At 49.8% G+C, this 140956-nt stretch overlaps 3 protein-coding genes across 7 annotated transcripts in view; 1 reads left to right on the forward strand and 2 right to left on the reverse strand.

Annotated features, from left to right (window-relative positions):
* The first annotated feature begins 369 nt into the window (after positions 1-369).
* Positions 370-85597, forward strand: KCNT1 (potassium sodium-activated channel subfamily T member 1). Its single transcript, XM_067309350.1, has 33 exons — positions 370-521; positions 3429-3533; positions 17312-17491; positions 60108-60187; positions 61146-61245; positions 62825-62881; positions 63644-63692; positions 64612-64671; positions 65206-65280; positions 65536-65619; positions 66096-66190; positions 68096-68276; positions 69264-69428; positions 70076-70212; positions 70809-70872; positions 71408-71516; positions 72493-72601; positions 73583-73732; positions 74025-74263; positions 75122-75338; positions 75653-75758; positions 75903-76075; positions 76321-76392; positions 76797-76931; positions 77212-77323; positions 77748-77849; positions 78164-78247; positions 78661-78789; positions 79143-79163; positions 80029-80332; positions 82596-82658; positions 85234-85318; positions 85404-85597. Exons 1-33 carry the CDS (start codon positions 370-372, stop codon positions 85525-85527), a joined length of 3918 nt encoding a protein of 1305 aa, XP_067165451.1. The 3' UTR covers positions 85528-85597.
* Positions 85598-96747: 11150 nt separating this feature from the next.
* Positions 96748-128012, reverse strand: CAMSAP1 (calmodulin regulated spectrin associated protein 1). Of its 2 annotated transcripts, none has more exons than XM_067308958.1 (18): positions 127983-128012; positions 127231-127393; positions 115699-115961; positions 115335-115496; positions 114653-114733; positions 109859-110000; positions 108346-108485; positions 108147-108243; positions 107549-107726; positions 106765-106856; positions 105525-105609; positions 102709-105145; positions 101096-101232; positions 100800-101008; positions 100615-100717; positions 100186-100301; positions 99322-99440; positions 96748-98898 (listed from the first exon to the last, which is right to left on the reverse strand). In XM_067308958.1, exons 2-18 carry the CDS (start codon positions 127391-127393, stop codon positions 98596-98598), a joined length of 4827 nt encoding a protein of 1608 aa, XP_067165059.1. In that variant the 5' UTR covers positions 127983-128012; the 3' UTR covers positions 96748-98595. The 2 variants fall into 2 exon arrangements, with proteins under 2 accessions (XP_067165059.1, XP_067165058.1); XM_067308957.1 differs by having other exon boundaries at positions 106765-106859.
* A 9625-nt stretch (positions 128013-137637) lies between these two features.
* UBAC1 (UBA domain containing 1) overlaps positions 137638-140956 on the reverse strand; it is a 25187-nt gene continuing 21868 nt past the window's right edge. For all 4 annotated transcript variants that reach the window (XR_010886159.1, XR_010886158.1, XM_067309410.1 and 1 more), the window contains one exon: positions 137638-140956. This exon is cut by the window's right edge and continues 293 nt beyond it. The gene's annotated coding sequence lies outside the window, so the exon portion shown is untranslated.

A 140956-nucleotide genomic window follows, 5' to 3' on the forward strand; every position in this document is an offset into this window, starting at 1 on the left:
GCGGGGCCGGGGCCCGGCGAGGCGCGCGGCTCCGCGGCGGCTCCGCGGCGGCTCCGCGCCGCAGCAGCGGGGCGCGGGGGCAGCCGAGCCGCCGCCGCCGCCGCCGCTCCTGCGCGGCGTTTAGGGCGGGCAGCCCCCCCCCCTCGCTTCAACCCGCACCCGCCGCCCCGGTTTTCCGTCTCTTTCCCCCGCGCCGCAACTTTCCGCCACCTGTTGCGGAGCGGCGGCGGCATGCGGCGGCGGCCGGACGCGCGGTGATGGGCCGCCGGGCAGCGGCACGGCCACAGCCCCGCCACGGAGCCTCCAGCGGCGCGGGGCGCCCATGCTCTGCTCCGCGCCGCCTCTCCTGGCGCCCGCGCCGCCGCGCCGATGCCTTTCTCGGGCGAGGAGCGGAGCCTGCAGGGGATCTATAAGCCGGCAGCGCAGCAGCCGCCGGGGAGGGCGGCCGGCGGCGGCGGGGCCGTGCGCGCCGAGTGCTACACCAACCACACCTTCGTCTACGACGATGGCAGCTCCCGCAGGTAACCGCGGGGCCCCGGGCGGAGCGGCCCCCCGGGCGGAGCGGGTCCCCCGGGCGGAGCGGCCGCCGTCCCCCGTGGGCTCCCCCGAGCCCGCCCGGGCCGCATCCTGGGGGCTGCGGGGCGCCCCGGGGCTGGGGGAGGGCGGAGAGGCTGTGCCCCCCCCCCCACCGGGGCTGCGGGCCCCCGGGAGGAGCCGCGGGGCTGCGGCGCCCCCGCTCACCCCGTGTTGGCGGCTCCCCACGGGGCCGTGCCGAGGGTGGCTGTGGGGCGCCAGGGTCGGCTGCTCCCCTCCGCCCTGGGCTGCCGCAGCCCTTCCCAGGCCCCGTCTGTGGGGGAAAGTCTCTGCGGCGCTTGGGGGGCCCCTCTGCCAAGGGGGTTTTGCAAAGGCTGTCGCCTGCCGGCAATGCCCAGGTGCCCCCGAGCCTTCCCCGTTCGCGCCACGGGCCGTCGCCGCACCGCTGCGGTGGCTGACGTGGCTTGTCACAGGCCACGCTCCTGCTCTGAGCAGTTTTTATGCCGAGGTTAAAATGCCCAATGCAGCGGAGTAGGAGCGAGGTGCTGTGGGGATCCCCAGGAGCCGACGCCGCTCGCCTCCCGAGCCCGGGCAGCAGCAGCCGCCTGTCTTGCCAGGTCTCGGTCCCCTGGGAGGGGACGTGCGCTTGCTGCTGATGTGTCCCAGCTTCTGCTGATAGCTCCGTTGTGTTATCATTGATCCCATTATATTTACTGGTGCAGCTCTTCTGACTGTCACACTCATCAAATGTCAGCTTAACTGGGCAAATGAAGTGTGTGCATCAATTCAGACTTGGCAGATGGAGACCTTGGCTGGGTCTGTGCCCTGGGCCTCTCAGCGGTCGCATTCCTGTTGGCTGTCTTTTGTTTTTGTTTGTTTTGTTGTTGTTGTTTTTCATCTGCTCACTATGATTTAGGGAGACCATCTTTTATTCCTAAAAGACTGATAGAAAAAGAAGGAAGAATCTATTCAATAAAATCTCTAACTTTCAGAACATTGCCACTGACTGGGAAGTTGGTAAAATTCTTGAATATTGGTTCTTGTGCTTGAATCCCTCATTGTTTCCTCCCCTGCATCTTCTCTGCTGGAGGCACGATGTCTGATGAGACCAACAAGCCTTGTCGTGCCTCAGGAATTGGGACCGTCTGACTCCTGGAACCGCCACTCGGTTGCCTGTGTAGGGTTTGACACGTCAGGATGGCTGCATGCACCAAAATCCATTCACCAAACCCAGTTTCCTCAATTTGCACCTGTACTTTGTGTGTTTGCAGAAATTATGTCCTTGACTAGGTTTTCGGACGTGTCTCGGTGCATGCGAGAGAGAGAGAGAGAGAGATAAGACTGTTAGGCTGGGGACAGCAGCTTACGGAAGATTCGGACTCTAACGTTACAGGAAAATTGTGAGTGGCTCAGCTCAAACCACAGAGTTATTGCTCCTTGTTATTTATACTGCAGTGCTGCTCAGTCTCATTTATCCTCACCTAACACAGAACAACGACAAAATCCTTGTCTAAAGGTCTTCCCCCCTGCCTTTTTCAATCAGAAAAAGGAACTCTGATTTTTGTTGTACAGCTCACCACGTTTCTAAGCCCCTCTGGCTCTGAAGAGGTTGACGTGCCGTCGCTTTCCATGGCTCGTCTCACTCGCCTCCACTCACAGCCCTTTTGCTGCTCTTTCAGAGAAATTGAACCGGCTGGTTTAAGCTGTCAGGACTTGGCAGGGTTTCCCATAGCTGCCAGCTTTCCCAAGCTCCAGCTCTGTGTGGCCTTGATCTCTAATTCACTTTTGCAGTGATGCTATAGCTGAAGGATGATACGATCAGTGGGAACGGTCTAAAGAGCAAGAGGCAGAAGCAGACGGAGCAGTGTGTGCCACCTCCTGCCCGCTCTCACCAGGGGCCCGCGGGGTCCGCGAGCCCTCCCGGGGGGTTTTACCTCTGGTCACTTGCAAAGACCACGGAGGCAGCAACCTCCTGGTATTGAATCCGAGTTTGCAGGCTGATGGATGCAGAGTGCCCAGGGGAGAGCAGAGCTGTCTCCGCTGCGCGCTCGGGCACACACTCGGCGTTGTAGACAAGCGCGTCTGCTGCCAGCGTGTGCAGAAGGATGTGGGAGCCTGAATATGTTTGAGCTGCAAAGCTCTACAACATGTTAAATGTACCTGCAGCTAAACATCCGTGTTCAAGGAGCCTTTGGCTGTGCTGGCCCCGTTAAAACAACCCGAAGCCTGTATTGTTCCCCGTCCTTTGCAAATGTAGGCATGACCTGATAGCTGGTGAAGAGGAATTCCGTCTTCTCTCTTGCCTGAGTGTGGATGCGTGTGTGTAAATATCTATATGCTTTCTCACGGTCCTCTTTATAAGGGGACAATTGTCCGGAAAGCCTCTTCCAGGCAGAAGGCAAGGAATTAACTGTAAAAGCACTTAAAAATATGTTTGGAGAAAAAAATACACATTTCTGGCACCCAGAGGGTACAAATAACCTAAATTTTACTTTCCTCCCTCGTGGGAAATCTGGGTAAATGTTTCTACAAGGAGCTAGTCGGTTATTTAGAGGAATACAGGATTTCCTCCACGCTAGAAACTCTGCTTCCTCTGCCTTGCCCATGTAAGGGCACTCTGGTAAGGAGCAGTGATGAATGAGCGGCCATATGGAAGGGCTCATGCAAAAATAGCTGCGCAAGTAAGGGGGCCTGCGAGAAAAGCGGAGATGTGCAAGAGGAGACGTGGCTTTTCCCTCCGCTGCCTCCTGTAACTATGGCTTATTTAAGAAGGAAAAAGGTGAAACGAGAAGACATGCACGTATGACAGCCGGAGAAGGTATTTCGGGAGCCTGAGTCTTTGCGTTAGACGTATATGCCTTTTCTCAGGTCTGTGTTTTTAATGTCTCTTGCAGGAGATCTGTCTGCCTGGTAGATAGTGCCACACTGCTTAGGTTCAATGCTAATATTTATACTCGGAGTAAACAAGAGGGGTCCCGTGTCGAACTGGGCTGGCTCAGGTACCTCGCTGCGGGTTTGGGAGCGGGATGCGGAGAGAAGGTGGCTCCCGGCTCCGGCCGGCGTGGCGGTTCCCGCACAACCGCTCGGGCTGCCGAGGCTGGGGGCTGAAGAGCTGCAACCGGAGAAGTCCGTTAGCACCGCTAACGCGGCACCTCTGCGGCAAGTGTCACTGCTGGCGGTGGCCTGGCTCCCTCCACCTTGTCTGCAGGCAAAGATGTGGCGCCAGTGCGCGGTGCTTTGTAGCACTGTTGTTTTCACTTGTTTGTCGTGGATTTGGCTCAAAGGCTGTGACGGCTGCCCCGGCTATGGGCAGAGATGCGGTGCGGATGCTAGTCGTTCCCACTTCGGCTGCACCACCCCGCTTCCGCCCTCGCTCTGAGCTCTGCCCTTACGGATCCGAAGCGGCCGGCTCTGTCTTTCTCTGCCCTCTGTAGCGCCTTGGTTTTGACAGGGCCTGCGCCACGGTGGGGTCTGCCCTCAACGCGCTTAGACCCGGCAGCCAGGAGGGATCGCACTGGGATCGCTCCGGGAGCCGGAGGGATCGCACTTCCTGTCCTCTGGAATCACAGCGAGATTCGGAGCAGTGGTGGCTAGGTAAAAAATGCCTTTAGGCATTCCCTGCCTCCCTGGTCCTTCCTCCCTTGGTGTCCAAGGCAAGCTGTTTGCCTGCTCTCCTTGCTGGAGCCGAGGCCATCTGTGGGTTTCCAGGGCTCTGGCTGTATGAGGGTGCTTGGGAAGGCTGATCTGAATCCACTAAGGATGCGAATGCAAAAAAAGCATCGATTAAACTGGATTCATGCTCAGTGTGAACACTCTCCCAACCAGAACTGAAGTGGTTCTCCAAGGCTTCTGCTACACTTCAGATGTAACAAGTGAACCTTCTCGGTTTAGCACGAGAACAGTCCCTGTAGTTAAGAACCAGTAATTACCACTAAGTTTTTGATTTTCTGGAAATGAATGGGAAGATGCTTCTTTGGCAGAGTTTGCACTGAACCAGACTCTGTAGCTAATTAGTAACCAATTCTCCTAGGCAAGATTACTGGCTTAGACATTTATCAGCTTCCAAAAAGTCAATCTTGTGGATTGCAACAACTGTTGCTTTGGTTGGCAATGGGATCTTGGCCTCTCTGTGTTCCAGGCCTAATTGCAATAGAGAGCCATAAAACTACAGGGACGAACACCCTGTATTTTTGGAGCATTTATGTAGCGGAGATAAGAAGAAATTCTGCTCTTGTTTTCCTCAGCTGATTAGGAAAGGGAAGCATGCAGCCCTGGCAGGAGACGGAAATTCAGGGTTCAGCAAGCCTGTCAGTAGGCGGTGTTGCTGAAACTGCCGCAGGAGAGCACCCTCCGGTGCACATATGTCACTGGGAAAAGATTTCTGGAATTCCCCTGGTATTTCATTTAATGAAGGACATCCAGGCAAGCTAAATGTCCTCATTAGAAAAAGCTGTTGGGTTCTAGCATGGCTGTGTATCACCCTTAGCTGGAGAACAGCAAAGTAGGTCATTACCGATGTTCATGGCTCTTTCTGCTATGCAATAATATTTACTGCATCTGTTTGAATCCTTCCCATTCTCCATCGTGACCTCTTCCCGGCCTCCACGCCTGGTTCCCAAGTGCTGCACGAGATTTGTTTTGGAGACCCTTAGTGTTGCTCTTGCAGCGGTGCCAAACTGTGCTGGAGTGTGGAATGTCTCATTCATCCTTCTTGTGAATAAAACAGGCAACGGCCACACTGGTGTGGCCACAGGTGCCTCTGGCTGGGGGTCCTCTGGCGGTGGCCAGCGGCAGACACGGAGTACCGAGCCGTCCTTCCCGGGGTTGTGCTGCTGCAGCTTGTGGCGGTTGTCAGACTGGGATCCCGAGCTGGAGGTTGTACCCGCAGTTGTGCTTCAAGGACATGGATGGATGCCTCCTCCTAGAATTTGTCTAGTGCCTCTTGAACCCATTTGTATTTTCTGCCTCCACGACAGGCTTTGACTTCCCCGGTGCAATTGTGTGAAAACGTGTCATCTGCTGCCCTGCAGTTTCCCCGCAGCTCTTGCACTGCGTTCCCTGGTCATTTGGTCTGATTTCACCTGCCTCATCAAGTCTCTTTCCAGGCTAAAGACTCCTGATCTACTTAGTCTCTCCTTGTACAGAAAGCTTTACACCCCATTGCCATGTCTGTTGGCCTTCCCTGTGCCATATCGTCTTTGAGGAGGGGAACCAGAACTGTATGTGGCTCCCCTGTGGCTTTGGCCTGTAGTGTAACAGCCTGCCCAGTTGGATTCTGTATTCTTTTCCTAATTGTTGTTTTTTTTATTATTATTTTTTTTTAATTGACCACTGCTGATGCTCTGCTGTTGACTTCATGGTACTATCTACAATGACTTTGGCTCTTTTCTGAGTGCTAGTAGCTAATTTGCAGGCCTTGTGGTGTCTGAGGAGGAAGATGATTTTTCTCTGTGTGGATGATGATAATAATTTATGATGATTTTTGTCTGATGCTTTATCATCAGGTTACTCAGTATTGTAGGATCCTCCTGCAGCCCTTTAGAGTCAGCTTTAGGTTTGACTGTACTGGATAATTTGGAATCATCACCCTAATTTCTAAATCCACTGACTAGCAGAGAGCCTTGTGGAACCGCACAAATAATGTTTACTCCGGTGTTCCCCTTCTGTTTGTTTCCTGTCTTTTAACCCAGGAGATATCCTGCCTTTTGTCCCGCTGCATCCCTGGTCGGGCAGGTAGGTTGAAAAGCCTGCCTCTCGGGATTTATTTCTGTAAGTCTTTGTATCCCTGAACAGTATGAAAAGACTCTTTCTCCTCCCACGTCTCTCTATTATTTTCTGCTTTCAATAGAAAGGAATGTTCTACAGGGGTCTGAAGCTCAGAGAAGTTTCTCGTCCTCGCTTTGCCCCTAGCTGCTTACAGCCATTTGGGGTTGTGCAGAAGGGAGAATTTTCCAAGCAGATCATTAGCAAGAATTAGCATCTCCCTGATCTTGCTGCCTTTTTCTGATGTGAGCCTGAAAAACATTGTGCATTGGCAGATTTGGCAGAGCAAATCACAGCTCCCCGCTTGGGGCGGGGGGGAGTGGGACACCGCCAGGATCCTGTGCGGCGGGATAGCAGATGCCCTCTCGGTTCATGTGAGTAATGATTCTGCCACAAGCTCTGCTTTGAGTGACTCTGTTTGTTGATCCTGATGAGAGCTGGGAACAGTTAGCATTTTCCTGCTTGCATCCCGTAATTGACCAAGATGAGGGTTTTGGCTTGTTCCCAGGGTAGGATGGGTGGGATTGGCCCCAGGTGTGCCTCGTTTGGGAGGGAAGCCCTGGGAAAGACCTGATTGGGCAACAGGAAGAGGCAAAGGACCTTTAAGCCTCAGTTTAGCTAGAGCTAAACTTTTTTTTGTCTCCCAAGATGGAGGAAGGAGGTCTGCCTTTGCCTGCAAGAGAGTGTGCTGACCAGAAGGAGGTTGTGTTGGATAGATAGTATTTGTAGGGACCAAGAAGGTTTTTCATGGGCCAAGACCCACCTGGCTTTCTGGCCTTGCTTCCAGTGTCAGCAGCTGGAGAAGGAACCCCAGGGATAGCTGTTGGGTAAGTCTAGAGCAGTAAAAGGGTGATGTGTGTTCCCAATGTGGAGCAGGGTCTGAAAGGGCGCAAAGCCATGGGAAAGAGGGCACAGACCCCTGGGTCTGGTGGGGGAGGTTCCTTACTTGGGGGTCTCCAACTTGTGGACGACAGGCCACCCTGTAGCTGGGCTGTGAGCACGGCCACAGTGAGATAAGTGGTAACTAATGGCAGTAAGTAAGCGAGGTGCAGAGACTTGCTGTGTTGTTGATAAGAGTAATATTCCCCTTCTTGGGCAGGTAGTAGTAAAAGGGTTGGCCATTGATTCCAGGAACCGAGCAGGAGGTTGTGACAAGTGAATTTCTGTCTTTTTAGTTTAATAATCTGTTTAGGTTTAAGTTTGTTAGCAGTTGGTTGGCATGAATCGCAAGGCTGTTGTTATCCCTGTGTGCAGTAGCACCCCTATCATTAAAGGCCTGGTGATTTCCCGGCGGATTCTGGTGTGCAGCAGCCTGAGAAATCCCCAGCGGGGTTCACGGGGGCCTCGCAGTGAGGGAGCGTTAGTGAGGGATCGTTTTGTACTTTCAGCAGCGTTTGGTTTCGCAACCTCGGGAACGATTCTGCTTTGAAATGAACTCACATGCGTTCCCAGGCCGCCTCGCAGACCCAACACTGCGATAAGGACAGAGGGTCATGTCCTTGCAGGGGAAGGGCTGGGTACCCAGGGGAACCTGCACTTCAGCATCTAGCTCATATAAGGAAGATTTAGTTTAATGTTGTAATCCATAAATAGCCCCGGAGATCGCTGGGTCAGGAATTTCCCCGCTGGGTTAGCGACCTTGGCTCAGCAGACGTTTTTCAGGTTCTCACCTCCTTCAGCGGTTGGCCGCAGTTGAGATACGGAGACGTGCTTGTGGGCGTGCGGTTGCGTGAGCGGCTGTTCCCGAGGGTGTCTTCTGCAGGAAGGGCCCGCTGTGAGGGTGGCTCACTCTGCTGGAGCATGGTGCCACGCTGCCCCACGTGTGGGTCTGGGCTCCAAGCGGTGAGGGCTCAGCGTGGACTTCGGTCTCCACCTAATCTGCGCTCTATTTGCATATTTACACAATAGACTAAAACGGCTGCAAATGGACCATTAGGTTCTATTGTCTGGCTGTCATTCTATTCAAGAGTATTAAGCACTTGCTCCGTGCTGTCATTAGCTTCACTGTGGAGGCTGGAGCTTCGGCTAATGATTCAGCAGTGCATTGGGAAGGTGGCCTGCTCCCGCGGCGCGGCTCTCCCTGGGCGTCTGGGAGAGGGTTCTGTTGCCGACACCGTGCTGCTCAGGGTCTCCTCGAAATCCCCCTGGTCTGGTCTTGGGTTGTGGCTTTCCAAGGCAGAGGCTGTGTCCGTGTGCTTGGCGCGCAAGGGCGTCCTTTGGGTGATGGACACAACGATGCTTGCTCCAGCCAAGCACCCAAAGATGAGCCGCTCAGGGCCAGAGATCCTGAAATTTAATTCTTTGGCTAATATCTTGTAAAGCGAGACACAAGCGAGAGCTTTCCTCTCTAGCCTGGCTTGCAAAAGCAAAAATCCTGAGAATTCAGTGATGCCTGAAAACTGCTGGGCTTGGAAACCGGACCCTGGTCTAGTTCCCTGCACCAGCCATGTGAAACACTTCCCTTCAGCTTTATCTTTTGGTGCTAACAAACATGGCCAAGCACAGATCAGGAGACAAGTGCCTTTTCCCTCCAGGAGGCTCTTTGAGAGAGGCCCAAGCCTGTTTACCGCCTGCCAGAAGTCAGGGGATGTTTATTTGAATCGCAGCGTGTTGGCATGACGGACTGTCCCGGCCTCCCCTGCCTCCCTGCCCCGGGGTTGTTGAGGCTTTGCAGTCTCCCGGGGCGCTGGGCTGGGCTGTGAGCCTTCACCTCGCTCCCACGTCCTCCTTCCTCCGTGCCCTGGCTATTGCGTGTGTCCGCCTGGAAACTCGCCTCCCGCGGGGCCTGGGGCTGGGCACCCGAGCAGGGCGGTGGGGCCGCGTGTCGCCTCTCTGCCCGGTCCTCTCCCATCCGCGCCAAGGCCCTGGGCTGATGGAGAGCTTCACGTGGCCTTTCAGCCACCGGCACGGGACGAGCTGCCGGCACTGCCAATTCCCCTGTCACTCACGTGCTTGATGTGCTGTGTTTTTCTGTTGGGCTAAAACCGTGAAACGACTCCTCAATGGGGCTGGTTTTGGCTTCGGTGAGTTTTACCCTGTTGTATAAACTGTAAATGTGCATCAGGCCGGAAGGGAGCGAGGATATGTAGCGCTGAATTGTTAATACAGGGTTGTCTAATAAGAAAAATGACTCTGAACCTGGAAGGTACAATTTATACTTTTATCTTCTAGAAAATAGCATTGCCAGCAGGGGGAACATTTGTGGAGGTTTGCACTGACTCATACTTCCTGTTAATTTTCAACACGAAATACACAAAATGCTAGTTTTTCTCTGAGGCCTGTGGTGCTAAATTGCCTCTGGATGTATAAAGCTAAGCAACAGATGGATTTTTTTTTTTTCCAGAGGTCTGAGCAGTTCTGTAGAAGTTTCGAGCAACTGCAGCCCCTGACATAAACATTTCCGCTGCCCACAGATGCAAATTTGGATTCAGGAGTCCAATCCGGGAGACTAAGCAATGCTTTGGATATGACCATGGGGCTGTTCAGAGCCCTTTAAACTCTTTGAAATGAAGCATTAAATCCCTGACCATCTTACAATAACAAGAAGCTGATAAAACAATTAAATGGAAAGGAAAGCAGTTGGTTATGGACACAGAGAAATGCTCATGAAATAGAGAAAATGATCTTTTTAAATTTTATAAAACACCTATCTTTCCCTGTTTCCTTCTTTCTGTGTCAAGGTCAGTGCCTGGGTCTGTAGTGTCTGCCTTCTCAGACAGGTTCTCTTTTCCGTACGAGACGGCACAGTAACTTTGCAAGTTCATTAGTAATCTCGTCAGCCTGGTTTAGTCTGAGCCGTTTCCCTCCGTAAGTGCTCATTTCAACACTGCTCCGCACGAGTGTGGCAGGGGGAGGCTCTTCCCATGCATATTCCAGCATTTTTATTTCCCACTGATTATTTTTAAGACTGGGAGCTGTTTTGGATGCCATGAATTATCACTTGGTTATGCTGAGACTTGTGCTTAGAAAACGGAAAAAAATGTTCTTTATGTTGTACTTTGGGGGAGAAAAACCCAAACCGAAGGCTGCCGCTGGCCCCGTGCGTGCGCTTTTCCCCCCACGGAGCTCCCCAGAAGGGCTCTCGGGCCACACGTTGGTGCAGATCTTGTGTCGGTGGCTCCGGACATGTCGATCTGGGGTCCAGGAGAGATTTCTGTGAAGGACACTGAGTCACCATTATCTCTGGGAAGGGGGGATAAGGAGCTTGTCCTCCTCTTCTGACATCTGGAGACATGAGTAACAGTTACCGCAGGCGTTCGGGTGCTGTGGCACGGCGGCGTGGAAGCTGTGCGAGTGTTCACATAAATCCTTGCGAGAAAAGCCCTGTATAAGAGCAAAGCTCCATCGGCCAGAGGGGGTCACCTGAGGCTCAGGGCAGGACCCATCCGGAGCTGGGCTGAGCCCAGGGGTTGGTGTCTGGGTGAGTCTCCCGTGGGCGCCTCAGCGCGTGGTCTGTAAGCCCCCGTGGCCAGGGCCTGCTGCGGGTGCAACCCCAGGCTGCCGGGCAGCGCGCGGACACAGTAGGGAAGAGGGGATCTCGCCGGGGATCCAGCAGAACCGAGCGTCTCGTAGCCGAGGTGATAGGTGTGGATGAAGAATGATCAGATTGAGCTGAGTAATATGTGAGGTTCACTTCTTATGTGCAGTCATAACTGCAATTCTTTAAACATTTCAAGCTCTCCTCTAACAAAGAGCCGGTGGGATCGCTAACGCTGGGATACGCGTCGGCTGCGGTAACTTCAGGGCATGTTCTGTTATCATCTTTGGGCTTCTTTTCTTTCCTCCTCTTTAATGAAAGCAGGTTCTGCTAACTGAAGAGAAGGAGAGAAAGCCACAAGCATTTCAATTGCTCACTAGATGATAAAATAATGCCTGAACAAGCGCTGAACAATTTCTCCCCCTTCTCCAGTATTTCATACGCTAGTGTGGTTTTAAGATCTCCTGCTGTTCTACCCACTAAATAGGCTTGGGATGCAGGGGAGCAGGGAGAGGTATTTCCTTGCCTCTTATTTCAAGATTTTGGCTTTTGCTTTCCCCCACAGTGAGTGATGGGTCGCAGGTGGGCTCCGGCCAGCAGTGCCGGTGTGTTGGGACCAGCAGCTGCCCCAGGAGGCGAGGAGTTTCCAGGCTCTTCACCGCGCCGTGAAGTGCACATGACTAATGACAGCCTGGAGCGTTTGAGCCCAGCGGCAGGCGAGAGCCGGGCTGGACTCGCCTCTGTGGGTGCTGCGGGAGCGGGCTGAGCCCAGGTGCCTCGGCGCTGGCGAAGGCAGAAGAGCATCGCGCTGAGCCGGCGCGCGGGGCCTGCCTCTGCCGGGCTCCCTGGACTTCCTCTGGCGAGGCGCTCCCCTTGTGCGCCTGTTCGCACGCGTGCGCACCCCTCTGCCCGCTGCTTTCCTGCCCTGCATGGTCTCTGTCCTCTCCGGCCGTTCGGCCTGGTGCGTCCTGCTGCCGTGCCAGCTCGCTGCGCCTTCCTTGCCGGGAAACCCGTGCCAGCACAGGTGGCAGTCGCGTGTCACTGACACGGGAGGGGGTGCCGTCTTCCAGGCCAGCTCGCAAGAAAGAGCATGTGTTTCCCCTAAGCACTTGGGCCATTAGGAGACCCCACAGGGATGTCACTCAAAAAAAAGGGGGGGGGAATAGCTGTAACCCAGTAGCTATAAGAGCTGTGGGAGGAGAAGCAAATAAATGATGATTATATATATTTTAATAAATACAGAAAATGAAAGGGCAGAGTTTCCTGAATGGCTTTGTTTCCCAGGGAGGCTGGGGACAATGAAGACTTTGAGAGCCTGGCAGCTGCTGAGCTCGTCTTTACTGACGGGACCAGAGCTGGGGATGGGCCAGCAGCTCTACCTACGCATGAGTCGTGGGACCTGGTCCTTCTTGAAGGGGTGGCTGGAAACAAAGGTGAGGAGAAGGAAAGGGGATGGGACTTCCTTTCTGCTGGGCTCTGTTTGAAGGGAAAGTCAGAGGCCGGAGCGATTTCTCATTTGAAATGGCTGTTGGCTGGCGGGGGGACGTGGGGAGGGCAGGGAGCCTGGGGAAGCTCTGCAGCGGAGCCAAGAGCACGCTGCTTGCCATCAAGAGCTGGCTTCAGAGCGCCTGTTCGCGAGGGTGGAAGGAGGGCACATGTCCCAGCAGATGAGGGCTGGCTGCCAAACATCAATCAGCCTTGGAAAGGACCTTGCCCTAAGGACCTGGCTGGTGTCCTTCTTGGAGCCGGGAGAGTGGCAGGCTCCATTCCCTCATTATCTGGCGTCTCCGCAGCTCAGGATTGAAGGAGGACGGGCGTTTCTGTGGCTCAGAGCGATAGCAGTGCAGGGCTGGGCTCTGCGGCCATGGCTGGTGGGGGCAGGACGTGGCAGAGTGCTTGCTGTCCTCGGGGCCCTCTGAGCATAATCTAGACACAGTTGCCCTATGAGGGGTTTGCAGAAGGCCAGGAAAGAACAGTTCAACAGCTGGAGGCTCCTGTCCCACCAGTGCCCTCTTTCTACCTGGTAGGCTGCTTTTTGCAAAGCCACAGTGACAGTCGGACCGCCTGTTCATCTGAAGCAACAGGCTGTGCTGCAGACCCAGATGTCTGCCATCAGCAAGGGAAGTATCAGGCCCTACAGCTCTCTTGCTCCATCGTCGCTCCCGGCAAGGGGCTGCTCTTTCTGTACTGTTAGAGGGTGCCAGGAGCCAGCAGCAGTTGGCTAGTGCATTACAGTATGCACTGTACACTGAAGTGTGAGGAAAAATGGCTTTGCTTGGGCTGGAGATGTTGCGACTGGACACTAGGATCTCATTTTCCTGGCTACGCATCCAGAGTCCCTGGTTACTGGGGCAAGGATGGAGATGGGAGAGAGCTCCCAGCAGGACCTCATTCCTCTGGCTCCTTTTATAGCACCAAGCAGGGAGAGAGGAGGGCCTTAGACTGTATGTTATGTGAGGATTTGCCCCAGATGTAGGGTCAACTGTTTCTTCTCTTCATCCCCTAGAAGGAGGAGAGAAAGGGAATTCTGGGAGGTTCTTTAAAAACCTTTTGGTTCCTGCAGTCCCAGGGGCATCACTGAGAGCTTTGGAGCTCCCGATGGTGCCTGGCAGGTCAGAGCAATTGCATCATGGCATTTGCAGGTACCAGAATGGGGGGTTATGGGACCTGTTAATAGCCCTGGGCAGTGTGGGCTCGCTTTGCGATCCAAAGCAGTGTCTGTGGCACGTAGCAGGCAAGGAAGCACAAGAGGAACTTAGATTTCCTTCCTCATCACTGTTATATATAGTTCCCCCTCCCAAAGATAACAACAGAAATCCTGAAATGCGTGGTAACACGCTACCAGCCCTTGGCGTTTCCCCTGGGGCGAAGCTGTCTCTCGGGCGGTGAGAACCTGAACAGGCTCTGGAGCGCTCTGCAGAGCGCGAGGAGTGTCGCAGAGCACCCCGCGGCCAGGCGCTGGCACCGGCAGATGCATGGGCTATCACTGGTCTGCTGCGTGTGTTTTCAGTCTCTGGAGACCGTGTCGTCAGCAGCATGGCTTTTGTGTGTGCCCTGTGTTGAAATGCAGCTAGGGAAGAGCAGGACTGCGACCAGCCCACGCCTGAGAAATCTTACTGAGGAAAACCAAGGTTGGTGCAGCTCTGAGGCTCCTGGCAAAGCACCTTCTAAGGGGCACCTGTGTTTGCTAAAATAGGAGAGTGACTGTGTCTGGCTCCAGTTTAGCAGTAGGAGAGATCCAAGGGAGATCTTGTCTGGCTCGTGCTCAGCTTGATCCCTGTTTCTCTGTTCCCAAGACGCTGAGCAGTAGGGTAAGCCCCTCGAGGCGTGCTGATGGCTGCTGGGGAGCTGGCCAAGCTGTCGGGAGGCAGTGTCGTAGTGAGGAAGTGGAAGAGAGTTGCGATTTCCATATGCCGATTACAACGTGCATTTTTAGTTGTACATGGTTCTGGAGAAAGGAAGGGAAGGCAAGATAAAAATAAAGCTGCAGTCCTGTATTTAGCTATAAATCACTCTGGGATTTTTTTTCAGTAGTATTTGAAGACTGTGCAATAAAAATTCTTGTTCATGAATTTTTTATTTTATACCACCAGTGCTTGGAAGAACCAGCTGGATTTTTGTGGCGTCTCTGTAGCTCAGAATTCCCTGTGTTTGGGGAGAGAGGAGGGTTGCAAAATCTTTATGCTGATGTAAAGAAATTTGTGTGTGGTGCAGTAGCATTTCTTTCTAAGACAGTGGTTGTATCTTAAAGTCACTGTCTAATAAAGACGTTTTCAGCAAATAGGTGTGTACAATATTTGTCTTACTTATTTGCTGAACCTTCATCTAAAGCTGGAATAAACAAATGTGCCAAATTTTAAAATTTCTGAATGATCTTATATGCAAGAATAAAAGAATATATTCAAAGCTTAGCTCGTACTGTGGATATATGAGAACAGACTTGGATGCAAATACATAGCAGCAGTTGTGTTTCCAGAGATACTGATATCATTAGATTTTTTTATTATAATTTCTTAACACTAATGAAGGATAGCTGTAAATATTTGCTTTGTTTCACAAATTTGACACATGATCTGAGGCCAAGAGAGATTGATTAATTGAGGTAAAAAGAATCACATGGAATTTAAAAAACCAAAGGTTTTACACTTAGAATAATTGTGTACAGGTATGAGCAGCCTCAGCTCTCAGCGGGTACAGAATAATTTTCCAGAGCTCAGTCCGTGACGAAGCTGCCTGTCTGAACGCTGGGCAGTGAGAGCCGTGGGCAATGCGAGATGCGGTGGTAGCTCTATGGAAAGGTGCCCTTTCCATGTGGCAGTCTGTGTCTGTAGCCCTGCAGCCTTAGCGGTCTTTCCTCTAGGAGAGACAGCAGCATGCTCTTTTAAACAGGCACTTAACCATCAATGGAGTTTACTGTGCGAGACAATCTCCTTCAAATGGATTTATAATTGGAGGAAGGAACCTGATCCCCCATTTTAAAATATGAGTTATCGTAAGAGATTGGTATGATTTCCTCCCCCTTCTCCCCCCAAAAGTCCAGTTTTAGGATGTTATCTTGGCCTCACAGCAGTAATAAATCACATTTGGGCCAGCAACTTTGCTGGAGGTAGCCTGGTGAAATTATCTTTTTGATGTATCGTAGTTAAGCTTTAAGAGGAAAGGCTTGCTTGTGGCTTTGTTGTTAGATCAGTATTAGATCCCCCTTTGCAATGTGGGCTAGAGATGGTCAGCTAACTTTATACTTGTATCAATCTATATCTAGAAGGAGTCCTTGATTTGGCAGGAATTTGGCCTAATTTCTCTTAAAGACCAAGTTTTGGATCAATTTATATCCTAGAATAACCTCCCTGAAGCCCAAGGCTCTGCACAGATGTGTGACTCAGTGCAGAGCCTTGACTGCAGTGTGTGGATGGCAGCTAAAAGGAATTGAAAAGCTCTGGGGGTATAGAATTAAGTGGCAAACAGCAGTGAAAATCGCCCAAAGTGCTGAGACTGAGCTCAGTTATCTTCTGGGGCTGTGTTCAGCAGAAATGCTATGTGCTGGTTGCTCTTCCAGAAACTCAGGAGCAGCAGCTGATGAGGATTTTAGAGCCTAGTCAGCTGGGAAGTTATTTACATGGGTTTGAGTTGTTAAAGGTGTAAAACAGTCGGAAGACCCTGAGATCACATCTCTGCAGCATGCAGCAAAAAAATAGGTGTTGTCTTATTGCCAATTTTGTGTTAAGCTGTTGAAGCTCTTTTGCCTTTAGATAGCTTAAATGCTATGTACTGGAGGCAAAGCCATGGGAAGATGGTAGGATTTGGTCTTGTAGGCGCTTTGGGTGAGACCCTAGGAAGTGCATCTGACAGGAGCGGAGCCTTTCAGCCTTTTGTCTGCCTTGCACTCTGGAGTTACTTGTGAGGGACAAAGAAGCAGCTTACTGCCAAGGCACCGGTCTCCTCCTCTTCTAAGCCCTTCCTGCCTGCCCCGCTTTTCACAAAGGGCTCATGGAATTGAAGTTACTCTGGTGGCACAAATTAATTTCACTGATGAAGCCAGGTCCTAAAGGGTCAGGACCAGTGATCTTGCCTTGTGCATCTGTATGCAGGCTTCACAGCACTGAAGGGCTTTATTGTCTTGTGAAGGGAAGTTTCAGTTATGGTTTGAAAAAGGAGAGAAAAGACAAGCTCTTAACCATCTTGAATAATGTTTTGAGAGCTGTTCGGGTTTCATCTGTCTTTTCTGTGTGGCAGGGCAGTGTCCTCAGAAAGCTGCATGTAGGTGACCATAGACAGCCCTCTCTGCGCCTTGGGTCTCACCCAGGCATTTTTGAGACCCTCTGTGCTCACAGAGACATCAGCATGCTGAGGAATGGGTGATATATCCTCCTGGCCATGCCACTTGGCAGCTGGACAGATAACTGACTCATCAGTGTTCATGGTTTCTCATTTAATACTGGGGCTGTCCGGATGATTTAAGCGCCAGCCATCCGGAGAGGAGGTTGTGCTTATGCTTCCAGCAGTGTTACAGTGCCATCTCCTTGTCTCCCTCCCATCCATACTTTTCCTTGTGGCAGGAGGGTGGGGGGTGGATCTCGGTTTTGTTGTCAGCTGTAGATCTTTCTTGCAAAGGGTTTTATTTCCTCCCGGCGACTGGGATTTTTCATTGGCTCCTCTTATGCTCCTTTGTTTGCCTGCTGAGAAACAAATGTCCTGTGCACAGCGCTGCCGGGCGCAGCGGGCTGCGGGGCGTGCCGGGGGAGCGCGCTCCGCGCCGTGCCCACCCCGGCGGCCCCACGCGTGAGGCCGGCGGAGCCCTGCGGCCGCCCCGTCCCACTCATGCCCCCGAGGGGAGCGCTCTGCCGGGGGGGCACGGCCGCCTGCCCCGCAATGTAATTGCAGCCGGGGGGCTGCGAGCCTCCCCTGGCGCAGGGGCAGCGGCGGGCGCTGCGGGCTGTGCGGGGCCGGCCCCGGGGGTGGTGCCGAGGCGGGGGCGGGCGGCGGGGGCGGGCAGGGCAGGGCGCCCCCCCATTGCCGCTGCCCCCTTCTCTCCCGCAGGCTCTCGTCGCCCGGCGGCTGCGGCGGCGGGGACGGCGGCGGGAGCCGCAAGAGCGGGGTCATTCTGGACATCGCCGCCCTGAAGATGACGGAACTGGAGTCCGAGGTGCTGCCACTGCCACCCCGATACCGCTTCCGCGACTTGCTGCTGGGGGACCAGTCCTTCCAGAGCGACGACAGGTGCGGGGGGTGCCGGGGGGGTGGGGGGGGGCAGGGACACACACCGGGGAGATGCACACTCCGGGATGCGTACCTGGGGAGGCACTCACACCGGGGATGGGGACACGTACCTGGGACGCACACCGGGGATGGACACACACACGCACACGCACCCCGGGACGGGGACACATAGCTGGGGACTCGCACCCGCACCGGGGGGCGGGGGGGGGACATGGCGCTCTCCGTGGTGCTGATGCCCGCCCGGCTCGGAGCTCGCCGTGGTGCTGAGGCCCGCCGCGCGCGGAGCTCTCCGCGGTGCTGACGGCCGCTTCCTTGCGTGGCTGCCTTGGCTGGTGGCGGGGCACGGGCTGGCGGCACGGGGGTATGGGCGTGCGGGGGCTGGCGGGCATTGGCATGTGGGGTGTGTCGGAGTTGACGAGCATTGGGATGTGGGGCTTGAAGGAGCTGGTGGGCGTGGGGAGGTGTATGGGTGTCCTGGGGCTGTGGACTTGAGTTGTTTGTGGGTACGCCTGGGCCAGTGGGCTTTGGGATGTTTGTGGGCCTTCTAGGGATGGAAGACACTGGGAAGTGTATGGATATGTCCGAGAGTGTGTGGGCATGCCAGAGCTGGTGGGCAATGGGAATGTGTGGGCATGCTGAGGCTCATGTGCTCTGGGAGCCTCAGACACTGAGATGTGTGGATATGCTGGGCAGTCTGCCATGTCTGGGAGTCCCATGAGGGGTGAGAAGGAGGAAGAGGGACAGGTCTCTGGAAGATGCCTGGGGCACAGATGGTGAGATGAGTGGCTGGTGTAACTCCCTGTCACACCATGTGCAGAGTTTGGGCTGAGTGCATGCATTTATTTAGCAGAACAGGCTGGCTGAGTCTTACCTCCAAGGCTGCCTTTGCAGCAGGGAATGCTGATGGGAGCAGAGTGACTCCAAACAGTCACTGTGGATGCGGCACAATTCTTTCTTGGGCTGTCTAGGGAAATGGCCTATGTGGGTTGAGTGCCAAGTGCCATTCCTCTCTGGTTGGCAGGGATTTGTTACTAGGTTGACTGAGCTAAAGCCAAAAGAGGAATGTCATGCGTGGCAAGTGAATCCCTTGAGGGGAGCAGTTAAATGAAAAGTATCAAGAACAGCCATCCCTTCAACTCCTTTCGTATCTTAAAAATCAAGGAGCTACAGTGTGGGGGGTGTCAACAAGATTGTCATCTTTTCCCACCAATTAACTGCATGTTATAATCAATGAGAGCTGTAACTCTTGTTGAAATAAATCTTCAGCTGCTGCTGAGTTAGTTTTTGGGTAGCTGCTGTGTATCTGGTACACCTGTATAAAGGCTTTCATGCATCTGTGTTAAAAGGTAGTTCTGTTTTTTTATGTACTTAAGTGTCAGACATATAAAAATATGTGAATGCGTGTTTGAGAATGTGGGATTTACCAGCGTCCTAAATAAGCAAACCTATTTGTCATTGCTGCATAGGAATTAATCCTTCTCAAAAATGAGTCTGTGATCTCAAGATTTTGATGTCTGTATTTCCTTAATAGGCATTTAAAAATTAATATAGATTTATGGCATCAGGTGGGAGTCCGATTGGAAATTCCTGCTATAAAAACCCTCTGGATTTCAGAATGGTTGTGATCTGGATCATTTGGATAAGTATGAAGGTCACAGTTATGATAGTTTTCATTTTTAAGTATTTGGGAAGGATCTGCAATACTGAAGACAGCGATTGCAGATTGTGTGTTTATTCAGGATTCTACTGGTATTAACCATTAGTCTCCATTTTCATCTGGACTTGAGCATTCCTTATTCAGAATCTCTCTTTATTTTTAGTGTGGAGACACTCTGGATTATGCTGGCAAATCCATTAGCTTTGTTTCTCAAGATGTCTTTGTTTCACTGTTTCTTTGGTGTTGCTATTTCTAGTTTTTTTGACTTCTCTCTTCATTTAGAAAATACTGAAAATTTCACATTGTGTTTCAAATCTATGAACACGCATCTCTTATTCATATGTAGTCTGGTTGACTTAACTGGGAGTTGAGGTGAACCACTGCTGTAGGCCTTTGGAGATGTTACTTTTAGGCATCAGTTGCAGTACAAGTCATTAATGACACTGGGACCTTATAGCTGAAGCAGACTCTCCAGAGCAATCATAACTAGTAGATTATTAGTCTGCTCTGAACCAACTGAATAAGTAGCTGATTTAATCTAGCAGAAGAAAAGGGGAAAGCCTTTCTGGCTTTGCTGTGTTTATAAATACTAAGCAGCTCAGAGATCTGCTTTGAAGTGCTTTATTACAGCACTGACAGGAATGTGGCATCTTAATGCTGATGAAAATTTCCCTGCCTGAACAATATGGGGAACTGTGAATGATTAAATAGAACTCCTTGGACTTAGGGATGTAACACTGAAAGAAAACAACAATAGAACCAAGTATTCCATTTCTTTCTAGAAGCAATTCTAAAAACATTAGTATCTTTAATATCAGCCTTTGAAAAACTCCCCTAGTGTGTTAGTGTGTTGCTGAAAGTGATGAGGTTTCTGGGGTCAGCAGAAGACTGAAAGGATTAGAGGCCTTGTGGGAATCCACAATTCGCTTCTGGGGCGTTAGAACCACTTCTGCTGGAAATCTATTAACCCATCCTCATCACAGCAGATGCTGAGGAGGCGCCACCACTGGACTGAGGCAAGAGAATGAGATAATGCTGGAGCTTGAGGAGTCAAGAGCTTGCTGGAACAAGTGAATAATTAGAGAGCTGTGGTATGGCAGGAGGAGGAATTGTGTCCGGATAAGCCACAGAACTGAAAGGACTGATCAGTGAATAGGCAGGTGGAAAGCACTACAGCTAATTTACTTCTGGTTCTAGAATGTGAAAGGTAAGGATAGGTAATCTAACCAAGTAAGGCTTGCTCTTTGGCAGGCAGCCTGGCTGACATGAGAATTAAAATAATACTTTAAATACTGTATGGAAAATAGTAATAAATCAGACAGGAAGCAGATGGGAAAAGATCTGCTAGAAGAGAAAGGGGAGGGTAAATAGAGTGGTGCAGCAGAGAAAGAAGAGCCTAATGACAAGCAAATCTAGTGTCATCAAAGGGAAGTGATCGTTCCAGTATCTTCTAATTCATCTTTGGAGGCCATGAGACATCTGGAAGACTGGGTTTAGCTGTATTTAAATGCAGTGCTTGAAGTTTTTGCAAGGCAGGTTATTTAGGTTATAGAAACAGGACTAACTGTCATTCAGTTCTAAATTTCCAGAGGATACAAACGACTGTCTCAGGACTTAAATCTGAGTAACAGAGACTGGGAGGTGATCTCTCCTTTGGGCAGATTTCTCTGTGGGCTCCTTTGGGAAGCCTGAAGTCGCTTCAGTTGTCTGTTAAAAGTCCTGTCTGGTTTAGAAGTTTCTTTCCCCCTTTTTGGAAGGTTCTGTTGGTGTTAGGATACTGGAATAAAGAGCGATCTGGCTTTCTCTGTTATAGCGGTATTGCATTTCTTATCTTGCTGACATTTTGTTGTCATGAAAGTGTTCAGAGCCATTGGAATATAACAGTACAGCAAGAGTTTATAATTTTGAGCTAGTAACGAAAAGAAGGTGAAGACTTGGGGGAATGAATATTGTTGTTGTGTGGCCACCCTTTGACGTACTTAGCACATGACTCTCCTGGTTATGGGAATCCCCTACTCAACGGCTTTGTGGGGATGTGTGTGCAGGAGCAAGGCCACAGGGTGCGGTGGAAAGGGAAAGGAGCCGAATGCAGTGGCCCATTGGTGGCACGAGTTTGGGATTTGCGAGGAAGGCTTCTGTTCTAAAGTGATATTGGTATTTGCTGATTAAAGGCAGCTGAGAAAGCACATCTGCTGAACTGATAAATATTGTTTTATACCACAAGCTGTGTCATCCCTTTGATCTTTGCTGTCCTGACTACAGCAGTTTTTGATCTCCTGCATTCTCTTTTCTTGGGCAGCTCTGTCAACTGGGTTGGAGCATGTATTTAAAAAAAAAAAAGCCCATAAATAAAATTAAACTGTATCTCAGAGCTACTCCATTAACGAGCTTATTTGTTGCCTAATTTAAATAGTCTGAATACTTTCCAGAAAATCATCATAAAAAGCCACAGTCCTATTTACAGTAGCAAGAAGTAATGGATGTCACTTTGATTAAGTGCATTTTTCTGAGACTAATTATCAGCAAAGAATCATTTTGATGGGTGAGGATGTTTGGAATAGCTGCATGTGCAGAAGAATTCAACAACATCTCTAGAAAATTTTTAACATCTCCTGTTTCAGATCAGAGATTCTTCAGATGTTGCATAACCAAGAAAATAGAGAATTTAATAAACGGGGCTAGTTCTTTTAAGTTTATCCTTCCAGGGTGGATAGATTTTGGAAGTTTTTTTGTCAGTTTCCTGACATCTGGGCTATGTCTTTTAAACTTGTCGCTAGGTGGTGGCTCTAAATCACACGTTGGGTTATACTTAGCACAAGAAAACTGCATTGCTGAAATAACAGGCTTCTGGGATCTTATTCTTGCAGTTTTCAGTCCTACCCTAACATGCCCCAAGTAACTTCCTCATTGGATGCATCATTGCATTAATGGACCTGAGCACAGTTCTGTGTCCTCTCAGGTTCCTTGAATACATCCTCAGTTGTGCACCTGCTCCACTGCCATTTGATTTACTGGGTCATTGCTCTCATTTTATTTGGAAAATGCAGATGCTAATTTAAAAAATCTGGTTTGTATACAGAAATTAAAGGCATTTATTTCTGTGGTGGTGATGTAATGGGCAATGTTTTAGTTTCTGGACTGTAATGTGAGTTCAGGCTGTACCATCTGCACTTCTGGTGCAGGTTTTGTACCGGGATTCAGGAGCTCCAGCTCTGGTGCCCCTCGCTGCCACAGACTTCTTCTGGCAAGGTCTCTTCATCTCCCAGTGGCTTGATTCCCTGACTGCGAAAGGAGGACAGTGGTATTTACTGTCTAATACCCAGTCCCTTCTGTAGGTCTATGTTAAGACCCAGTCTCGGCTACCCTGTGTGCAGAATCTCACAAGGGGTGGCTCAGTCTCATTTGTGATGCCTGAGCCTTGCTCCAAATCAAGTACTAAAAGCACTGGTGAGGATGACAGGATCTGAAAGGAAAACTTAGAAGTGCCTGTGTGACCACTTGAATTGAATTGCTGCTTCTCTGTGTTTGCCACCTGGCAAAGCAAAATTAAAACATTTATTAATTGAGTTAGGTTGTTTTCCTGAGTCATCCCTTCATCAGAAAGTTCCAGCATGATGGTACGCCAGCAAGTACCCGCTCCTGACAGCGAAGCGCGGCTGAGCAGCAGTAACACCCCCTGCCCGCTGCCGCGGGAGTGAGCGCTGCGCGCCTGGGGCTCCGCTCGCTCCTGAGCGAGCCTCTCGCTCTTCCTGCGGAGACGACCGGGCAGGCAGCAGGGGGAGTCGGGCAAGTGATATACACTGCTTTAGCTGTTTTAAATACACGCCTACAGCTCTGCTGTGTCAGTCAAGGCTGTGGACGAAACTGGGTTCAGGCCCCTGTGAGCCTGGTGTGGCGCTTCTGAAGGCCAGCGCCTCAGGCCTAGACTAGCAGAACTGATAGCAGTGTAGACAAAAAGCGTGCCGGCAGGCGCTGCTGTGCCCAGGCTTGCTGTCAGGCCCGTCCGTCACCTTGCGGTGCAAGCACAGCCAAGAGGTCTGTGCTTGGAGTCATGGACTGCAGCATGGTCCTTTCCACGGACACAAGCCACCGGCTTCCTCAGCCCGGCTCCGGGTGGAATACAAGGGCAGAAGAGCCTGTTGGAAGCCTGGGACAACTTCATAGGCAGGATATAGTTTTTCTTCTTTTTGTAGATTGTATTTTTGTTTTTAATGAGTAAGTGGCATTTTTAATTGCTGTTTACTTTTTGAGATGTTCTGAAATGCTCTAGTGATGATTACTTAACTTGGTGTCTTAACTGAAATGCTGTTTGGTTTTTTTTGTTTGTTTTTTTTAATTAATATTTTCCCAGTACCTGTTGATGTCCCTTTGAATATTCCTCTTAAGGCAGGATCCCCTGGACATCAGCAGGAATATTAGTAAAGTTGTGAAAGTAATAGAGTAAGAGAAGTGCACTTCTCTTGTAATTATGTCTACTATTTTATAAATAAAATATCATTATTTTCAGGAATATTGCTTTTACTGTCAGTATCTGGCCCTTGCTAGCAATAAAAGTGCGCACAGTCTGGTGGAATGAGTGGACCCATCCCTTGAGTGATATAGTATATACAGCTGTGCCATGATGAAAAGAACAACATTGATTTTCAGTTATTTAACACAGCCTAACACTATGGTCTCAAATTTCCATCCCTTTCTCATGTATTTTCTAGGTTTGTTGACTTTTATTTTGGTTTCTATTCAATTTATTGGGAGCATAGGCTTAAAAGGGAAAGTCTAGTGTTTCTAATTACCTGAGAGCGTCTGTCCATGTGAAGGAGAAGGCATGAGAAAGGACAGCAGAAGGCTGCCGGGGAGAGGCACGCTGTCGGGTGAGTACCTGCATGGCTGACTTGGCCTTACTGACGTAAAAGGAAACACACTGACAAAACCCAGTTTTTTCCTGCCCCTTGACAAGCTGTACAAGACACAGAATATCATAGCTGAGAAGTTCCCTGCAGAGAAACTGTCATGCATGAAGAACCTGAGTGCAGGCTGCCTTGAAAAAATGCTGGAGCCTCGGGGTCATGCAGTGCCCAGTGCTTAAATAGGGCAACTCTCCTTCCGCATGTCCTTGGCACGTGCTTACAGCCAGAGGGGATGTTCCAGTCGTGCCAGCTGTGCGCAGGCTGCTGTGCCTTTCTAGCCAGGGCTTCCCAGAGCTCCTGTGGGCAGACTGACGACTGTTTAAACTTGCCGGTAAAGAGTAGAGGATTGGGGATCCCACATGAGCCAGTAAAGGAGAAGCTTGGTTGCATATAAAGTCTCTGCATAGATCCACAGGGGACCTGGGTCCCTTTTGCGCCAGGCAAGTATCATGAATATGAGGCTGTGTCCACAGATCTGGTGAAGAGATGATGAGCTCTTGTCATCACTGCAAAGTCCTGTGTCTGCAGAAGTTAATGGCAGTGTTGACATTGGCCTCAGCGGGGTTAGAAGGCTGGGCTGAGGCTGTAGCTGTCACAGCGGCAGCAGCGACAGCCTGCGAAACACCTCGGCAGCTGCAGCTGTAATCGCAGGGAACGCGTTAGATTTTTCTGCTCTGATTCCACCACTTCATATAGTCACAGTTGCATCCGCCTTCCCGCGGGAGGTAATTTACTGCAGTCCTGACGGTGGTGCTGATTCCTTCCCCCCCATGCAACCGGCTCCGTTACCGCCTGTGTGTGCAGGGAGCGGGACCCGCGGCCGCCCCACTCGCCGGTGCGGGGGCGCAGGTGTTGGGTGCGCGGCCGTCCGCCGTGCTCCTGCAGCCGTGCAGCGAGGCCAGCCCGAACGCGGGCTCCTGCTGCGCCTGCACACACCGGAGCTCTTCTCCCACAGGTTTCTGTGGTTGCCACCACGTAGATCCCGAACAGATCCGCAGTAAGTTGGCTAATAAATGCCCCACCTAGAGCCTCTTGTGAGGTGTCATGTTTCAGAGGCTTCATTTTGTGGTAGAGACTGTGCAGCGTATGGATTTGGAGAGAAAGAAGACTGAAATTTGAATCAAAACATCTCTGTTTCTGGGACGTTCAGCTAATAAGGAGAATAATTCTTTATCATCTCCCATTTTCAGCTCTGGTTATCAAGAGAGAAGTGGACACGCTGTCTGCTGAAACCCTGCAGCTAGCACAGATTTCCTTGCCATCCTGCATTTGCCTCTGCTCTGTTGGCACCAGCTTGGGTCTGTAGCAAAGATGTGGATATTAATTCGCAAGAAAAATACCTCATATTCCTCTTGACCGACAGCTCAGTTAATGGGTCTTAAAGGCACTGTACAAATATCTTAACAGTTGCCTACAAATCCATGCTGGATACAATTTGCATGGGAAGGATTGGAAATGCAGGCTGCTGGGCAGGACGAGGCTGAGCAGCGCCAGCTCGGGAGCTGCTGCAACTGGAGGCTTCTTCTGCTATTGTTCTATTAATTTGCTGAATTACTGCAGTAGGAGACTTTTAAAATCTTATTTTCTTTCTTATCTTTCAGAGGGTTCAGAGTAAACATTACATTGCTACGTTACACTTCATATAAAATGTTAATGTTGAATTTCATGTGCCATCATTACCTTAGTTCCTTTGTTCCTGGGAGCATTTAGCTACCTTTTGAGGAAATTCCCAGCTGGCTGGTTAGACCATAGTGTTCCGCATCTTTTAATGTCTGAAAACTTGTCCCTTCACACAGAAAGCCCGTAATATTGGGTGAAGCAATGCTCTGCAAGAGTTATGTTAGTTTGCAAGTGTTTTAAAGAGTTATCTTCTGTGCTAAAGATTACGTCAGACCATTTGCTGTAGAGGACAGCAGTGCAAGGGCTCCCAAGGGCCATCCATAACTTTCTGGAGGAATCCCAGGGGCTTCGGGTCAGCTTTGCCTCCTTGGGCTTGCGGTGGGGCCACAGCTTCGCAGTCGATGATTATGTCTCCATCATCAAAGGTAGGGACATCTGTTTTTTTAATTATTATTTTTTATTGCCTTTCTTTAAGTGATGTCTGTGGCCATGCTGTTTACTGACAGTCAAACAGCACATAATAGTGTTTTATAAAGAGAGGCTATAAAGTGAAGTCTACAGACAAGATGGACGCTTGAGGATAATGAGATTTGCCAAAGCGATCACTCTGTGCTTAGCTCCAAAGTGCTGGATACAAGTGCTCTATTTTGGGAACTGAAGTTTCTGCAATCCGATGATACTCGCTGCGTGCAAGGGGATTGGTATGCATGTGTATTCTCCCCTGTGTTTTTCTATGGTTTTTTCTTTCCATTGAATGGGATTCCTCTTGAAATTGGGGGAGTGAAACTTGCTCCCTCGCATTCTCAGTGGTCAGGTGTCTTTATTGTTGTTTCCTGCGGGTTTTAAGCAGCTGTGTGGGTGTGCGTGTGTGTAGCACAGCGCACAGGTGGCCGTGGGCCCAGCCCCAGCCTTGGAGCTTTGAGAGCCAGGCCGGACTGTCGGCGCAGCCGGCGGGAAGCGGGGAGAAGTTGTGCTGCAGGATGAGGATGTTGGCAAAAGCTAGCTCGTTAGCTGGGGTGTATGTGTCTTGGGGGTCAGCTGGATAACGGCAGTAGTGAAACGGCAAGGAATTAAATGGGTGAGATAAGTTTTGCTTAGAGATTTGCTTGAAGGGCGAAAGACTAAGCGTGGTGAGAGAGGGGCGGGGGGCAGTGAGCCGTCGAGCCAGTGGAGCGGAGAGCTGGAGAAAGCTGTTTCAGGTGACGGGGTCTGCAGAAAGCAGAGCTCGCACAGAGCAGTGACGAGGCACTAGGGGAGAAGAAGCATCTCTCGGGGGCAGGCTGAGAGGAGCCGAACCTGACCACTCTGCAGTCCTCATGGCGGAGGCGGGCAGCCCTCAGCCGCACTGATTTCCAGCAGCCGACTTGCTCGTCAGTGCCTAAATGCCAAATGCTTTGCTTCCGTGCGCTGTCGCAGGGGTTATAAAGGGGCACCCACAGAGAGGTTCCTTCGCCTCTTCTCTTTGTAGGGAGGTTGTCGGCTTGATATATTAGTCTCGTCTGATGTGAGCTCAAAAACAGCACGAGGGCTGGCACTCGGCTGCTGCGTGGTGGGACGTGGGGGAGCCTCTGCCCCGGCAGGTCGGACGAGGTGTCTGCTGTTCTGCGACTTTCAAGGGATCTGTGGAAAGGGTGCAGTTGTTTGCTGTGGCCAAATGCAAGCCCCTGTTATTTTTTTAGGGATGCCGTTCCTTGCAGCTGACTTGCTCCCTCCCTGCCTGGAGGCTGCTCAGCACCTTCCTGCCTTCTTTCCAAACCTGCCGGCGTCCTGCTGGCTGCCCCCAGCAGCTGAGCTGTCACCTGCCCCAGTGCAGCTCTGATGCGAGCTGCTCCTCGCCTGTGTCGTGTCGCTTCTCGGCCCGCACGGCGCCTGTCCGGTGCACAGGTGCTCCTTCTCTGTGTCTCCTCCTGGTCCGTTTGCTTAGCCACCTTTCAGGTCTGCTGTTGTCAACAGTTTCCTGGTCACCAACGATTTTTGCTGCTGTTCTTTCATAATGCTGTGGTGGAGCCCTCTTGAGGACAGCCCAGGCGTGACTCCCAAGTGATTAAACTCCCAAGCCCATAGTGAAATCGGGATCTTGTTATTCACTCCGTGACTCTTCGTTATTGTAACCTGTGTTCTAGCTTTTAGCCGTAGCTTTACCTAATGCTGGCTGGATGTAGAGCGTTCCCATGCGAGACCCCGAATAGCACTGCCCACGTGTGCAGGAGGGGAGCGGAGGGGACATATCGGTATCTCCTCTGCCAGGCCCTGAGCTTTCGCTGTGCACCCCCAGATCAGCGTCTTGGCTGAGACTGGGGGTGAGACTTGCTTTCACCCGGCGCGATCCAGGCCCTGGCTGTGCAAGGGGCCCCCGTGGTTCGGCATGGAGCCGGAGGGTAAGGTATTGTCAGAAGTTACTGAAACTCCTGGAGTTAAATGTGGAATTTTAGCTTGTGGTCCCCCTTCCTCGTGTGCCCATTGCTTTTCCTTACATGGTGGATATTTTCCTAGCTCTAGTTTGGAGAAGGCTGTGGTGGCCTCCTTCATCTGGACCGGGGCCTGTTGCCTATCCTGTAATACGGATAACCGATACTGTGTGTGCGTGAGTATGTGTTATCTATGATGATAGCAGGGTTGTCGTTTGTGTTTTTTTTAAAGTCTTCATTTTAAGGATGGGCTAAATCCAACCATTTTCTGTTACTGATCTTGTGTTTAGAGGTTTTGTTAAGCAAATGCCATTGACATTGCACGCTTTGCTAGCCCCAATGTGGGCTACGGGTTTCACAGCTTGTGCCGATTCCTCGGTGTTCAGAGGTGGGATGTCTCCAGCCGATGGGCAGATGTAATTACCATCCACAAATGTTGCAAATTTGAAACAGGCATCAAGTTTACAGAGAAAACGGTGTTTTGGGGAAGAAATCAGTGAGGCAGTGCAATGTAGAGCCTGCCCAGTGACCGCTGCGCTGCTGTTCCGGTGTTCAGGTTAATAACCCGACTCTTCCTGCAACCCACACGAGCCCTGGCGGGAACAGGACTATTGCTCTGTGAATTTAGCAACTGCCCTTCGGCAGGGAGCACTTACCTTTCAGGCTGTGGGCAGGTCAGTCACTGAGCCTTTCTGTGTAACGCGTTGTGTCTGTTCCCAGTGCTCTGGTGGTGGCTGTTAGCAAAAGCTTTTGTTGATCTTTGCTGCAATCAGTCCCTGATTCGAGATTGATACGGGCAGTTAAGGTGAGAATCGGACTTTCCAAATGCCTTGCAGTGCCCCAGTAAATCGGACATCCAGGCACCAGTCAGAACTACGGCTCGGGTGGCAGAGTGTGCGGTAACCCCCTACCGGCTAGGAGCTGTCAAGAGAAGACCTCTTCCGTCTAGGAAACGGGAGCATCTCTGGGAGCAGGTGGCGAAGATGTTTTGCAAATGTCAGCTTGAGACCTGCCATCCTGTGGGCAGGAGTGACATAGCTGAGAAACGCGTTATCCTGTCACAAAGCAGCAAAATCAACCAGCTAAATGTTTACGAGAAAGGCAGGCCTTTGCCGAAGGGGGTGTTTTTCCACCCATGAAACTCCTGAAGCGAGAACTCTGCTGCGGAGCGGGAATCCTGCTCCCGCGGGAGTTTCAGCTTAGGGCAAGCGGGCGTCAGCACGGGGCGTCCTGGCCGTTGGCCCGGGGGATTGCGCTCCCTGCTACGTAGACGGTGGCAAAGGGCCGGATTTGGCTCCAAGAGTGGGGCCGTGCCGGGGAGCTCGCCTGGGATAGCCCCGAGCCGCCGCTGCAGCCCCGCGACGCCAGGCCAGTGCCGTCCCTGCTGTAATTCTCGCAGCCCGATTTCTGACAGAGCTTGGGCAGAGCGGTTCAGCCAGGGCTGGGATTTACTGCCGAGTCCGATGTGGTGTCTGTATTTTTACCCGAGAGATCAGGCAGCTTGTGCCCTGCTGCAGGCGGAGAGCAAGTGAAAGGTCTCAGTCTAGAGACTGTCCCGAGTCTTCTGGTGGTTTGGCTGAGCTGCTGTTGTAACTATTATCGTTAGGACATGAGCGTCTGGCCGAGCCAGGCCACGTTATCTCTGAAAGTCTTAGTAACTCACCCAGGGCTATTTAATTCGAAAGTAGCCTTCTTACTGCATGCGGTCTGCTATTTTGTGTGTGTGCAAAATACCTTAAGCAGAAAGCTCTCCTGCAGACAGACGATATCTAGAGTTTTTCAAAGCTAAAATGCTTTATACGCTATCTAAAACTTTTCCCTTCAGACCAGCGATGGCTGTGATTGATTGGTGCGTGATTGCGAATGCGGAGAGCTTCTGCAGAAATGTAAAAAAAAACCCCTCATGTGCCCCATGTCCACATGTCAAAATGTGAAGCGCACAGTTTTATCTTGGGTAATAGCTCCGTATGGGAGTATTGTTTGAAAAACTTCTAATTTAATAAAATGGGTAGTAATTGGTTATTATAAGAGATGTTAATTGAAATAATTGCAACTCACACTAATGTACTAACTTAATTTGGTGTTTATAATGCGCAGTCAAATTGTTTGCTCAAGGAAAGAGAAATGGGTATTAGGTGGTGTTCATATTTCTCAGCAAGAAGTTACAGCTGGTCTCTGGAAAGATGTTTATTCAGTGCAGCTATTTAGTCATTATTCTTTAGCTTGGATTTTGAAGAAGATGCGTTTGCTTCGTTACAGCTTGATGCAATTACACCCACGCCGTTGCGAGTGAAGGCCTTCTCTGACACTTCAGTTCCCACTTCAGCTGACTTTAGATTGGTCTTTCTAGTCATCCAGAGCAGAGCCGCCTCTTTGATGGCCCCGTGACATCGGCTTCGCGAGGCGCTCGCACACGGACCGCGTGAGCGCGCCCGCCCCCGCGCCAGCCTGCGAGCGGCAGCGGGGACCTTCATCTTTTCTGTGCACCGTTTCACCCCCTCCCATCTGAAGTTCATCGATACCTATATATGCTGCTCCGGCGCCAGTTTGCTGTCAGCATTTGGTGTCAGCATGGCGTTTTCCCACGGATGGGAAGAATTCAGTCTCGTTCCAGACTTGGCTGATCCGTCGCGTTGCCACCTCGGGATTGGGGGCCAGGCGTTGCCGTGAGCTGAGGAGCTCTGCTGAAGGACTTCGCCGGTCGGGTCCCGGAAAGTGCGACACGACGGAGATGTGGTGCGATGAGGAGTCATTCGATCTCACAAGCCTCTTTCAGGGTTGACATTCAACAATTGCTCCTTTTCATCCTTCTCCAAAGTGCTTTTAAAGCTCAATGTTGTCACTTTAGTTGGGTCCTTCCCACTCAGTATCTGCACTTAGAAGTGCCCAGTGCTGACAGAGAGGTTTATTGCCAGCAGCTATTGTGCTAGAATTAAGAGGAAAAACAATTTCTAGTCTGCTCTTGTTAAGGTCTCTAATGGGAGATGTTTCATTCTTACTAAGAACTTTGCTTGTTAAAGCGTTTTAATGACGGATGTGGTGCTCTGTGGCTAAGACGCGCTCAGTGCTGCCGTCCAGGGTTCGGCTGTACAAAACTCTCTGCTGACAGGCGTGTGCAGAGCGCGCTGTGCATGCACGAAGGACAGATTCCTTCCCGATGACGTGAGTTTAAAAAAAAAAGCCATATTATGGAAAAAAAACAAAAAACCAAAAAACCCAAAAAACAATAAAACCCCAAAGCCCAGCTCTCACCTCCATGTGAAAAACAACAACACTCCAAAATTTCCTGAAACACCCAGGGACATCGCTCGCGGAGCGTTTGCGGAGGAGTCCCAGGTGGCCGCGCTGGGCTGCCGGTGGATCTGCCGTTCGGCGCGCTGGGGTCTGGGTGCCGGTGGAGCGGAGCGGCAGGGCAATCTTCCCCACGGACACGTGCCGTGACCCGTCTGAGCTGCACGCTATTGCCCGCCTCCGTGTTGGCACAGACGGTCAGCGCGGATGAGAAGGAAGGAGTCTGCTCATCTCCGTGTTCCTGAGGTCCAGCGCTCAAGTCTTTCCTCTTGCCCAGCTCTTGGAAGACTTCTGTGGCCGGGCACCGGTGCGTTGGAGCCCGTCCCCGCTGCGGCTGGTGGCACGGGCAGCAGGCGTGACGGCGCTGGCGGCGGGGTCACCTGCAGCAAAGGGGACGGCGCCGCACGCTGCGCAAGCTGCCGTGCCTGCGGCCAGGCAGGGAGTCCCAGCGACAGATGGGCTGGGCATATGGGCTGCCGAGCGCCCGTGCTGGGCTCCGGCGAGCCTGCGAGCACCGCCGCGACCTTCCCGAGCCGCGGCTCAGCCCGGGGGTGTCTGAACAGAAAAGTAAGCGTTTTGTGGCTGTGGGAAGCAGTGTTTTCTTTGGGAAGCAGAGGAAGTGTGCTGGTGGGGCTCGGCGGCCCGAGGAGCCGTCCCCGCGGGGTTTCGGGGCTGAACTGCGTAGATTTGGCCGGGTGAGAGAGGCTGCGGGTCCAAAAAGGTTGAGCAAGTCCGAAGCCATCCTCCCCACCGGCCCGCAGACCGCTCTGCCGAAGGAACCCCGTGCTGGTGCGCACCCGGGAAACGAGCTTTCTGCTCCTGGTTGTGACGGGCGGCTTTTTCCAAGAGAAATCGGTCATACGCTCTGCTAGAAGGCAGCATTCCAGCTCCGGATGTAAGGGGCAAACTTGATTCATCGTGTAACTGTGCCGAAGCAAATGGAGCTATGCCGTGCATGAATTTGCCCTGCTGAATCCAATTGGCATTTTCATCCCCTGGGCTGCTTTGCCGTCTGGTTTTGTGTCTTGCTGAAATCCTGAGGGACTGCATGTCTTCCGAGCGAGCAAAACAACGGACCGCGGGCTGGGGCTTTAGCACGGGGGAGACGGCAAAGAGAGGAAGTTCATCTCCACTGCAGGGCGACCTTATAAATTATGGAAGAGTGAGATAAAAAGCATGTTCGGATGAGTCCCGTTCCCTTTTCCAGCGCTGTGGGAGCAGAGTCTTTGCTGCGTGCCCACGGGATCCTCCGTTTCCTTTCCTAGGGCGGCGATTCAGGAGGGGCCTGGTGGGTGCTGCTGCTGTGAGTGCCGAATCGGCCTCGGCGCCCGGTGGCTGCTTTGCTTGAACGGCGTTCAGGAGTCGGAGCGGTTATGGCACCCTCAAGGCCTGTCTTCCCTCTGCGTTGCCCTGCTTCCCGCTGCCACATCTTGGGGAGAGAAGGGAATGCAACTGAGCACGCTGCTCCAGATACTGGCACAATCATGATATAATTTAATCTTGATCCCATTAAACAACCTTAATGATCAGAGAGTTTCTCACTGGTTATGACGGACTCTTTCCCAGACAGTGAGGCTGCGAGATCAGGGACTTAATTTGTAATTGTCTGTTTTTTAAGCAATCTTTCTTCCCGAAAGCTTCCCTGGGGCTAGAACAAATATAAAGGCAGAGGATGGTATGAAAGAACTGTTTACAGTTGAATCTTTAAGGAGACACAATTTAAAAAATTTGGGCCTATTCCTTTTTATTTTTGTGTGTATCGGTATGAGAGCAGGCCAAGGCTTTTTCTTTTACATGTGCTTTTTACTTTAAAGGTATCGAGGCAGCCAAGACGGGCTCCCGTGAAACAGCATCTGCCCTCAGACGGGCTCTTGGACATGGATACCCCATGTCCAATGTACTTCTTGGCCACGGGAGTTTAAACAGAGTTGATGAGCATGTAAAAGCGTAAATGAGCGTGCTAGCGGTCCGTGAGCGAGGTCTTCTCGTTGCAGCCGCAGGACCGGCGGTGGGGTGCAGCGCCCCGCTCTAGGCCTTCCCGCGCACGGCGCGGAGGCGGGTGCACGCGCCGCAGGGTTCGTGCCTCGGCTCCGCAGAGCGGCGCGAACTCCTCTTCGCAGGGACCTGACAGTCCCTGTGTCTTATATAATGTATTATAAAATGAACAGTGACAGAAGTGCAAAATGTATTGCAACGGGCACTGGGAGCGAGCCAGCAGCTCCAGGCAGGGAAGGAGGTTTTATTACTGTGCGACGCAGCAGAGCTGATGGAAACTCCCCAGGCCTAGTCCTCCGCTTTGAAAATTAATCCTAAAAGGAATCTTAAAGGAAAAGGTTTTTACATGCAAAAATTATTCATGTTTTAAACAGAAATTTTTAGAGCCATTAAATAATTATGAAATACTGTTCTGCAGTTAAAAAGACCATTTCAGTAGAACTTAACACTGTCTGGAGCAGAGTCTTTGCCAAATAGCTTCCTTGGGCTGTTGCGGGAGCTCTCCTGGGGCGTGACAGCACTGGCTGCCCTCCTCCAACACGACCGACTCAGTGATCCCCGCCGATGCCATTTGCCTTCCCCGACTTCCCTATGTTTCCCCCCTGGAGGTGGTTTTCTTGCATCCCGGGGTAAATTGTGCTTTTGCAGCTCCGGGCTTTCCCAAGAACAGGGGCCGGCTGCCCCGGAGGAAGCCCTCTCCGCCCGCGGCAGCCCGGGCGCGCGTTGCCGCCGGCTCGAGCCCGGCGCTCGCCTCGCTGCGCCCCGGGGCTCTGGCGGTGACCCTGGTACCTGCTCGCCCGCGAAAGCCGGCTGGCGGCGCCGGATTGCTCCGCGCTGCCTGGAGGCTGCTCGTGCTTCCCCTGCAGAGGTATATTTAGATTTTACCCAAGGGCTTTTAATTTCCTCGTTGACTCGAGCAGCCGTGACAGCTGTACAGATGTGTTCCCTTTTCCCCTCCAGCCATTTTAACCCGACCTCAGCTTTGTTCGGAAAAAATGGGAGGAGATCACGAGTCGCTGTAAAGCTTCGGCATCTCAGTGCTTTATCTGCAAGCGTGCTAAACGCGCCGTAGAAACAGGAGACTCCTGTCTGAGGTGCCGTGGCTCGGTGGGGCTATTTACCCAGCATCTGTTTGGCATCTGCTCTGTTTCTTTTTCCGAAAGCCGCCGCGAAGCAGTCCCGCGTTAACAGAGTGGTTTTGCAGCTTTCCTGCGGGTCGCTGACGAGCCACGCTTCGAGAGGTGGAACGGGCTCGCAAAGGCGGCGATGACGCTTCTGGGATTCGGTGCCTCTCGCCGCTCGGTTATATAATAACTTCTCGCGAGCGCTTTGGCAGTTCTGGAGTTACTTTATGAAGAGGACCCGGCGTCCCTGCCCGGGCTCCCCGAGGGGCGCGTCTGCAGCCCGCAGGGCCCGCGGTAGCGGCTGCGCCGGGAGCCGGCTGGGCGCTTCGCTCGGTAGCCGCGTGCAGAAACGTCGCTCCCGGACTGGCTCGCGGGGCTCGGCGCAGGCCGTGCGGGTGAGAGGCGTCCCAGAGACGCTACTAAAAATCCTGCCGTTGTTTGACCCAGTGTAGGTGGCCTTGCGAGAGCTCCCCGGTGAACTGTCCTCCGCGCATGTGCCGCTGGGCGATTCCAGCGTTGGCACCGTTGAGTTGTTCAACCCCGCGGGAGCTTTGGGTTCCCGTTGGGGCTGCAGCCTTGCCGTGCACCTGCCGCCCCCGGCCGCTTCGTTAACGGCCACATCCTCGTTAGCGCCCACATCCACGCCGGGCTTTGGAGCCAGGCGAGAGGGGAGCGCTCGTGCCGCTAGCCGTGTTGGTGGGGAGACCCGCCGTGCCTCCCTCGTCGCCCCGCTCGGCTCTGCGGAGCGGGCGGCAGCGAAGCCCTGGGTTTTGTACGTGAGACGCTCTCCCGTGTCCCAAACGTTTGCGTTTGAAACGGTTCACGTTTGGAGTATTAAATGCAGGGAGCTCGGGGAACAGGAGTGAAATCAAAGGTGCTTCCGCTACCAGACGTGCCGTTCCCCCTCCGGGCTCGCAGCTTGCTTGCGAGCGCTGTGTGTGTCTTGCTGCTTTACGTAATTCCTCCCTCCCGCTCCACCAGCCGAGCTCTTCGCAGGCTTCCTCCTGCCCCAGCCCCTCGCTGCTGCCGCGGGTGCTCTCCTCCAGGCCTTCTAAAACGCTGCGTCTTTCCGGAAGCTGCCGGTGCTCCAGTTTATTGGAGCGCGCTCCCAAGCTGTGCCGAGCAGACGCTGGCGGGGAGGCAGCTCTCCTGCCCGTAAGCTGCCCGGAACGTGTTCAAATCGCGTGTGCTGTCGATCCCGCCGAGCGGCGGCAGAGACCCCGGGGGTCTCGGTGTCGAGCAGGGAGGCGTCCGCACGGGCAGGGCCAGGCGCGCAGCCGGGAGGCGCTGGAGCCGGAGCGCCGGCCCAGGCGCCTTGCGCGCCCCTCGGCAGCGCGGGAAAGGCACGTCTCGCCCTCCGCCCCCGGGGACGCGATGAGTAAAAGGATGCGGGAAAAGCAGTGGGGCAGGTGAGAGACCTGGTGGCCGCGATGAGTCTTCCAGGCTCCTTGGGATGGCGCGTTGTGGGGGCGCGAGCTCCGTCGTGCGCCCGGGGACGTGGGGGCCCGGAGCCGCCCTCCTTGCAGCGGGGACACCCGCCGAGGTGATGGTCTGCCGGAGCGGATGCAGCCGCCGGCGTTGCCTGCGGCAAGCGTGCTCCCGCGCAGACTCCTGGCGGCCCCGGGGTCCTTCGCGTGGCTCGTGGTTTTGGCAGTCGCCCCTCGGCTGAGCTGCGTCCTCGCCAGCTGCTGTGGCATCGGAAACGCCCGCGGCTTGTGAACTTCTCCTGAAATGCTTTTAATGACAGTTTAATAATAACGCTTAGCGCTCGGTACGGAGGTTCTCACCCCGGGAAGGTAACTGCTTTCCTGCGCAGGGCAAGAACCACGATCCCCCGTGTTCACGGGAGGGGAGCAGCTGCTTGGTATTCGTGGGAATAATTACAAGTGGAATTAATCAACTTTCCATATGAATGGTGTTGCTTTTTAAAGACAGATGCCAGGAAAGAGTCTCACGCACAAAGGAGAAGTCGCAGTGGGTACGGATCCATCCGGCTGCCTTACCGGGAGCTTTCTAGTGTCCCATGGCGCGAAGAAATGAACCCCGGCGAGGCAGCCCGCCGGGAGAGCGGAAGCCAGCAAGCACGGATGCGAGAGGGAGCACGGTGTTCGCTCGCTCGTCCCCTGCGTATCGATCAGCGGGCGCCGCGGGGAGCTGCTTTTGCCTTAATGCTGGTGCATATTCCTCCCTCTGCGCTTTTGCTCTCGAGCCGCTCGTGAAGTGCAGACGTCTGGGTAGATTTTCCCAGCTCCGGGTGCATCTGCAGCTCCTGGGTGCATTTTCTGTCCTCCTCTATATCCTGGTGTGCTCTGCATAGCGTACGAAGAAATTGAATTGAAATAATTGCTATTTCTAGCTGCTTCGCTCCAGGGCTCAAAGGCCATAAACGCTTAACAAACTCCCGCGAAGTCATTAAGGCTTTTTTTTTCCCTTTCCTTCTCTGTCCTCCTCTCTGCCTCCCTCTCACATCATGGCCCTGTTTAGGCTACAGGCTTGTAGGGGAAAAGGGTTGAGTTCTTATTTTATGCGTGCACAGAGCCTCCGTTTTGGCGGGGACCCCTCGGGGTGACGGTAATGCAAATGGTGAATAATAATAATCCTCCGTGCGCAGCGGCTGCAGCTGGGGGAGTCGCTGAAATGCCTTCTCACGTCGCTGCCCTGCTGCTTGCGGCCCGTTGCTGGTTACCGTCATGGCCATGCCAAGACGGGGATTCACCTCGAAGGACGCTGAAGTCCTGCAAAGTCTTCCCAATATCTCTGGAAATCTGTGATGAGTCAGGTACAAAGCTCTACGTGTGCTTAAATGCAAACTGTGTTTTCAGCTATTTTGGATTGCAAAGTGACGTGTTTTCGGTTTGCCCGGGGCCGTGCTCCTGGGCCTGGGGACTGCGTGCGGGGCAGCAGGTTGGGCTCCCCGGGAGCGCCTGCTGCCTGCAACCCGGCACCCCCCCCCGGAGACCTGCGGGCATCACGGCCCATGGCCCGGCCTCTGCAGGAGGGGTTCGATCGCCTCTCCTTGCACGCCCGCTCCGAGCGGGACTGTCGTGTGGCGCTCGGCCGCAGCTGAGGTCCCGTAGGCATGCAGGTGACCCCGGGCCAGGGAGGACTTCCTCTCCAAGCCAGCAGAAGGAAAATGGAGATATGTTTTTCCTTTTTTTTTTATGTTTTAATTGATTCTGGATCGATACAGACAGTATCCTCTAAGCACTTTTATGAATAAACTTGCCCATCTTTGCTCTCCAGAGAAGCTTCCCAAGCATCTCCCTTGTGTATCGGAGTTGCACGAGTTCTCTGCAGCTCTGAAGCAATCAAGGTACCGGTATTTTCTACAGCAAAAGGAACTAAAACTCTTTGCGTTCAAGCCTGCCATTAAGCACAAGTCTACCTGGTGTTGGATAGTTAAAAATACGGGCAGGAAGATCTGTCTTACTAGGAAGAGGACACAGTGTGTGGGAATTCCTGGGACAGTCCTGTGCCCCGTGCGTTGTCGGGAGCCCCGGCCGGGAGCTCGGGGTGGCCTGGGAAATCCGTGCGTGCCGCGAGCTCTCGCCACCGCGCCGGGAGGGCGAGGAGCGTCAGCATCCCACAGGGACGATGGGCCGAGGCCTATGCAGAGGAAGAGGAGGGAGCATCAGCATATTATTTTTGCCTTTTTTCTGGCAAATTTGCCATTTAAACGAAACAGACGTCAGAGGCAAAAATACTCTAGTGAAGAAACAGAAGCTCGGTCTTGCGTGATTTTTAACTTCCTAGGAAAAGAGAACAATTTGTCGGGGTAAATGGGAAAAGAAGAAGCTATAGATTTCCCCCCCAAATACTGATGTTTCCAGCCGGCCCTGTTTCAGAGAGATGCTTCTCCCGGTGTTTCAGCCCCGCTGCGGCCCGGGGCCCCGTCGTGGCTCGCGCGGCCGCAGGAGCCCCGCAGCAGGCGGTGGGACCCTTCTGCAGGGCCGCGCGCCGACCTGGGCAGCCTCCGAACGGCGGCGCCTTGGGAAAAGCTGCTCGCAAAACGCAGCACGAAGATGTAGGGCATTCCCCAGCGGCTAAAGGGCGAGCGCAGTACGCATTCGCTCCTGAAAAACGCTCGAGGGACCGGGTAGCCCAGAGAAATCTGGAACGCTCGTCGGAGTAGACTTCTTCAGAGCGCTAATGGGACTAAAACGCTGATGTCACGGTATTAAATTTGTAGGGTTCTCGGTATATAGCAAGCGGCGCGTCTGAGGGTGCCGGGCGCACTGCGGGGTATCCGCACGGTCACGGAGCGCAGCCTGTGCTTCCGCAGGGACGCGACTGCGGGACGGGTGATGAAGGTGCCCAGCGAGGCGCGGATGCGGCGCTCAGCACCGACGTTTTCCAGCAAAATATACACTCCTACGCAAAGCGAGTTAGCTTTTGTGTCTGTTTAAAGTATCTTTATGTGGAGTGTATGCTTTTCAGGGTGATTTTCGAAGATTTTTAAAGATATTACGCCTACTTTTCTTGCAGAAAGCTTTGCATGCTAACACTTGTGGGTCGTATCTCAAGGTAACAGGTTTATCTGTCAGCAAAATTAAAAAAAAAAAAAAACCCTTCCTGTTTCATCAGCTGGTTATAACAGGCAAATCACACTTTATTAATTATGAATAAGTGCATAAAAGGAGTTTTGGCAGTTGGGATTGAAAGGTACCTAGATAAAAGGAAAATATTTAATGATCCAGTTGCCGTGGATTCAATTAAGAATAATGAAAAAACCTTCTTCTTTTTAAATCACATTTTCAGAAATATTATTACCACTGCAACTGCGGCCGAGCCGTTCCAGCTCCTGCCTCTAGCCCTCAGCACAGCAGCGGCCTCAGCGTAACGCAGACGCTGCAATGAGAAAGCAGCAGTTTGCAGTGGGCTCACAGACTAAAATTAAACGGTGATTTCCTGGCTTGCAGTCAAATGTCTGGGACTTGCTTAGCGATGCGAGTGCTCGCGGACCGGAGGGATTCGTGCCGGGACTTTGATGCGGCGGCGCTGGTGTTTTGTCGATTCTCCGCTCTTTGCCGTCCCTTGGGAGCGCCGCACCAGGCGGGTGCTCGGCGCAGTCCCTGGCCCCCTCGCGTGCCACGGGAGGGAACGCCGACAGCTCGCGATGGCGCTGGGCTGCGTTTTGGGCATTGCTTTTTCCAGGAACAGGCAGTTTCCTGGAAAGGACGAGCCCTCTGGAGATGCCGCGCTCTGCCCGCCGCGCTGCGTGATTTCTGGGTATTCGCGCAGCAGCCGTGAGCCCTCAGACTGTCTGATTTCTTTTTTCTCGTCCGTGACTCGGCTCCGTGTCCAAAGGCCAGCGCGCTTCTCCCGCGCTGCTCATGGCTCGGCGACCTGATGGCTCAGGCTGCCTGTGCTCCGCGTTCCCGCTTTGCTCCTCCTCCGGCTGCTATTCCTGGCACGGCAGCTCGCCGTGTTCCCGGGGGGCTTCGGAGGAGAGGCACTGCCGGGCTCTAGGTCTCTGGGTGAAATCTGGAACACCTTGTGTTGCCTAAGGAATATTTTTCTGACAAAACCGCAGCAGGGAGGTTGGTTCCCCAGTCCAATCTTAGCGGCATTTTAGCGTTACTTTGCCTCAAAGAGATTTTCCTCAGCATCAGTCGACCCCTTTTCTCCCTTGCTCCGGAGATGGCTGCTCCATGCGGCAGCCCCGCTGGCCGGCTCTCGGCACCCCGGCCGGTTCGCTCCCCTCCCTTCTGGTTTGTGTCTTGGCTTGTGTTTAAGTGCTTAACAGAAGAGGCGTCCTCCTGTAGAGGCTCCCACGGGCGGGAGCTGAGTTTCTCAAGGGGTTCCTTGATGTGCTTTTGTCACCTTCTACAATACGAGTTTAAAAGTATGACAGGAGAGTTACCATTTTTTGTTAAAATTCACCAAGTCGTTCCGTAATACCTCTTTTGCTCGCTGCTGCTGCTTGAAGGCACTAGTGCTGAGGTTATAATTTAAGCATAAGCCACTTTTCAAATCAGCGCTCTATCCTGCAATTAATGTTCTTTTTGAATTAGGAATACAATGCAAAGCACAAGTCCCTGGCAGTTCCCTAAAAGTGAGACCTGAGTGCCCTAGAGCCGATAACTCGTGGTGTCCAGGTGGATTCGGCTGGACCTGAGCTGTGCACAGTCCAATCCGCAGGGCTGACAGCAGTAATTATAGTTGGGAGCTTGCCAACAGCACCCTGGAGTAAACAGGTAGAGAGCAATGAGTGGAGGACGAGGCTGAAGCAAACCACGAAGCAGGCAGGAAAGGCTGTTAGGAACGAATGCATTGAGTTGACTTGATGAATCATATTGAGGCAAAAGAAGAAATTAAATGTGTGCTAAATACTGGCACATTAGTAAATGGGCTGTGGGTTTTTTAATCCATTTTATGTTTCAAAAAGTTGAAATAAAGTATGCCCTACAGTGAAATCCCAGGAAGAGGTAAAACTCTGAGGAGAGAAATATGGTCTTGGTTAACAGGAAACAGAGGCTTGGCTTCTCTCCCCAGATCAGCCATGGGCTGCCTTGTGTCGTGGGATAAATCACCTTTGGGTACTGAGTTTAGCAGGAATAACAGCAAGCAGAGCTTGTGCTTGACATGTCACTGATAAAGCAGAGGAAGAGAAGGATCTGCCTTTTTCTTCCCAGGTTAGCAGAGTTTGGTGCGGGACAGTGGTACCGGGTGCTCTCAGAGCCTTTCCGGGGGAGTCTGGATGCGTGCAGTGCGAGCAGCTCTGTGGTCAGGTCGCATAGCTGGCGCCAGAGGAAATGTCAGCTTTTCATACCAAAAGTGAAGTGTTTTGTATCCAGTATTTCCTGGTTTGGGACAGCTTCCTGCCCTTACCTCAAGGACAGCCCTTGCACAGTTGTCCTTCTGCAGGCTCCTGAAAGACCCTTCCAGGTATTGAGGGATTGAGTCTTTGTGCATAATGATCATTTTAAGGAAATTCTGTATTTGCGCTGGATTTTCATCTTCTCAGAAACAAAAGAAAACAAAGATCCTTTGAACACCTCCTCCAAGCTCCCCCTGCAAAACCAAAGCCCTCGTTGCCTGCAGCTGCACTGCGTCCTTCAGCATCGTGAGAATGGTCTGGGAGTGTTGCACCCTGACACAGGACTGACGTTGTTGATGGAGAAATATGGGAGCTGCTGACCTGCAAGACTTTCTAAGGAGCTTTCCCAGCAAGTGCTTGGGTCAGCTCGCATTGATACCCCTTCTGCAGTGGCTGGGCTGATGTCTCACTGGTTGCCATTGAGTGAAATAAGTCTTTAAAGCACATGGCAGGGCACTGATGGCACGTGTGGTGGTGGCATGTGGTGATGGCGTGTGGTGATGGCGTGCAGTGATGGCCCATTGCATTGGCACGCGGTGATGGTGTACAGCAGTGGCATGTGGCGATGGCGCACGGTGATGGTGTACGGCAGTGGCATGTGGCGATGGCGCGCGGTGGTGGCACGTGGCGATGGTGTGTCGCATTGGCACATGGCGATGGCGCGCGGTGGTGGTATGTGGAGGGTCACTGCTGTCCTTGGTGCTGAGGCTCTGTGGCCCCATCGGCCACCTGGGATGGCTTGGTGGCCTGGTGGGGGCTGCCTGGGCTGTTCGCGGGCTCCTGAAGGGTAGACATGCTCTGGTATGGTTGTGGTCAGCTAGCAGATGCTCTTTGAGAGCTGCCATCAAATGTGAGCAGGAGCAGCTGCGGCCTGGTGGCATCCTCAGAAAGAGGGTGGCCTGCAGGACCCCCCTCTTTCTGTCCCATGTGCGCACTGGGTGGCTCGCGATGCTCCGTGTATCTCCCGCCTGCGACTCCCCTGGCCGTTATGAATTCCCTTCTCTGTTTGACATCCTGAGAAATCAACACCAAGCGTGTTCAAGGAGCTGCAGCTTTCGCTCGCACCTGAAGAGCGAAGGCTGAGTTGCTGGGGGACGGGCAGCGTGCGCCTTTGCAGGGGCCGTTTCCGTGTGGCCTGGCGAGCAGTGACTGACAGCTGTCAGGGACAGGTGACGGCTCAGAGGGAAGCAGCAGGGAGTTCCCCTCCGCTGGGCTCGCAGGGGGTGCGACGAGGAGGGGACCTTGATCCGCTGCTTCACCTCTGCAAGCCAAGCGCTCGGAGTCTGTTCCCTGGCATGCAGTCCGCACACTGCTCTCTACACACAGGAATAAGATAAAATAGCTTCCTCCCCCTCACGTCGCTACCGAAAAACAGGAATGGGGAAAAAATAATCCCTCAGCCCCTGCCCAGCTTGTGGTAAGAGCAATGCAATCGTTTTTTTAAAGGAGGCAGCCAAGGCAATTACATTGTTTATAAAACAAAGCCATTTTGGAGATTTCTGCGTTGTGAATGTTTTCTCATTCATTTTGCACCAAATTCATTGCAGCAGCAAGGCCAGAGAGTTTGCCTTGACTCCCCTCACTACCAAAATAAATGTACAGGGCAGGATTGTTCCACTGAGGCGCTGCGCGTGGGGAGAGCAGGCGGCAGGGAGATGGTACGTGCCGGCAGCTCTCCGCTGAACGCAGCGAGGATTGCGATGTATGAGAGAGTTCAGGGGGGAAAGGGGAGGAAGTAGCGGAGGCAGCCGAAGCTCGCAGGATGGCAAGAGCCAAGCTGAAGAATTCCCCCTCGGAGAGCAATTCGCATGTGAAGACTGTCCCACCGGCCACGACGGACGATGTCCATGGGGTGAGCCCCTTGCTGCCGGCTCGGAGGATGGGATCCTTGGGGAGCGATGTTGGACAAAGGTATTGCAGGACTGCAGCGGTGCCTGGGGCTCTGAGGGTGGGGGCAAGCAGCACGTTTTCTGTTTTCTGTTAAATGAAGAGAGAAGGATGAGTGCCACCCTGGGCTGGAGGGGTGGTGGATGAAATCCTTTCGATAGCTCTGTTGAAGAGCCACCCCAGCCCCAAAGTTGCATTATGAAATAGGTAGCTGGAGCAGAAAGCCAGTTCCTTTAAATTTTTTTATAAGTACTCCTTGTTTCTTATATGCCAAAAGCATATCTGAATGGCAGCCCTAAGACGGTAGGGCTGCTCCACGGCTCTGTTAACTTGCATTGTGCCTTATCTGTGCAGTAAGAGGCTGAAGCTTTTTTGCACTGCTAACACCACAGGATGCACTGTGCATAAGCACCATGTTTGTAATTGGAAGAAGAGATGCTTGATCCCCCATTTGAGGGATAATTTATTTACAACTGAAAAAAAAAAGAAGCTAGCATGCAAAATGCTGCAGCCTCTTTCTGCAAGCACACAGCTGCTATGTACAGAAAGAAATGAGCTGTTTTTCAGAAGGATGAAAATGCTTTGCACTGCACTTGAATTGCACTGTTTCAGAAGAAGACAGGTCCCCTCGTTATGACAGAGATGCATATGTCAGTAATCTAGTTTTTGTTCTGTTTATTTTATTTTCTGTTTCTTTTTTCACCTCTTCAGCCTTTCAGCCCATCCATGCTCTCTTCTTTCTCAGCAAAAATTGCCTCACCTGTGGTTATGTACCATATGTCTTCCACAATGTAATTTGGTGCTGTTTCTAGTTCAGCTTTCTGGTGCAAGTTAGCACAGCAGGAAAGCTTCTGCTTGCGGTGACTTTTACTTGCTTGGCTTTAGACTGGAAGGAATTAACCATGCCAGATTCAGTATCTTCATGTATATCACTGGTGGGCTGGGGGGAAGATAGCAATGTGTGCAGGATTAGCAGACGTGGTCCCCATTGGGATAGTCAAGGAGGAAGGTGTGCGCTGGAGGAGCCAGGCTGCCGTGGCCACCTTGCAGGCGCCGAGCCGTGCTGGGCATGCTGCGTTCTCCGGGGCTGGTGGCAGCGTCCTGGCTTCCTTGCAGAACGCGGAGCGCTGGTCTCTGTGCACTGTGTCATGTGTCGGCTCTCCAGATGGCACCCATGTGGGTTTTCTGGTGAGCAGGCACTCTGATCTCGCAGGTCCTTGCCTTTTGCCTTCCTGAGGAAAGGGCTTTCGTATATGGAAAGCTGCAGATAGGCATCAGGCAAAGCCATGAAGCCTGTGTGGTCTCATCGTGTTTTGACGAGCAATCTGAACCTCCCTCTGCTCCCTGGGTTGATCAGACTCTTCCCTCTCTCTCTTGTCCTGACTTGTTTCCATTGCTTCAAAGGGACATTAAAGACTGACCTATTCTGGGGGTTCATATATCTCTGAGGGCAGGTCCAGAACCATTCTGTTGGCAAAGCCCCGGAGTGAGCTTGCTTCATTCTCCGTGACCTTCCAGACACTGTTGATTTACTCCTCATAACAGTGCTAGGACATTCAAACCCAGATGTGCTGGGGCCAGAAAACGGCTCAGCTGAGGGACTTCTGGAAGCTCATTGTAACCACTGCTGATGAGCTGGGAGTAAACAGGCAAGAGGGGGTTTTGCTCTGCTGAGCCCAGGGGCTGGGTGGGTTCCTGCCCGGGCTGGGAACGGAGAGCAGGTAGCCAAGCCTCTGCCTGCAGAGAGCTGATGCTCCTCATCTCCTGTGGAGAATGTGCTGCCAAGGAGGGATGCGGGAAGATGGTGTTGGATTTGGGGCAGGATCAATTTCAAAAACCACAAAGCTACAGTGTTTCAGTGGACCCTTGCCAGAAGGCCAAGTGTGTGGAGCACACCAGAGTACCTTAGGGCTTTCTAAAAGGCACAGCGAGTGTTGAACCCAATTCCCTAGGTTTCACTGGAATTTCAAGGCGTTTGCTGCACTCCTGTTGAAAGGAAGGGGTGGTGACTTGCACACTGCTGGCTAGGGGGAGGGAAGTTCGTGGTGGCGTTTTTTCTATATTTTCTCTGGCACTGGGCGAAGCCCTGTGAGCCCCCGCTCACACAGTGTCCCAATTCCTCTGCTCTGCTTTCTGACTTCTCAGTGCACTGCATCTTGGTAACTGAGTTGGCAATTAAGATGATTGAAGTTTGTGCTCTTCTCTTTCACTGCACAGGCAAGCAACAAAGGAAGGATGATTGCTTCTGCAATAGTGAATAGCATGTTTAGGATGCTCTGGCTCCTCCAAAGCCACTTGCGAGCAGCATGACCGAGTCAAGCAATAACAATTGTTACTGGGAGTTTGGAGCGAAATTATGGGTGATAGTGGAAGGAAAAGATGCTGGGTTACAAGATGTTCCCAGGGATGTCTTCTTGATGAAGACCAGTGAAGTTTATTCTCACCTGCTTTATTTACCTCTTGCTCTCTCTCTTAGTCATTGCAGCATCTCAAAGCTTTTAGGGGTTCTAAGTCAAAACAGGAGAAAAGGGCATGGATTCACCCTGAAAAGGATCCACAGCCACGTGCTTTTCAATGCCTGACCACAAAACAAGGGGAGCTCGGAGCTGTCCCTGGCATCCAGAGCGGTGGATCCAGCACGTCTCAGCACAGTGCTGCAGGGTGGCAGGTTGAGGGCTGCTGTGTTTAAGAGGAAGCTGCTGGCAGGCTTAAAGACATGTAAATATCTGTGCTTGGATCTCGTTCAGTGGACTGCTGATCTCTCTCTAATACCGGACATGTGGATTTAAAGAAAACATTTTTACAAGATAATAGTGTCCTGTTTATGCAGCTCTGCTGGGAAGTAGGGGAAATTCTGGCCACTAGCCATTACCGGGGCAAACCGATACTCTTAAGGGATTGTAAGCACACCCTTAAAGTATCTGGTTTTGAAGATCTGTCCTAAAACATGGGAGGGTCAGAGGTTGGCGGTACTGTGTATCCCTTCTCTGACCCTGTGCTTCTACTCCTGCCTGTTTGAACCATGCTCGCTGAGCTGCCAACAGCTGCTAGTGTGGTTTCTCTACCTGCTCCCTGTTGGAGTTAAAGATTGCTCCCCTAAAAACTGGAGGGACATGCCATAAACTTTACCTGTGCTGAACTGAAGACTGCTGGAAGGTAGGAGGGCTTCATGGAGAAATGTCATGTTTTGGTGCCCTGCTTTTGGCTCTTTCTGTAAGCCCATGCCCTGGTCTCTGGTGGATACGGAGCAATGTAGACCTTTGGTCTCACCCAGGACAGTCTGATTTCTAACTCATGTTAGGTACTTGGAGAACTGAGGGAGTGGGAGTCATTGTGAATGCAGGCTGCAGAACTAGGAAATGCTGTTATTTGAAACCTTACGAAACTGTGTTTTAAAAAAACCAACAACCTGAAATGCTAAGGTTTGGAGAAGAAAATGAGAATTGTTTAGGTTGGCAGGGACCTCTGAAGATCTGTAGTCCAACCCCCTTCTCAAAGCAGAACTAACTTTAAAGTTGGATTGGGTTGTTGAGGACTGGTCCAGCTGAGTTTTGACAGTCTCCAAGGATGGAGATTTCTCAGCCTCTCTGGGTGCCCGTTTCAGGGTTTAATCACTCTTGGGGTGAATAATTTTTCTCCTCATATCCCTTCAAAATTCCATGTGCTGCAGCTTGTGCCTGCTGCTTCTTGTTCTTTGCGTGTGTGCATCTGAGAAGAGGCTGGCTCCATCTCGCCCCATAACCTCCCATTAGGTAGCTGAAGACAGCAATTAGATCCTTCCTACACTTTCTCTTCTTCAGGCTGCACAGACCCACCTCCCTCAACCTCTCCTCGTCTGTCGATTCGATGTATTTTTGGCAGGAAAAATGGGACTTTGCTTCAGTCGTGTTACCGTGAGCAACGTGGCTGGAGTCTACTCAGTAATCCAGTGAGAGAAATAGCAGCAGATTGGAAGGGAGAATTTAATCCAGCATCTCTTGGATGTAAAGCACTTCAGAGAGGGAGAAAACCACCCGAACATGCTTGAAAGTGCAATTCCTAACCAACCAATGTTTGTTCCCCCAAGGAGCAGCCAGGCATTAACAAACAGCTCTTGCTAATTGTGTTTTCATCTTCTGACTCCTGGACACTATCAGAGCAGCGGAAAGGTCCAGTGACTGTTGAGACCGTTAAAACCATTTTGTCTTAACAGGCAAGTTGCTCGGTGATTGTCTCCATAGCAGGCTGCGGGAGCAAAGGGTTGTGCGCAATTTCCCCCTGCTGTTGAACACAGTGCCATGCCGCGCCGCTCGGTTCCCTCTCCTGGGGGCAATAAGTCAACACTTATTTTTCAGCATTTCTTTAACAAAACGTTTTTTCCAACAAGCAGCTTTTGGAGATGTCTTTGTCTTCACTGAATAATACACGCTGTTTTGCTCCTTTAACTTTAGCCGGAGGTGTTTTGCGTAGGAGATGGAGAGGCTATTTGCAGGCGTGGACAGGTAGTTCCCTTGGAGGCGTTTGCTCTCCTCCCCAGCCGTCCTGCCCGGCCTCGGTGCATCCGGCATTTCCTACTGCCTGACCGCCGGGCTCCAGAGGAACCCATGGGTCTGTGGCCAGCTGTCGCTGGAGCGTTGCGTTTGCAACGGATGAGAGCTGCTCCCGGGAGCCCGGGTCAGCGCGGGTCTCCACTAAAAGGACCGAAACTCTTATAATGGGGCAAGGTTTAAACGAGAAGTTGAGACGTGCTGGGGGGCCGATGGGGACGTTCCCCTCCGGGGCGCTCGCCAACCTCCCCATCTCCGGCTCCCCTGCCGGGCCCTCTGCCAGGCGTCACCTCTTCTCGAAGCCGCCGGAGGGAGCGCGTTGAGGCTTGGGAGAGCTCGGTACTTCTAGCGGTGGGTGTCCGTGCGCGCCGAGCGGCTGAGCAGCGCGGTAGGGTTCACTGCGCCGGGCGACTGTTTGCCGACAAGGCGTCGACTGTCTGTAACAGCCGCCCAGGCCGGAGGGGGACGGCTGCGGCGCCCTGCAGCTCCAAGCAAGCAACGCGGGGGCTGGTCTCCAAGCTGGTCCCACCGAGCCTGCCGCTGGCGGCCGCGGTCAGGGTCACCGTGCCGGCCGAGCTGGAGACACCGTCTCTGTTGGCGAGGTCGGTGGTGATTCGGCGCTGAGGAGCGCCACTCCCGAGCGATGGGGTGTCCTCGTGCCCTGCGCTTGGGCTGAGACGTTCGCTCCTTCTCATCGCCCCCTTTCAGGGCTGTGGGAAGAACGAGGCGGCTGCTGCTGCTGCTGCTGCTGAGCGTCGCCGTCTAGCACCGGGGCCCCGGACCCTGTTTCTGCCTCCCCTGCACGCAGTTTGCTGTGGGTCCTCGGGCTGATGGAGAGACGGGGTTGGTTTTGTTACGGGGGACGCGTGCACAGCCCTGACGGCGTGAGCAGCGCGAGCTGGGGATGAGCTGGGGCTGCGGGAGCGGGCAGTCCAGGGGGGTGGTTTAGCTCGGGCTTTTCTCTCTGCTGTAGAGCCACAACCCAGGCTGCGTGCGGCGCCTGCGGAAGCCCGTTGCAAAAGCAGGCAAGCTGCTCGATTTCTCAAATCCTGCATAACATCGACCTATGCGTGCGCGATCTGATCCCGATGAGCAGGACGGGGCCAGTTTTCGGGCTGGGGGCGTGGGGAGCTGCCATCTGCCCGAACACGCACTGAACACACAACGGGTCGTGAACACCAGCAGCGATTTTGTCACTGGCCGGTGTAAAGGGTTTGGCCTCGGTCTGCCTTTTTCTTGCGTTTGCCTGACAGCTGTATCATAGCGGACCCTTGGACTCTGTTCGCCCTCCCCCTTTTGCACCTCGGCCCCCGCGAAGCGCCGTCTCCCTGGCTAGCACCTGGCTCCCAGGTCCATCCTGCACCTGCGAGCTGGTCCGGAGGCGGCTCCGGTTCCTGCCGTCCCGTGGCTTGAATCCTGCCCTGGCGCTCGTCCCCGGGGCGCACCCCGGCAGAAAGCTTCGTCATGCAGATCGGTGCTGGGAGATGCCAGAAGTCGGACCGCGGGCTCGCAGCCAGGTGCCGCGTGGAGCCGCCGGGCTTGGGGCGTGCTGAGCGAGCGCGCGTCCTCCTCCGGCTTGTGGCCGGGTGCTGGCGCTTCTGCAAATCCTGGTGTCCTGCAGGGGTGCCGAAGGTGGCCTCGGCGCCCAGCCTAGGGATGCCTGCACGGGGGTGCTTGCGGTCAGGCCCGGTGGTTGCAGGCAGCGATGGGAAGCGTGGGAGTCGGAAGGTGCAGGATGGCGCGGGGCTGCCCCGCGGGAACGCGGCTCGGCAAGGGCTGGCGGCCGGGCCAAGCTGGGGATCACCTTCCCTCTCCAGCTGGCGGGACCGTAGCGACTCATTTAGCTCATGAGAAACGGCAGGGAGGTGTGCTGCGGGGTTAATTTCCGTAGCGCCTCTTTGCATGGCAGGCAGCGCCCGGGAGCGAAGCCCGGCATGGGGAAGCGCCCAAAGCTCCCGCGCGGTGACTCCCGACACCTGCCCCGCGGCGGCGGGCGCCGGCGAACGACTCGTTTGGCTGCAGCGTGCAGCGCGGCTTCTTCCTCCCTGCGCGCTGCTTGTTTCTAGGCTTTACGCGTTTTCATTGCAACGTACGGTTTGCAGCGGAGCGCCAAGAAAAGCGGCGTGGCCGGCGCTTGAGAGCACGCTGCGCGCCGTTCGGGGGCGAGGAGGCAGCTCTGCTCCCGCGCGACCGGCCCGCGCCGATGTGCTCGCTGGCTGCGTTTGATGCCACGTCGCGCGGGAGCAGGCGGTTGCCGCTCGGTGCCCGGGCGGTCGGGGCACCTGGGCGGCACCTGGGCGGCACCGGTTCCTCCAGGCCATGGACCATGGTGGAGCGTGTGCTCGCGTCCCCCTTCGCTTGGGTCCCCCCTTTCCCGCGCGCAGCTGTGGCCCCGGGGCTCCGTCTCCCCCTTCTCCTAGCGCGACCAGGACGCGTGCTCGTTCCTCTTACTTTCTCCTTCCTCCTCCTGCTTCGTTCTCCCCCTCTCTGCTTTCCTTTTTCGTCTCGCCCCATCTGTCCCTCTCACGTCGCGCTATTTTGGTGGCCTGCTTTCCCGCTGGCAGCGCGGTGAGGAGCGCGCCGCGGCTCGTGCCTCGGGGCCGAGCGCCGCCCGGGGAAGCCGGCGCGCCGTGGACCCTGTGTCCGTGTCCTCGGGCTCCCCGCGGCGGCAGGCAGCCTCCAGCCGCCGGCGCCTTGGTTGCTGCCCCGAGCCGCCGGGACAGTCCCCAGGGCTGGGTCCCCACAGAGGCAGTGCATGTTGCTCTCATGGGTGGCTGCCTGGGATGCTCTGGAGAATTAGAGGGATTTTCTCCCTGGCAGAAAATTTGGCCTTTCCATAATAAACAAAACTTTCCAAGTTGAAACTTTCAGGAAATCTTTTGGTGTCTGTAAAGCAAACCATTTACAGATGAGAACTGGAGTGGGTTTTTTTTAGTTTTCTTTAAAAATATATTTTTTCCATATTTCCTGGGCCATTAGACTATTTGTGTGAATTCAGGTGTCTGTTGGGAAGGAGGAGGAAAGGCTTCGATCCAACATTTCAGTAGTTCTTCTCTGGGGGATCTGAACAAAGAGCTCATTTATTTCTGGGAGCTGAGAGCCCCTTTTGGTTACTACGTTATTGCATACGCTTTAACCATGGCACAGGGTGGCTAAAACCTGTGCGGAGGAGCTTTATGGTCTGTCCGTTTTTGGGGGAGTCCCTTGTACCGGAGGCGCCTTTCGGTGAGCAGCGCTATTCGCCTTGCGAGCGCTCAGCTGGCTGCGGCGAGGCAGGTGGAGGTGGCTGGTGGCCAAGTCCTCCAGCGGCACCGCGAGCTGGCGAGAGGAACGAACGGCGATTTGTCATCGCTGCTGCTGCTGCCGCCCCGCACGTTTCGGAGGCGCACGAGGGGACTCGCGTTACTCAGCTTCAGCTTTTCCCTTGCGTTCGCTGTAATGACTTCGCTTCTCTTGGACTTTCTCCGCTTTTCACGTTTTCAGCCGGCCCTCGTGGGAGCGGGGCCGTGCCGGTCGGCGGCTGAAGGATGCTTTAATAATGCCGGGAGGAGCGGAGCCGTCAAACCGAAGATGTGTGTTAGGAATAAGGCTGCGGGGCGAGCAGGCGAATGTCCGCGCGCGTCGACAGTTATTGAGACGCCGCGGCACTTGCTGCCTCCCGGTGCTCCAGGGTGGAGGCGGACCCCGGGTCTGCCAGAGCCCGGGCAGACGGCCGTGATTAAATGCACCGTTGCCATTCGCCTGGTTTTCGGGAACCTCATTCCTGTGCCCTGGGGAGCTGTGCCTGGAATAACTCCCTGCTCGTACCGTCTTCTGCTTGCGCCCTTCGCCAGCTGGCTCTCTAATAGGAGAAAACCAGAGCAGTTGCTGTTTCTTTCCCATAAATGTCTCCAGGAGATGTAAAAGGATCTGGGCAAAGCCGACCTCGGGCGGAAGGGCCGAGCAGCCCCTGCCCGTGCCGGCGGTAATCCGCTTTGCCCCGGGGGCGGCTGCGCTTGCTGCCTCCTCCTCCCCGGCCGGGCGCTTGCCTCTGCTTTGCAGCTGGAGAAATTCGGGATGTTTATCGTGAACACGTTGCAGGGCTCCTCTGGGTGAGCCAGGGGCCGATGGAAACCCAGCCCCGGGCTTTATCGTCGCTGTGAGCGATGGGCCCTCGATTACCGATTTAGGATCACTGTGCAAACGAGTCGGAAGCGCCCGGCAGCAGGGTGGGAGGGCGGCGAGCTCGACCGCTCCCTCTCCGCGAGCGTGTGGTTTGCGAGAGGCGCCGGCTTTGCGGTGCCGGGCCGGCGGTCCAGCCCTGCCGTGCCCTTCCGAGCGGCGCAGCCCAGCGAGGAGGTCGGGCTGCTGCGCGGCCGCGGGCGTCTGCAGAGCCTGCGCTGGGGCCGGCGACTGGGCAGCGTTCCCTGCCTTCGCCACCAACCCGCCGCGGCAGGTAGCTCTCCGCAAAGGAAGAAGCCTGTCCTCGCCCAGGACCTGGCAGCGAGGTGCTTTTGCTGCTGGTTCTGTTCTTTGGGTGCACAGGCGGCTCGCGGGGGGGGGGTGGTGCTGGGCAGGCAGTTCCTCCCCGAAACCGTCCCGCAGCGGCGCGTGCAGCTGCCCGGGAAATAACTTTGAGGGGTTTTGCATGGTGTTTTGGCCCGGCTGCAAGCACCCGCTGCGGCGTCCCCGTCGTTCTGCCCCTTCCTCCTCCTCCTCCCCCAAGACGTGCAAGCGATTGCGATAAATAGGAAGCAGCTTTGGAGGACTCGTGTCCCTGCTCCGCCGGGGCTGCGGAGCCGCGGGCGAGGAGCGCCGGGAAGCCTCCTCCCCGCCAGCAGCCTCGCAGCGGCCGCCGGCTGCACGAGTCGCAGCCGAACCCGGCTGGCGGCGGCGAGCTGGTGGGCAGGCGGATCGCGTGGGAACGTCTCGTCGAGACGGAGCACCTATGGAGCCGCCACGCTGCCTCGGCGCCGGCTCCCCCAGCCGCTCCCGGCGGCAGGGACATCCCCGCGTGCGGCGCCCAGCCGGAGCCGGAGCCTGCGCCCGCTGCGGCAGCCTGCTCTGGGGCAGGTCGGCGGGAGGCAGCAGCCACCCTCGCGCACGCCTGGGATTTAGGAGCGGAAGAAGCAGCGCGGAAAGCCGAGCCGTATCGCAGCAGGCAGCTCTGTTCTCCCGCTAGCTGGGGAATGGATTATTAGCCTTCCTCCGCGCTCGCAGTTTAATTGAAATCAGGGCTTATTGCTTGTCTTTAGGTTGAACCGCAGTGCTGGGGGTCTCGTAAAGCACGAAGCTAAATAAAATAACCCCCCCCCCCCTGCAAACCGCCCCCTTTTCTTTGCTTGTATTTCTTGATTACCCTGACTCGTATTAAATAAGGCTGCTTTGCCCGGAGGAAAAGGGGCGCCGGCTGCACCCGAGCATCAGCAAAGGGGTTGGCCCAGGCAGGCCGCCTCTAAAAAAAAGCGTCAAAGCCACCCTCGGGGATGGGGATCTGCATCCTCCTTCAGGGAAGCCGGTGGCTTTCCTTGGCTCTTTCTTTGTCTTGCGAGGAGCGTAATTTCTGCGCAGGCAGCGATTTCCCTCCCGGCTGGAGCTGCCGCCGTTGGCAGCGTTGTGCCGCTGCCTCCGTCTTTCCGCAGCCGCCCGGGGAGCGCGGTGCCGGCGCCGCTTCGGGGAAGCGAGGCCGGTTCCCAGACGTGCTGCGGCTGTCGGGGATTTTTCCGACGTGGCCGCGGGCCAGGGGCAGGGCGCTGGTGCGCGGAGCCGGTGCCTTGGGGCTCTGCGGTGCCATTCCCGCAGCAATGCTCCGGCACTGCTCCGGCACTGCTTCGGCACTGCTCCCAGGACGCGCCAGCCTGCATTTAAGCGCACGCGAGTGGACTTGCCACGGCTGTCGGACTCATTTTTATGCCGCCCTGGCGCTGCCCGGGCTGGGGCGTTCGGGGAGAGCAGCGGGGTGGCAGGGGGTTATTGCAGGTTTTCTGGGCGATGCTTCGCACCCGTCGGTGCCGCTTCGCTCCCGCTCGTCCCGGGGCTGCAGCCGGGGACCCCGCAGGAGCCGAGCAGCGGCTCACGCGGTCGGGATGCTCCGGTGTGGCGCTTCCCAGCATGCTGCACCCCAAAGCCTTGCCTGAGGTCCCCCGCGGCGCCCGCTCTCCCCCGCCGTCTCCGTGTGCTCGCTTCTCCCCCCTCTCATCGCCCCCATCGCCCTGTGTTTGCTCCTTTCTGTTCTCCCGCTTCTCTGGTTTCCTCTCACGCCATCTCCTGTGCAGGGGAAAGCATTTCTTTCACGGTGCGTTCAGGATAAACGCGATGTCCAGCTCCTCCCAAACACCCCAGGCTGCACCTTGCAAAATCCCATTTCTCTGCAGAAGGTGTGAAATCTATTTAAAAAGGCACAGAAATACAATTTGCAAGATTCAAAAAAAAAAAAAAAAGGGAAAGAAAAGAAAAGGCATAGGCAAAGGTTTTTATCTGTAGAGCTGAGTTCTTAAAACAGCAAAGCCGGGATGCCTGATGTCGCAGGCGCTGGCTGCTGACGTTCCCTCTAACGCGTTTCCAGCTTTTGCTCCTGTTTCTGCCCAGCAGCGTTCACGGTGTATTCGCTGTGTGTCTCATTTGTTGTGATGCTTTTGCTCTGTAGGCCTCATGCCGAAGATTTCAGTGCGGACTCCTCCTTTTCGCAGTAAGTGCCATGCATGAACTTCTGGGCCGCGCAGGGCTTCGGCTCCCTGGGATCGGCGGAGAGCGCCGGGAAGGGGGGAGCGCTGCCACCCAACCCGCCCGCCCCCAGAAAAGGCGTCTCGGTCCTGGAGAGCGTCTCTCTTACGCCGTGCAGGAGCCGAGCCGAAACTAAGCGTGCCTGGGCCGTGCATGCCTGCATGTCGTCTCGTCGGCCGGGCGTTTGTGGCAGCCCTCGCTGCCAAGAGCAGCGGTCACATCCCGACTCTGAAAGCGACAGTGGATTAATTGGCTTTGAAGGGAGCTGAGCAGCTCCATGTTGCTCCTTCGCTGCTCTTGGCATCAAGGATTTACGCACCAGACCGGCAAAGCCTTCTGCAACAAAAATGGTTCCCCGGAAGGGGAAAACAGTGAAGGGTGTCTGGGCTCAGAGACAGACGAGCTCCTTCTTGGGCAGAAGTGATACCCTTGGCAGCAAATTGATGACTACCCATTAGCAATGAGCTCCATGCGCAGACTCTAATTAAACAATCCAGATTCATCAGCAGAAGCAATTACAGGAGCAGACTCGTGAGCGTCAAATCTCCAGTGTTGCAAAACAGATCAGCCAAAGAAAGCACGGCATGTTATTCGGTTGCTTCTTCTCTTCCTGCTTTTTATTATTATTATTATTATTATTATTATTATTATTAAGAGCAAGTGGTCCGGCTGGCGGCAGCTACTCTGTGCGGTAGCTTATGACCTGCCTGTTTTCATCCCAAACGCACGGAAATGTTTGTGCGTATGTTTTCAGGGCATCGTTCACCTGTTGGTACAACCGTGAGCGAGCGAAGTCCGGCCTTTGCGGGCTCTCCAGTTACTGCCAGTCTGGGTCTCGGACAGGGCGTTTCCAGAAGCGGCTGCTTGGAGCCTGCTTCCCACCAAAAAATACAATAAGAGAGACCCAAACCAAGCAGTGTTAATGTTGGAGCCAGCGGGGCGTTATCAGAGCGGCGCTGGGCGCGCAGACCCCGCCGCTGGCACCGGCTCTCCCCGCGGCGGCCAAGGAACGAGCGGGAGGTGGAAGCGGAGCAGGGATGGGGAATCAGAGAGGGGCCGGGGGCACCGGCCCGCGGGCAGCGGTTGCTGTTGGCACCACCTTTGCGGCTGAGCAAAGGCCGCCGGGCGCCGGGGCCGTCGCTGGGGTGCCGCGCTGCCCTTTTCGAGGTGTTTTTCTGCTTTTTTCCCTCCTCGTGCCGTCGGTTGCTCGGAGCAGGAACGCTGCAGCCCTGCGCTTGCAGCGCGGCTGCTCGCCCTCCTCGGCCCGCGGCTAAATCCGGTGCCGCGAATCTGTCGCCTGGGAACTCCAAAGGCGCCGAGCAAGTTTGATTGCAGCCGCTGGGTGTCACAGCCCGATTCCGCCCGCGTTCGGCCCCTCCTGTTGCGCGGGGCTGACCCGGAGCCTCCCTCGGGGCTGAGCTGCAGCGGGCGGACGCACCGGGCCTCCTCCGAGACGACGCTGCCTTTGCCGAGGCAGGTGTCGGCAGCCTCCAGATTGCAGAGATTGCTGTTCTTTTTTTTTTTTCCCCAAAAAGTCTCTGCAGAGTCTCGTTTGCGTCCCACTCCGTGATAAGGAACATTTCCGGAGAGATCTCCCGGGCCGAGCATGCCATTTCCTGCCCAGCTGTAGTGTGATAACACGCGTTTCAGATGCACAACGATGCTAATATTTTTTTTTTTTCTCGTCTTCCAAGAGCCGTACGTATTTCAAGACACGTTTCTCGCGGTGAGATATTTCAATCCTGACGAAACGGAGGAAAACGGTCACGGACGTGACAGACCTTTAGAGAGCAGCTGGGCAGCAGCGAGGGTTTTGGGCAGCGTCCCGGTATTGACGCTCGCTGCCCGGATTGGGCAGGAGGCTCTCGAGCCCTCTAGGTTTCCGGGCCGTCCGCGGGCTCTGCCGAAAGCTGCGGCTCGGCCGCAGAGCCGGGCTCGGGCTCGGGCTCGGGGCGAGCCGGCAGGGGGTTTTCGCCGTCGGGAGCGCTCATGTAAGTCTCGGGCAAATAAATGATTTTGGCTGGTGCTTTGCGGGAGCAGCGTTGTCGCTGCCCTCCGTCGCCTGTCCCAGCCCCTCGCTACGGGGCGAGCTCCGTCGCGTAGCTGCGTGTGCTGTCGGCTCCTATTCCTCGTATTTTATGTGCTTTTTAGGGTGATGTATTTATTCCCGGCTATCCGGAGGAGATGCAGTTATCAAGCTGCTCAGCTGGCTGTGTTTCTTGCTGTCTTATTTTAACGCCTGAGAACAGAGCCGTGCTCATTTTGCTCTTGTGTTTGGCACTTTGTAGAACCAGTTATTGCGTCTTTTTTGGGGAAGCTCGTCGTCTTTGAGCAAATGGCCTCTAATCTTAGATTAATAAAGTACAACAAATAACCGAGCGACGAAGATGGAGTTGCTCAGGCTTTATAAAGTGCCTAATAGCCCTGATAGCACCCGTGAGCGGAGGACTTAGCGCTGGGCTTGTGCTCCTGGGCGCAGGGAGCCCCCGGCCCTGCCCGTGTCCCCAGCGCGGTGGCAGATTTGATTTGCAAAGCGCCGTCAGCTGCTGGCGAGGACGGGAGCGAGCGGAGCTGCGGCTTGGCGCCAGCCCGTGTCCGATTTCAGCGGCGGCTCTGGGGAAAGCGGCCCGAGTGAGCTGGGCTTGCTGGGGCGCCTGCGAAACGGAGCCCGTTGGTGTTTTTGATTCAAAGTGATAATTCGTTGGACGTTTTCCTTGGGTACGCTGATTTTTTTTTTGCCCCCGGAGGGCTCACCCCATGCCAGGGCCACGGCCTTGCGCAGATGCAGACCTGTGCCACGGGGGCTTTGCACCATGGGGGCTTGGCACTGGGTCCCTCCTAACGTCATCCCCATCTCCCCCTGGGACGGGATGCAGCAGCTTCCCCCGCGATGCTCCACGTTGCCTTTTTCACTTTTCCCATTCGGCTGTGATTTTTCCCAGAGCCGTTGCTGTCTCCCTCCCTCCCCGGAGCTGGGTTTGCTCTTCCCTCCGTCCGCAGAGCAGCTGGGGCAGGTTGTCCACACCGCGAAAAGTTCTCGTTACCTTGCTTTATTCCTTCCTCTGCGTCTCTACGCAGCGATGAACACCGCCTTTCCCCACGGGAACAGTTTTAGCTGATTTCCCAGCACCGCTTCTCCTTTCGTTGCCATTATAGCTGATGAATATGTGTCATGTAAAGCTATATCTCTTATGATCGTTCAGTTCTTTTATCAGCCGGGGTTTATATTCGGGGTTTGGAAGTGGGTTGCAGTGCTATAGATCAGCTAACCATCTGTCTGACGACGGAGATTTATGTTGCTGTTTGTTCCTTCGTTGGGAAGGCAAATGCTCGGGAGACGAATCGTGCCTGCAGAAAGCCTCCCCGGCGCAGAGGCACTTAATCCTCCGAGGCGCTGGGAGCTGGACGGCCACGGCTCGTGACTTAGCCGCCGGGCAGTTCCTGCCTTTGCTGGACGTTCTTGATAAAGAGAAGGAGCAATTGGCTTGTGCGTGCAGTATCGTGAGCAGTCACGGCTGGCTGATTTATGCCCCGGCACAGATAAATTATTCGAGAAGTCCAGCTTTGGAAGCGATTAATTTAAACACGTGAAAGCTTTGCTTGCCAAGTTCTTCACTTCTGGCTGCGTAGCGCTCGAACACGGCGCTGCCTGCGCTGATGCAACGGCTCGTGGATCCCCCTGCTCCTTCCCCCGCGTCCCTGGGTGCCGCCGTTCCTGGCGCCTGAGTCACCGGCCTGCTGCCTTCCCCCCTCGAGGTGCCGGCGGCAGGGACGCGGCCACCTCGCAGTGACATTGCTGCCCCCTCCCTCGTCCCTGGGCCACGCGGGTGAAGCGATGGCACTGTTTCGGCGCAAACCCACCCGCTAGTTTTCGCCCGCTGGTTTTGGGGCAAAACGTGCAGGCTCAGCTCGCGGCCCTTCCACTGCGCGTTTCTTCCCGCAGTTTGCAGGACTTTGGGGTTAGGTGCGTTCTTGGTGCAACTCCTGCTGCTGCCACAGGTGCGTTCGTGTTTTATGACTTTCTTTGCTTGGTTCTGTAAAATTTCCGGCTGCAGGTGCTGGTGAGGTGCAGCACGTCGAAATCCCCTCGAACCAGCTTGCTCAAAGCTGAGCGCTACCAACCGTTTTGGAGAGCCCTTCCTTTTGGCACGACGATCAGCGCAAATGCCAAATGTCTTAGCCGACTTCTCGTGCGAAGTCAAAGAGCTAGAAGAGTCCTTACTTGACTTATGGCAAAAACGTGTAATGTTTTATAGTCCCTATAAAATTTTATCGCGGCTAATGTGCCGGAGGCGGTGCTTTTCTAGCCAGGCGTTTGCTTTTTGTATGCAAGAGTCTTGTAAATGAAAGATCCGTCATCTCGCCCTCGTGAGGGAGTTTCCAAGAAGCAGGGCTCCGCGGAGCCGGGCTCGTGCAGCTCAAAGCTTTGCTGCGCTTCGCGTATGCCGGCAGGCGAGCGGCCGTTAAATGTCCGTGTGCGCTGGTGGGAACCGAGCTTGCGTCTGAGGGCTCGGGATTCCCAAGCACTGAGAGCGCCTCTTACAAAACCCTTTCCCCGTCCCCTGCCGCAACAGCTCAGCATTAATGCTTAGCAAGTATTTGTTTGTCCCCCTTTTGTTAGAGCCAGTAGCAGCCACTTGTAATCGGTCACGACTCGGTATGGTGCGCGCCAAGCGTCATATTTGGCTGGAGCAGGTACCAGATGTGCCTGGAAGTTGCATCGGTGAAAAACATGGGGTTGTAGATTTAATGAGTGTCACTCTGAATTTGCTTGCCTTGGTCAGTCCATGCCTGATTAATGAGAGCTCAATGTTCTCTTGTAGGCAGTTAAAAAATAGTAGCATCTTCCTTAAGAGACTCTGGTATTGAATGCAGTGAAACAGGGGAAATTGCAGCCTCATTGCACTTGACTCCATGCTTAGTGATGACCAGACTCGGTCCTGCCTAGAATACAAAACAGAGGCATCAGAAACCAGTCTCTCTCTCTCTTAGCTTGCATTTAGCAGACCCGCGTGCAACTTATAACCCCTGGCTGGAAGGAGAAAGCGAGTTTGCAAAGGGCTGGGGACGTTTATAAAGTATCTCGCCTTTCCCTCCCTGGCAGGGCAGCGAGTCTCGGCTCCCGCTTGCACCTTGGGAAGACCCTCGTGCCGCTGAGCCCGGCTGCGAGGGCTCACGTCTGCAGGGGATGAGCCGGGCCCAGGGCCAAGAGGAGGAACCCGGGGGCGGGGAGGGGGGGGTTGGTGCAAGGAGACTGAAGGAGCAGAAGGCAACAAGCGCCTGGGGAGAAACCGCGAAATTGCCCCCGGACGGCGTCCCTCTGTCCTGGCTTTATTGCCTGGGTGCTGCAAAGCCTCAGTGGCTCTGAATGTTAAAATTCAGAGTTGGTCGGCAGCTCCCGGGTTTTTCTGGAACGGCCAAATTACAGTATCTTAGCAACGGAGGGAATTTTTCTCCTCGGAGATCAGATTTGTTTTTGAAGAGCTTTGATGCCGAAGGTGGCTCCGGCGTGGGCGAAGCCGGGGCGCCCGGCGGCCTCCTCGCTCCGTCCCGCCACCCTTTGGAGCAGGCTTCCCGTGGGGCCGGGATGGGATGGAGGCCGGGGCGGGGGGGCTGCGCTGGGTGGCCCCATGCATGGATGGGGGGCGGCGGGGGCTGACGGCATCTCGGCTCTGCCGGCAGGGTGCAGGTGGAGTTCTACGTGAACGAGAACACCTTCAAGGAGCGCCTCAAGCTGTTCTTCATCAAAAACCAGCGCTCAAGTAAGTAGGTGCCCCGCGCCGAGGATCACCCCCCCCCCGCCCCGACGGCACCTCCGCGGGGCCGCTGCCGCCGCCGGCTCCTCTGATGGGAGGAATCAAACTTCTGCCGAGCCGTAAAATGCGGCGGGGAGACGTTTCCCGGTGGCGTCCGGAGCGGGGAGCCGGTGCCATCTGCCGGCGACAGCTCCGCCGCGGTGCGACGGCTCCGGTGCGACGGCTCCGGGGCCGGGGGTGCGCACGGGCCCTTCCCCCCCCCTCCCCCGGCGCCGCATCCCGCCCGGGCGCGCGGATTAGCCCCCGCTGGATGATGCTGGGGGGGTGTTTTCCTTCTCGGGGATGTCATTAACTGTCTGGAGCGAATCCGCTGCTGCTTCATTTACAAATTCGCCTTTTCTTTTCCTACGATGCGCGTCGGCTTGTTAAAAAGCTCGAGCGTAGCATGACGGGATGCCCACGGGGGAAGTTTTTAATGGAAACGTGATGAATTTCTCGCTTGTAACTTGAGTAATGACCCAGTGAACTGGCTAGGGAGGGAGAGCCGAGAAAGCAGCCGCTTTTATTTGCTATCCGTCCTTCCGCGAGCTGCTCAGCACGCGCAGCAAGCAGCCAGGGCCGGGCCTGGCTTCTCCCAAGCTTTTTAATGGATGCTGGCTAATGAGGGGGATAAAGTCGAGCAGCTCCCTCGTTTGTCTCTCACGTCTATTGGGGCCAGCAAGGAGCTGATTCATCATCATTTATTTCTGTGTCAGTCTCCGATGTATCCGACGCTGGGTAGGACGCGCAGTGCCCTGGGCAGCGTTTGCGCGGCGCTGCTGCAAGCCAAACTCTTTGCAGCAGGGGAGGCTTCTGGGGTACAAAGTTAACAGCGTGCGGTGCAGGCTGAGGGGCACCGGGCATCGGCCCCCCCCCGTTGACGGGGACGGCCGCGCGCCCTGCTAGCCCCGTGCTCTCCCCGCAGGCCTGAGGATCCGGCTGTTCAACTTCTCCCTGAAGCTGCTCACCTGCCTGCTCTACATCGTCCGCGTGCTGCTCGACAACCCCGAGGAGGGGGTGGGCTGGTAGGTTCCCGTGCGGCGCCGCCGGCCCCGGCGCTTGTGCCACCTGTTTCCTTTTTACCTGGTTACTTCTCGTTCTTCCCATTTTTTTCCTGCGTTTCCCATGTTTTCCTGTGGGCCCGTAAACAGGAGGTGCTGCCGGGAGCTGCGTGTGCTCAGCAGCCGAGCGACTGCTCGGGGGAACCGAGCGTTTTTGCTCGCTCCAGTTTCTCCCTGCTTGTTTTTACTGGTGGTTTAGCAAAGGTCTTTGCTCACCTGCAAAGTGGGATTTCGTGCGGTCACTAACCCCATGCAACACGCGCAAGTAAAGGTGGTGGAAGAATTCAGGCTCATGGTTCATCCTCAAGTGTTGCCCAAATCCGTCACGTTTGCAGTGGGGATAGGCTGTCCTTCAACCTGGAAAAGCCATCCGAGAAATCTGATCAGTTAGCTCCAAACTGAGCTATTCCCGAGGGACCTGGGTGGCGGTGGCCTTCCGAGCTCCCGGCGCCTCCTCGGAGGAGCCCTGCGGCCGGCCGGGTGCTGCCGGGACATGCCGTCCCGCCGGACTGGGCGCAGCGCAGGGCTCTGCAGCGGGGCAGCGTGCAGCCTCTCCAGCAGCCCCCCCGAACACCCAGCGATCCGTGAGGAGCAGCGCTCCCCTTCTCAGACCGGTTCCCCCACCGAGTGCTCGGCGCGAGCTGCCTCGTGCGCTTCGTCTCCTCCGCCGCTCCCCGTCCCCTCCGCTTTGTGGCCGCGGCTCGCACCCCCTGCAGTAACACTGGCTGCAATAACGTTTCGCCTGAGGCCACCTTTCAGCCTTAAAATTGCCGTCCTGGGGCCGCTGCGCACTTGCCGTCGCCTTCAGACCCAGGCACGAGCTCCCGCTTTCGGTGCATCACCAAACAAGTATTTTCTGAACGCTGATGCCCTTGAAGACACTTACGCTAAATCCCATTCGGGAAGGAAATACGTTTTGCCGTTTAGATCACCGAGGTGACGGATGATTACATACATCAGCTTTGCTCCGGGTTTGAGTATAAGCCTATTTTTAACATGTCCTTGCTTTGCTTATCTCACATATGCGTGTTGTGTTTTTTCCCTGCACGAGCTGGGGCACTCGAAGGGAATTAGCATTTTGATTTTCTCTGCGGGAAGGCTGCAGGCTGCCGAGTGCATCATCTGCAGCGTCCGAAAGTTGTTTCAGACCTGTAAGAATTAGGCGGGACGCAGCCGCACCCCCTCGAAAGGCTGAGCGCAGCCAAAGTCCCTTATCCGGAAGGAGGCAGCAGCTTTAGGAGGTGTGTGCCGGGGGGTGCAATAAGTGCTGGGCAGCAGGAACGCAGCCCCTCGCCTGAGAGCGGCGCCTGAAAAAGTAGCGGTGCACGCTGAAATATGCCGATGAGGCTTATTTTTCGGCGGTCGGATGCTCAAAGGCGTCTCAGGGAGCCGGGCTCCCGCGGCCTCGGGGCGCTGCGGGGACCGGGGCGAGCCTGAGCCCGGGCGAGGTGGCCGGGAAGGCAAAGCCAGCGCCCTGGGTCCCCCCCCGGCTCCTCCGCCTGCCTCACTGCCTCTGCCCCGCTTTGTGTCTCCCCCGCCGCAGCTGGGAATGCGAGAAGCAGAATTACACGCTCTTCAACCAGTCCACCAAGATCAACTGGTGAGTCGCTCCCGACGGGCGGCGCGGCGGGGCGCGGGGGGGGCCGGGGCGCGGGGCAGCCCCCGGCGCCTCGCTCCGAAAGCTCCCGGGGCTGCGCTTTCGGGAAAGGCTGATTCCCGGCGCAGAGGGTGTCGGCAGCCCCCCGCTCACCCCGACTCTGCAGCGACGGCGGCCTTGCCGGCGGGAGAGCTGGACATTTTGGGCTATGATGATCCCTGTCCCCCCCCCCCGGAGGAGGTGTGGCGGGGGGGGGGGCGCGGGTGAACCCCGCCACGGGTGGTGGAGGTCTTCCATGAATCCAGCGGGCGCTCTCGGAATCGCGCCGGCCCTCCCCGCTTGCACTTCCTCCGCAAGCTCGTGGCGTTTCCCGTTCGTTGCCTGCACATTCCCCCCCCCCCGAGACCTGAGATGGGCCGCAGCCAGCCGGACCTTTCAAACCCCGCGCTTTGCTCCGGGCCGTTCCCAGCGCCGCCGTGAGGTGGGTCCGACCTGCTCGGGGGCTCTGCTCGCGCTCCTGCGACTGGCCCGGATTTGGGGTTTGTAACCCTGGGTTTTAAGCTGTGGTGCCTCTTCTCGCCAAGCAAACGTGCACAGAGGGTGCTGAGAGGCTGCAGCGCTGCCGTACCCGCTGCCTCGGGGAGGACCACGCTTGGCCGCCGGCGGTGCCACGCTGGGGACGTCGGCGAGGACCCGAGTTCCCCGCGCGGTGAGGGCTCTGCTAACGGGGCTGCAGCTTAGACCCACTGCGAATTTTCCTTACAGGTCCCACATCTTCTGGGTGGATAGAAAAACGCCCCTGTGGGCTGTCCAGGTGAGTGTCCAGACCTCATGCAGAAGCATGGCAGAAGCTGTGCCGTATTCGTGTCGTATGGGGTTTATGCTCTGCTGTCAGCGTTTCCCTGTGCTTATTTCTGCCTGGAACAGGCAGGGAAAACAGGTTTTTTTGGTGAGTAGAAAATGAGCTGGGTCTTCCGTTCAGAGTGGCAGAACGTCCCTGGCTGAAGCTCCCAGCGGCTGGTAGGAAAGGCACATCTGCAGGAAGATAAAATCCCGTGGATGCCGTTGAGCTCTCCCCCCCCCATCCTGGGAGAGTCTGGCCAGGAGCCGGTGGGGCCAGGATGGAGCCAGGGAGCTCCAGAGATGGCACTGCCCGGGGCACCGTGTCCCAACAGCTCCCACCTCCGCCCCGGCAGTATCTCCGCTCCGGGGATTAAGGATGGTGGAGGGATGCTGCAGTCTGCACGCCCGGGCCACATGCAGTTTGTGTAATATGGGGCAATATTCCACGTGATGCATCTATATAGTCATGCCAGGATCCTGGATCTTGTTGGTCAGACTCCCCTTGTGCTCCCTGGAGCCGGGGTTTAGCTCAGAGTCGCTCTATAGCCACTAAAATTGCCCCTTTCGCACACGTTGCTGCGGTGGCAGCTTCCCCCAGCCCAGCCCGGCGCGATGCAGCGGTGCCAGCAACGGGCTGTTTTCAAGCAGGGCAGCTCCCTCCAGAGAGATGGAAATCCTGGTTCCCGGTCTCTTCAGGGTGGCCTAGACATCTGTCGCTTGCGCATAGCAGAAGTTCATGCTTCTAACTGAAACGTTTGCAGAAAAACTGCACGAACAGGCCTAAGTCTGCGGCACTCGCAGGCTCCTCGGCGCAAAGCAGGAGGGAAGCGCTGGCGGGGTGACGAGGCGTCGAACGGGCCCTGAGCAGCGTTCGCCTGTCTCTCCTGCAGGTCAGCATAGCTTTAATCAGCTTCCTGGAGACCATGCTGCTCATCTATCTCAGCTACAAGGTGAGCGCCCCGTCGGGAGCGGTCTGGCTCGCGCCGGCCGGGCGGATTCGTGCCACTGCATCCCAGCTGCTGGAAGCATCCTGCCATTCGTGTGCGCTCCGGAGCCACCGGAGAGGGATGGGTACCCCCAAGGGATGTCAACCTCAGAGGTGTCTTGCAGATAGCCGTGACCCTGCTCTGCTTTCTTATCCCCCCCCGAGCTATCATGTGACTCTTAGGCAGAGCCGAGCTAGCAGTTCTCTTCTTTTTCTGCTTCGCTTGAACTTCAGAGCAGGACTACATTTTGCAAAGGCTCGCTGGGTTTTATAGTGGGCCAAAAAAAAGGGCCCCTAGGTTGAAGCACTCTGAATTTCTAAAGGTTCAAGGCCTGGATCTGGAGGCTGGCCCGTTCCCGCGGTCTGTCACCAGCGTCACCTCTGCCTTCCCCCAGGCGAACGGCAGCATCTTCCTGGCTGCTCTGAATGGGAGCCTTTCAGTTGTCCTCTAGCATATTTTTAAGCTTATTCAATTAACACTTTTTGTTTAATTCTCCAGGGGAACATCTGGGAACAGATTTTTCGCATTTCGTTCGTTCTTGAAATGATCAACACAGTGCCCTTTATTATCACGGTGAGTATTCGTGTTGACATTTTAAAGCCGCTTTAAATTTAATAAGTACTGCAGTTTTAATGGTGAAGTAAAGAAAAAAGGATGGCTGGCCAAGTATTTTAAGCTGGCAAGGAATTTTTGCTTCAGTGTTTTTCAACATAATGACTTTCTCTGGAGCGTAAGCCCAAAACCATCCTCCGTTTTCAGCTGCTTCACTGCAGTCAACTAAAACTTTAGTTTTTCAAGTCAACCTGTGAGTAACTCTTGCTTTTGTAGATATTCTGGCCTCCTTTACGGAATTTATTCATTCCCGTTTTTCTGAACTGCTGGCTTGCCAAGTATGCCCTGGAAAACATGATAGTAAGTAACCAAACGTAGCCCATCCATTTCGTCCCGGCCTCTTTTGCAATAGTACTGAAAACTCCAGAAATGCCTAACAGCGCCTGCCTTTGCAGTTACGCTGGTGCCGCAGCTCTGCCGCCTTCAGGACTCTGCGGGCTCTGTGTAGGGACCAGTCCGGTGGTCGCTGGGCTGTGATAACACAACAGGACCAGGGATACTTCCCCCGTGCCCACGTTCGCGTCTTGAGCTGTGTCTCGCAGCTCATGCGCAGGCCTGCTCCCCGCAGCGTCCCGGACGTGGGCTGGCGTCAACCGGTGCTACTCCTTACACAAACGCACCGTCTTTTTAGAGGGCCAAATTCTGGCCTGACCTCCCCCTGTGCTGCGCTGCTGGAGCCGGCAAGACTGCGGGAGGGGGAGTGCTTTACAGAGCGCTTGACCCATAGCTGGTCTTGGCTGGCGGAACTTGGTGAGACGTCTCTTCTTTCTTCCCAGAACGACCTGCACCGAGCCATACAAAGGACCCAATCTGCGATGTTTAACCAAGTGCTCATTCTCATCTGCACCCTGCTGTGTCTTGTTTTCACAGGGTAAGTGTTGCTCTTTATGTCACTAAACTGCCCTCTTCCCAACGCATTCATTCAGGGATATCAGTGTTTTGAAACAGGGAGCAGTGATTAGAAGGACATGGAGGCCCCCAGACTGGTGGGAACTCCATGGGGCAGCTCGTGCAGCCAAGCTCTGGGGAGATGACCCCAGCCGTGGAGGGATGGTGGGACGGGGTGATTTGGGAAGCCAGAGGAGGTTCTTCCTATGGCTCTGAGCACTATCTTCTAGCCTGATCCTTTAGCCTGGCGGTTTGTATGTGTTAAGAAAAGCATAACTTTAGGGCTGTTGATCAGAGCGAACTTGCAGGTCTTTGATGTCTCCCCTTCACTAATGGGACCAATCCCAGTTCCAATGAGCTGAGTGACAGTTTTGAAATCAGCAGGACTCCTGAGTCTGCTGTAACCAGGCCCCAGGCTTTCACCTCCTGTAAATTGGCTTCGGCTTGGACAGAGCTGCATTGCCGGGAGCAGCCTCCACCTCCGCAGAAGCTCTGACTCCTGCACACCGCTGCCACCGCCACACAGCAGAGACTGTCTCAGAGCTTCTCCTTACCTTGCTTTGTTTCCCAGAACATTTAACACTAGGAAGATCAGTTCCTATTTTAGAAGCTAATTACCATCTCTAATTACATGATTTTAACAGAAACTTTTTAATTGAGCATGTCAGGATGAGGAAGTTGTCTGAGGGAGATATAGCTTATGTAAATGTAGGACTCGGAGCAGGGCAGTAATTGCCATAGAGTCAAGGGCAAAGCCAGTAATTTCCTAATGGGACACGGGTTTGGACACTGGTTCAGCTGCGATGGCTCATTCATCAAGGCCCGTTGCACTCCTGCCTCTGAACGCGCTGTTCTTCGTAAGAAGTTACCATGGTTGCTGAATTCATTTGTGTAACAGGCCACTGGGGCTCCGGCTAATTAACTGGGCCCTTTACCCTGCGCATTGCAAACAGCAAGGGCATCGTTTTGAAAAGGCGTCCTTCTCATCGTTGGGTACTCGGCTCTGAAGTAGGGCTCTTGAATTTTCCTCCGGCTCCCTTGATCTGGATTTGAAGCATGGCGTACCAATTAAACTGCTGAAAGGGCAGGAAATGGAGCTTTTAGGCTCTTGAGTCTCTGACAATAAGGACCATCTTCTCATATTAAAGACTAGTGTAATTTCTAAGCTCATCAGTACTCTTTGCCCGTAGCACCTCCTGCCCGCTGTGGCTGTAGACGTGTTTTCTTGGCCTTTGTGACAGGCCTAGACTCAGTTCCAAGGCTGCTTATGTTCAGCAAGATGCTGTTCAGCAAGACGCTTTTGAAACTGCCAGTCTGTCAGGTTACCCCGGCTGCCTAATTGAGGAGGCTCTGCAACCTTGGTTTGAAAAGGGAGCAGCACGCAGTCAGGAATGAAAGACATCACCTGCCTCCTGCTTGCTGAAGAGCCTCAGGCCTAGAAGTGAGAGCCCTTCATGTGGGCTGAGTCCCTCCAGAAGCTGACTGGGATGGTTGGTTGCATCCTTGTTTTATTTTTTTTGCAATACTCAGTTAATCAGCGAAGCCAGACATCAGGTGATGTTCGACATGCTGTTCATGACATGGCTTTCTTGTGAAGGAGCCGGGACCTAGACTCTCTGGTAGTATTTTGGTGAGCAGCTAAGTCTAACTCTTTAATCTGTAAGTGCCATAATTTGGATCGTTTTTTGCTGGTGATGTAAATCCACTGCTGATGCTGACCACGTTACAGACAAATTTCTTCCAAGGAAATAGATGTAAGTCACCTTCTAAGGTTCCCCATTGACTTCAGCGGGAGTTAAGGGCGCACTGCGTGTCCCAGGGGCTGGGAAGCTCATGCTTCCAGGAGGGCTGTACAGAGGTTGAAGTGACATGTGCTTCCCTCCTCCAGGACCTGTGGCATCCAGCATTTAGAAAGAGCAGGAGAGAAGCTCTCCCTTTTCAAGTCCTTCTATTTCTGCATCGTCACCTTTTCCACCGTGGGCTACGGAGATGTGACACCGAAGATCTGGCCTTCCCAGCTCCTGGTCGTTATAATGATTTGCGTCGCCCTTGTTGTGCTGCCCCTCCAGGTGAGACCTACCGGCTGTGGGAGCAGAGGGGTGTAGAGCTCGCATTAGACACAGTGACATAGGCGGTGGTGTGGCTCGTATGCGGCTTCGGCTGGAGAGATCTTTCCAGCTGCCTGATGCTGTGATTAGCAGCCAGCACTGGTAAAATGCAGAGGAGACAGAGGCAAGCTCAGCCATGCCACCGAGGGGATTTAATTTTCACTGTGTTGAAAATCTGTCACAACGCAGTTGAGCCCTGCTGGTTGATGTATGGCGTTTGGGAGAAAACAAAGCCTCGCTGCCAGTCCTGGCCATGGCAATGGCAGAGCAGCAGCCCTGAGCGGTCCCTTTCCACCTGGACATTGGTTGAGGGACCGAGGAGGCCTCCTTGGGAAAGGCTTCTGATGGGACTTGATAGCAAAAGCCTATTTCTTGCTCTCCTTCAAAAGAACAAGCCAAAAGCTGGTGTATTTTATCAGGCTATATCTTGTTCACAATCCCCTGGAAAAGCAACCAGATGCCAGGTTGAGCTGGAGCTGTGGTGGTGGGTGGCCGGGCTGGGATGACCATGTCGGAAAGATGGCTGGCTGAAAGACAGACCGCTGTGGGGAGTCACCAGTAACGCGTGAAGCACGCTGTCCATGCAGGCCTGAGCACTTACACCTCTGTGTCCGTTTGTCCTTCGGTGTTTCCTGGAAGGAAACCTTTTCCAGTCAGTGTTTGCACGTGCCCCTTGGTGAATGTGTGCGCGCTGCCCACCCGTGTACCTGTTGGTCTGTGCACACCCACACTCCACTTCTGTATGTCAGGTACCTGCCCGTGTCTTGGCAGTTGGTGTTCTTGTATATAATTACCTGCTCTTCCTTTCCTTGCAGCTGCTGTTGCCGTCCCCGAATCCATAAAGTGTTATAACTCCAGGAACGAGGAGCAGCCGCTGCCGTTGCGAGGAACGGGCGCCGCAGGTGCTCCCTGCCTCCAGGGAAATAAGCTGTCTGCCTTTGTTTGCAGTTCGAGGAGCTCGTGTACCTGTGGATGGAGCGGCAGAAATCGGGGGGGAATTACAGCCGCCACCGCGCCCAGACGGAGAAGCACGTTGTGCTGTGCGTCAGCTCGCTCAAGATTGACCTCCTCATGGACTTCCTCAATGAGTTCTACGCCCATCCGCGCCTGCAGGTAGGGCCTGGCCGCCGCTTTGCCATGCACCTCTTCTACACTACTGCGTAAGCACACTGAGAGAGCCTAGACAGACTGTTTAAATGTAAGGATTTTACTTAATGTGGTATCTTGCATAGAAACAGAATGCGTAACTGTTGAGTCTCACTGGGATTTACCCAGCTCTAAGTGGAATATCCTCATGTAATGAGTGATCTCCTAGCAAATGCCTGTACCTTTCAGGCTCTCCAGGACAAGAGCATCACAGATGCATTTTAGATTTGCGTTTCATTCCAGAATCAATACACACTTCATTACTGTCACTCAGCCTTGATTCCATACATTCAATCTATACAATCCTGTTCATTTCTCTAATTGCAAGTGGTTCCACTTAGCTGTGGCTGTGCGGCTCTTTCGTACCTCAGTAGTCAGATGTGCATGCACTGGATTTGTCATGCAGAATGGGGAGGAGAAGATGGTGTTATGTTTTTCATGACCCTTGCAAGACCCTAGAGCAGGCGCAGGTGGTATTAGGGCACTAGGAGCAAGTACCAAAAGCCCCGGCGGACTTGCTTGCTCAGGCAGCAAAACGCTGTGTCTCAGCTCCTTCAGGCGGGTGTGCAAGGCACTGCCCACCGGGCAAACCAACGCGAGCCTCTCTCTTTCAGGATTACTACGTGGTGATACTTTGTCCAACAGAGATGGATATCCAGGTGCGGCGGGTCCTCCAGATTCCTCTGTGGTCGCAGCGAGTGATTTACCTCCAGGGCTCGGCGCTGAAGGACCAGGATCTCATGAGAGCCAAGTGAGCCGAGCGGCGTGCCGGGAGCCTGCCCGGGATGGGGTCTGGGACCTGAGCGAGGCCAGCAAAGTCAGGAAACCCTGGAGCCGCAGCCCCGTCTCCCCGCCATGTCCTGCCCCACCGTGCCCCCTTCCTGCGGCACGGCAGAGCCTTTTCCTGGTGTTTCCACCAAGTTCCCACGCGTGGGAGGGCTCCTCCAGCCCCGGCACAAGAGCTTTGGCTGAGCCCTGGCCACTGGGACTCGCCACTTAGCCCTGCCCCAGCTCTGTCTGGGCCTGAAATTTGGGTAGCTGAAACATGTATTCCTCCTTTCTTAAGACTGCACGTTCCCCTGTGTCCTCCTCTCTCCCGCATGCTGGCACGTGCAGCTTTTCTTGGCTTTCGGGGTCTTTCTCCACTGTCTCGGAAACCTCTCTTGGATTTCTGTGCTTTGCCTGGGCTCTGCCTGCTCAGGCCTGGTTGGAAAAATGACATTTTAATTCCGCATGGAGCAGCAGAAGGGAGGAAGGGGAGTCTCAGTGGAGCGCCTCTGGCTGGGGGTGTAGACAGCGCCGCGCCGGCTCCGCGCGCTTCCCGCGGTCACTGCTCTGTGTTTGCAGGATGGACAACGGAGAAGCCTGTTTCATCCTCAGCAGCCGAAACGAGGTGGACCGCACGGCGGCGGTAAGGCGACGCCGGGGTATCGGACAGTCGGAGATTTTCTTTTTTAAGGCCAGAGGCAGTGGGGCGGCGGCTGCATGTCAGTTCTGTGCAGTGGGGCAGCAGCAAGACCCCGAGCTCTCCCTCCGCTGATGCTTTGCTCTGCCGTGCTTAACGCAGCCGGAGCAGCATCCCTGTGGGCAGCGAGCAATCGCTGCGGAACGCTGCCTGCTCCGGCCGGGGTTTCGCAGCTCCCGTCGCCGCAGAGCAGCTCCCCGGCAGCCTCCGGGTTTAGCGCGGGTGCTTTGCCGCGGCGCACACTTAGCGCCCAGGGTCAGCCCCAGGCAGGCTGCGCTCCCTTCGCGTTCACGGTTTCGTTCCGGTGCTGGGCTCGGGGAGTGGGCGAGGGCAGTTATTCCCACTGCTGCCGGCGGGAAGTGGGCGTTTCGAGAGACCTTCTGGCATCTCTCTCCGTGGCGGCAGGGTCGCTTTAGAGTCAGTCTCAGTCTTGGTAGAAATAAGCTGTCGGGTTGCAGTTCTTGCTTTTCTCTTTCCTTAGGACCATCAGACCATCTTGAGAGCTTGGGCTGTGAAAGATTTTGCTCCAAACTGTCCTCTCTACGTTCAGATCCTGAAGCCTGAGAACAAGTTTCACGTCAAGTTTGCTGGTGAGTGTCAGGGCTGTGGGTCCGGGTGGGGGCAGCCGGGACACACTGCTGGGGCCGGGTCTGTTTGAGTGTCCTGGGATCTCCTTCCTGCTTGTCCTCCCAGTGTCTTTGGGCCTCAGGGGAGATATTTCAGGACTTTCAGCCCCTTTCTTTTCCCAAGGCGCCCGCTGAAGGTTAGATCCATTAGTGGCGTTAATGAGCCACTGGCAGGGGCCAGCGGGAGGGTCGAGCCCTGGGCTGGCCCAAGGCAGGTCAGATAGGCATAGACCAGGTCGATGTAAACCCAAATTTCTGTGCCTGGAAAGCTCTGGGTCGCGCAGAGCCTGTCATCGGTGCAGGCCCTGCTTTTGGGGACTGCGGCGCCTTGGGTGTCTGCGATGGAGGGGAGTCCGCAGGTGTCCACCCTGCCACGGGGTCACCGCGTCCCTGCGCTCCTCCGCGGGTGCAGGTTGGTCTCTCAATCCCGCTCCCCATCCACCAGCTCCCCGGGCAACAAGGGCAGCATCCGGCCTCCCGTCAAATCCGTTATCACGTCCTTTTGGGGCTCTAATCATTCTTTAAGGAGAATAATTGTCTGTTGAACAGAGCTAATGAGGCAGCCAGGACGGAGCCTGGTGCTCCGCAGGGTGGCCCCGGGCATTGCACCAGCTGCGGCGGGGGCCTGGATGGGGCCGCGTTCGCTCGGCAGGTTTCCATCCCGCGCGCCTCCTTTTTCCTCTCTGCGTTAACCCGGTTCGCGTTGTTCCCCGCACGTTGTTCGCGGCGGGGCTTTTGATCAGCCGAAAGCCTCCGCGGCGCTGCTGGGAGACGAGAGCCGTGCTCAGCTGCAGCTCCCCTGCCGGGCTGCCGCGGACGGCTGCTCCCGCGGCTGCTCCCGCTGCTGCTCCCGTGGACCCGGGAACCGCCGCTCCCTCCGCGCGGGGCAGGGAAACGCGGCGCTGCCGGCTCCAACCATCCCCCCGCTGCTCCGTTCCAGATCACGTCGTCTGCGAGGAGGAGTGCAAATACGCCATGCTGGCCCTGAACTGCGTCTGCCCCGCCACCTCCACCCTCATCACGCTGCTGGTGCACACCTCCCGCGGACAGTGAGTGCCCCGCCAGCTCGTTAGCCTGCCCCGGCCCCCAGGGAGACGGGCCCCAGCCGCCAGGTTTCGGTCCGGTCTATGCCAACCTCTGCTCGGCGCGTGGGAAAGCTGAGCCCAGGGGCGCAGGGCCAGGGTGCAGCACCCGCAGGAGCGCCGCAGCCCATCGAGGGCAAAAGCAGCTGTTGCAGGGGAGCATCTCAATGCAGATGTGCCCGAAATCTTGGTGTCGGCCAGCTCAGGGGCTCCTGCGAGAAAGCACCACCGCCCCGTCATCCTGTTTCATCTCCTCCCGGCCCTGGGGTAGTTGCAGCCCGGAGAGGAGAGTCTGGCCGTTTTTGTGGAATTGACCTTTCCCGAGGCTGTGAATAAAATGCCTTGTTTATGCTGGCATGACCCGGCTGATGGGAAGCTTCATGGACCGCCCCTGCCAAGCCAGGCCCTGCAGATGACGTGCAGCAGGAGGTGGCTCGGCCCCGCAGCACGTGCTGTGGCGGGGTGGATCCCTTCGGTCCCTGGCACAACTTGCTGCATTTTGAGTTGCGTGAAATCAGAGAGTTATGAAACACCCTTCCTAGAAGAGCGTGCGCCCCACGCTCGGAGCTGTTTGCCAACATTTGCTCTCAGCTCCACTTCTGCGGCTCCCCCCGGGAGCTTTCATTAAATAAAAAGGCACTTAAAAATCAGAAATTAAAATGAGATCATCCTTAGCCTGGAAACACTGACAGCTTATTGAAACACATTGCTATAATCTTATTGCTGTTGGTCTAAAATGCAGCTTCATCGCTTATTAGTGCTGCTGTCGGCCAGTTCTCCGTCCAGGAGCGAGCCCAGAGCGGTGCAGCCTTGGCATGGCCAGAGGGAGGTCTGGGGTTGGGGAAACCTGGGGCCCTGGCCCCAGCTCCTCCTTCTGCCCGGTGTCTCAGGCACTGGGGACAGTGCAGGGACACGGCGTGATGTCCCCGGTCACCGTGTCACCTGCAGGGAGGGCCAGGAGTCCCCGGAGCAGTGGCAGAGGATGTACGGGCGCTGCTCGGGCAACGAGGTCTACCACATCCGCATGGGCGACAGCAAGTTCTTCATGGAGTACGAGGGCAAGAGCTTCACCTATGCCGCCTTCCACGCACACAAGAAGTGAGCGCATGTGGGTCTGCAGCTGCGGGGCACGACGGGGTGATGGCAGGGGCTGACCGCCCTCGCTGGAGGGGTGGAAAGCTTTGGGAAGGACCTCAGGCTCCAGGGGCTTTGCAGGGGGTCAGAGCATGTTTGCTCCTCTCTGGCCTTGCCTTGGAGAGCAGGGCTGGGTGGGGACCCACTTTCTGCCATCCTGGGGTCAGTGCTGGGAGCTGGAAAGTGCTCTGAGGTCCTTTCTGCAAGCCTCCTGATGAGGCTTTCCTTGAATGCCCGCGTCCTGCTCCTGCCCCAGGTACGGTGTCTGCTTGATCGGCATCCGGCGGGAGGATAACAAGAGCATCCTGCTGAACCCGGGGCCGCGGCACATCATGGCAGCGTCTGACACCTGCTTCTACATCAACATCACCAAGGAGGAGAACTCTGCCTTCATCTTCAAGCAGGAGGAGAAGCAGAAGAAGAAGGGCTTTGCGGGCAGGGGTGTCTACGACGGCCCTTCGCGCCTGCCCGTGCACAGCATCATCGCGAGCATGGGTGAGTGCCGCCGGCCACCCGCACCACAAATGGAAAATAAATGAGCCAGCAGCACCCGGCTCTGGCTGGTGGTGAGGAAAGCTGCTGTGTACGTCCCCCCCTTGTCCAGCCCGGCTGTGGCCTCCCCATCCGCACAAGGCAGACAGGGCTCTGCACCTTGCAGCTTGGATGCTCTCAGCAAGCCCAAATACTGTTATTAAAGCTCGTGACGACCATTATCATTAATGGTGTTTGTCTGCATAAATCCCCCAAGCCCTGGCTAGAGAATAAGTGCTGTTGGCCCCATCTTAAATCATGCTTATGATTCATAACGTGATGAATAGCATAGTTTGCTCTGCAGCGAGCGGTGCATTTTGTCGAATGAAAAATATAATGAGTCATTACTTCCAATTTGTATCTGGGGAGACCAAATTTGGGGGTTGTCTGGAGAGGCTGAGCTACAATAGCAGATTATATTTCAGGCAAATAATTTATGCATTTATACTCAGGAGCATCAATTTGCATAGATTATCCCACAGCGAGCTGCAGAGCGCTTTGCTGAACAGTGTTAGTCAACGTTCTCGTTATGTGGCTCGTTCTCAGAGGGACCTTTCTCAAAAGTATAACGAGAGAGAGAAACTGTGCAAGTACAAGTAGGTCAGTTGTATTCAGCTGGTTGGCTGGTAATAGGGGTGAGCGGGCCGAACGCCTGCCCTTTGTTTGCTGTGAAATTCACAGCTTTTGTAACCACCTAAAAACAACTGTTTGATGAAGACTGAGATGAGGCTCTTGGCTGTGGTTTCCAACTGTGACTATCGGTTTGATGGTCCCATTCGATGCCTCATAGAGCCCCTCGCTATGCTCCCTTCCCCGTCCCAGGTACAGTAGCCATGGACCTGCAAAACACTGAGTGTCGCCCCATCAACAGCAGCAAGCTGGCGCTGCCAGCCGAGAACGGCGCGGGCACCCGGCGGCCCAGCATCGCCCCTGTCCTCGAGCTGGCGGATACCTCCTCCCTGCTGCCCTGCGACCTGCTCAGCGACCAGTCGGAGGACGAGATGACGCAGTCGGACGAGGAGGGCTCGGCGGTTGTGGAGTGAGTTGCCTTTATTCGACGTGGCTGTGCCTCGTTTCGGAGAGCCGCGTTGCCGATGTTTGGCTTTGGTGAAGCTGAGCCCAGCACCACTGATGCAGAAACATAAGTGATGCTATTGCAGGGCATCCCCTGCAATCCCCTGTATATGTATTCTGGAAGTTTTCCAACTGCTGTGGGAGAGCTGTGCAAAGCATTCGTCTGTGGTGGGCTTGAATCCTGCCTCTGCTGCTTCGGAACCTGTTTCCAAGTCTCTGATTCTGGTATGCAGAATGGTCTCCGTGACCTTATACCACTGGATTTTCTTTCTGTTGCAGGTATGTAAAAGGCTACCCGCCAAACTCCCCGTACATTGGGAGCTCACCAACGTTGTGCCACCTTCTACCCGAGAAAGCGCCTTTCTGCTGCCTGCGGTTGGACAAGGTGCGAAGCAGAAGGGCTGGATGAGGGCAGCTCCCTCCCTCCGGGAGCGGGGCGGCTCCTTGTCCCAAATTGCCAAGGTTTAGGGTCAGAATGGGCAGCTGTAAGCTGAGCACCGAATCCTTGCGCTTTCTCGTCTCTGCACAGGGCTGCAAACACAACAGCTTCGAAGATGCCAAGGCCTACGGGTTTAAGAACAAACTGATTATAGTTTCGGCAGAGACTGCTGGCAATGGACTGTACAACTTCATCGTCCCCCTTCGTGCATACTATCGGTCCCGCAAAGAGCTAAACCCGATTGTATTGCTTCTGGACAACAAGCAAGTACTTCTCTGTGGACGTTTCCCATGGCACCAAGCCCTTCCCTGTATTCCCCTGGGTGTTTCACACTGCGTGGGAACGGGAGAGTGGGGTGTCAAGGGGCAGTACCGCTGCTACTGTGTCGTGCCTCTAGTACGGCACATTCATCCAATGGGCCTGGGAACTCTCGTGTGAGTTTGTGTGCGGTAACTTTGCCGCTCGCAGATTTGCTGAACCGCCCTGCTTTTTGTCGCTCTTCTTCCAGGCCAGAGCATCACTTTCTGGAAGCCATCTGTTGTTTCCCAATGGTTTACTACATGGAAGGCACAATTGATAAGTAGGTGTTTCTGTTGTTACTTATGGTGCTGTCTAAATGTGCAGTGTTTGCCCCAAGCTCAACGTCTGCATTCCCATGGTAGTGAGGGAAGAGAGGCGCCTGCAGCCCTTCAGCCATCCCATGCCTTGAGGAGCCCCAGGGTTAGCTGCCTCGTAGAGCTTACCGCACCGCGAGCTCTTGGGTTGGCCAACTGACCCTGGGAGAGGAGAGCAGGGAAAGAGCTTGTGGGTGAGAGTAGTCTGGGCTTGGTCTAGCCTTCCTCCCCGGAGGATTCCTGAGCGAGGGGCTGTGATTTCCTAGGCTTTCTTCCCAGGCCCCATCTCCGTGGCACGCTCGCAGAGGGCTGCTCCCGCGGGTCCTTTCTGAGGGGGTGACTCTGCGCTCTTCTCTTTGGGACCCGCCAGCCTGGACAGCTTGCTGCAGTGCGGGATCATCTACGCGGACAACCTGGTGGTCGTGGACAAAGAGAGCACCATGAGCGCTGAAGAGGACTACATGGCGGATGCAAAGACGATTGTCAACGTCCAGACGATGTTCAGGTGAGACGTGACCGCGGCGCTGGCTCTGTCACAGGCACTTGCCTCTCCTGGGAGCAAGACAAGGAAGGGCAAAGGGAGGTGGTGATGATGGGGAGCGTGTCCTGTCTGCATTTGGGCTCACACTAGGGAACAGCAGTCTAATCCCCAGCCTATTTCTGAACTCAGACAGGCACAAGGATGGTTTTATCTTCCTCAGGCTACTCTCAAAGCTTTAAATGCTTAAAGCCCTCCATTTCTGAGCAAGCTGCAGGACAGACAACAGGGCTCTTTCCCATTGCAGGCTCTTCCCCAGCCTCAGCATTATCACAGAGCTGACCCACCCCTCCAACATGAGATTCATGCAGTTCAGAGCAAAGGACAGTTACTCCTTGGCCCTTTCCAAGCTAGAAAAGGTAAGAGAAAGTCTTTCTCTCTGCATGCTTGAGTTCGGAAAGTTAAGAGTAATTAATTTAGAGCTCTTCATGGTCTTGTGCTCTCCTGCACACTGCAGCTACCATAGTAAAGGTGCATCTGTCCCAGATAAGCTGTAGCAAACAAATGTGTGGGCAATTGATCCTTGGGCTGTCTGCATCCTTCCGTTTACTTATCTATTTATTTGGTGGCTGGAATTTGTGCTGTTTGGCCTACTGTTGAGTTGGGAACATTGCAGTGAGCGCCCAAAAATCAGAGCAAGAGCAGGGAAGCTCTGAAGTCTGTGAGCTGGGGAGGCTGCATGGTTTTGCTCAGTTAAATGCACTGGAGGGATGTGACCAAACTGCTGCTGGCAGCCCTGGTCCAGGGACGCTTACTCCTCCTCTGCGCCCCTTCTGCTTCCAGAAAGAGCGCGAAAATGGCTCTAACCTGGCGTTCATGTTCCGTCTCCCCTTCGCCGCCGGCAGGGTCTTCAGCATCAGCATGTTGGACACGTTGCTCTACCAGGTGAGACTGTGGCTGGCTGGGCTGTGGCGTGGCAGGTGCCGGGGAGCAGGGAGCAAGGGGCAAGGGAGACACAGGAAAGGGCCCCAGGTGCCAGGGCACATTCTGTTGTTGTTATTATTATTATTATTATTATTAGCAATTTCCATTGCTTAGAGCACATTCAGGCAGGTCAGTCTGCCTCCATGACGGGCACGAGGTTAGGGCACGCTGCAGATGAGACCGCGCTACCTCCCATGCCGTCAGGGCTCGGGATGAGCCAGGGAATAACTGGACAAATCTTTTCTGTGGCTTCTTGTCCAAATGTCTCCCGCCAGTCGTTCGTGAAGGACTACATGATCACCATCACCAGGTTGCTGCTGGGCCTCGACACCACGCCGGGCTCGGGCTATCTCTGTGCGGTAGGTGCCGAGTTTCCATGTGTTGAAACCTGCATACTCGGGTGCCCTGTGTGTGGGCATGGGATGTGTCCAAGGGGCCGGAGCTGTGACCTGAAACGGGGTAGAGACCGTGCCCTCTTCCCACCTGGACACCAGCCGGCTGTTGTAGCCTCTGGGCAGGAGGCAAAATTGTGCAGAAGAGGCTGGTCCATCGCTCCCCCATGTTGCATGTGGGGGATCCCAGGGCCCCGATGGCCTCCTCTCCGACGGCTGAGGCAAGAAATTGCCCCTGGTCTTCTCGTGGAATCCAGCTTATTTTGGCGTCTGAAACTGATGGGTTTGGGGGAAGCTCGGAAGCAGCTTTCAGCACCGTGCTGTTGCTCAAAGAGCTGTGCACAGCTAAAAATGGGTGATTTTTGTCCTTTTTTGCTCAGATGAAAATCACTGAGGACGACCTGTGGATCCGGACGTACGGCCGCCTCTTCCAGAAGCTCTGCTCATCCAGTGCCGAGATTCCCATCGGGATTTACAGAACGGAGTCGCACATGTTCGCAACCTCTGAGGTGAGTGGCTCGGGCAGCAGAGCAGGACGGCGCCCGGCCGGGACGTCGCTGCCCAAACGCGGTCGGCGAGGCCGGCCAGCCCCGTCCGCTCTGACCCGGTGACGCTGCCGAAATGGCGGTGGGGGACCAGGGAAGGTGAAGTCCCACCGTTGCTTCGTTAGCGGTCCGCGTCTGCATTATTGCTGGAGCGGGGCTGGTTCCCCGACGGGGACGAGCTGGGCTGGGGCGGGCGCTCCGCTCTCGGCGCGCTTCGCCGGCGTGCTGCAGGCGAGCGGGGCTGGTTTCGTGAACCTGTGGTGACACCGTTCTTTCTTTCTTTTTTTCTTTTTTTTTTTTTTTCCACCCAAATGCAGCCTCACGACATCAGAGCGCAGGTGAGGAGCGTTTGCATCCAGCCTTTGAGCGCTTGGTTGGTGGCTGGGAATTTGCTTTGGGTTTTAACGCTGCTTAATGCTGAGTCAGCTGAGGAGAAGCTGTTAATCCAAGCTGGTGACGCTTGTGGGAGAGCAGGGGGGAAGCGCCAAGCCGGGCGGCCGCGAGCCAAGTCCCCCGCGCTGCCCTGGCGTGCCTGGGTCCGCGGCTCTCCAGCTCCGCGCGCGGCGGGAGTCCCCTGCAGCTCCGGGCTGTAACGCGCTGGGATAAGGAGCTGGGAAGTGAACCGGCCTCAGCTTTAGCTGCGTTCGGTTTTAAATGCTGGGCAGAAGCTTCGTAGAAAGCAGCTTCAAGGAGCCGAGAGTTGACATTTAATTAAATGCAATCCACTTCGTCGTTAGAGGTAAAACCGCTCGATTAAGAAATCGGTGCCTACCGGCAGGGCTTGCTCCGTCACAGAGGTGGCGGCGCGTCTGCTGTGAGACGGCGCGGAGGAAGGCCACGGCAGCTCTGTTCCTCGGGCAACCGAGGGATAACCTTGTTACAGCAGACGTCAGCTGCCCATTACCCTCCAAGTTATATTACGTTTGTTATTTTTATCCCAAATTTGCTGTCCAGATAGTTCTAGTAGTACAGAGACGATGCGCTAGGAGAGTACGCATGGATCAGAGATAGGAAATACGCTCTTTTTGGCCAGGACGTTGAAGTATGGCCATTCCCAAGGAAGGGAGGGCGAGGTCCATCGCAAGGGAAGGTGCTCGCAGCACGGCGAGGTCTGGGGGATGGCGGTGTCCGGCCGCGGGCTCCTGGGCGAGCGTGCCCCAAGCGCGGTCCCCGTGCCCCCCCCATGACCTGCTGGTCTTCCAGTCACAGATCTCCATCAACGTGGAGGACTGCGAGGACACCAAGGACGTGAAGGAGCACTGGGGCATCAAGACGGGCCACCACAGGAACTCGTGCTCGAGCGACCAGTCGGAGCACCCGCTGCTGCGGCGCAAGAGCATGCAGTGGGCCCGCCGCCTGAGCCGGAAGGGCAACAAGCACGCCGGCAAGACCGCCGAGTGGATCAGCCAGCAGCGCCTGAGCCTCTACCGGCGCTCCGAGCGGCAGGAGCTCTCCGAGCTCGTCAAAAACCGCATGAAACACCTGGGCTTGCCCACGACGGGGTACGGTAAGTACCGTCCGGTCGTGCCTCTCGTTAGCGGCCGCTGCGGTGCTGCGTCCCCGTCGCGGGCGGATCAGGTAACCTCGCGTCCAGCCCGGCCCGAGCAGACGCTTTCCGGACCGGTGTCTCCAAAGCGGAGCCTCGTCCCCCGGCTTGCTCATGCTCCTGCAGCGGTAGCGCCTTCCAACCTAGGCGTCCCCGTAGCTGACAGCTGGTCGCCTGTAAATGCCCACGGCCTTCAGGCAGCAACGTTCATTTCAGGGCGCGGGGACAACTCCGCGCCGGCGTTTGCACCTGCAGTACATCTCTCGCTGCTGCCTGCAGAGGGATCGAGAGCATTGAACAGCCTTGGATTGCAATGCACGGTCTCACGCGCTCGCTTTCTGGCCTTGCAGAAACTGGTGCCCAAGGGCAGAGCGACCCGCGAGCCGGGTCAGCCCTTCGCAAAGCGCCGCTGCCCCCGAGCCCCATCCCACCACGTTGCAGGGAGAGAGGAAACCTTGGGAGCTGGTGCAAACCGCCCCCCCCCCTTCTCTTAGAGATCTTAATCCGTCATCAAATTCTTTTATGGAAAACGTTTCCGTAGCTCCAGGGCTGAGTGGTTTGCTTCATTCTGTGCAAAACCAGTCTCTCGCACTGTGAAGTGGGTGCTGTATGGTGTCGTGGCGTCAGCAGAGCGCAGGATCCCTCTGTGCAGCCGCATTTCTTTCGTTTCTTTTTAACCGGACTGTCGATGCCAGAGTCTGTCTCTCCCCTCGGACCATCCTTTGGTTACGGTGAAGTCTTTAGCCCACAGCTTTCTTGGTTTGTTTGTTTTTTTTTTTTTTCCTTTCTTTCTTTCTTTCTTTTAAGCCATCCTGTGCTGCTGCCTGTTTGCCTCCATGCTAGAAGAGCTCCCCCCGCCCGCCGTGCCCCGGCGGCCCCCTGCCCGCACGTGTGCATGCACACACACGCACGCGTGCACGCTCGGTGGCCCCGGCGCCGCGCGAGGGAGGGGACCCAGCCGGGGGACGGGGCCGCGGGACCCTCGCTTTGCATTTCTGCAGGAATTGGGGGTTTTTTGAACTCACACGTCGGCTTGTCCTTTGCAGCCGTTCAGAGAGGTGAAAGGGGGGGGGGGACAGGTGAACACCTGCAGCGCGGGGAGGGGTTTGGAGCTGCAGGGCGACCAGGGGCTCGCTTCCTCCCCGGAAAGAGGGCTGCTCCGTGGCGGATAAAGCAGGAAAATCCCGGCCCGTTCTGCGAGGCCCCCTCCAAATTCGGGAGCTCTGCAGGGTGGCTGGGCTTGCCGTGTCCCCTCCACGGGACGACGTTCCGGTGGCCGCGTTTAATTCGCACAGCCGAAACTCCAGCGGGAGCCCAGGGACGCGCTCCCAGAGCTCGCTGGTGGCCCTGCAGCCTGCCGGGGGGGCGCTTGCAGTGGGGCAGCTGCTGCTTTCCGCCCGCTTCGCTGGCCCCCAGAGTTCCTGCTCCTTATCCTGGGGGCCTCCCGGCTGCCGTTACTCCGCTTCCGAGGCCGGAGCCCTGGGCACGGCGTTGACCTTGGCGAAACGCCAGCGCAGGCAGCCCGACCGTTTGCTGTGCCCGGTTGAGAAGCGTGGGAAACTCCAGCCCGGCCGAGCGCTCCCGCTGCGCAGTCCCGGGATGCAGCACCGGCCGCATCGCCTGCTGGGTGGGAGCCCAGCTCGAGGGCTCCCACCCCGAAATCGCCACCTCTGGGGAGCCCCAGGAGCTGCTGTCGGAAGCAGCTCCGCGCCGGCGCCCTTGCTGGCTGTGCCCGTGCCGTCCCGCCAGGGAAGGGCTCGGATTCGCACGCTCCCGTCTCCAAAATTCGTTGGGAGAACGCCAAAGTTCGAGCCGTTCCTCTGGGCCAACCCAGCAAGTTCTGGCTGAAGCCGAGGGAGGGAGCTCCTGCAAGGCAGCCGGAGCGGGCAGGATCCGTCCCCTCCGATCCGGAGGGGAGCGTGTGTGTCGGGAGCCGCAGGAAGCCGGGCGGCGGGGGGGGGACGGACGTGCAGCCGTGCGTCCGGGGACGCTCCGCGGAGCCGCTGCGCTCGGTGCTCGGGGCGCTTTCACGGCGCGCGAGCCGCGGGCGTCCGGAGGTGCGCGGCGCCGGGGATGGACGCGCCCCTCTCCCCCTTCCCCTGAGCTTTTGCCCCTTTTATCGCTGAAGCGCAGGAGCTCGTCTCCGGTACTTGCCAGACCGCGGCTTGCTGACCTCTCTCTCTCTCTCTGTTTATGTCTGTGCCTCTCCCTGTATGTTCTGTAGAGGATGTAGCAAATTTAACAGCCAGTGATGTGATGAATCGGGTAAACCTGGGATATTTGCAAGGTAATTCCCTTTCCCTGGGAGTCACGCGTGACTCACGGCGTGCAGCGGACAACAAGATCATGCCAGCTCAGCCTAATCCACACCCTTGCCCGTTTTCACCTTAGATATTTGAGCCTTTCCAGCACTAATTTGTTGGGTGCAGTTGGCAAAAAAAAAAAGAAAAAAAAAAAGAGAGGCCGTCCTGCAACTGTAGGGCAAACGAAAGGCTCCACGGAGTCGCGGAGGCGGAAAGCTCACGGATCCTTTGCTAGCTGGAAATCCCATCTCTCGGTTGTCCTTGAAAAAAACCCCTCCTTCCATCGCTCCGCGGGCTGATTTTGATCTGTAAAGCCGCCGGCAGCTTGAGGAGAGGGTTTTATTTCGTGCTGGTGAGCAGAAAGCCCTGAAGCAGGCTGGGCAGGGAGCTCGGTCCTTCGCGGGCCGGGCCGCTGCGGGTGCCCGGAGCGGAAAGGCAGAGCCCGGCGGTGGCGGCGGCGGTGCCGGGCTGCGGGCGCCGCAGGGCCACGTGTGCACCTCGCTTGGCCCCTAAGCGCTCGGCTTTCCGTGGCGGAGCAGCGCTTTGGAAGCGCTGCTCAACGGCGGGTTTGCATCGCTGCAAAGCCTGCTGTGCTCGCCGGGGTCAGCAGCGCGGCCCCCTTTGCTCGCGGGCAGCCCCCGGTCGGAGAGATGCTCGGTTGGAGGCGAAGAGGCACCAAAACGCAGTGAAAGCCCGGGTCGCGGGCGGCCTTGGTCGCCTCGCGGACGTCCAAGAGCGGCAGGTTGGCTGCGCGCTCCGCAGAGCTGGGGCCGCACCGGCGTTTCCCCCCCTCCCTTGTTTTTTTGGCTTATCGAGACGTCCCCCGGCGCCGAGTGTCCCGGCACCGTGAATCCACCCGCGCGGGCTGCCGAGGCAGGTGGCACCGGAGGGGTCGGCACCGGGACGGCTCAGGGAAGCCGGGTCCCGCGGGGTGCAGCAGCCGGAGCCGCGCTTCGGCCACCTGGACGGGCTGGAGGCGCCGCGTGGCATCGCGGGCGCAGCAGCTTCCTCGGCGCGGGGCGGCCGTCGTGGCGAGGCACCGGCGGCGTGGGCCAGGGCTCGGCGTCTGAGCCGCGTCTCCATCCCCCCGTCCCGCTTCGCTGCAAGGCTGGGCGCTGGGACGCGGCTCCGGCGGCTCCCGGGGCCGCAGGGTGGCTGGGAGCGGGAGGAGGCCGGGCGGCGCGGGGGGCAGTGCCGTGGTGGCGGTGGTGGCGGTGCTGCCATGGCTGCAGGCGCCCGTCGCGTTCCCGCCTGCGGCCGCAGCCCCTGCGCCGCTCTCGGCGACGTCGGCGGTGTCTCCCAGCCGGTGCCGGCTCCCGCGGAGGCGTTGGTGCGGAGCCGGAGTCTCCTGGGGGGCAGGGGGGAAACACCATCCCCCGTGGGGCAGGAGCGGGGGGCAGCCCTGTGCCCCAGACCCACGTGCACTCCGGACCCACATGCTCCCCAGACCTACATGCACCCTGGACCTATGCACACCCGGAACCCACGTGCACCCCAGACCCACATGCTCCCCGGACCCATGTGCACCCCAGACCCACATGCTCCCTGGACCCACATGCACCCTGGACCTACATGCACCCCGGACCTACGTGCACCCCAAACCCACGTGCACCCCCCAGACCCACATGCACCCTGGACCTACATGCACTGCAGACCCACGTGCACCCCAGACCCACATGCACCCCAGACCACCAAAGCCGGTGAGGGGGGGTGGCCAGGGATGCAGGGATGGAGAGCCAGGAGCCGCCGTGGGTCTGAGCCGGCCAGGCGCCGGCACGGCCGAGCACACACGCGCCCAGCCCAGCTTGCTTTGCCCGCTGCTGGCAAGCGTCTCCGCCGCGCGGCTGCCGCCTGGGGGGCATCGCGCTGGCGAGGCCGGCGAGGCGCCCCGGCGCCGAGCCTTGCAGCGAGGCCCTGCTCCCCGTGCACCATTTCGCTGCCTTGTCGTCCCCCCCCCCCCCCGCCATCCCCTCACCCCCTGCATCCACCGTCCCCCCCGTCCCCCCGTGCTGCCAGCGCCACGGCGCCTCGCACTCATCTCACCCATGATCTTGTTCTCGGCCGCGGGCGCCGCGCGGCGGGGCGAGGGCGCGCGAGGGACGGTGCAAACCGGGGGGGTTGGGGGGGGGGGGTCCCGCTTTTGCAGCGGGGCCGAGCAACGCGGGGGCCGAGCCACCAGGGCTGGGCGCTTTCGGGCCACGGCTGCGAAACGCCGCCGAGGTGCTTTCCCTCGAGCTGGCCAAAAGCAGCCGTTTCACCTCGTCCCGGTGCTGGACGATGCCAAAATTAAGCGGTGCAGCGAGGGGAGAAGCTGGTGAAGGCGCGTAGGCGCCGGGGGGGGGTGGGGGGCGGGGGGGGGTGGCAGCTGCCCGGCCCACGTGTTTGCCCAGACTAACGTTGTTTCCTTTTTTGCACTTAAACCAGGTGAGCCGTCTTTCCTTTTTTTTTGGGGGGGGTGGAGGGGGTGGAGGGGGGGGTGCGGCGGGGGCCGGGGTGGGCGCCGGGGGGGGGGGGGGTCCGTCCGGCCCCGCGTCGCAGCGCCCTGCCCCGCTCTTGCAGACGAGATGAACGACCACCAGAACACGCTCTCCTACGTGCTCATCAACCCGCCGCCCGACACGCGCCTGGAGCTCAACGACATCGTGTAGGTACCCGGCGGCTCCGGGGGCTCCGGGGGGGGGGGGGGTTGGTTCGCCCCCGCTCGCCCTGACCCAGCCTCTGGCCCGCAGGTACCTGATCCGCTCGGACCCGCTGGCGCACGTGGCCAACAACGACGGGCAGAGCCGCAAGAGCAGCTGCAGCGCCCGGCTCGGCCCCTGCAGCCCCGAGACGCGGGACGAGACGCAGCTCTGAGCCGCCGCCGCTGCCCGCCGCCGCGCCCCGAAGCCGAGCGAACGGACCCAAACGGGCGGCCGGGGGGGGGGGGGGGCCCACGTGCCCGTGAGTGTCGCCGCTCGCGGCCCCGGTGCCGCCGCCACTGCCGCCGCCGCAGGGAACTTTCTACAGCGGAAACGCCAGATGTATTTTTCCATCTATTTTTGCACACTTTAAGACGTCGATGTGTAAACGGTTTATTTGACTGCCAAATGAATAACCGAGTTGTTAACTTTATATACTTTTACATTCATGTATTAAAACTTAAAGGTGATTTTTTTTTTTTTTTTTTTTTTTTTTTTTTTTAATGGGACGCCTGCGAAGCACGAGGGCACCGTGGAACCCCGGCAGGGCTCCCTGCCCCGCTGCCAGACGGGGGGTTGTCGCCGTCAGCCGCCGCCAGCCGCTCTCCATGACACACAATAAAGTTGTTGTTTACAAAAAACACCTGTTTAAAAAATCACAGCTTTAAGCCATTAATTAAATTGACTTCCCCAGCCGGCTGCAAGGCCCTGAGTAGCAGGATGCTCCGTGGCTGCTCCGGATGCCCTTGTCCGCCCCAGAGCAGCCTGGCAGCCCCCAGATAAATCTGTGCCATGGGAATCCTGTTTTAGCTGCATGTTCCCATCCATTCCTGCGGTTCCCTGCTACAGGCATTTTGGAGAAAAAAACAGACAAAAATAGCTGAGACAGGAGATGGTGCCTGTTGGGTAAGGAATTGGATGGGGTTTGGGGTTGTCTTTCCCTTTCCTTTTCCTTTTTTCCTGTTTCCTTTTTTCTCTTTTTTTCATTTCCTTTCCCCTTTGTCCTTTCCCCTTTGTCCTTTCCCCTTTGTCCTTTCCCCTTTGTCCTTGTCCTTTCCCCTTTTTTCTTTTCTCTTTTTCCTTGTCCTTTCCCCTTGTCCTTTCCCCTTTTTTCTTTTCTCTTTTTCCTTGTCCTTTCCCCTTTTCTTCCTTGTCCTTTCTTTCCTTGTCCTTCCCCTCTCCCTTTCCCATGCAGCCTGTGAGCAGCTCCTGCCCCGCAGGGCCGAAGGCTGCTCCCGCAAAGCCGGTGAAAGCGCCAGCGCGGCCCCCGGCACCGCTGCTGCAGATGCTGCCAGATGTGGGCGCCAGCAGAGCTAGCGCTGATGCGTTTTTGTCTGTTTTGGGGCAAGGTAGATGCTGCTTTTATTTGCTTCTTTTTATAAGCCAGAACAGCTTCATCAGTCAGGAAGACACGGGGACACGTGTCGGCTCTCGGGCACGTCAGCCGCCCCCTCACGGCTCCGGAGGCTCGGAGCGGCTTTCCCAAACGCCTCTCCCGGTGCGAACACCTTTACTCGATCAAGCCCGGATTTCAGACTTGGATTTTTTTTGCCAATCCTCTTTTAGCACTCAAGTGATAGGGGGATAAAGCTGTAATTGCAGAGCACCGTTACAGGGTCAAAAAAAAAAAACCCAAAAATCCCCAAAATCAAACGAAGTGTGTGTGTGTGTGTGTGTGTGTGTGTGTGTGCGTGTGTGCGTGCGTGCGTGTTGCAATGGCATCTGTTTTTAAGCCAAATTCAGCAAAGCCAAGCCTGTAGCCTGTAAGGCAGCTTTTATTCCCGAGGGGGCCGGCGTGATGCACGCTGTAAAGCTGGTCTGGATCTGGGAGAGCAAACCCAAAGGAAAGTGCCCGGCTGGGGCGCGTGGGCCGGGTCTCCCGGTGCAGGCAGCCCTGCGCCCCGGCGGCACCGCTGCCCTCGCCCCACGCGCCTCCCGCCCCCATGCCGGGAGACAGGGATGTAGGGGGAAGCCCTCACACCAAAAGATGTTTAGAGAATATATATATGGTTTGTGATAATCCTAAAAAAAAAAAAAAAAACTTCTTAATATTGTTGTATTTTGACAATGCTTCTTTTTTTTTTTGTTTAATATATAAATACATGTATTTAAAAAAAGCTACGTGTATAAATGGTACACATTTTGCATATGTTATTTCTATGGTGTAAATTTATAGCAGACATTCTACGGGGATGTTTAAAAGACAAATACTGTAGATATTTACCTGTGGCCAATAGAATTCTGAGAACAAATGTTTAATTTTTCTAATTCTTTAGACTCAGTTACGATGCTAATGTAAAAAAAAACAAGAGTATTTTATTTTTTATAATGGTCCTGCAAACATCGATGCTGCATCGGGGAGCGCCGTAGCTGCTTACAAAAGGGCTGATGCCCCCCAGGCCCCGCTGGCCCGGCCGCTCCGTGGGCTGTGCGTGCTTTTCCGGGGCAGAGCGGCGGGATGTGCGCGTTCGCTGGGGGACACGAGTTTTGCTTCAGTTATGTGACTAAGACATGAACCACCACAATACCAAAACCAAAAGAAAAAGGAAAAAAAACAACCCTCAGATGCTAATGACCATGTTTAATTTGGGTGCACGTAGCAAGCCCAACGGCTCGGGTATTCCGGCCAGGGCCGGGGTGGGGGGTCCTTTCCTGGGGAGCACCGGGACGGGCCCCCCCTCTGCAGAAGGACCCGTTTGGTGCAAGGACCGGCTCGAGCATCGCGGAGCAGAGCCCTTGCGCCGGTTCACGAGGAATTGTGTCGTTGCTGCTGTCTGCGTGCTAGGAGAGCAGTGCTAAACGGGCTGAGGTTCAGTTTCTGCGCTCTGTGATGAAGCTTTTACACTACTGTTCTTTTGCTGTATTTTTTTTTTTTTTTAAGGGGAAAGTTTAGCTGTTGCCGCAGGGAGGAGGCTTCTCCCTCGCTAGTGCAAGTCAAAGGATCGATGCAGGAGCGGGGGGAGCCTTGGGAGGTGCTGTTATTGCAGAGGACTCGGCAGGGGCTGGGCACTGGCACCCGCCAGCGCGGTGCCCTAAGGAGCAGCTGAGAACTTGCGTCGTCGCAGCTGCGGTCAGGTAACTGAGGGCTCTTCCCTGGAGCCCCCGCGGGTGCGGTGCCGTCCCGGTAAACCGAAACGCTCAAGCGTTGTCCTACAGTTTCCATGTTGGAGGTGGGGGACAAGTTGCTATTGCTTCAACCAATTGGCTAATAATTGCTAAACAATGAACTTCTCTGGAAAGTTTGCCTTGCCGAAGGAGCTGTTTGAACTTTAATGCACAGAGAGCAGAGGCCCTGGGGGAAACGCAGAACGCAGCAAGAGACGGTTGCAGTATTTACAGCTTTACTAGCAAAAACGCCTCCATTGCATGTTGCCTGTCACTTATTGCTTCATGCTTCAAATATGGACTAAATCCATGCATCATGCATTAAAGTAAAATGAAATAGTCAAACAAATGTTAAATTATATTAATTTCCTGTTAACCCCCTTTTTACTTCACTATGTATAGGACACAACATCTTTATTTCCCCTGAGGGACAGGTCATCTCTCGAGGTCAGCTAGTGCATGGATTTCTATTAGCAATGGCAGATTTAAAAAAAAAAAAAAAAAAAAAAAAAAATCGCATCTTGCCACATATAAGACCTGATTTTGTGAAATGCTCTTTGGGGATGCGCTGTAGACAGCCAACTGGAGATGTTTTTGTACAATAATTGTGAAGATGCTTCACATTTATGTAAAGAGAAGTTAAAATAAAAGAGCTGCATGCAGCAACATGGAGACTGCTGGCTTTTTTTTTTTTTTTTTAATGGGAGCAAAATTTTATTTTAAAATTAATGGCAAAATTGTGTTTTTAGAGGGCCAAAGTCCTAAGAGTTATAACGCCATTTTTCAAGTCACATCTTCCAAAGCTGGTGACAACTTTTTTTGTGAACTCAGAACTGCCACAACTCTTTGTGCATGACTAGAAAGGGTGCATTAAATTTGCTGCTGTGTTATGATAGCACAACTCCAACATTGGCTTTAAAGAGCCATTTAATTAATTTTAAGAGGAAAATGTTCCTAAAGCTGTTGGCTCAAGACGAGATTATTTCCCTCTCTCTCTCTCTAGCTGAGATGGTTCAAAACGATTTGGCCAGTTGTTCCCGTATGTCCCGCATCATTATTCCATCAAAACACTGGCACTTCCCCTGCAGCAAACGTACAAGCTAAACCTGTATTATATAAACTTGGTTGTGTGAAATGTTCCGAACTGCTGATCATCTAAGAAACTCTGAATGAACTATTGCAAATATTATGCTAAAGTAACTTGTCGGGCCACTTAGCAGAAATGTATTTATCCCTCTTTTAACAGTTGGCTTTGTCACTATTTACATATTCATTTTTCCTTTTTTAACTTTGCTGTGTTTTAACCTTACAGAACACTCTCAAAGCAGGTGGAATATTCACAACTATACTATATTTATGTACTATACCTTATTTACGGCTGCTACCACTGGCTGTAGGGAATTTATAATGATGGACACATGTTACTCAGGCACTTAAAGCTGCACACAGACTTCCAAACCTAGGGATACTTTTGCTGTGTTTTTAAAAGAGAAAATGCACTTTGTTTGCTTGGCTTCTTCATCCTTGTATTTATAAAAGGAAACCCAAATATAAAGTTTTAAACCTCTGCAGGGGAACCAGCTGCCCCAAGGGCTCCACTTGCACGTTTTAGTTTCTTGTCCTGGTAATTATGACAGCACTTTATATTTTTTGGTGGGCTGGTGAGGGATATTTGATTAGATCAGGAAATTTAACATGGAAAACTGTACATTAGCAAAGCCTCGCAGAAGGCAATGGACTTCAGGCTTTGCTACTAGCCGGGCTCTGTTGCCTGCTCCTGGGGGCTGGCAAACGCAGAGCAAAGGCGGAGGACAGACGGACGAGGCGCTCCAGCAGTTGTCTGCTTGTTAGTGTCCTTCTGCAGGCTGCCACAGCGTCCTGCTACAACAGCGTGGTCGTGGCCGTTCGTTAGCATCACGGGCCCAGGGCTGCGGCGGTCCATGCATGGGCCGGTGTCAGTGTTAGGTGATGAACTGCTCACGTAACTGCGCTCTCTTCCCACTCTCCTCACTGCTGTTTAGCTGAACTTTTTACTGATGGTAAGCAAAGACTCAGCACATGTTCTTCTGCCTCCAAACACTCCAACAACTTTCTGCAGAACTGTGATCTTCCTGAAATAATCTAACTTAGGAAATCCTTATGATAGGCTCCGTACGCTCTTGCTCATGAACATGCAGTGAACCCACTTCTTGTACCTGTTATTGTCTATATACCTGAATAGAGATTTTAATTTTGAGATGAAGTGCAAGCCACAGACAAACGGAGATTATTTTTATTAGACATTCTAAGAAAATACTATAAAATTATATCTATTTAAAATCATACAGTAGGACACAGAAATAATATACCTTAAATATAGACCACCTTGGAATTAATTAAATTGTATGAGTGTGAGAAACTTGAAAGCTATCAAGTCTTTTTGTTGTAAACTCATCCAAGGCAAGAAGTCTAACAAGAAGCCTGTTAAAATTACTTTTTAGCTATTATGTTTAAACAAAACAAATCTATACACAGAGAGCAAATTCTTTCCAATTTTCCAGTACAGCTAAATTACAATGAATAAAACAGAATAACAGCTGTCCAGAGGCAATTTCAAACACTACGGACTAACAGCCCTCACTTGTATAAAAATCTGTAATAAGAACAAGATTTAATATTCTAGAAGAGTAACCACAGATAAACAGCTGTTTCTGAACAAATATTTCTCCTTACATGGTTCATTAGCTACAACACAAGTTAATGGAAAACTCAGCGTTAGAAGCCTAAAATAAAAACATAAAGGTTATCAAGAAAATTGTGATACGCATACAAAAATTCCAAAATGTAGTATTCTACTTTATCTTATTACTATTAAGAGTATATTGCATTTATATACATGCACAGATATGTGCAATACTGCAGTCAAAATGCAGCATTTACTTTGATTTCACTGAAGTTTGGTGAACAATTCGTGCTGCTTCCACCTCCCCGTGGTCCAGCTGTCCCGGTTCTCCGCAGCTTCATGCAGCACACCGGTGAAAGCGCAGCCACAATTCCCGAGTGAGGCTTTATCCCAGGGCAAGGAGGTGCAGTCACGGTTGTCCGAAGCTGGAGAATGAGGATCATCCTCACTGACTCCAGCCCATGGTTGTTCCTCTTTGTTAATAGGCTGCTTTGTTGTCGTCCTAGATGCGCAGAGCTCCTCCCCAAGCCAGGAGCAACCGCGGGCTGGGTTCAGCACTCATTTTGTGCACTAGCATTCCACTAAAAAAGACAGGCTGTGAAAAGGAGGAAGGCACATAAAATACCCCAACCATCCTTGCTGTGACAAAGAGTGTTTTGAAAAGCACAATATGAAATAACAAACTAAAACTTCAAGGAAACATACCTAAGCAGATGAGCATCAAAGGCCATCCAGGCTTACCAACGGGTGGTGATCTGTGGGTGGAGGAATAGCTGCAGTTGGAAATGTTCCTTCGGAGCTGGTGGGCTTTGACCCAGTACAAGTGAAGCATCCGCCAGCAAGGAAGCATTCAGCAGCTCTGTAAAAACAAACAGCGTCCCACTAGAAAAAGCTATCACTTAGGTATCTAGAGCATATTTAGACATTTAACATGGCACACTCAGAGTTCATCTTGCAATCTTAAGTGTATCTAGAGAAACAAAGCTGTAAGGACAACAGGGAATAGACTAGAAGGCCAACTAAATTTTTATTTCTCATTTCTATAACAGAGTCTTTCTATTCCTGCAACTTATCCCTTTTTCGCATGCACTGTATTTAATTAGTTGAACTACTGAAACACTAGTATGTTTTTGTAATTTATTCCATCCAAACGTTGAACAGTTTTCTGTCTACAGTTTGGTGGACAAGCATAACTAATCATAAGATTTGGAATAATTTATGAACTGAAAAAAAAGCAGTTTTTTAATTAGGTAACAGTTTCAGTTAATTTGACTTTCATCCTCAAGGAACATTCCGTGTATTTCATATGAAGATCCACAGCTATAACAGCATAATTTTCTTTGGACAACTTCATATTATGGACTTTGGACAAACTGTCAATGTAAAACAAAAGAGGAGAGACATGCATTATTTTATGTTTTCATAATATAAACTTGGTCATATCATTATCCTCCTCTTAAAAACTACTATCCTGTTGGAGCTAGCCCACTGAACAAAGCTGTGTTAGCAATTTAGTGCATATTTACGTATTCCAGTATTTTCTACCTACTACATTATACAGTAATCCGTTGTTTGAACAGCGATCCAAAAATTAATTGCAAAATTTTAAATGCAGCATGTGCAGTGTACTTACGTTTCATGATGTGAAAATTTGCCCTGTAATTTAGAACATAGCTAACTTTTTCTGCTGGAATGCTGGCAGCTTTTTCCTGAGAGATTGCATGAAATAAAGGAATATAGCAATGCATGTTGTAGCTTTCTATCAAAAAAACAAGTCAAGACTCATTACTTTCATTCCTTAGTTTCTGAAGCATATCACCAAGGCGGATTAAACTTGCCTTCGTATTGTGACTGTGAATGTTTACCTGAGAAGAATCTCCTAGGACATGTCATGTCAACAGTCCTCGGTTGCTACAAGACTGTATTATGAAACAAAAGCCATGATCAGACTTGGTATCTATAGAAGATTCAAATATGTAATCATAAACAGGAAACAAAAAAAATTACAGAAGTAAGATGAATTCAACTTTTTTCTCCCGTTTTTAATACTCAGTCTTCATATATATAATCAAACGATATAACATCTGATCAATGTAAGCAAGAACAAGAATTCAATTTTTTTGGCTTTAATGTATCGAAAGATGTATTTTGAGACATCTAAAAAATATACTCAAATCAACCACACAAATATCTCAAATTATTTCAAACTATCCTCAAGAATATTATATAAAAGTTTTCACTTGTCAGAAGCACACACAAAACACCTCCCCCACAAAATACTTAACAGATTTCTCCAGTTCTTCATATATAACATAGCAGTAAAAATGGGTACAAAAATCAATCTTTCAAAAATGTTCTTTGCAGGTCACTTTCTAGAGTGGTGTGCTTTGAGTGTCGCAGGAAAGAATATCCTCCTCGGAAGCCTTAGAATTTAGCTGTTGTCACCTTGACCACAAAATCAGTCGCAGATACCTGACTTTGCAACAACTTATCCCCACCACTGCCATCTTCAATCACACCATGAATGCAACCACCTGCACCTCACTGAACCGCTTAAAATGAATTAAATTTGAAATCCCGAATAACTGATAGCTATTTAATTGGATAAGCATAGCATGGATAGCAGCTTGATACACACCCACAAAGTGAAAGACTGGCAATACTAATATGAGACTGCAAGGCGGGGGTGGGGGGGGGGAAACAGGTGTGATCCAGTGGTCAGAAAGTACATTGGGCACTAAATTCCAAGGGCAACAGTTAGAGGGAAGATGATGTGGCTTGCTTGCTGCTGTATTAAAGAAAAAAAAGAAAGAAAGAAAAAAAGGAGAGTTGCAAGTATTTTTTGACACTGCCACTAATGATTAGTTTTAAGGACTTACGGAAAAAGAAAAACAGAATGACCGGAAAATTCAAGTCCTGGGAACTCATTCATAATACTCTTACTTTACTACATGCCCAAACCATTGGTCATAGTAGGTGAGAATTCCTAAGAGTTCACCAGTTTCCACACTCTAAGTTAACTCTCTAGTGTGACGGGGAGAAAAGTCACTTATTTTCTGGCACACTCGATTGCTCTAACACTCCAGCATACTATGTTACACTGTATTAGGACTCTCCAAACAAGTCAGTATTTACAAAACAACTCAGGTTGTTCCTGTTTGAACTCCTATTCTACCAGAGAGCACAATGAAAATGGGACATTCAATGACACTAACCACAAATGTGAAACAGCATGTGCAAATACACAATACACCGATGTATGAAAGTTTGAGAAAAAGAAATTGCATTAAGTACTTTAAAGATGCACATTCTTGTATTTATTATGTTTAAGAAACTAGTAAGAAATCAAAAGAGAGGTCAAAAGACGCAGATCCAATTTCATGCTATTCTGTATATGGGAAAGAAAAATTACCTAGCTCAGATTGGACACAGCGAGAAAGCTGCAGTCAAAACTTCCAGGGACTGCTACAAAGGCTTATGGATTATTCTGCTCAAGACACATCTTCAGAAAATTGAGTGAAAATTCACCTCTTTTCAGACAGCTCTCAGGCTGTTTATTTTCCTTCTACAGTCAGTAGAAGGTGGTACTGTAGCTGCATTTACTGCTCCCATTCCACTCACCCCGGCAAAGCTCACAGCAAGCACAACCAGAGCCCTTGTGAGCACTCGGAAGGCTTTTTTTAGCCAAGGTCAATTCTGCTTTTTATTTATTTTTTTTGTTTGTTTTTTGAGAGAGAGGGGTAAAAGGGAACAGCCCTGGCTCCGATTTATGCTAGTGAAAACTGAACTAAAAGAATTTAAGCTGCAAGATGACACAGTATTTCTATTTATCTGGGAGATACCCGGATGTATAGCTTATTATACTACTATTGAAATAACTCAAACTTCCACTCATTTTAACTGTGAGGGTGTTTACACAGTACAAGTGGCTGTGTAAATGAAGAAATCTGATATTTCAAGCAATGATTTTTAGAATAAATGACACTGGCAATATAAAAGGTTAGCACCATTTTTCCATGACAGTTATCAGGCTACAGGTCACCTATCTACTCCCACACATAATGATTTTCAGTTATTTAAAGTGAAGCATTATAAGAGTGTTGTCACTAAAACCACAATTAGAAATCCTATGTATTCAGAATTTAAGAAACTTAAAAGTGCTACTAAAGATAGGCTCTCATGGGCCTACACCCACATTTTATCCTGGGCTGGCACTGAGCAAAGAACACATTTAGGACCTCATTGACATTTTTGGTCCCAGATTGTACAAAATCTATTTAGGTAAATGAATTATTCTCCCTTCTACAAAACACTGTCTGCATTTACCTACCCGCATCTACAGTTCTCCTACATTCCTCTGCACACAGACCCACAAATTCTGCCTTATGTTCTTTACAAACAAGCTTCTCTTTCTGCTTTTTCCAGGCAAAATTAATACACCATATTTATTGCCAAGGTATTTAGGATTAATGCTTATTTGATAACTAGAACTCTCAAGACTATTAATTTTTCAGAGAATTCTACCTTTGAGAAAACACCTTACTTCTCTACTTCCTTCTGTGACCCTCCACTGTCACTTGGGTCTGCATGTTGCCTGCAGATCCCACCTCCTCTCCAAATGGATGTTGCCTCCTCTTGTCTCCAGTAGTAAATGAAGTTACATTGCAGCAGAAAAAATAGGGACATGATCCAGTGCAATGGGATCCAGGAGAATACTGCCAAAGCCTTCATTTAGTCCAGTCTTTGCTATGGGCAGCAATATTTCAATCCGTATGAAATAAAACTACAAATCATCCATAAAAAGTCCAAGTGAATCATTCAAGTATGTTTTTTTTGTTTGGAATACCTAAAAGCAAGGACTATCTTGTATGAAAAACAGGGTCAAGAATATTTTCCTTTCCTAAAAGAAACAAGAGGGGACAACAGTCAGATTTTAAGGGCCTAAATTTCTGAAGACCTATTTAAACTTCTAATTACAGATCTATTGTAAAGTCACAGAATATTATTTCTATACTGAAAAGTCTATAGTTTTGAGAAGAAAACCATGGCTTTGTGCACCAATATAAATTCATTATGAAGTTTAAACACCCAGCGTAATTCTAAATTCTAGACTCGTCTATACAAATCACAAAGAAGCTAATACTGAAAAGTCCAACAAATGAAATTGCCTTAGTGCTTCTGAAATTCTGTCACTAACACAGATTCAAAAAAACCCCACGAGCCAGACTCAGGAGTCTGACAGACCTAACTAACATTCATTGCCAGTTCTGCTTAAAGGCAAATTATGTGACTTCTGCATCCATGCTTTTACTTTCTTAGACATTCTATCACCATATTATTCATATCACTTAACTTACAGGAGACTTGGAATGAAATAAATCTGTAAAAAGGCTGTTAAATTGTTTTCAACTTTTCTGAAAGTTTTTTGGTCAAATTCTCGCACATTTCAATGAAGGTCAGGAGAACTAAGCCCTTGCCATAAAGTTATTACAGCTGCTTACAGGTGCAGTTTTCTAAGAGCACTAAAGAGCACAACTAAACATAGAATAGCACATCTTTAAAGCATATTAGTTCTTTGACAGGATGAAGTGTCACAACAACAAAAGTACACATGAAATAAAAAAGAAATCAGTTAATGATTTTTATTAAATTTCAGTGCTTTCATAAAATAAATATGGTATATAATATCAAACAGTGAGAAATAAAGCACAAGCATGAAAAGCATGGTAACAGAAAAGTTACACTCATGATGTTTTAATACTTAGCACTTTAGAAACCATAAAGCCTTTAATTATTTACAAGCAGCAAACTATCTAACATAATTTACAAAGTTGCAGCAGCCTAGTCAAGAAGTACTGGAAGGGGAAAAAATGGAGAGATCGCAATGGAAGACCTTCACTTTGCTCTATCTAGTTAGCACTTTATTACGTACCCTACTTTCCCCTTATGTACATAACTCTTTGTAGCTTCCATTATCTTAAAGTTTAATAATTACACTGTGTTGTATAGAGCTTCAGTTCATCTCTAGGATCGGTGTAGTGCCTTCTGCACTCGAGACATATTCAAGTAACACTTCAAATAAAAGTAAACATGTGCAAACCAAAGTTATAAACCTACATAACCCTCGCGTAGTAGTGTCAAAACCAGATGTAGCAGGAGCATATTAACAGATTAAGTTATGTAGTAGCTAGAGAAACCTAGTCGGAAGTCTAGCATGGACAAAAATGGGAAATGGGAATATCAAAAAAAAAAATGGAACTGAACTGCATTTATACCCTGTTGCCCCAGACAAAAATTTAATCTGCTGAAACACAAAGATTTTTAAGGTCATAACTCAAGATTTAATATTTCAACATGAAAAGAAATCCAAGCCATTCGACTTATTTGGGGTTTTGAAACAAATGCAAATGTCTCTGTTTAAAAATTGCTTTTAAATGAGAAAAACAAATCAATATATATTAATATATCACCCAAAATAAAAAAAAAACAAACATACACACTCTTCATTTTAGAGCATGCTGCTCATTCAGAATAAAGACAGGACAAAGAAAGTAGAATTACATTTCATGATGTAATAAAAACATTAAAATTTGTGATCCTTAAGTGCACCATCGTACAGGAGTAGCGTGCTCAGAGTGGAAATGTTCTATACCTACCAGAATCCATCTTTATTAAAGCAAATTTTTAGGACACTACCTGAAACTGAAATCAATAACAACTGTGTTCCATTCAGCTTGCCTCAAGTTTCAATCAGGCATATTCCAGCTAGTAGCACCTGTATGCCTCTTCATGATTGTATTCCAGAAATCTTTAAATTTGCAAACAATTTTTTAAAAAGACTGACTTTTGCAATCCTTGCAATGCTTATCATAAACAGATACTGAAAGTAAACTCTGTTCTGAGCAGCACAAGTTGGGGCTTTTTTCAGAAATCTGAGAGCTGGACTTAATGTTGGCAGTAGATACAGTACAACAATTTGATGTATTAAAGTTCCTCAAAAAAGTCTGAAAGGAAGATTTCCCTAAAGACCGTTTAAAAAACAAAACAAAACCCAAAACACTTCACCCAAGATCTCTTCAATCCTTTTACTGGAGTTCAGAGCTTGCCAATTTTAAGAACGTCAGGAAAAAGGAGGGAATGAGGCGGAGAGGAAGCAAAACTAAATGATTCCCCATTTGTACCGATGAAAAGCTTCAAGTAAAAGGAAATCCACTTGTTAAAGATCTTGCTACATGCACAGTCCCTCTTCAGTTGAAAACCACAGTAGTCAGCATTGGGTGTAACAGCAGATCTATCGTTCATAAAAAACACTGGCATTGTTCCTTCATACTTAACTTGCATCCACGGTGTCTGTTTAGAAGCTTCTTAAAAAATGTTTATGGTTCTGCACATTTCATACCAAACTGGAGGAAAATGGTAAACATTTCTTCTTTCAACGCAATCCCATTCAGCAATCTTCTCCCCAAGAACTCAGTGTCATTTACGAGTCTGAGTCTTCTTTGGCACTGCAGGTCGCTTGGCTTGCCACAAGTGATTATGAATAGTAAGAGCATCCACACTGACAGACATGGTTTTGGCTGGAATCAAGTTAAACTGTTTTCTGTCTGAACTGTATTTATAAAGCTTGTCAATCATTTTCTTGGTGATGCTCTTTGGCCCTGTTCCAGTCAGCTTGTAGATTTCTTCAGTGTCAGGATAGTAGCAATAAAGTGCTCTAAACTGGCAGCCAGCATCACGGAACAAAATGATGTAGTGGTTGGCATCACATTTTTCTAGTTCCTGCATTAAAAATAAATAAGTAAATGCACAAACATACAGCTTGACCACAGTGAAAACTCTCAAATTATGCCAAGCTTTAGATTTTTTCATGTAGCTAAATAAGCATTTAAAGTTTTTTGAAACACTAAACAGTAACAATTATTTTCAGTCCTTCCATAAACTTGTGAGTTGAGATCTTAACTTAGGGTCATGGTTTCCATAAGTCCATACAGTCACTAGAAGCAGAGGAGTCCCAGTGCAGCTATTTTCTCTTTTGTCTTTAACGGCAATAGGCATTTGTTGTGTTACTGACAACATTCCTTATTTCATATGTACATTCTAGGAAACAGCATTCACTACAATGTACTAATGAGATTATGAAATGAGCTTTACAGACAAATCATCACGGCACATGCATTCATAGCTTTATATTTTAATGATTACCTCTAATATTGAATTCTTATGTGGTTCATTTACTTTTCCAGCAAGACAGCAATGAGATATAGCATTGTGAATAATCGGTTTGTTTGATTTGCTGCTGGGTTCTTTAAATAATTTTGGACCTACAGAAGATAAATAAATAATTATTATTTGCCCTATATTTATAAACATTAATCAAGACTATAAATTTTAGTTACATTAAAGCTGTAAACTGCAGTAATTCCAAAATGGTTAGTACATCTTTACTGGAGGCAACTTGGACTTTAGTAGAGAAGAACTAAGGATTTAAAATACATTAACTACCAGTTACTTTAAAACAGAAGTACTCTTTTTTTTTTTTCCCTCTATCAGACTGAAACAGAAGCATGAATTCTTTTATGAAAACAGAGGCTTCTAATCAGGTTCTATTACAGACTCACACAAGGTACTATCTGGAATTAAAGCTTGTGTTCTCTCTTCTTTTTCAACAACATTTTTTTCTACTTAGTTTTCTGTTTTCCCTTTCCAAAATGGCATTCATCTTTTAGAAGGGAAAAAAAAAAAGTCATAGACTGAACTACCTGAATAATAAGCATTTTTTTCTATAACATAAATTAGCAAGTGGCTGCAAAGCTTTGCCAAATCTATCATAGCAAATGCTAATTTCAAATTCTTCATATATTAGTTCTTAAACACTGAAGTATTTTCATTCAGCAAAAGTCTGAAAAAGAAAGTTTCTCCTACAATAATTTACATTTTGGAGATATTAAACAGAGTTAAATAGGCTTAAAGATTTCTCAAAAATAAGAATGTGTCATACCAAATATACCACAAATTTTATGACCCGTTATTAACAAAAAACGTCCAAACTAAAATGAAAATATTCACCTGTGTATTCTGCCACTGAAGCAATAGAAGATGCTGTTGAAGCATTCTCCCAGTCTCGTTCTGTGTTTCTGCTAGGATTTCTACTCAGTATCGGTAAGGACTCCATTGATTCAACCCTGTTTGGAAGAAAAAGATACACCAACTTTTTTCTCCGATCTTAATTCATCAGTTGTTTGTTCTGACTGAATAAACTATGGTCCCTCTCCCCCATATCACCAGATCCTCCCCACAAAATTCCTTTGGGAAAAAACAAAAGGAATTTCAAGTTTGCATAGACTGTCAAAACTGACAGCAACACAAAATAGAAGATGAATTCATTAATTACCATTGCTTCTCTACACCAGCGACTTTATAACTGAAGCAAACCACACTGAATCCCAATACCATTTCATAACATAGACTTTAATTTTTTTTTCAATATCTCTTTACCGCTGAGATGGTGTGCCACCAGAGTGTACGCTTTCAGGTTCAGTTGTTGCTGCTGAGGCCAAAGAAAGACTGGAACCAGACTGAGCACTGCTTAAATTATCAGCTACAAAATAAAAGAGAAAGTGTGAAACTCATCCTGTTAAAGCAGATGTGCAACTTCAGTTAGAACAAATCAAAATCCTTACGTGTGGATGAACACTTTGTCCCTGAATCACTGTAAGATTCTTCACGATGGACAGACTTTGGCCTGGGTTTCTTGGGCTTTGATTTGGGTTTTCCAAGACCTTGCTCCTCCAAAATTTGCTGCTGTTTTTTCCTTAAATATTCTTGCTTGATAAGCTCTCTTCGAGCCTTCTCTTCTTCCTTCCGTATTCGGTCCTCCTCAGCTTTGCGACTGAAAAGCAAACACAACATTCAAAATATAATAATTTCCCTTATCTTAAAGGCAAAAAGAAGTATCCCTTTCCACTTATGTTAATACCGGGCTTCATCTCTTTTTTGTTCCACTTCAGCCTCCAACTGCTGTTTCCGAATCCGAGCCTCCTCAGCTTTGCGCTGCTGTTTTAAAAGGAACGCTGCACGTTTTTTCGCCAGCTCATCTTCTGCTTTCTGTTCATCCTGCAAAATTCAAATTCATACAGAGCTTTAAGGAATAAAAGTAAACATATTAAATTGGACATTATAAGATTGCTGGAAGATTCAGAAGGATTTTAGGAAAACATAAACTAATATTTTTGGAAATTTTCACCTTCTTCAAATTGACAAGTGTAAATCAGAGAATGGTATTAAACTTCTTGTCACTCAAGGAAACCTCATGAAACGTTTTTAGTGTTTAAGTCCAAGAAGAGAGAAAAAAGGTCTCATCTTACTCTGACTTATTTTTGGTATGCATAAACAACACAAAACCTTCCAAAACTGCAGACTACAATGCAATTACAATGTGGACTAGGATGGACAGCATAAATAACCCTATCCTGACCTTTGAGTCAGTCAATATTAATCATACTATATAAAGCAGAACTCAAATTCACTGAAGTTGAGACAACCTACTTGGACTTTTACCGTTTAAATAGAAGTTTAGGAAAGTATTATAATGGTAGCATATTCGAGGAATTTACTATAATTAGCACAAATGAGAGTAACTAAGTGTTCCAAGACCAGTTCTGAACTTTACGTACAAAGAGTAGACACATTATTTAAAAATAAACAAACAAAATCCAACCCAACCCAACAACACGGGAAGTATCATAGTATTAAAACCCAACTGTTTAACAAGCCTTTCCCCAAGCCAGAGTTAGGAGTGGAATGAGAAAAACTACTTAAATGTAATCCATTTTCATCATGAGCCCTTCACAGTACCATCACAGGACAAAAATTAAAGCTGCATGAAAACCAGTAACTCCTTCCAATGGTGGGTTCTAAAACCTAGCTTCCTATTTGCATCTACAGGCACATGTCTAATTCTCCATTAAAGCCCTTGATTTTTAGGCTGCCAGGCTCCTTGAAATCAGAGAAGCTTGCTTGTAAATGAACAACAACAAATAAAACAATCTAGACTCTTGGCTCCCTGACAAGTGTGAAAACCTGCTCTGCAGCCATCTATTACATACCTGCCTGTATTCTGCTGAAATCTTTTTCTTTCAGTTAATACAGGTTCAAAGAATGCTGGGATTTCAAAGTGCTAAATTCTTCCCATGACATTTTGTGATTCATTTGTGCTAAATATATACTTATTACATATTATATATATGCACACATACACACACATATCTATATAGATACATAGTTTGTGTGTATATATACACACACACACACATTGTATTGAGAGGAAGGGGAGAAAAGCAAGATTAACCCTGGTTCCCCATGAATTCAACAGGAAATTGCTCTAAATGGATGAAATCCTGGCCTCCTGGAACTAAGTTAAAAACCTTTCTCTCCACAACAGTTCTTTTCGAATGCAGTTTTTCAAAAAACATAACATTGCAACCACAATGTGTTGGTTTCCACCAGAAGCTTCAAGAACAAAGTGGAAAATGAAGTTCTAATGCCGGACAAATATGTAATAATAGCCAAATACTAAGGTAACATATTTACCTTGAAGAAAAACCCCACACCAGACTTCTGATCACCTTCACTAATTATGTCTGTAGAGCTATCCTGGTTTTCAAGTTCTCCTTCATCTGGAGCTTTTAAGTCAGATAAGTCTACTTCAATGAGATTAGCCTTGCTTCTCAGTGGCTCATCCACTGGGACATTTTCTTTTCCTGAGCCATCAGAACAATTTAATCCTGTTTCTTTTAAGCTGTTATTCACTTCTTTGCTCATTTCAGAAATAATATTTGCATCTTTGGAGGTTGAGAGAACAAGTGCCCGTTGATTACTCTCATCATGAAGTCTATAGGTATCAAAGAAACATTTTTCTTGAGAGCCAATTCCATGATCAGGACTGTTCTCCAAACCAATTTCTGTTGGTGTCTTCAACAAGCTGTTGGATGGAAACGGTCTTAAATGTGGTAAGGTTTCTAGACTTTGTGTTGGAGTTTTAATTCGTGCTGAATTTTGCTGTCTGTCTTTAGTGACTTTCAGATCTGCTGGTCTTCCTGATCGAGGACTTCTTCCTTGACCAAAGCGAGGTGGTTTACGAAGACTATTCATTCCAGTTGGAGATAGGGGCTCGACAAAATGAATTGATGGTTTTACCTTTTGGTCCTGAGAGTTACTTCTGGTACCTGGTGATGGCACTGAGGGAGATTTCATAAGTAGTTCCTGTTGCTGAGAAATCTTTAATATAGCCTGCTGAAGTGTACTGATTGTTTCATTTAGCTTTTCAATAGAGAGATCACATTCATTAATATCAACTTCAGCAACATTATCTTCTAGAAGGGCAACAGAAATAATCTTACTTTTTTCTAACTCATGTATAGCAGCAGAGTCTTTTGGTTTAAGTTGTTCAGCAAAAGCTATGCTTTCTTGCATTTTTACTTTTGTTACTTCTTGAGAATCATTAAGCAACTCTTCTCTCTCCTCGTCTTTCACAAGAAACTCCTCAGCCTTGGAACTCAAAGAAACTTCATCTAAATCTTCACCATTGTGCCGAGGATACTCTTTTGGAAAATGTTCTGGTTTCAGTGGCTGCGGAACATCAGGAGATTTACCTTTTTTAACAACATGCAAGAAAGCTGCCTTGCCCAATTTTAGTCGCTGCCTTGCTGATAAGGCTTCCATCTTCTTCTTTTGAGCTTCTATTGCTCTTCGCTTCTCTTCCAACTGCATATGAAGCTGCACCAATTCAGAAGCTAAAAGATTAACATTATCTTTATTTTGTCTGTTGGGGCTTTGCTCTCGTTTTTGTTTCCATGTGGTCAATGGGGCTGGGCAGCTTTCTGACCCATCTGGTGTGGTCTTTTGTGAACTGCTTGTGCTGGACTTTGTTTCATAGCTATTAAGCCTTTGGAGCTTTCGTTCTGCAAAATTGGTCATTCGGACACTCCCACTAGTCATTGACACACTGCTAACTTGAGAAATTGTACTCAAGCACGGACTGGAACGTCCACTAGCATCATCCTTATCTTCGTGTTCTTTTACCTTCATATCTTCTTGCAACTTTGCAGATTCTTCCTCACCTATGTATTTAGTGACTATCGGATGGTCATCTATGACTACCAAGTCCTGTTCAGCATCTTCTATGTCTAAAAGATCTGAATCAGAGTCCTGCCTCACCATAGTCCATGTAGTATCTGCAACATGCAAATTGAGACTTTTCACATAACTTAAATTGACTTTGCTTGCTATGTCATCCTCAGATTTAGCAGCATGAAGAAAAAATCCTCCAGTGGATTGCTCCTGAGATGAAGGATCTAAACTGCTACTAGCCAAAGGTCTGGAAGCTTCTAATCCTGCTTCCACTAGCGCTCCTGAGTCTGAAGTACTAGGATCTGCAACCGGAGTGAAATCAGAACTAGAAATCGGAGTAAAAGTCCTATTGAGATCATGGTCACCATGACAGCTATTTGTTTTCTTGCGGACCAAAGGCAAGTGTCCCTCATTGAATCTCTTTGTTATAAAATTCCTTTGCTTTCCCTCCCCACATTCATCCTCCTTATTGATTATCTGTTTTTCCTTTGCTGGTTTTAGAACTGCAGGCATTAAGGGCTCCAAGTAAAAACTGTCTGGTTTGCTTTCTACAGTCTCACTGTTTGTTTTTGGAGACCATGCAGTTGCAACTATGCTGGGTACCCTGGCTGACGCATTCTGCAATTCAAGGTCACCATGGTTTGGCCTTTCTTCAGATCTGATTATTGCAATAAGCTCTTCATCTTCATCCTCAATTTCAACATTGTTCAGCAAGCTCTTCCCATTAGTTTTCATTGATGGAGGATGGGGCTGGTTTTTTGGAGTCACGTTAACAATATTAGAAGCAAGACTGTCTTTGCTGATTGATCTAGCCAGACTAATGCTATCACCAGACCCAGGGTCCACATCACTGCTTGCAGAATGATGAAGAGCAAACGGTGTTGGCTGAGACAGAGGCCTAGAAAAGATAAAAACAGTCTACTGATGTTCATGTACAAAAAGTTAGCACTTACTGAACTCAGGACTATTATATATAAAGCTAAAATTTTTGCTCTGTTTGAAAAAAGTAAACTTTATCAAAAGCGACCAGTAATACTAAAAAGCAACTTCAGATATTTAAAATTTTCAAATGTGTATTGAAAACCATGCTTAAGACACTTTCAATTGCAAACCTAAAATCTGTTATCTCTGACAAAGCTCACTTTTTAAAGAACACAAAATTAAGCAATTCTCAGTCCAGTTCTAAGGAACTGATACTACATTACTACAATAAAATTGTCACAGTATTGAGTAGCCATTCATTAAACTGCATTTCACTACTTTAAAGCACCTGTTACCTGGGTTTCTTTTCTGGCCATGCAAGAAGTGAACCTCGTGGCTGCCCATCAACACGGGTCAGAGAATTAGAACGATGTCGATGACCTGAAATATTTTTAAAAGGTCAATACTTTAGAAATGGTCCTTAAACTAGCACTTGTAACTTTATTTAATAGCAAACAAACTATTTCACCAAGAGATGGCAGCAGAAAACAGATTTGCTAAAACATTAATAGATGAAAGAAATAAAAGAAAGAAAGAAAGAAAGAAAAAGAAAACCAGGAAAGTATGATGAAATGTGACCACACAGGCATATCTGATTTGCGGGTTTCCAAACATGGAAGTGGGATTTGGTTGGTACTTTAGCTGACAGAAGGAAATAAATTCTAAGTCTCCTTATGCAACTATAAACTTAGGTCTTTACACAAAATGTGGTAAACACTCCAGTAAATTTGCCATTCTGGATGATAAATCTATTTTCCAAGACTTTTGTCAGTCTTATGCACATGTGACAAATGGCTTTTTTCCTTTCTTTTCACAGCATTGAAGTTATTAGTCTTAATTTCTTGCACTTGAGATTCTGACAAATAAGCTCATTCGTGGAAAAAAAATTTTCAGTAATTTTCTTAAAAGATCTTTAAAATCCTTTTTAATGCAGATGAAGATGATTTACTGAAACTAAACATATTTACGATTTAGCTGACCATAGTTAAATGCAATTTTAGATTATTAATGTTTATGAACTCAAGTCCACTCCCCCCCTCCCAAAAAAAGGTTCCAGAAAGTTATCCTAAAACTTTCACTGTCAGAAAAAAGCCTATATTTTTTTCACAAGAGATTACAAATAAAGGAAATATTGCCTCATTAACTGAGTAATCAGTATTGCAAAGTCACTCAGAATATAACAAGCGCCCAGGCTGCTGTTCATAAACATGCTATATAATTTTCTCAAGGTGAATACATCTTCTGGATAAATATGCAATCTGGGTCTTGTCAGAAAGCAGCTATGTTGGAAACCAAGACTGCTTATAGTCAATTACATTTTCAAAATACTTATACTCCCACAAAGCTTAAAATTCAATCATTTGAAAAAATGAGAAAGAATCAACATAGATAGCAATACACAAAGGATACCTGTATAAATACTACTAAAAGGTCTTTTTTTTATTCTCTTTATTCAGAAAGAAATGGTTTTCATTCATTACTGTGTTGAGATGGATGGTCATCACCTGTTGAAATCCAAATTCAATGTTGACTTACCAGGGCTGTCTTCTCCCTGTAAAGATTTTTGTTGCTTTTGTCTCAAAGGGAGCAGTGGATGGGAAGGGCTAAAGGCAGGGCTTCCTCCTTTGCTACTAATTCAGAAAAACAAATATCCATTAGTACAAGAAATGTTTTTTTACAGTGAGAGAAGAAATTACACTGGTAATAGTTACTCTGCCCTCCCTTAAAACACAAGAACAAATCATTAGTTTTAATGCTGATGTTGCTTAAAGGAAGAGAAATAAAAGTTTTCAGATGTAACATTACAGAAATAAACTACTATCTGAATTCAAAATGTTTTAAGCTTTTACATAGAGAGGATTTAAAATACGACTTTTGTAACACTACATTAGAGAAAAAGACTGAGTTAACTTATTTGTTGCACTCCAATTTAGCTCAGCTGAAAAAACTTGTCTTTAACCTTCTTGTAGAGTAAATACTATTTAAGCTTGTTTTCCTACTACCATTCATAGAATACAGCCGGTAAAGATGAGATGTTTGAACAATTCTCATGTTTCACATTTTCTCCAAAACAGAAATTAGTTAAATTCTCTATAATGCAATGGTTACATTAAATGGTAAGAATTACTGGCTTATTCCAAACATAACAGTGCCAAGTATCTCCTCAAACTTGAGAGCTGAGAATATTTTAGAGACTCACTGCACACAACTCAAAATTCACTTAATTTGTAGCAAAATCAGAAAATTTGGCATCAGAAATTCCTAGGTTACCCAACTGGAAGAATAAAAGATTAGCCTAATGACATGAAAAAAGACTTACAGATAGTCAGATTCCTCGGGGTGCAGGTAGTATCTACTGCAAGCTTCAGAGCCTGTCTGAGCCGAAGGCTGCAAGTCTGCTGGACTTGTACTAGCAGGGCTAGCCATGAAACTTCGTTTAGTTGCATTGGAAATAGGAACAGGTGGACGACTGCTCTTCTGCTGCAACACTGTTTTAACTGTACATATATTTAAAAGATTAATGCAACTTATGCTAAACATTCAAATAACAAACAAGAACAGGAGCTTTTCAGTTTGCAGTAGATCAGAGTGAAATAAAACTAAAATGAAGCCTGAAGGAACAATCTTTATTTAAAATATTTATTCCATGGTGACCTTAATGAAAAATAAGTAAATACTTAGTGGGGTTAGAGAAGAAATTATCTGCCTATCTCACTCCAAAGCTTAGGAGTCAACCCACAAGTGGATCTAGAACTAATTTCCCTTCCGTTTTTACTACTTTCAGAGACCTCCAGTGAGCAGGTAGTTTAGGTAGACATAAAACTCCAAAGGAAACTACACTATGAAACAGTTTCATTATAATGTAAGGGTTGTTTTTTTTAATGTACTTATATTTAATCAAAAATTGAAAAACTTACCATCTTTTATTTCCTGAATATCCCTCGGCTGTACAAAGTCTGGTTTGACATTCTCAAACCACCAGAAGAGCTCCGCAATGAAAACCATGACATTAGGCTGGAAAAAAACAAAAAAACAACAAACAAAAAATAAGATAACAAAACAGTTTGTTAATGATTTACCTATATTTAAAAATATATCCTTCATTATGTTCCTTACCTTTAAAACCAAAGGAGCATATAACATGTCCTCCAACGTGAGGTAAAAACATTTGTTTAGATACTCATTTGAGAATTCTCTCAAAAGTTGAATATTATAGAGGCTGTCTGCAATTGAAGTTACCTCCTTCAAACAAATATCTAGAAAGGTGAAAAAAAATGAATACATTATGACACTATCACAACGAATTAAATCTTCATCCAAAACTAACAGAAACATTGCATAGAAAAGCTTCACAGACTGTTTATACACCATCATTTAATAATTATTGGCTAGTACTGATACTTCTCTACCTGTTAAGTACCAGCAGGATAGGAAAAGGAAGAAGAAAAACACAGATAAAACAATATCGATTCTGTATTCATTTTAGAACCCACTTAGGCTTCTGCCTATTACAGTCACAGGCAAGGCAAACAGCCTACTAAGAACATGAGTGGCAAAATACAAGAGCAATTAAAAACAGACATCTTGATTTGCAAACAATACAAGGCTTTTCCTACTCTAAAGCAGTACAACGCCAGCTAACATGTGAAGACGGAATACTTAGAGTTTCTGTGTCTGAAGCCCAGACGAGCACATACCTTAGCTATCCACTGTGAGACTTCATAAATACTTTGCTATGTAATGACACCTACTTACAAAGCTACAGAACAACTATGGCAATCTCCTTTTTTCTTCAAGAACAAATTTAGGAGGACTGAATACACTTTACTGAAAGGCTTTTAAATGTTGCGACAAGCTTTAAAACGATAAATTTATTATCAAGCATTTACAACCAAAGAGTAAGAATAAGGCAATAAAATTAATGCTTTTGTCCAAGAACAGAGAAATTTACTGAATTTATTCTCAAGGAAATATGTACATCTGTCTACTACCTGACATGACGTAGTACACTAGATTTGTGAAAATCAAGCAGAGAATACTGCTAAAAAAGGATTCACAGTGCTGGTTCCTTCTGAAACCCTTCAGCAGTTTTGCAAGGTGCAAAATATTTGAGAACTTAGAAACCAACATAAAATGTTGACTAGCAGAATTTAAGTGCAACAAGAACACTGAATTATTAAGAAAAATATTTTACGGAAAACAGAACTCATGTTTGGTATGCTGAAGGGTGACAATTACTTAAGATTGTGAGAAACTTTTTTTCTTTAGATTTAAAAATATATATATATATATATATGTACTCCTGCAGAATAACATTAGAATTATCAGCTAACAGTAGTGGAAATTTATTCCTTTTCATGGACAATTAAAACCAAGCTCAATTATTTTAAAACAAAAAGCCATATTACCTAGATCTATAAAAGAAAGAATATCAGAGTTTATAAAATACAGAGCAGATTCTTCTAAATACACTAAGTTAAAATACATTGATTTTATGTAGATTTCATATGTGGCCTGACTAACCTGCTATAGACCACCACCTGCTGGATGCACTGCTTTTTATTTGAGCATGTATTTCTAGTCCAACTTTTATGACTGAAGAATTTTTTTAGAAACCTTAATTACATACCATCTAGTTTCATTTGCTCTGGACAATAATAGTGTATCACAGCTAAAAGAGCAGCACCATCACTACCATCCTTCATCAAATCTTCAAGCAAAGGAAAGTAAGGTAATTGCCTGCTTGAGAGATGGTCTCTTCGGTAACGCACCTAACAAAAGAAAATAAGTGTTCATACGATGCCAAGGAGAAAAGAAATTTTTCTTAAGCACTGAAAACTCTTTATGGTGGATTCTTTATAGCATCTTGCTTTATCTAGGTCAAAAACAATTTACAAGGTAACACTCTTCTTTCAGCGGAAGCCAATTCAGAAGAAAACTGTACTTCCTTTTTAATCATTTTCCTCACACCTGAACGCAGCCCGCACTGCTTTATTCCAGTCTTCATCCACACATTTTAACTTACTACAAGCAACGTAAGTCAAAATCCTTCCACACAGATTTATGAATGCAGCAGATCCAAACCAAGAGACAAAGATAGACTAAATATTTACAAAACATTTAAAGCTTGAAAACAAAGACCAGCAAAAAACAGTTACGATGGGCTAGCACTTTCCCATGTGTCATCTACATCCAGACTTGCTGTCATGTCCACAGAGAGCAAAGTTCTCTTGGAGAGATTCGGAGCATTATATGACTGGCAAGCCAGCATACAATATTAATGTTGTGTAGCAAGAAAAAAACATGGCTTTTTCCAAAAGTGGTCAGCAACAGGAGCGAGTAGGCCATGTAAATCAATGGCAAAGCCTTCCTTGATTTCACTATAAATCAGCATCAGACTCTTGCAAACTACCCCATTCCCCTCAAACAATTTGGAGGGTGGCTGAGGAGTAGTTGAAGCCGACCCGCTAAAGAATAAAACTAACCTGGCATCGCTTCTTGCGATTTTGGCAAGAGAAGTTTTAGTCTTGATATTTACTAGGAATCCGCACGTTAGATTAGGAGGCTATATCTAAATTCCAGCAATGATCTATCAACAAAAGGAACAACACACTTTGGAGCCTAGCAGAAATATTTTCTAGTGTTGGAAAAGATTTCTTTTATACATTAAGTGCATAAATGTCACTTAACATCTCATACGTATCTTGACTGATGCGTTTGCCTAACGGACGTAATCAGAGAACATATTTATCCATTAAAAAAAAGTCAGATGTTACCAATGGTATCACACACTTTCCAAGACAACTTAGGAAAGCTGGCTCTACACACAAACACACACACTCTCATCTGTGTCAATTTAGGATGGCACAGGCTGAGAAAAATTCTGTTCAAAGAATGAAGGTCACTTACAATCAGAGTAAGAAGAAGAATCTGTTTTATTTATTAGTTTATTGTGCACAAATACAAACAAGCTATGCTAAGTTTTCCTGGCAAAGGCAAGTAATTCTAGAAGCTATGTCTACATGCTAATGCTAATTTTTCTTTCCTTTGACCAGGTGTAAATTTACTTTTCCCCAGCCTGGAGCACTCCACAAATAGGTAATGGAACGTGAATCATACTGTACCACATGAGCATATTCCACTGGTTCCAGCATGCAGTGTGATATGGCATGCATCAGATCAGGCTTACGCAAAAAGAAATAGTGAGATATATGATGGTGATTATTCAGAGGTGAAACAAATCAAATGCATTAGCAACATCCATTATGCACTGGAAATGTGGTCATCAAGTCCAATAAAATATGTACACTAAGGTGATCTGGTTAGCTTAAAAGGTTCATTACTTACCCACTTAGTCAAATTAAATGCATTAAAGACAAATTCAAAAAAAATTTTTAAATTTTAGTTGCTACTGAATTTAAAGTAGATACAAATATTTCCTTTGCAACAGGTTTAAATGGAATTTAAACCAATCACAGCCAAAACTGGGAAATCAAAAATGTAAGACCTCTTTGTCTCTTAACTTTGGTGAAAAAACACACATCTATCATCAAGGAAGTTTTTATGGACTTCTCCATTTAACTCCTTATATTTTTCCCAACTTTTATTCTGGTTATTCATTCTTTTATACTGAAAATTCTCAATTCTTTCTTATATTCTAAGCTTTTTTTTTTTTAAATAAATAACCTATTTGTTTGCATTAAAGTGCACAAATGGGTGCTACTGAACTCAAAAATGAGTTAACTGTATGCACTAAAAAGAAAAAAAAAAGGATGACTTCATCTTCAGTGAGGACAAGTGCCTTTGATAGCTTCCAAATCACAAAAAAAAAAAAAAAAAAAAAAAAGGGAGAAGAGATACAATGTGAAAAACAGTAAGGAAACTGCAAAGTCCGTTAGTAAACCAGTATAATATAAGGGGTACTGGACTAGCAGCGAGATGACTTCTGTTATACTTCCTCCTTTACCACAAACTTGCTCATTGACATCATGCAAGTCAACTCCATTTCTGATCTGTTTCTTCCACTCTCCCCCAGATGCCTCTTTAAAATATAAACTGCTTCAGCTTCTTAGAGACGCTATCCCACGTAGGACCCAAATACAGCGGTTGTCTTTAAGCATGCACAGAACGTAAGTGATAAGCGCTAGGTCAATACTTCATTATATACTGTCTCAAGTCATTACATACGGCTGGAAGACAGGGCTCTATCACACATTTTATCAGCCTGCAGGTCCCCACTCTAATTTCCTTTATTTCAGAAACTTAGCGCTTTTAATGTGGTCCATACATTCAGTTCAAATAAATAAAAGATATGGGCCAGAAGTGTGGGACGGAGCTCTTTGCAGAAAGGCAGAGAGGTTGTGGGGATAAGCGACTGCCAGGTCGCTCCTGCCTTTCCCAAAGGCACTGCCCTTTCGAATTTACAACTGAGACAACGGCTCTCATCCGCCCAGACAGAAAATGAAAAACAACAAACCCAGCAAGTAGAGGAGAAAGGATATCACAGCCAAGGAAAACACAGGAACAACGGAAAATCTCCACAAGTTCAAATAAAACCTGGAAACTCAGCCAAGAGCAAGCAGGCTTTTATAACAGAACATCAATTCCACTTAAAAAAAAAAACAAAACTCCTATTGTCACATTTCATTTTATCGAAAATAAAATAAATCCTTTTTTGATGTGTAAGATTTTAATTCTGTCTTTTCTCCCATTACGACAGCTTCAATTTACTATGTAATTCCAATAGTTGTAATAATGGGTCCAAAATGGTTTGTTTTATCTTCTAACCTCATCTCACCAAACAAAGGTGTTCTGGTTTTGATTTATAAACCCAGTAAAAACTAGGGCGAAAGGCCCAAAGCTTTCTCTTATAGTTGAATACTTACATAGTTGAATAAACAGAGAAGTTAGTATTTTCATTTTTGTTTTTTTATAGAAAAGTCAGAGCTACAGTGTGGTATATATATCCATGCACACGCATGCATGTGTGTATGTGTGTATACAGGGGAGCGCAAGAGCATTATTTAACAAACTATTGCTAACACCTAGCATATCTTAACTATGGATTCAAAGATGAAGCAACCATTTAATCTGACTGGCTTGTACATCACCTTAGTGCTGCAATCAATTGCCTCCTTGCAACAAGCAGTAATTTCAACCACTGTTAATTTTCTGAGTTTTTTTTGCTGCTACTCCATACCCCTCACCCCTGTACTGTGGAAACAATTTTGAAACGCTGTAAAGTGATTATGCTATACGCTGTACAGTATGCAAAAATAATGTTATGAAAACTAAGCCTGATGAACCAAAAACTAAAAGACAGTTTTTAAAATGATTGTCTAAGAAGCATTGTAATGGAAGCAAACACTCTGAAGAAATTTTAAAAGCCATGGTTTTGTGGATGACAACTGGTGTAAAAGTAGTTCACTTACAGGTACTAATTTCCAATACCATTTGGAAGGAGACTGCTCAGGAAGCAAGGAGAGGAACGTAGGAATAGGAAAGGAACATCAGCAATGCAAGTTATAAGCAGCAATACTTAAATGCACTTCAACAATATACACTTTCATATTTTAGAGTGGTCTTAGCCTAGAAGTTTAATTTACAAATATTAAAATGAGATCCAATAGTTTTTAACAGAGAGTCAAATAGTTAACCGGATCCTTCAGATCATGCATCAACTTGTAAATTAAACAGCTCTTAAATCCCTTTTCATTCAAGGATATTATTTTACATAAAAGGCATGTAAAAAAACCTTTGCCCTCAATATGAAACAATTGTATCTAGTTCATAAGTTACAATTTTATCCCCTTTGCATAGCAATGGGAATTTGAGGAAAGAGCATCACAGGGTTTTTTTTAAGGCTTCATTAAATCATAAATTGGGAGCACAGACAGCCAATATACATTATGTTTGAGAAAAATCTATTTTACATTCTCCAGAAATGAAAGTGTACTATATTTTTGCAATGTTAGTGCATTGTGATATAGTTTCAAGGGAAAAAGGTGGAAAAAATTGCACGCATACACACATATAACATTTGAATGCCAAGAATATGCTTACTAGATAGCATTTGACTAAGCCCTGAATTTATATTAGATAATTAACCCATGCAAAATGAATATGCCCAAAAGCTTTCAAAATATATGTTATATATTTTGCGCTGAGTGATGTTCACCCAGATCGTAACATTCAAAGGTTGAACAAGTTATTTCAGTCTAACTGAAACTTAAAAGGGAAGTTGAAAGATACCACTGGGACTAAAGGTGAATAAGGGCATTGATGATACAAACAAGAATTGCATGCACAAAACCTCAGAAGTGTCAAGACTTGGATGCTTCACAATAATCTGACAAAGAAAACATCGAAAAGTTTTTACTTAAATCTGTTGTCAATACTCCAAATTACAACAAATTTATTTTACCTTTTGGTGTCCCGGACTTTCCATTAATTGCTGTTTTAATTTCATCTCTTTCTCCGTTATCTCTCTCATTTTAAGGTTCACCTAAAAGGGCATAGCATAGAAGAGATATTAAAATACATCTGAATACATATTTCTACAAGTTGTGGGGTTTTTTTTGCATTTAACAGTCAATCCATTCTAAAAATATAAAACATTTATACAATAATGTGTTACAGAAAAAAGGAATCTTGCATGCATTTCGCTTTAAATGGAGAAAGTTTGTCATGGAAACCGCTTCCGATTTCAAATGGGTCTTGCTGAATCACAAGAATACTTAGACCCATGTAAGATGTACAGACACATTAGTATTAGTTTTCAAGATGAACCATCATCTTAGTAGTGGCTTTAATTATAACAATTTTCCCTCTAAGGCTGTGGCAAAGCTTAGGTTAAAAAAAAAGTTTGATATCAATACAAGTGCAATTAAGCATTTATTTATAATTCTCCAAAGACAGCCATATTTCCATAAAAAACGTAAATCTATGAATGAATTTAGCTTATCTTCCAGTGCACATCTCATTATTGTATAGCAGATAAAAACTGTGTTCTTCTGGTTACCTGAGCTCTAGAAACAATATCTGAAACAACAAATCTGAAACGTGACGATAAGAAACAGGCACACTTTTCTTGAAGTAAATTTTACCTTGTTAATCCAGAAAACCATCGCATCCTCCAAATCATAGGGTAGTTCTTTTGAGGCACTGAACGTAGAGAAACGCTTGACGCTAGCAACCACCTTTTCAATGCTGATCATTTCTACAGTATAGGCCATCATAAGAGCATCAATCATTGCCATATGAGAACTCTAAAAGGGGAAAGCAAAGACTACTGCAAAATAACATCCTTTAAGGGGAAAAAAAAAATCTTTAAACATTCCAGCTGTATTTACAATGAAAAATTTCTGAGGTTAGCGACCTAGAAATTAAAAGCTCTTCATTCCATTAACTATTTTAAATAGAGTTAAATAAATTAAAAAAAAATCATTAGGTGGATTTAATTAAGCTAACCATTTTGATTGGTGCACAGCCCAGATCAGATTCAGACACAGGTGTGTCATCGCTCTCCATGACGTAAATCCCTTTTCGAGACAGAGCCTGGATCACCGACTGGTGTCCCTGCAGAGCAGCCACCTGATCCCCCTTCAGAATGAGGCTACAGACACGACAGTACAGCTCGCTGGACAGCAACAGCTTGATGACAGGTGGTTTAATATGTTCTTGCTCATACTGATCTATGTAAAACGGGTCCTTCAGCTCTTCCGGGACATTATCTGAAACAAAGAGTTTCAACAAGTGGCATCAGTAAGTGGCATCAGTTACAAACAAGAAAAAAATTATGCTTGAATTCAAAGATAGCCTATGAAAGAGCAAAACAATGGAATTGAACAGTCAAACAAAAAGATACTGAATATAAAAAAAATTGCAGTTTCATATTGCAAATGGTTTTTGATAGGTCTTTGTGTTTACATTTTAATTAAATAGAAGTATACATAATTAGCTCCCTGCCTACACACACTTCAGTAAGAAACCTGTAAGCTACCAGTTAGCTTTCTCAAGTTACTAAGGCCCCAGGTCAAGGAAGCCCTTCCACATGGACAAAAGACCAACCGATCTCAATATACCTCTAGTTTTTCCTTTGAATAACAAGACTATGCTGAATTGGAATAAAACAATATCATCTCTAATGATAAGTTCATACTATTAGTATCTTAATTTTATTTGGAATTACAAATTATTTATTTAGATCACAGGCTAAAATACTCTGTATCAGATAGACAAAGTATATCTATCTTTGAAGTAAAATTCACAGCTACTTCAAGCAACATCCCAAAACATCTGTGCACAGCAGTTAAATAACTGTAATACTCAGTTACTTAGAGGGGTTGGCCAAACATTCTCAACTGAAAAAAGAAAACTTAGCCAACTATGCCTTGAATGAAATACTATCAAAGAAAATAGATATAAAGTCTAAACAGCTACAGCTAGTAAAAAAAAAAAAAAAAAAAAAGACCAAACGAACTCCAATTAAAGCCTTGAGCATTTAACAAATGGTGTGTGAGACAATTCAGTCTCTCTAGTAGCTTATTGCCTATGTTTTGGAGATTAGTGCACTGAAGCAAACTATTGCAGCTTTTCAGCCTTTAAATAAAAATTAAAGCCTATGATGCAAAACTATTCAACTTGGATTTTTAACCAGCAACTAATTCATTTTGGAATGATACTATTTCCATATGTTGTCTTATAATTTTATAAAACTTAACGCAGATCCCGAATGCAGTAGTTTACATATAAAATTAACAGAAGAGAAGACTTTATCCTTGCATACCACTTCTTCCCCAACCGTTCTCATCCCTCATGAAGACTTGTACAACATCTGCTACTGTGAGCCCAGCTCCATAGCTGGCAATACCGACAGAAAGAAGGGCACTCGTAACTAGTGTTCTGACCACTCTGCGGAGGTCTCAAACATTTCAAATCCACACTTCACTATCTGCAGCACTGTCAATATCAAAGGTTCTATCTAACTCTGTAACCCAAGCCACATGCCAACTGATTTGAACAGTTGAAAGTGGAAGGAAACACTGTTAGCTGTAGTTTCTTGATATTATTGCAAGGACATAAAACAAATTAAAACGAGCTATATTGCAAAATAAATACTTCTACGTATATTCGGTAATCGGACTAGAAGCTATTGGTCTTTACAATAGCCTGATAATAATAATGAGTCTTCAGCTCCAGCAAAAACACCTTCCAGACTCAAGTGTGTTGCCTTAATAAAAGCCAGACATTTCATCTTTTTTAAAATAAAATTATTTTGTGTCATCCAGTCACTCTGAAGATCTTCCCTGAAGTCACTTCAATGGTGCACTTTAAATATGTATAGCCACGGGTAATAGAATTGTTAATTTGGCAGCATATTTACACTCATTCAGCTCATTCCCAAAATAATGAAATTTCCCCATTTTAAAAAACTCCTAGCCATGGTGCATCTTTGAACTGTAAAATAATTCACACAATATTTGTATCCTGCAGACCACTTACTGTTCATAAAGCAAATAAATTGATAAAGTACCATTACATGAACCAGAGTGTATCTCACATCTTAAATACAAATATGTAGTAAACTAGTTGTTCTCAAAACAAAACATTCAGTCAGCTGGTCAAACAGTACTGACACTTTTTTCAGTTGCATAAAAACAGTATACTAAAATATCTTTCTTATATTACTTTAAACAATATCAGAATTTCTAGAGAAAAATTACACAAAGAGACATCTGATACACAACCACATATTTATCACGTGATTATACAATCCAAGGTGGCAAATGATCTGCAAAAAAGGTCTGGAATTATTTAAGAATATCTCAAGTAATATATCTGTAAAATTTAACAAACTATCCCCGTAGAAGTTGAAAAAATGCAAATGTATGCCTTAAAAAACCCTAAAAAGTTAAAAACCTAAAATAGCAAAAGTTAAACTGCTTCTTATTCTGTTGCATTCCTAAATCATGATTACAAAATTCTTGGGTCTTTCTTCCCTTTCCTCCCCAAGTAGTTTAGAATGCATTTGCTCACAAATTCAGTACGTTATTTGGAACAACCACATTAACATTCATTCTTGGCTTCATGTGTCTTTTTAATATTCATTCTTTAGTTCAAAACGGAAAGCTTTTTCAAGTTCTTTTTAATTAAGACAGTTATTTTTCTTTTATGTGACATTTAATACTTTAATATATGGACTATATACCAAAGGCAGTGGGAAAAGACACAATAAAACACCACTGGCACTACATAAAAAGTATTCAATAACATAATTGCCCATTTTATGTGAAACAGATAATAATTTAGATATTTTTATCCTTCTTAACATTGTTCAAACTGGCCTACAATCAAAGGCTGTTGAGCTGTAATTCAGTTTAACAGTGATTGCCGGTTCCAGAAAGAGACCTACAGCTTCCATTTCCAATGACTGAGAAAGGAACCAAAATTAAAATGTAAAGGAGTCCATATTCAACATTTTAGCTTCATTACAAGCACCTACCCCTTAAACAATCTAAGATACACTGCTTTTTAAATAGTAGGAAATAATAGTAACAGTATGAGCTAATGCTCATAAAACATCTGTGATGAAGTACATTGCTGGTAAGATCATTAGCATTATTCCAATTTTAAAAGGATTTTTTTTAAAACAAAAGTATGCATAGTCAAAATGTCTGAAATCTGAAGTATTTCTTTTATATGATGTTTTTACTATAAACTTATGCCTTCCACCAATTCCACAGACCACCACAGCGCAGGGTAACCCAGGTGACTGCCTGAAACTGGACCAAAAAAAAAAAAAAAAACACCCCCCTCCAACAAAACAGCTGTTCAGCTATTTATGCAAGCGAGCAAGTAGCTCACTTAAGTTTTTCTTCAGGTCCCTTTTACCCCAGGTTGACTATGACTATTTTATAGACTGTAACAACAACAACAAAATGCCAGTATGGAAGTATGCTACCACTGTTATAACACCAACATGAAAAATCATGTTGGTGTTTTAACAGTGGTAGCATACTTCCATATTTGCTATTTCTGCAAATAAATTATATTTAACTTTTTCTATTGCAGCATTTAGTTTTCTTGTTGATTAGGAAAAAACAAGGGCAAATGTATAGTCATTTTCATTCCTTCTTGACCAAGCTTTCACATTATTAGTCTTTGACATAGCAGCGCAAAACCCAGAACATGTAAATCCACGAAAAGTGGCAGAGACATACCTGGACAACTGAACTCTCACACATACACATCAACATCCTTTCTGGAACTGACTACATTTTAGTTTGATACTATGTTAAATCAAACAAGTCTATGGATTCAAAAATCCAAAATATTTAAAATAAAATTCAGAAAGGAAATATTAGTACTAAAGCTAAAATGTGTATTTGCCAAATCCAAAAAGGCTTTTAAAAAGTCATAAAAGCAGAGTGTGACCATGATCCACATCTTACTTCAATCGCAAGCCTGCTGCCAAACAAAAAGGTGGTGGTCAGCAGCAGCCTCCCACCGCCCTCAAGACCTTGAATTGATAAACACCGTTCAACTTTGAGGAAAATGACCTAAACAGAAAAAACACTTAAAGCTGGGAAAAAAGAACCTATTTACTGCCTTTTAAATGGTGACACAATACTACACATCCACATTTTCACAGTTGCTACAGAAAGCAGCGCTCTCTTCAACACTAACGTGCCCAGAAGACACAACTGAGCAGAGCCGGGTGTTTCACAGATTATAAAAACAGAGGAGACCATGAGAACAGGATGCTCAGCTTGCTGCCTAACACAGACAGGAAGGCGTCCCCAAACTAAATCTTGTTTAAAATAGCAGTATTTTAAAGATTTTTTAAAAGTCCTTCCTAGCAATAAAATAGTCGATCTATTTCTTAGCAATGAGATTTGCTGACACAGAAATCAATATATTTAAGATTCTCGCTAAAAAACAAACAAACAAATATCCCCAAACACCTCATACTTTGGCTACTGTTCTCTGGTTGGAACATCCAGTCAAGAGATCTGAAATAATCTTCTTCTACGTTGAAGAACCTTCTAATTTCATGTTTCTGGTCTTCATATAATTGCTTACAGACTGAACAGATTAGATCAGGATTAAAGGTACAGGGGAGAAGAAAATAACTTCTAGTATCCAGACTAATTTCCTGCTCTATAGCTCATTCTCGTTTCAAAGAATTGAATGTAATGCAGTTCTGTATCCAGATTACAACAGAGATGTGAGACTGTATTTTAATACTATGATAACAAGTTATTCCTAAATATTAATTTTCCACTACTTGCAACTTATCTCACTGTAAACACTTGCCCAGCTTTATTTTTTATATTTTTAGTGTACGCAACACTTCTGCCAGCTAAATTTGGAGACCAGTGCCTATCTGCTATAGAAAGGCACAATGTTTTAACCAATGGGATGTCCCAGCTAAAGGCCTGTTGAAATTTCAAGATATGAAGACCACACCAATGCTCGAGAGCAGTAATAGTATTAGCTTTACTATATAATTCAAATTTGCTTCATACTTTTCTTGTGGACATCATCATACTGTCCACACAGCAGGCACAAATAAACAAAAAGAGAAACAAATAGCAGGAAAAACTGTAATGCAAAAAGGATGCTACAGAAGTGTGCAAGTGTAAGCTGAGAAACACCCATATAACATATTGTAGCTACCCTGTATACAATGTAATTACCTCAAACTTGGGATAACCCAGTCTCTCCGGTCAGCCACATCAGAGTGATCTCACAGTGTGTTATCTTCAATATTTGAAATACATATCTGAAAGTACAACCTAGAAGACCTATTTACCTTTCACTTCTCTGCTAATTATTTTTATCTGTAGTACAATGCCACATAAAACAAATACCTGCAGCACACAGGTCTGCTCATTCGCCAAAACCCACTTACAAACGTCAAGATTCCCACATAGCCAAAACAACAGAAACACGTTGTCAGATTTAGAGCAATTAAACACTATCAGAATTTGCATAATGCTAGTTTAATCTTCAATTATATGGTATAGATGCACAAGTATCCACCTTTTCTTGCCATTTTTTATGTTTAGACCAACTCCAAACATGTCATATGCTTTTAGCTTGCCTCAGCAGTGAATATGTCAATGCTCTTTTCAAAGAAAAAGACCAATGTTTTCAAGTCCCGGTTTCTATAAGCATCTTTTTCAACACCTTCCTTTCATGACCTATAACTGTACTTAGCTGTTCTAAAAAATCAGTTCATTAAAATCCTGTATGTTTTGCACATTAGTATTTTGGACTTCTGGGGGGAAAAAAAAAAACAAACAGAAAAATTAACACCAGAGCAATTTGCTTCCAAGCTGTTTCTACAAAATTTCTGGTTGGACTGAATTTAACAAATCCTGCCACAGCAAAGCAAAAACAAGTAAACCATGTCCTTTTTTGTTTATAATAAGCAAATACCATCTTAATACCATCTTAAGATACTCTCTTGATTCCAAAAGCAAGACACTTTTATGTTACTAGTGCGTGTTGCTGAAAAGCTTGCAAACATCTTCCATTTTTTGTATTGTGCTTTGTAAGCAGTTATGTCTTGGGAAATATTAGCAGAAAACTTCTTTAATGCAAACTTTACAACCGTCAGCTTTAGACAAACTGAGGTGTTCAAAGACATAAAACTTAACAACTAATAGGGGTTTTGTAGCAACTTCAAAACAACACCATGCAACCTGATCATTAGATTTGTTGAAAGCAAAGTACACTCCCAACTATTCAGTCTGTCCTAAATTTTCTATCAAGAATTGTCCAAGAATATGTCTAAGGACTATGCTTAGGATCCGAGTTGACTGGATCTGTTTTGCACACTGATTTTATATAAATTTTACATCATGTCACTTGGCAGTTGCAAGCAGAAAACTCATCATAGAACCAAGATGCTCACTTTTGCTATCTACGCTTATAAAAACAAGCTAATAATATATTTTTCAGGTTTCAGCAGCACAAAATCATAAATGCTCTTGTCCCAGTAAGTCTAGCAGAGAGATACCTCTACCAACTATTTTTATAAGAGAGGAAGCACTCAAAAATAAGCCACCACAATTTCTCCTGAAAAAAACTATTTTGGTCTAGTCCTTCATGTCAATGAGTTTTATTCTCTCAAAAATTTGTCAGTACTAAGTATAAATTTTGTGTACAACAGTTTACAAGATTACAAAAATAACTTCACACACAGCAACAGTCCAAGACACAATTATTCCAAGACTCTTCCCTACCCACTTTAGCGTAGAGACTATTTCTTTAACAACTCACTTACAAAAACCTGTTCAAAGATCGTTACTTAAATAATTGATAAAATAAATGCAGCAATTGGAACAAATTTGACTCATCATCTGAACTAGAGAAGTACATACCAGCCAGATGTTATTTATTCTCCAGAAGCATCAAGAACTGGTTTCATATGGAAAAAGAGTCAAAGCACCATGATAAACAGAATGAAGCTTATTAGAATTCTGAATACAATTTTATTAATATCATGCATTCACAGAATGATTTAGTACTGCATACATGTTCCCTAAGCTGCAGATCATGAAGCAGAACTTACACTTTTTCAGCAATTAAGTCTTAGTCTACTTTAAAATAAAAACACGTTCTGTTTTGGTTCTCGTATTATAAACTCTGTACGTAATCTATAACATTACACAAGAAAATTTATGTACAATGGTCAGAAAAAAAAACAAGCTAAAAAGTTTGTATACTGCTGGTGAAAGTAATCTCACTCTTATCATCATATCTTTTGATCAGGCAGAAAGCAACAAATCTAGATGAGGCAGAAGAGAAAATAATGATTATGGAATTCTTCACCCCTGTATACTTCACATGAATAAGTGAGATTCAGGGCTTATGAAATAGGGATTATTAAAAAACTTGAATACTTAACTACTAGAATATTTGCAAAACGCAACAGCTTTCTTAACAACATTTTTATTACAGACCTGAGAAGAAAGCTGACAAAACAGAAACAGGGAACCCCAGAGGTCTACTTACCCAGGCAATTCAGCCCAGGAAAGATTTTCACATTGACCATACCAATGATCGCTAGCTGTGGGTAGCTATACAGTACTATAAACCTTATTTAACAGGTAAATGTTACCTACCTACTTCAAAAATAAAAAAGCCACTACTTGAATTTCCTCTGCTCTGCATTACATTAATGCTTTGCTTTCCTGCCAGTATCTTACCAAAGGTCTCAGGTTAATGTCAGAGCTAAGCCTGGAATCCATGTAAAGCTCCTAGCCCTAATAAGCAGGTAAAAGCCACCAAGTTCATTTTGACCAGTCTGAATTTTACAAACTGTTTAAAGAAGCAGCAACATTTGTTATGGAAAAGGATCTAAACAACAAGCTAGCTGACAGCAAGCTGGAACACCGAAAAACTTCCATATACTCCTTTGATATCTAAATTTAATTCTATAACCATGACAATGGAAAGCATAATTCCTACACATAAATTAATGCTGTACTAACTAAATCTGCTGAGCAAACAAAATTTTCAATTGTTGTACATTTTCCCCAAGTTGTAATAAATGAAAACTGACCAGTTTTGTCAGTTCTCACTGCTGCTGTTCAGAACCGGAGGGAAACAGTACAAGCGAAAGATCAGGTCCCTTTCACTCTGCTCAGCTTTTTCCAGTGTGTGGTCCTATTATTATTTGGAAATCTGGTTTATTCTAATGACTGCGAAAAAGCAGTATCTCTCACGGATGGCTGGCCAAGCTTATCTGAACCTCCTACACTGAGTTTTTCAAAGGGATTTAAGTATCTTGTGAACTAAAGTCCCACGAAAAGTCAATGGCATCTTTGCTTCTAAGCCACTTAATCATGAAGAATTTTATTTTCAAATTGCTATTAGAATTCCTTATTTTTTAAAACACACATTTAAACTGCATGTAATCAAAGTTCACCGATAAAAAAATAATTTTGTTCTAATCGAGTTCCATTCCCTTGAACTCCTGTCTCAGCCAAACAGACTTTGTATCTTTCAGGTGTACAGAAGGTTTCTAGATGTTTGTACGTAGACCTTCACAGAGATGCAAGCACTCCAAGATTTGTTTGGGGAGAGGGAGGGGGAAGACACCAAATGGGGAAACACCTTCCTTCAAAACACCATTCCTCCGTGTTCTGGAATTTAGACAAACAGTTGTAAAACCTCCCTCTGGATTCCATCTGTGACTACCAGGCAGCCACCAGAGAAGCAGATAGGAGGAGCTATCTGCTGCCAGAAGCAGCCCAGATGGCTCAATTCCCATGCAAAAAGGAGAGTGCCTCACTAGCAGTGCTTATGCCCAAGAGAAGAGGTAGCTTGCCTGGCTACCAAAATTCTCTCTTTAGGATGGGCAGAACAGCGAAAAGATGGAATGCCTCATCAGATGAAACAGAGCCCAGACCAGGACTTCAGCTCCAAGTTATCCGTCTTGCATGCCTTCAATAATTTGTCTTTGAGAAAAACGGAAGGAAGTAGCATTTTTCATAAGCACAGCAAGCTTAGATGGGGAGAATTCAAATATCCTGTAATATTAACTAGAAATCACAGTCGCAGGTGAAACCAACAGTGGTAACTGGCTGTAAGTTACAGTCTATACTAGAATCAAATTTCTGTTCTTGACCGTTCCTGCACTTAAGTATAGACTGGAGCACAAAATTATGTCAAGTCATATATGTCAATTCCAAATCCAACATTTCAGAAAAACACTCTTTAGTAGCCACTTGAAGACAGTTACGGAAAACCTACATAAGAATTACTTCAGAACATAAGAGAGTGTTCTGATATTATAAACAGAGAAGTATTTTTTCACCAAATTGACCACAACTAAAGTCTAAAATAACAAAAACAAAAAACTTCCAAAAACCAAATATAAAATACAAAAAATAAAAACTCTCCATTGCTTTGTAGCTGTCCAAGACTTACTGAATGATACCAATATCTTTAAAAAAAAACAACACAAAAACCCCCCCAAAATTGAGAGACAATGAGTAATGTATTAAGTTCAAACATTATTCAAAATAATCATCATAGAGGAAACATTTTTAAATCCATCTGTCTATGAATTAAAGAGGCTTATATGTTTCTAAGTATTTCGGAATGCTATTCTAGAAGTAATGGTTACTATGTGACAACGCCTGCAGGAGCCATTTCAAAAATCAAACTAAATTTCCATGGGCCATGGTCCTACAAAGATACTTATGCTCAAAAGACCCTACTCACTGGAGCTAACAGAGAATGGCAACACCAAAAGCCCTAGCAAAAATAAATTCTTCCTGCTGTTCCTGGCATTTAGCTCCTAAAGCATGTGATCTGAGTGAGTCTAAATACAAGTGCAAAATACTGGCAAATGCAGCTACAGCCTTCTCTACACTGCAGATCTCATCACTTTCATCACTGTAGACTAAAAGAATTAGGAAGGATTTGGGTTTTTTCCCCCCCAAATTTTTAACCAATCCTGGTCCAAGACACACAGATACATCCCTGAGTTCATGATGGAGCCCCAGATGACACTACCAAAGAAACATGAGGTCTTAAAGCTTTCTCTGGAGTATGATCCATGGTAGTCAATCCCAATTTAGAATTAGCTTTCTTTTGAAACAAAGTCAAAATATAAATAGTGTCTCCGTGTCTGGAATATATGCTTTACCTCTGATCACTAAGAAGTCTTCAGTGAACATTACAAACAATTCCAGCAATCGAAAAATATTTACATGAGGAAAGGCCTGTTTAGTTCTTTTAAGTCATCAACATTATATTAACACTCTCCCAGAATTCCCACTTTTTTTTTAACTTCATCTGATAAAAGGTTTTGGTCTCTTACAGCTTGTAACGAAATACCTTCACAAATATTAAACATTATAAAGCCATAAATTCCTATTTTCCACACAATCATGAAGGTGATGAGGACACTGACAGAGCTGGAAATATTATCAGAAAACTATTATCCTTGTTGAAATATTTTCTCTATTTTATTTAACGGGAGGAATGGACTGCTTTTCTTCAGCCTTGACACAAAGTAAGCTAGTGTTAATCCACTAAGCATATTATGAGCTTGGCAAATTAGACTTAGATTAATAGGGCTATCTCATTTTCCAAAACAAGATTTTGTACATGTTTTTATTATGTTTTGTTTTGGATAAACAAAAACAAGTACTCTGTTATATTTCTACATAATGAAGCTACTTAAAACTCAAGGGGTATCCAGTAACAATAATTCAGAATAGACAGGTAGATCTAGCTCAAAATGAAAAAGCAGATCTCAATGGATGCTAGGAAAATACTGTATAAATAATACCCACAAAATCTTTATTTTTCCATGTTTGACTGTAACGGTTTCTGACAACATAAAGGAAAGAACTCTTCCATCCCTTACAACTTGCTGTTTTACATCACAGAACATAGATATCTTTTATCTGTTCAGTCAACGGGGTGGGGTTTTTTTTATTACATAAAAGAATTTTACTGACCATAAATGGATTTCTTTTTAGTTCATTTTGCAACAAATACCATAATCTGACAAAAAACCCAAAAAACAACCCAAAACAAGAACCAAAACCTCAGCATACAAAGAGTGTCAGGTCCCAGCATCAGCTGGCCAAGATGACCAGACAAGGAAGCACATTAAAGCCTTAGCAGCCTGGAGGGACTCAAGGCCTGCAAGTGATGGCATACGGTTCTGTGTAGGAAAGTCTACTTAGTTATTCTGAATAACGTACATCTCCAAACGTCTAAATCTTCATTTTAGCTATCTGTGGGCGTTCACCACTAGGCCTGCTGACACACAGCAGTTTATATAGCTCCATTATTCCTGCTGAAGGTACCAGGAAAGACGCAATATTACAAGAGAATAGACTGACATATTATTGATATTTAAAACAAAGGCGATTTAAGCCTAATTTCATTACTTCTGGCACGGCAGGGGCAGCAGAATAAGCAAGAACGGAAGCGAGAACGCCTTCCCGATAAAGGTGATCTTACCTATTCCGTAGGCTTTCGCACAGATCCATTGTAGATTAGCAGCTATTTTCGCTCTGGCTGAATCATAGAGCTCCAAAGGGACAATCTCGACCGCACTATCCGCCAGGGCATCCATTTTTCTTCTGGCGCTATCGCCACCCGCGCAGGCATCAGCATCCACCATCTGAAAGGACAACAAAAGGCGGCGGGCTTCACCCGTGCCGTCCTTCCCGCGGGGGCGCGGGGGGCACGGCGGCGACCGGCGGGCAGCAGGCCCGGCACCCTTCGGCGTCTCCAGGGGAAAGATTTACGCGGCCGTTTACAATCCGCTGGGAAATCAAAGGCCGCCGAGCCCAGAGGGAGCATCTCTCTCTCTTTTTTTTTTTTTTCTTTTTTTTGGGCAAGGTTCAGGTTTGTATTAAAAAAAAAGGGGGCCAGGGCGCGAGGGGGGCACAGCCCGTCACCTGCGCGGCCGCGGGGATAAAGAAAGGCCGAGGCGCTGCCCCCCCCCCCCCAAAACCTCCCGCCCCCCCCCCCACCGCCCGCGGCAGCACCTGCGGCTCCGCGGCGCGCCGCGCCCGCGAGCAGCAGCAGAGGCTCCGCGCACGCACCCCCATGGCCGCCGCCGCCGCCTCGGGGCCGGGGGGGGAGGTGCCGCCCCCCCCCCGGCCCCGCATCCCCGCCCCCACCCCCACCCGGCGGCGGGAGGCGGGGGCGGAGGGAGAGGGGCGCAGCCCGCCCCGCCGCGGCCTACAGGCCCCGCCGCCTCTCACCTTTCCGCGCTACGGCCGCCGCATCGCCGCCGCCCGCCCGCCCGCCCGCCCGCCGGCGGGTGAGGGGAGCCGGGGGGAGGCCCCGCAGCCCGGTCCCGCCGCGCCGCGCCGCTCTCGGCCAGGCAGGGAGGGAGGGAAGGAGGCAGCCGCCGCCGCCGCCGCCGCCGGGCCGGGGCTGGCTGCGCTCGTGCCCGCGCGCGCGCGCGCGCGCATGCGCGCACACACACCCCCCTCCGCCCGCCCTCCCTACCGTCCCCGCGCGCGCGCGCGCGCGCGCACGCTCTCGGCGGGAGGAGGCAGGCGCCGCAGTGCGCAGGCGCGCGGCCGCGGGCACCGGCCGCCTCCGGCCGTCGCTAGGCAACCGTTGCCTAGGGGACGGGCGCGGGCCCGCCGCGGGCGCGCAGGCAGCGCGGCGCGTGTGGAGGCCCCGCGGCGGGTCGCGTCCCCGGCCGGGCGCCGCCGGACCCCTCGGTGCTGCCGGGCCGCCTCCCTCCTCCCCGCGTTTCCCCGCCGCTCCGAGGGGGCGGCCCGGCGGTGAGGGAGGCCTGGCTCCCCCTCAGCCGCAGCCCGAGGCGCCCAGGCCTTGCAGAAACGTGACGACATTGCCCCTGACACGACGTTACAGCCGTCCGTGTGTGAAAAAAACAGGAATATTTTTCATGAGGTTGTTCTCCAAGAATATCCATTCATTTTGCATCACTCCCGCCCGAGACTTGAGCTGAGAACCGCTCGCGACCAGAGGTGCCCAAGGCGGCTCGCAGCAGCAGGCCTCGGCTTACGCGCCTCGGCGTTCCCCAGCAAACGGCGACTTTCTTCACCTGGTTCACATGGTTTTTTCCACAAACCACGGGCAGCAGCAAGACACGTTTGCCAAGCAAAATCTCACGTTGATTTTTTTTCTTTTTTCTTTGCTGGCTGCAGCTCGACTCTCAAAATCAGGGTAGACTGAGAATTAACAAAAGCTTGGACTGCCAACAAGAGATGGAAAAGCCCGGCAAAATCCCACCCGAGTGGCGCGGCGTGGCCGTGGCTGCGGAAACACGGAGCTTGACCTGCAAAAGCTGCTCCTGCCACAGCAGCGACGGCAGACTGACCTTCCTCTACCTGATTTTCCGTGTTGCGATTCTCATAAATTATCTTTTGCTGCACGCAACTGGTAGATTTTATACACGTTTCAAAATCATGAAAAGACGGATTTGGCTCTGTCCTGAGATTCAACATTTATTTCTTTACGGCTTCTCAAAGTGTGAGCGAAGGGCATTTTATTTCACGTCACCAAGAAATATGATCTGACGTTCAAAGGTTATTCCAGCCTCTGTCGCTCTTCTGTACGCGAGATCATATGCAGGGAAAATAGATGTCCTTTGCAAATAACTTTCTAGTTGTTTTATAATCTCTGTTGGAAGAGCTCGGTTTTCACTATACTTTTTTACAGGCTGTAGTTTTGTGACGTTATTATTATAACAAGCTGCTTTTGTTTCTAGATTAAGTATCAAAGGCCCAGTCCAAATCCCCTGAAACGCCAGAAGAACATTTCCACTTACCCCGTGGCCTGGGCACGAAACGTGCTGCAGGAACAGACGGGCCCGTGGCATCCGGAGCGGGGGGCCTGGCTGGAGGGGAAGGTGCGTGCCACGAGAAAATCGCCCTACTTTTGCCTCTAATATATTTCTGCGGTAGATAAAGAACGAATCTAATTGCTAAACTTGTCAGAATTGCTTAGAGAGAAATGAAATGTGTTTTAAGAGGCTGGCAGGTCACCCCTGAAAAGCAGAGTCAGTATTACCCAGATCCCTGAAAACTCCCTGAATAAAACAGTGGAAACTTTGGCTCAAGAAAATAAACACCAGGGAGAAAAAGCATGGGGAAAGGTCTAGTGGTAAGGAAAATACAATCCTTTACAAGTTACTGCAGAACTCAGGGAAGCAGATTTTTTTCAAGTCAGTTGTTCAGACATGACCAGCGCTTTACGGTAAACTGTGAGAGATATTTATGCGAATATCCCCTGACCTTAGCGTTACCTCTTGATCTGCCCTTTTCGTTTTTACAGCTCTATCCTCCAGACTTGCACTTATCTGTCCCTCTCCTCCAGGCCTGCTCCAAGATGTGCTGTGACTTCTGCCTCCATGGGAGTGTCCGGGAGCTGCGTGACTTTGCGAATTTGCATGTCCTTAAGTGGAAGCTAAGATTCGTGCTCAGGGAGACTTCGTAGCTGATGATGAAGTGGCTCATCAAGGACTCAGCACCAGCTAATGTTAGCGTCCTCAAAATCATCCTGGAGATAAAATGCCTGCATTTAAAATGGGAGGGTCATCAGTGAATTACTAAACGTGTTTGCTCTTCCCGTGAGAAAATTAATGACTCTCTCATATTCAGTAGCAATAAATTCATGTTTAATTTACGTACCACTTGTTTCTTTCCTGTACTCTGCTGTAAAACATGTTTTAAGGCTTTTCTTCTGGAAAATGTTGATACATTGCTTTATTATATGACATAATTTTCCTATTATTCTCCTGGATTCCTTAACCTTTCAGAGTGGGAGTACATATGAAGTGACAAATACTGCGCAACTTCTCTTCCAGCAGAGCTCTGACATTACTTGCCAGGATGTAATGCCTTTGAGAAACTACTGCAGTCAAACACAACACCTATTGCACGATGCAAAAGTAAACTCAGGTGCTTGTTTTCCACCTTGCTGGAAGAGTGCCTGGGGTTTCCAGTTTCTTCCACAACGTTTTATGTATCAGTAGGAGAGTCTATATGTAGAAAGAGAGTATCGGTCCCTTGTCATCCCATGGACATCGGATCTAAATTCACACTGTAATAAAATATCCGCTGGTGTCATGAAGGATGTACCCTATATGATGCATGCTATAGGTGCAGGTATACTGAAGGGTATGTAGGGAAAGCGAGAGCTGACCCATCACTGGCACTAACGAGCACCTCCCTGCCAGCAGTGTTAGAAAGGCTGGTCGGGGACCGGGGTTCTCCCGCAGCGTTGCAAAAGCCCCTTCGGCCCAGGGAAAAGGCACGTCTGTGCGGTGTCGCTGCCGGGCGGGTAACGCTCTTAGCGCCGAAAGCAGCAGAGCCAGCGGAGCAGGGGGCTGTGCCTGGCTAATAAATTCCCGTGTTTCACTCTCTTTCCTCCCTTCCCCGGGAAAAGTGCTGTTATTAGCGAAGCGAGAAGAGGGGCAAAGGAATCAACATAGATAGTTTTTTTTCCACTGTTACCCTTGCAGGTTTTCGTGATGGTCAAAAAGGCTGAGGACTCCCCCGTCGGAGCAGCAACAAACCGCTCGGGCGAGCGCCTCGCCTGCCCCGGCGCTGAGCGCTCAGTACCCGCTGCTGGCAGGGACTTAGCGCCTGGCTGCTTCTAGCGGTCGCCGCGTGGGGCCGAAAGTTGGCACCGCGACTGCAGATGACACCAAGGGCAGAGAATTGTATCCGTTGCAGGGCCCCTCACGCGCCCGTGGGCTTTAGTACGCCCGAGCACGTGCTAAAAAAGAAAGTGCATCTTGCTGGAAATTCAGTACAATTTCTTTCTCGCTAGAAGAAGAGATGGGGGTCAAAAAGACATTTAAAACATCACAGGGATGAATGACGCCAGGGTAACGCAACGTGAATATGGAGGAAGTAAAGAAGCACGTTCAGTTCTGTCACTAATGGTTTTAAAAATGTCTTTTTCTGACTTGTACAAAATAGTTTCCTATGACAGTTCATTATGTACCCAACCTTTAGGAAGGAAGAGCAGATTATTATTCTTAGCAATAGAAGAGCAGTCATTAGAGGGTAATTACCAACAACACAGGAAGAGTTTCCAAGGCATAACGCAGTTATCAGTAATTACTCACCTTCGGGTCTGTGGCGCAGGGAGAACGCGCAGCAGCACCGTCCCGCCTCGCTCTGCAGAACCACATGCAACGAGCGGTATTTTTCATGTAAATACAGAGAACGGAGCAAATTAAGCACAGATAAGTAGCGCTGCGTTTCATTCGTTCAAACTTACTGTCCTAACGCTGATGCGCACGTAGTTTGGCTAATAAGCTGATGGGGTTCGATAGCTACGGCAGTTTCCTTCCCTGCCCCTCGCAGATAGCGTCCGATGTTGCTTGTTGTATGAAGACGATCAACAGCAGATTTAAAATAATACTTGTATTTAGCACTTATCTTCAAAGCGCTGTACAAACATTAATTCACGGCTCTGTTATTGCCGGGGGGAAGAGATGGCAGAGGGAGGGTGGCAAAGCTCCTTGCCTGTGTCTCTCCAAGCGGACGGTCCTGCATTTGGCGGCCGTGACGCGCGAGATGATGTCCCTCACCGCAGCCGGGGTCGTCTGCAGCAATCACAGCCCCAGAGGGGACGGCGGCGGGTTTTGAGTGTCTCCATTAAAAACAGGAGAGCTTTTGGATGTAAGGTGCTTTTGTCTATGAGACGATTTCTTTTCAAAGTCCCACGATTATTTTGCAGGGAGGCGACAGGGCGATGGCATTCGCAGCCCGTTAGGTTTTCTGGACCCACTTCCGCAATGAGACGTTTGGTCCTGATGCGCCTCGTCGGTGCCTTTGGCCGCCGCAGCCAGAGGGACGCTGCCACTCTGGGTCTTGCCATGGTCTAACTGACGACCACACGAGATTTTATATATTCATGTGGATCTTTATATTTGCTAAACACTTATTAGCAGTCGTATTTGGGTAGTGTTCAGACAGAGAAATTAATTCTGACGAGGACTGCTGATTTGCTTTACCCAGATGATTTGGTTTCGAAATGCGCTTTTTTCCCAAGGACACTTTGGAGAGTAAAACTCCATTTACTGCAAATGCATAACCACACAAAGAGAAAATGACTTATCTCCAACTTTTGAACCAATATTTAAATATTATTGGATAGCAATGAGTAACTGAAAGGCAGAAGAAATGAGGAAGGAAGATGCAGCATCCCCTGCCCCTGCCCCGGCTGCTCTCCACGAGGTGCAATAGCAGCGGGCAAGATTTAACGCATTCAGCGTGTTCATACCAATAAATGCACATCCGCTTTGCGAACGGAGCAGCGCCGGCCTTGGGGCCCTGCTAAATTCACTTGCAGTGAGAGGAGGCGTAACGGCCTTGCCCGCCTCGGAGCCCGCGCGCGCACGGCAGGCTGCGGAGCAGCGCTCGAGCCACCTGTGCCTGCCGCCTCTGGAAAGCAACAGCAGGCTCCTGCCAACCTTTTCCGAAAACTTGGCGCAACGTCTTGGCGTCACTGCAACGTTTTCCGCTTCCATTCGCTGCATGGAGGCGGGCGTTCGCCTGGGAACAAAACAGGCCATTTTTTTTTAGCTATTTTAGCTAAAAAAATTAAAAATTAGAATTATTATTAGAATTTATTCAGCCGTTTTTTTGCTATTCTGGCCTCCGTCACTAACGTCGTTCATGAAGCAAAGCCAGGCCCTGCAAGGAGAGGGTTTGCAGAGGATGCTCAGGCATCGCCCCGGTTGCGAAACGGCGCCGTCCGTCCCCCGCCGTACGCCGAGGCGCTCCTGCTCGGTATCGTCAGCCGCCGCGATTCGGGCGGCACGTGCAAGGCGCTCGCGGAGCCCCTGGGCCGCGCTCCTCGCCGGGCAGCCCCGGCCTCTCGCCCTGCCTCTAGGGAGGTGCCAAAACAAGCGCTGAATCGCCTCCCGCCCTTGGAGCCCGGCCAGCTTGCACATGCTGCACTCTAATGCCCTTAAATCGGCAGCCAGAGAAATATGCTAATGTGCAAATTAGTCAGAGTGATTTAAGTGTTTCGAGCGTGCCTGTCCGGGCCCCGTGTCCGCGGGAACACGCTCCCGCGGCGCTGGCTCGCCGGGCTCCGCGGGCATCCCACGGCCTCAGGGCAGGCTGGCGTTAGGCCTCCGCTATGATAAAAATGCAACAGGCTTAATGAAATCAGTTTAGCGACAGCGCATCCCGCTCCCGCGCCCGCGCCGCTGCTGCTGTGTTCGAGCTCTGATTAAAAGCAAGGAGAGGCGCTGCGCACGCGCGCATGCAGGTGAGCTTAGGTGCCCTGCAAGCAAGCAAGCGCTCTGCTCCACGTCCATCTTCCAGACCCTTTGGACAGCGGCCGTGCTCACGGCTCTGCCGGGCCGGGATTCTCTCGAGCTTCGGGATCTCTCGCTCACTGGCTCTGTTCGATCCAGCCAGACATGACGGAGAGGAGTATTTTTAGCGAGATGAGCGTGCTGCGCGAGGCCCCGCGCTTAGCGAGAGCAGCAGCAGCAGCAGCAGCAGCGACAGCGATGCAGCAGCGGCATGAGCTAAAAGTCAAGAAACACCCGGTCGCTTTAACGTCTCGCGGCCGCCCGGGTGGGCAGCGGTGGCGGGCGCCACGCGCGTCCCGGCGAGCAGCCGCCCTCCCGGGGCTCTGCGCGTCCCCCTCGCTGCGGTCAGAGCACCCAAGCGTTTATTTTTAGCGCGCCACGCTATAAATACAGGCAGGGTAACCCGCGGAAATCGGATAGACCCGCGAGCCGGGAAGCGACGCGCCGGGGACGGCGAGCACCGGGAATTCCCGCGCTCGGAGCCCCCGGCTCCACTGCAGCCCCCGCCGCGGTCTGGGGACCGTGTCCTCTTCTGCCGAGCAGCCCAGGACACGCAGCGGGGCTGGGAAAAAAGCCTAAGGCAGCTCCCAGCTGTTTACGTCCCCCCTTGGCCGCTCCGGGCACGATCCGTCCACAAGGGAGCCGCTCCGAGGCCGAGCGTGCTTCCCGGAGGAGGGGAGAGGAGAGGAGGGGGTGGAGGGGCCATTTGGGAGGCAGCGGGGAGCGATCAGACCGCATGGGAAACACCACGTTTTTTCTTGCCCTGGGGCGCTTTGCTGGGCGGGAGCGGAGGCGCCGGCGGCGGGATGGCGAGGGCGCGCGCCGGCCGCGCGGGAGGAGAAGCCGCGACGCAGCGCGAGCAAGCTGGCAACGAGCTCGTGCGGGCCGGGGCGGGGGGGGGAGCACGGATGGAAGAGGCCGGTGGTGCTGACGAGCCAGCGGCAGGGAAATAGTTGGCTGGTGTCCTTTTAAGGACAATTTGGAAGGGCCCAAACTATTTTCCTTTCCTTGCGCGTTTCTCGGCGGAGCCGTGCCGAGCTCGGCCACGCGGCCGTGAGCCGGCAGCCAGCGCTGCTGCCCCTCCGCGCGGATCGCGCAAGTCTTTGGTGAATAATTTTCTCCCCGGAGCGTACCAGCAGCCGCTCACACCTGCGCAGCGCAGCCCGAACAGCCCGACAGCACCAAGCGTTAGTTAAACGCGAAAGCCCTGCACCGACCAGTCCGACCAGCCGGCAGCTCCGCGCACGCCCCTGCGCGCGCCCAGCGAGGGCGAGCTCGTCGCCGCGCCGCCGAGGCCACCTCCACGCCAGCTTGCTTCGACCAAACCGGTCTGAGAACTGGAACTCTTCTCCGTGACGGCGCGGTGTCTCGCTGCAGGATCCGCGCCCTGAACACGCAGGGGGCCGCGGGCCGCCACTGCCCAACGCGGCTGCCTCCAGCTTCGCCCCCGGCCGCGGCAGAGGGGGGTCGTCAGCGGGGGGAGTTGGACCCTGGGCTTTGAGAGAGCTGGTCACCTCTCCAGGTTTATTTTGGTGCAGCGTGGTCTGGTCCAGCGCATCTCGGGTTACTGGGTGTCCGTGCCCCAGCGCGGCGGGGGGCAGGGTTCCTGGTGGCACGCGATATGCGAGGGCTCAGGCACGAACTTCTTCTCGGGTCGCGCTCACTGGCCGTCCGCCCCGCGCTGCTGCCATCTCGCACATCTGCACTGGAGACTTCCCCGGTTGCAAGCCGCTTTGCAGTCCGTTAGAGCTACAGTCAGGTTCACACATTTAAATTTTTCATTTCCAGTTCAGGCTTTTGAGTAGTGAGAGACAAGAGAATTAACACCATTAATTCTGCCCTAAAACCCCCTTTCGCTACAGCAAAGTGTCCGTAGCAGCTGCCAGAGCTGCTGCTTTCGGCCAGTTCTTCACTGTCCCTTCCGACTCTCGTGCAGTAGGATCGCTCCCTGAAAACCAGCAAGATCTAATGCAGAACAAAACGTCAGACGGTCTCATCCTCTGCAGAGGGGACTGCAGCCCTGGCCTGACCGAAGGAGAGCGCCGGGCCGCAGGAACCCGCGGGGCAGCACCTGCCATCGCCTTCTGTTCATGCTGGAACCGAGTCCTGGCAGCTACGTTAGAGGAGCCGGTCGGTAATTTCACACTATTCCATTCCTTTTTCTGGGGTAGGGGTGGCGGGGTGCTAGTGTTACTAATGACCTTCGATTCAGGGCAGAAGAGTGAGTGCAGGGAGGAAGAAACCCTGGATCACCAAAGAGCTTCCTGGGAGAAGCCGTGGTGAACCACCCGCTGGGGAAGTGAGACAGCTCTTTGGCCACGCCAATCGTGTTAGCGTTGGCAAGGCGAGAGATTACTAACCAGCCAAATTTGCTCAGTCAAGTGCAACCTGCACTTACCTTTCCCACCCTTTGTAGTGCAGACCTGGGCTTGGATGGAAGCTGCAAGTAACTCCAGGGCCAAGGCAGCCGTTAACCTGCCTGTCTGTCACGGCTGAAGGACAACGCTGGCAGCTCCGCTCCATGCGGAAAGCGCGCTTCTCACCTCCGGAGAGCCCACAAACACTAGGGCAATTACAACACATTTTGTCACTCAGATACCAGCTCTTTTTAAATTTTAAGGTGTGGATTTCTGCCCAGACCTGCTGTACCAGTTTAGGTTCAGAAGTACCATTATCTAAATAATATACCATAAACTGCTTGTAGGTTTAAAAAAAAAGTGTAATTTACTGCAAAGATGGACCTTTGAACTGTCCTGCAGCTTGCTGCTAATTTGTGCATTTAAGGAAACCTAAATTAGGGGCCATCTGGGACCAAGAAGATGCCTGCAGTCTCCAACACATTTGAAAGCCTGCGCCGAGTAACGAGCATTTAGAGGTCTCGGTCCAGCCCTCTCTCCCACGGGACGTAATGAAAGTTTCCCTGAACTCTTCACAAGTTGCTGTAGCATGCGCTACGTTAACAGACTCCTTGCAGGTGCTCTTCCTCGCCCTGTACCTTGGGTAAAAATGCTAATAACCGCACCTGCTCTCCGGAGAACGAACCTCACGCGTTCACACTCTCGCTTGGTTGCCTCCCAGGCAACCGCACACACACGTGGGCAAGACTTGGAGGCTCTTCCCCGCTTATTGCCAAATCGCCAGCGGCACCGCTGGCACCGCGCAAGGGAACGGGCGCTTCGGTTCAGTCACGTGCGGGCGGTCGCACCCCACCGCTGACAGCTGCTAGCGCTCGAGCTGCCGCCCTCCATGGGGGCTCCCTCGCTGCGCGAGGGGACGCTTCCAGGTCATCAGTCAAGATAAAGCCCCGTTATGTGGCATCGGTCCATCACAGGGGATCAACAAACGCACTTCACATAACCCTTAATGAATCTTAGCAAAGCAACTGTTTCTGGGAAGTGAAGAAATACCTTCTAGGTGCAGAAACAGGTACTGAACCAGGATTTTCTGCTCAAATTGTGTTATGGGGTTGTTGATCAGCTATTAAAATACCTTATTTTCTGAGGAACAATTTTAGCAGTCTGCAGATACAAGCAACACTCAACAGTGTGAATTCATAACCTTTACTACTCTTCAAAATGACGTTTCAGAACAGTCTGTAATAAATCAAAAAACTTTATTTTTAAGATATATTATAAATTTACAACACACATAACATCAGTGTCTTTAGTGTGTGTGTGTGAGCAGGTTTAAAGACTCAGCATTCATTCTAGCCTCGCTCACGGGTATGACTTCGCCGCATGCTAAAGGCAGGTAATCGCCTTCCGTTAGCAAAGCCAGACTGTTCAAACGACCCCGCTAACTTCTACGAATACATTTCAGCAGATGACACTTGGACTGTTTAAAGGTTAACAGATTAGTAGCAGTTTCTTGATTTTGCCTAGAGGGCTACTGCATCAAAGCAAAGGCTGCTGGTTTTGCCCAGGTCGGGAGAGGTCAGTGACCCGCGCTAGCACGTCTAGAATGAACCCCGAATCGCACAGGCTCAGTGAGGTCTGCCCTAGCTAAGCTTCATAAAAGTAACATTACATCTTAGAAACAGCTGTGCATGCCACACATCGGTGTCAGTTCCATATGAAAATTACTGTACGCTGTACCTAGTTATTTTATACACAGGTGAAATGAAAAATGTTAAGTCAGTACCTCGCAATATAATTTTACTGGTGCTGCTGTGTGGTACGTGCTGGGTAGCAAATCACATTCTTGTACAGTTCATTAAACTATGATAAAAATAGGCAAATTAAAAAACACTCTACAGGCCTCTGTTACCTGCTGCAACAAGAGACGCTTGGTTTTGTGGGGCTTAGTTTAAAACATGATCCAATTGCTTTCCTCTCCCTAAAACATGATATAAAACTATATCTGAATTCAGTAAGAATTTAATGCATTTATGTTTATTGAAATTCACATGCTGCAAACAGGTTCTGCATTGGAGATCTTTAAGTCTAGGGCAAGAGGTCCTTAACAAACCTCTTGTTATATCTAGATATCAGGATGCAGGTGACAACAACAGCCACGATACCACATTCATGGAGACTTACTATACACAGCTTGCTTTTCCTCTGCAGGAACACGGGGATTGCCACTCTGGCTGAGCTAATCGACTGTCCTGGCTCTGGCAACAGCCAACACAGACGCTTCAGAATAATCGTCAGCCCAGAGAGGAGGATTCAGTTAGTAGTTTGCTTACACCTCAAAGCACAAGGACTTATAACTGGATGGAAATACCCTGCTGCAAATGCTGCTATTCTGCCAGTTAATAAAAATGCCATTTATTAAAAGTAGAAAAATGGGGCTTTTACTGTGGATGAGCTACTATTCCATGCACGCTACTTTTGGAAAGCTGCCATTGAAATTGAGATGGCTGTGAACCTCCGTACCTGTTCTCCAGGCAACATTTGCTGACAGTGTTATAATACATTCATTTGGTGCAATGCTTATTTAAGCAACTTTCAAAGTGTATTAAAGATCCTCAGCCCCCGCAAAATAACTGTCCCAACTAAAAAAGATTTCAATAACCATTTAAGTATTTCTTGGATATGAAGATCAATCCCCCAAAGACAAGTTTGGTTCCGTGAGAACGAGGAGAGTAAATGGGGGTCAAGGTTCTGGGATGTACCCAAGACAGGCTGCAAGCAGCCAAAAAGATGCAATTAGCTGGAGGTTTAAGAGCTCTGGAAGGAGCAAACCTTGCGCCTTCCTAGAACAGCAGAAGTTTATTAATGACCATACTAGAAACAGTGCAAGTTAATTTTCCAGCTGCTTGGAGAACAGAAGTGTCCTTGACATGGTGTAAAGATCAGCGAACTGTGAAGTGGCTGGGTAATCTTGTGTGACCATTTTGATGTAACGATACAGCAATCTTAAAGGAAGACTCATGCCACTACTCACAAGGAGAAAAAAGAATGGCAGATTCTTTGGACTGTATCTAACACTAGAGGTTTATTAGGAGAATTATGCTAGCTCAGTCTCACAGGTCAAGACCAATCAAGGTCCAAGTTGCAAAGTGGCCAACAGCATTTTTTCCAAATACATCCCTTTAAATGCATCCCCCTTATAAAGAGAATATAAATATGAAGCCCTGAGAACAAACTTCCATATAGTACATTTCTATTAAAAATATCAAAGCTTTGATGACAAAAATTATAAGTTATATATATTTAAATAAATAGCTAGCTAGCTTTCAAGAGTCATGTAATATCAAAAGGTAGAAGATTGTCTGTATCAACTGATGGGGCAGAGTTAGAAGAACTGTAAGAAATCGATACTGCATTGAAAGAGTCACCTACCACCCCACTTCCTCACTTTCCTTGATTTCATGGGTCTTCCCAATATCCCCTTGACCATGTTATGAGACACCCAAATGTGACATGTCTTTGCTAGTTGTAAGTTGAACAGATACAAGCACAGGACGTGAACCTGCAAATCCTTACTCCTGTGAGCAGTTCTTCCTCACAAAACTTCAGGACCTCTTACTGGTTTACAGACCAGAACCACCAGTCCTCCACCTTTAGCCACAGAACAAGAGCTTGTCCCCAGGCAGTAGTCTCACTACACACACTCCTTGGGCCTGCAGACCTGTCTCTGCACATGCTAACTCAGTAACAGTGATTTTTCCTTTTTCCTTTTTTTTTTTTTTGGGGGGGGGGAATTGGAAGGAGAAAAGATAATCAATACTTTTGCAAGCACAAATGAACTTAATCCCTCTTCCCAAACACGCACATTAACCATGATGAAGTAGCAATACATCCAGATGCCATGGGACATACAGCTCCATAGTCTAGTGCTAATTCATACCCAAAAGACAACACTATTGTGTTAGCAATTCCTTGAATGTTAATTTAACCTTAAGGATAGTTTTGTTGGTTTAAAATCAACTTCTGGGCCTTGCCGCAAACATCACACCTCATAAGTTCTGGCCTATTTCAGCTACTGGAAACTTATGTTCTCAGGCAAGCAAGACTTTGCTAAAACCATACCAAGAAACAAAATGGTTTGGCAAATCAGGAAGAACACACTAACACTTAGGCTGTGTAAGCGTTGAGCTCTGGAAGGAGAGCCAGAAATAACCACGTTCTCAAGCTTGCAAGTGTTTTAAAGATGCAGTATGCCTTTAATCCATAAGGTTTCTATCTGCAGTTGCAGCACTGGGTTGTGTTGGTGAGGCTGGGCATTCTTACCTTCATCTGTTACATGATTATGCTTTCCTGATGCTTTTTTCTGTTTTTAATAAAAGAATCACTGGCACCGATTCTGCTCTGGCATACTGAGGGAGGCAGCTCTGATAAGAGTTATCACCCTGATCAAACCGACACTGAAGATGATGCACAGTTTAGTAACGGGCACTGGCAGTATCACACTGACCAATCCCATTGCTGTGGGGTTAATGCAGAGATGCACGAGTAGCAGAACTTTCAT

This window comes from Apteryx mantelli, chromosome 21 (genome assembly GCF_036417845.1).
Source record: "Apteryx mantelli isolate bAptMan1 chromosome 21, bAptMan1.hap1, whole genome shotgun sequence".
NCBI lineage: Eukaryota > Metazoa > Chordata > Aves > Apterygiformes > Apterygidae > Apteryx > Apteryx mantelli.

What these genes read in the sequence shown, in the direction of transcription:
- KCNT1 (XM_067309350.1), top strand. Translation starts at nt 370, where the DNA reads ATGCCTTTCTCGGGCGAGGAGCGGAGCCTGCAGGGGATCTATAAGCCG. An exon ending in ACGCCCATCCGCGCCTGCAG is followed by an intron (nt 69,429 to 70,075) that starts GTAGGGCCTGGC and finishes TCTCTCTTTCAG; the next exon opens with GATTACTACGTGGTGATACT. An exon ending in TGGACACGTTGCTCTACCAG is followed by an intron (nt 77,850 to 78,163) that starts GTGAGACTGTGG and finishes GTCTCCCGCCAG; the next exon opens with TCGTTCGTGAAGGACTACAT.
- CAMSAP1 (XM_067308957.1), bottom strand. Translation starts at nt 127,393, where the DNA reads ATGGTGGATGCTGATGCCTGCGCGGGTGGCGATAGCGCCAGAAGAAAA. An exon ending in ATGCTCCTTTGGTTTTAAAG is followed by an intron (nt 108,244 to 108,345) that starts GTAAGGAACATA and finishes GTTTTTTTCCAG; the next exon opens with CCTAATGTCATGGTTTTCAT. An exon ending in TTCAGTGGCAGAATACACAG is followed by an intron (nt 99,441 to 100,185) that starts GTGAATATTTTC and finishes TATCTTCTGTAG; the next exon opens with GTCCAAAATTATTTAAAGAA.